The following is a 144,179-nucleotide window of genomic DNA, read 5'->3' as shown; positions in this document are numbered from 1 at the left end:
AAAAACTTCAGTGTATATATGATTTTACGTTTGTATGACTATGAAGTAATTCTCGGTCTAATTGTTCTATAGATCTCATACAAAGGCCAGTGACACGTAACTTATAGCTTAAGATGAATTAGCTGAGAAGAAAGACTACAAGTGATTGAATTAGCAGATACAAGCTTTGGTGATTCTCATGTCAGATACTCCATAATTTTTTATATATTTTATCTATTTTTGCATGACAGAGCCATGGCTTCAATCTCAAATCGTAAGGGATCTTCAAAGAACGTAAGAACAAATCTCAACGAGGTTAGGATCAGTAGCTTGCCAGACTCCATTCTTGTTCACATTCTCTCTCTCTTTCCGACAAAATACTCATTCTGTCATCAAGATGGAAGTACCTCTGGGCTTCTGTTCCCACTTTAGATTTTGATGACAACTTGAGTTCAGGTTAGACTTGAGAGTTGTTCCGACTTCATGAACTTTGTTGATCGAGTACTTCATGATTTACCCTGCATTAAGAAGTTCCGTTTATATTCTCTTCACCTAGACATTGATAAATCAAGAATATATACATGGATAAGTGTAGCCATAAAACGTGGCGTTCAAGAACTTTATATAGAATTCCCGGATTTTAACTGCCCTTTGAGCCTCTTCACTTGCCCAACATTGGTAGTCTTAAATTTGGGACAGCTACTAGACTGCAGTAATATTGTTCCTTCCTCCGTCCATTTTAGAAATCTCAAGGTCCTCCATATTTCATTTAATTTTCCTGGAAAATCTTTTCTGTAATTGCCCTGTTCTTGAAGGTCTGCTTATGGAAGGAAATGTTAAAAGTGATGCAGAATTAACTTTTAATGTCTCAACGCCGGCTCTAAAGCGTTGTAAGTTAGATTTGGATGGTCATTCTGAACAACAAACATTTGAATATGGTGGGAATGAAATTTTTGTCAATTGACCGATTCTTGAATATCTTATTCTCCGCGATTATTACTTGCCTTGCTATGTGCTACGAAATGTATCCTCGGTGATTAAAGTGGATGTTAATGTTGGAGACTTCTAGGATAGGCGTGCTATCGAGTAAGTCTAGTAGACGTTTCCAGCCATAGCATTTGTTAACATGCAACACCAAATGAACCACAACAACTACTACTACTAAACTTACAAGGAACAATTTGAAGTATGCATAGTAATTTATTCAAAATTTCTGAACCTTTACTATTTATGTGTCTAGCGCTGTCTACCTAATGAAGATAGTGCTACTGAGGATATCAATTTTGTTGAACAAGGATTGGTGCCTAGTTGTCTGTCGATGCATCTTCAAGAAATAGAAATTTCTGGATTTAGGGGGCGCATTGATGAGCTGAGGCTGATTGGGTATATTACCTATTATAATATAGAACCCTACTTTAATGTCAACGTTTTCACTCCTTATAAATCTTCTGTATTTTGGTTAAAAACCATAGATTAAGAAAAACAAATATATTCACACCCTAAGTCAAGTTTCTTGTAACCTTTGCCCTCTCACTTTCTTTTCTCTGTGGTCTCCAAGCCTCTTTTATAGGAGTAGATAGCTAGATATTGAGTATATCCGACCAATGATAATGAATAATTTCAAAAATGGTTGGTCCACTATATTTGATTGGGTGGATACACTTATGACGTGGTATGCCTAACCCCGGCTAAAATCAAAATCTCTCATTTATCCTATTGAATATTGAGTAGATATTGGATGGGCTAGGTATACCATGTCATTGGTATGTCCAGTCAATCCACATGCACTATTCAAATTGGTTGGTCTCACATACTCATAAAAACTGCTCTCAATCAACTAGAATAGTGCATTTTGATGCTCTCAACCAACTTGAATATTACCATTTGACTAGTTGGGCGTACCAAATTACTTGGAATGGCTGGCGCCCCACTACATCTATTCTTGAATTCCCGAGCTAATCAAAATCTACCTTGATAGTATTGTTACTCAATAACTTCTCAAGTAGATGAAATAAATAACAATATGTTGATTGATTGATTGAAGGGTAAGAATCACACTTTGTCAGGGGGTGCTATTACAGTATTGGTCAGTAAAAATTATACTTTTATATTATTATTTCTTGATATGAAGACCCCAAGGACACATTGCGGCAAGGAGATGACTAGATATGTGTTTTTGGTTGGGACATGTTTTGGAGACAATGACACCAATTTGTGAATATATATATTTTGTTTTCGGTAAGTATTTTGTAAATATTTCCTTATCATGAAAATGATGAATCCTTCAAATTCCGTATTTCATATATATATATATATATATATATATATATATATATATATGTATATATATATATATATTTTACATAAGTGAAGATGTGGGCTCCCATCACATGACATCACTATGATATTATGTAATTGTGCTGCATCCCACTAATTTTTATTCGGTATCATCGGAATTGGGGAGATGTATTACTACTCTCTTTATAAATATGGGATTTAACTTCGATTTAAAATTCTGGAACGCTGGCAGCATTTTCCACAACTTTTTCTTTGCCCCTGCAATTCTTTCATTGTCAACTTAAAGCCTCCTTGTTGCTTTATTTTTTATTTTTTTATTTTTTATTGTCAGAGCAGTGACTATACGAAAAACAAGTGAAGCGGGACAACACCCATGAACCATCTACAAGGTATTTTTCATATCTAAACTTCTAGGGTTAGGGATTTGTTTCACCTTTTTCTCAATCCTTCTCCCGAGTCAGGTTAGGGTTAGGGATTTCGTCATTCCACTCTTTATTTTCGCTTTGATCCGTTTGATTATTTATTTTATTGGAGAAATTTTGATTGTGATTTGTGGATATGCATGCCATAGGTAGTAGTGATTGGAATATGGCAGGTACTTTATGTGTTATTAATTAGTGAACATGGTCAACTAAAACTAAAGCATATTGTATTGAAAATTCATGAGCCTGACGAGATCCATCTGGGTTTATTGTTTCCAATTTAACGTAGTAGGTGCATTTTAGTTATGTGTAACTTTTTAAATTGATGATGATGGTGAGCTCATGACTTCCATGATCCGTCCAATCTGTAGTAGATACATGCAAGTGCATGTCTAGCCTTCCATGGCTTCCAAAAGCTTTCGATTTTGTGTGTAATGGCATTTTATTTAGAGAATAAGTACTTAACAAAAGTTTCTTAAAAAATTAATACAATGAAATCCATATTCAATCATAAAGAATAATCCAATATCATAAACCAAGAATTTTTGGTAATACATAACCTTTAGTTCAAGAGGAAGTCTGACTGTCACGGAAGCTAAGAGGTAGGATAAACCACAATAACTGAAGGATAAATGAAGGCTTTCCTTTCCGTGTTGGAAAAGAAAAGGGAGTCAATTCCGAGGTGGATGCTACGACCGATGTAACATCTATAAATAAGGGGCCGGTACGTCGACCTACCAAGGTACAAGACAATTCCGTACTCAACTGTTTTTTCTTCTTCTTATTTATTGTCAAGAACTAACTTGAACGTCGGAGACCCTTAGGCCGGTACCGCACCAGTGCCCCTGCGATTACTTTCTCTTCTTTTTCAGATATGACACTGTTCCAGATCGCTGCGAATTCATTCATCAACATTTGGTATGTGTCTTTATTTATTATATTGAAGCTTCCACATGTCTTGAAAATCCAGATTGTATTTGTTGTATTAGTTACATTTTATATCCGGAGAGTATTGGACTGTTTAAGCCACTTGAGAAAAACAATATGAATGGATTTTGTTGTTTCAAATTTTAGATCTCTTGTGGGTTCCAATTTCATGATTACAAACTACAGAAAATCTCACTTCCAATGTTTTGAGTGTTGTATCAAATGAAGAACCGTTTTCCTTGATTTCTATTCTACAACTCGTGGCCTTCACTATCGTATTTGATTCTTGAATGAAACAAAAGAATTAAATTAAGGAAATGAATCTTTATATTAGTAATGCTATATAAGCTAAATAATGTGTACTTGTTATGTTATTAGTTAATACATAATAATTTTCATAATAATAGAGTTCAGATTATTTTAGTAAAATCAAAAGAAAATTTACAATCTATAACATTCTATCATTTTACACATTAAAATATATAGTCACTAGTTGTTGGAGTTTTACGTTCAAGAGTATACTTTAACTAAAAAATTAACATTTTTAGGTGAGATACTAATTAGCTAATACTTTAATGTCTGTCTGGTTGACTTTTAACTACACTTGATTAAATGTTATTAGAAATAATTTTGTTTTCACATGGACAGTAACTATTGGAATTAGTTGACTCCAATGATCATTGGTTTCACTCATAACTATGAATTTTACTCCCTCCGTCCCACAAAACATGTCACCTTTCTATTTTTGGTTGTCCCAAAATAATTGTCCCAATTCAAATTCAAATATATTATATTTTTAATATTCTTAATTTACCCTCCTTACCTGGACCAACTATAGAAGGGAATATTTGAAAATTAATTTCCTACCACTATAATAAAAAGATTGGGGAATTTCAAATCCATAGATTGGGGAATTTCAAGTATATATCATTTGGAATGGATCCTCAACAATTGTTTTCCTTTCCATGTATTTCTAAGGTTCCATCCGACAGATACAAAAACACCACATGACTGTCTTGTTTGGATTAATTTAGTGGGTGTTTTTCTTGCACCTAATTTTTGGAATGTTGTCATTTTGGGTTTTTCCCTTTTAACAACCACCAAGCATGCTTAAGACAACAATTAACCATTCTAAACATGAACACACAACTTTATCATTTAAATCACTTTTATCATGAAATTTCCAATCAAACATACAATGTGAAATAATTCACATTATTGAAGCATGCTTGCAATTAATCCGTGTTAAGCATGTTATTATCACAAACATATCATGTAAAGCTTAAATATCACATTCTCACACTGATAACATACAATTTACACAATTAAGCTTCATCTAAGGCATGGTAGTGACATGAATCTTCCATATAAATGATGAAATCACTACAATACGGTAACCTTGGCATGCTATATCAACAAAACAACATACAAGGACTCACAAAATATCAAGGTCTCCATGAATTAGACACCCCTACCTCAAGTTAGGGTGAAAATCCTAATTCCTCCAAACCCAAAATGCTCCTCTTGCGAAACCAACTCCACAGGATGAAAGAGGAGACAAAGGAGAGCAAAAAGTCCTTCTACGGCGCCTCCAAAAGCCGAGCCCCTCAGCCTAAATCCCCAAATTGCTCTTAACTAAATTCTGAAACCATGGCTGCGTAGCTCCCATCGAGCTCGTCACTTTTCCCTTCTACGGCGTCAACAAATTCCTACTCGAACTAGATTAGATGTAAGCTTGAAGCTTAGAAATGGAAAAGAAAAGAAAAAGGAAAAGAAACCAGGAGAGAGAGAGAGAGAGAGAGAGAGAGAGAGAGCAGCGCCGTGAGAGAGAAGAAGAAAGAAAAGAAAATGAGGCTTAAATGATATGAGCCTCTTATATATAGTAAGTAACATGCTGCAGGTCCCGCCTCCCTCTGAAAAGATTAAAACGGTCTGTTTGAGCTCCAGAAAGTCACAAACGACTCAACATAGTGCAAAACGGATAAAACTAATATAAACGAAGAACACAGTGGCGACAAAAAATTTCTGAACACGGAAATCAGCCGTGGAATCCACCCGGCACCTCCCGGGCGTGAAAATCGAAATTGACCGAAATGATCCCAAATGAATTTCTAAGGGTTTTAAACCCGAAGAAACATCTCACATAATCTTCGGAACACCATGGCACGTATCCCCGTGCACAAATAAAATAAAAAGAAAAATGTCTTATAAAAAAAACAAATACAGGAACGTCACAATCCCCATTACACTTTCGTTAGTTAAACACAAACAAAATAGCATTTTCAAGCTTTCTAAGGGCATTCTTGAGTTTTAAGTAAATTTTGAGCATGGCATCACCGGACAAGAGTGTCAGACAGGGGAGGTTAGTGTTACTCAGATCTGAATTAGAGGGGAGGTTAGTATATATTTGAAACTAGATGGGAGTTCCATGTTATTTAGACAATTTACATGGCTGGTAAGTGTAATTATTTCTTTATTTTTTTAATGTATTAATGAGGTTTTTTTTTTATTTTTTTTATTTTTTATTTTTTTATTTTTTTATTATTTTTTTTTTTTCCGATTTGTTATGTTCATATCTTGTCATACCTGTATTTAGTGTCCGTATCTGTACTTCATAGCAGAGAAGCTACATATGACAGTTGTGTCAATATACAAATTCCATTGGGCAACCTTTCAAAGTTGTTTTGTCTTCTCAAAACGTGTGTGTTAATTTTGTACAACATTTTGATTTTCTGTAATATATGTTAAGAGGATATAAATTTTAAAATAATAAATAAATTATTAAAAAATCAACTTTGTGGAGGTCATTGACTCATCTTAGAGCCCATTTGGAGTGCTTTTCAACAGTATAAAAGCGCTTTATTTTAAAAATTACATTTAGATGTGTTTGGTAATCATAAAAGCACTTTTAATAGTTACAAATTTTAGCTAGTAAGGCTTTTGAATGAAGCTAAAATTCGAAACTTTTTAAACCATGTTCTGAGTAGAGGTTGTATATCTTAGGTAATTATTTTTCTTTAGACAATTTTTTCCTTTTTATTTTTTTTAAAGACAATTTCACCAATTCTTTTATGAAGTTACTATTATCAAATATTGTAAGTATATTATTGTAAAATTAGCACTAGAATTGTTTAAAAAAATATTATTACCAAACTAATAAAAAATACTTTTGTTAGAAGTGTTTTATATAATATGTTACCAAACTCCTAAGATGGTTTTTAATGATGGCAATTTTTAGAAGCTAAACTATGTAAATATTTAGGGGTGGATCTGTGAGAACCGAACCGGGGGCTTCGGTTCCGATTCTCACAGTTCCGGTTACGGTTCTGAAAATCTGAAATCGTGGGTTTCAGTTCCGGTTCTAGACCCGTGAGAACTGTTGGGAATTGGAACCGTATGTATATATATATACATATATGATTATATATTTAATTATATATATTACTAATTAGTAATTACATGCTTACACATTGTCCACCTTACATAATACATACACGCTGTGTGGACAGTTGAGTCAATTACAAATATTACATAACACGTGGTCCACCGGTCCACAAAAACTCAACTCTCAAGTCTCTCATCTAAACCTAAACCTAACCTCTCAAAGCTCTCATCTCAACTCTCAAGTTCTGTTCTGATATTTGAAGCAGCCGCCTCGCCCTGGCCTCAACTCGTCGCCTCCCCTCATCAGTCCTCTCTGTTCACCTCGCCTCGACGCCTCCCCTCCTCGGTCCTCTCCTCAGTCCTCTCCTCAATTTTATTTTCTGTATTTATTTATATTTTTATTTTTGCTATTGTATTTTGTTTAATTATATTTTTGCTATTGTATTTTATTTTCTGTAATTCACTATCAGTAAGGGAACAACAGGGAAAAAGTAACTAGGTGGGGAACCTAAACCGGTATTCACGGTTCCGGTTTGGTTCCATATATAATGGTTCCGGTTCCGGTTCCATTTTTAACGAACCGTTGTGACCGGTTCCTGACGGAACTGTACCAAACCGAAGCACTTGCACCCCTAGTAAATATTATGCAAATTATACACATTTGCTTAGATTTTGGGGAAAAAATATAAAGTAACTCCCTTCCACCTTTTCTTTAGATTGCCAAATTTACACATGGTACATCCTGTTTTAGAAATTATTCTAACCTCTCCTATCAAATGTTGACCATTAGCACAGTTAATAAAAAAATATATGAAATTACTAATTTGTTGACGTTAATATTTAGTATAAATTTATATCAAAACTGAAATTATGGAAGAAGAAAAAAAAAAACTTGCATCAATTGCAATTGATGAGTATCCCTGGTAGAGAAATTATTACATGATTGACGTGGTCCTAACCAATCAGAATCTGCCATTCAAGCTAGTGTGTCAGCTTTATTTAATTTTTTTGTTTGTGTGCCAATTTGTGATTGGGTAGGACCAGTCCCGGAGCATGTAATAATTTCTCCATTGGGCGCATCTAATTTGGGAGGGAGGGAGGGAGAGAGAGAGAGAGAGAGAGAGAGAGAGTGGTGGATATATTTTTTCATTTCATTCAACACATTTCTAGAGAGAGAGGGAGCGGGGGAGGGAGGGATGATTAGGGTTTTGGTCATCTCCTCAACACACAGATAGTATTGGAGAGGAAGTGGAGGTTTAGGGTTTCAATTCTCCATTTTCATTGTTCTTCAACACTATTGCAGGGAGATAGAGAGAGAGAAAGATCTGATTTATGCTATGAAATTGAAATTAATTGATGGTAAGAAATACTAAAACACCTTCTTTGTTACGTTCTTTAGTGCATATGATCTTTTTTTTTTAGTTGAAAAGTGCCTATGAGCTTTGTTTGTTAGAAATTAATGTTATTGTGTATCCTAATTTCTCTATTTAATCAATATTCAATTTATCTACCAAAAATATTTATACGTATTCACAACTTTGGTGTATTTATTGCACTTTCAAGTTTGTGTAAAGTAATTCTGCTAAAATTTTTTTTATAAATTTCGAATCTTTATTATTATTTGCATTATATATATTATCGATTGTATCAATTTTATAATTTGCCAAAGTGGTTCCACATACAAAATTCATGAACTCCTAGTGTTTGTCAAAAGTACCATGTGGGCCTATTTTCATTGAAAGACCAGTCACATGTATCTTCTATCTTCAGATGAATTAGTGGAGAAGAAAGAGCCCAAGTGATTGAAGGAAGAAGCCCAAGTGTACTATAAACTAATTTCTTGGTACAAAATTCTCAATAATCTTATTATTATTTTATTTTTATTTTTTTTTGTTCACCTATAACACACTCATTTTGTTTGTGACCTTGAATGCTCGACCTTACAACCCTGAAGAGTTGATGAGACACATCGACTAGAGGTTCTCAGTTATCTATTTTTGCACATTACAAAACCATGGCTTCAATCTCAAACCATGAGGATTCTTCAAAGGAAGTGCAAAAAATTCTGAAGGTAGATAGGCTCAGTAGCTTGCCAGATTCACTTATTGTTCACATTCTCTCTTTCCTACCAACAATAGACGCGGTCAGAAGCAGCATACTCTCATCAAGATGGAAGCATCTTTGGGCATTTGTTCCCATTCTAGATTTCGATGTCAACTTGCCGTTTGGAGAACCTTATTCAGATATGAACTTTGTTGATCGAGTACTTTTCAATCATGAATTGTCTCGCATTCAGAAATTCTTGTTGAACTGTATAGAAGAAAATGATTTATCAAGAGTATATACATGGATAAGTGTAGCCATAAAACGTGCGGTTCAAGAACTTGAAATCGTTATTAACCAAGGGGAATGGGATTTTAGGTGCCCTTTAAGCCTCTTCACTTGCCCAACATTGGTAGTCTTAAAACTGGGATTTCTTGTAAGTTCAAGTACTATTCCTCGCTCGGTCCATTTTAAAAATCTCAAGGTCCTTCATGTCTCATTTAAGTTTCCGGACAATGGATTGACGCAAAATCTTTTCTGGAATTGCCCTGTTCTTGAAGATCTGTTAATTGAAGGACTTGTTCACAGTTATGATGAACTAAGTTTTGATCTCTCAACGCAGGCGCCTCTGAAGCGTTGTAAGTTAGATTTGGGAGGTTATCATGTAGAAGAGACTTCTAAATATAAAGGGTACAAAGTTGTGATCAATTCACCGTCTTCAGTTTCTTACTCTCTGGGAAGACTACTTGCCTTGCTATGTGCTAGAGAACCTAACCTCATTGGTTGAAGTGGATGTTGATGTTGGACGCTGCTGCATAAAACCAAGTCAACCAAACAACATGCTCATCGTGTACTTGTGCTACTCAGGAAATTTTGTAGTGTCAAATATCTATCTCTAGGCGCTCATACCATGGGGGTAAGCTTGCAATTCTTTTCTTGATAACATCGAGTTTTGAATTTCTTTTTCCTTTTAATTTTGTTATTGCTGTTATTTTTTAAATTTGATCTAGTGTATATATAGCACTTCCATGACTTATGTTCATGTCTTATTAAGGCGCTCGACTATGCTGGTGACAATAAACTGCCTTTATTCGCTAATTTGACTTGGATGGGGCTGCATGTTCACAATTGCTATGGTTGGAAACGTTTATTGCTTTTGTTCAATAGCATGCCAAACCTGGTATATCTTGATTTGACTAGATTGAAGGTGAATAAATTAACATATAAGAAAATTTTGAAGCATTTATTTTGTTTTTTATTCACAGTTTCTAAACTTTTGATTTCTATGTCTAGAATTGTGAAGATAATGCTCTTGAGGATTTCAATTTTATTGAACAAGAAGTGGTGCCTTGTTGTCTGTCGATGCATCTTCAAAAAATTGGAATTCGTGGATTTCGGGGGCTGAGTGATGAGCTGAAGCTGACAGTATTTTCTGAGAAATTGCAATGTATTGCATGAGAAGTCAATTGTAAATTTTTATTTAGATGAAAATCAAGAGAGAGAATTTCTCAAGAAAGTGGAAATGTTTCCTAGAAGTTCAAGAAACTGTCAAATTATTCTTGAGAAAGCACAAGAAGTTTCCTGAGATGGAATTGCATCTGTTCTCTTTGTATTGAAAGACTATCAAATTGTGTTTGTTACATTTATTCCTGATGGGACAGTTTATTTGATTTTTATTTTGAATACTCCTTTTATAGTGTGTTTTTACATCAGGGTAATAAAAGGGTTCTTTTGAATTGGAGATGTGGGGGTAACAAACTCTGATCTTTTGCTGTATCTGTTTAACTTTTATATTGAAAGAAAATTTTCTTGTTTTTGTTAATCTTGTCTACATTGGAAGAACAAATATTAACTAAAATGAAACACCAACCAGCAGTACTTTAGAGAGGATTAGTCAATTCCCAATGCAGTGTTATATATATATATATATATATATATATATATATTACAATGCAGTATTTGGGGCTCTTCAATTGCATATCCTATCTACTGATAATTAGCATCTAACACTCTTGGTAAACACTGAGAACTCTAGAAATAAGAGGATTTTTCTAAGCAGTACGACGACAACTAAAACTTTGATGGACACAATGCAATTGATGGACATAATGCAACATAAATATAATGTAAACTATATAGATTTTAAGAATGGAGTTCAAGTTACAATTAGAACACAGAAATAGAGACCACCCAATCCAAAGTGATAACAACGCACCATGAACAATCAAATAGAAAAGAGTGTCTCAATGTAACGATAGATAGAAAAGTATTTACGCCGGTGCCACATAAGATCATCAAACCCAAAAGAAGCAGGATGGCTAGGTACATCACCAAGTTTCTTAAAGGTGTTCTCCTTAATGTTGTAGGAGATGATCATATAATTCATCTCGGTGCGTACATATAGTACCAAAAACACATCTCCTTCATCTTCACCATGGATTAAACTAAGGGCTGTATCACTGCGGACAACCATCTCCTCCTCTAATGCAAGATCAACCATCACCGCGTTAAGGCAAACCCGAAACTTCATTGTCCACTTGGAGTAATCACTTTCCATCTCCGAGACGTTGACATTAAACCCCATATCAGTAATAAAATGCAGATGACCTCTGGACTCCCCAAAATGCCAGAATTTAAAACCTACAGCGTTATATGGTGGAGATGGCATTGGGCAAAATATTTCTTGATCGACATCAAAGTATAAGGAAGTTTCTTCTGCGCGGTAAGAAATCCAATGGATGGAACCATTGCAATAGACTCCTTTATTCAAGTCCACACTATTTAATGATTCAAGAAAAGGATGAAAACCTGAACCAATATCATCTAGTGGTGATCTCCGCCAGTCATTGGTTTCTGACGAATAAATATGTATTTGATACAAGTAGTCATTACCATGCTCTGAAGCCTGAACCAAAACAACTTTGTAGTGAAGTGATTTTAAAGGATCGAAAACCAAATATAAAAAGTCACCAAGGAAAGGGAAAGTGCGAGTGAAAGGCCATGGAAGAGTAGCGAGTTGCTTGGTACTAGGATTATAAACATGGTACGAGTATGTCATCCAACTGCCAAAGTGCTGCTGCTTAGTAAAGTAGAGTAAAAAACCATTACAAGAGTCTATGATTGTGGTAGACATATCAGGAAAGAGAGGTGGTGAATTGTTTTCTTCTCCACCATTAACAACGGTTGTAATATCACATTGATTCCTCAAGCCGGAGGGAGTGAGAGGAATGTATTTGATGGTTTCAGTTCGGGGTCTAGTGTTGAAGAAAAGGCCGGAGACTTTGGGATGACGATGGGATTGCCAGAGGAGGAGAGAGAAGCGAGGAGTGGAGATGAGAGAGAGCCATGCTTTGGAGACTAACTTGAACCGAATGAGGGATTTCGCCGGCAGATGCCGAAGGATCTCCACCGCCAAGTCCTTGTTGCCGCCGATGATTTCAGCCGCAGCGGTGGAACCCATTCAATCAAACTAATTAATTATTCTCTGATCAAAACTTCACTTGTTGAATCTCAATTTTTTTCGTCCCTAAAGGACTTCTACAGAGCGAAATCAAATCCTAATAAAAGACTGAATAGTGTTAATGCTATGTATGGCCCACCTTACACGTATTTATAATAAATAAAAATTTAGTCATTAGAAACCTAAGAAGTTAATAAAATTTATAACATAAGGAAACTAAAAAAAAAAAAAAAACCTACCTAAAATTAAACTTTCTATAAAAATTATAAATAAATAAACAAAAAACCTAAATAATAAAAACTAGTACTAAATACAATAAATTCGTACTAGGGGTGTAAAATTGTGGGGGCAAATTTATATAGAGAGGTTTTTTCATAATTTCAATAAAGGGTAATTTTAAAATTTGATGAGTATAAATGCAAAAAAATATAAATTTAGGAATGTAAAAATTGTGGGGGCAAATTTATATAGAGAGGTTTTTTCATAATTTCAATAAAGGGTAATTTTAAAATTTGATGAGTATAAATGTAAAAAAATATAAATTTAGGAATGTAAAATATTGCTTGATGTGATTGTAAATTATACATAGAAAAAAATAAAATAAAAAAGAAAGGCATTGGAAGAAAGTTATGCTATAACCCATAATAAGATTCTCTTTTGTCTACATGTCCTATTGGACAAAACACACAATGTCTAGGGCTTTAAATGAGCCGAACCAGGCCTAGTTTTGGGATGTTTGGGCTCGGCTCGAGTTCCATCGAGCTTTAGGTAACCATAATCAAACTTGGCTCGCTGGTGTTTGACCAAGCTCGAACAACTCGATTAGAGCTCGTTAACGATTGTACGTCACAAAGAGAGAAGGGGAGAGATGAGTAGTTGCAGACGATGCAAGGGTCTTCACCTTCTTGAAACGGTGTTTGGCTTCCTGCTTCCTTTAATTCGAATTGAGAGGAGTGCTTCGAATCAAAAAGCCCTAAATTATTGATCACTCCATTTTTATGATTTGAGAAAAAATAGAATTTGTTGTACCATTTGATGGCAATCTAAGACACTGAACTTGTTCAAAGCGCGTTCAATGATGTCCTGAGCATTACATATAGGAAGATCAATAGCCTTAGATTTTGCCTCTCTTTCGTCTTTTCCCATTTGTGTTTTGTGTTTCGTACAGGTTTCTGTTTTGTGTGCGAGTGAGAAGGTAATAAAGATAGGTTTATTACATGTTGTGGACAATGGAGATGGGCTTGGTTGTAATCCTTTTATTTATTTGTCTATTTATTTATTTTTGTTTTTTTGCGACAATACTAATAAATATGTTGTTGGATTGGGTGGACTTACTACTTACTACAAATGAAATTTAATGGCTAATAAGCTTTTTAAAAATAATCTAAATATGTGTGTGTATATATATATATATATTCGAGTTCAAAATAAGCCGTTCAACAAGCCTGTTCACAAACATGTTTATGAACAAATGAGCCGAGCTGGGATATGTTTGAGCTTGGTTTGTTTAATAATCAAACATGAAATTTTTGTTTGAGATTGGTTTGTTTATTAAATAAACGAACACCAACTGAGCTCCTAGTGAGCCGAGCTCGAACTTTTGGTTCATTTACAACCCTAATAATATCACATCACCACTTTGTGATGTCTTTATATTTTGAGGAATGATGAGAAGTTATTACCAGAATCGAGGGTTTGTGAACCCTAGCTAGGTTGTTGCTTGTGAGAGAGAGCGTGCGTGAGAGATGAAATTATGAAGGGTGTGTCACGCCCCGAATCCCACGACTCGGGTCGCGAAGAAATAAAAGAAAATAAATAAAAATAGATAAATAAATAAATAATTAATTCATTGAAGAAAACCGGTGTCATTCACCACATAAACAATAATAATAATAATAATAATAATAATAATTTCATAAAAATAAAAAATAACATGATTAATTAACCATTTATATTAGACTACTCAAATGAACCCACATGTACACAACTTAAACAATAATTGTTCGATCCCACTACATAAGTCATGGCCACCATGGCCTCATTACAATCCCTAAAGTGAGAAATAATGTTAAGGGGTTATATGAGTAAAGATATGAGAGGAAATTCCATAAGAGCATCTCCAATGGGTTGCCATATGAGCTGCCAATTCAAAATATAGCAGGTGGGGTTAAAATTGGGCTCTCCAACGGGCTGCTATATTGGCTGCCAAAATTTGCCTTTGCCATTTTTTTTGTGCCAAATCTAGCAAAAAGAATAGCAATAGCTATTTCTATATTTTGTGCCAAATCTAAGAGAAATATACGGGTTTTGAACTTTTGATTACAACATACCTTGATATATATATATATACATATATACATACACAAAATAAAGAATTACAGACCTCGATTAGTTGATTTAGAAAAAAAATTAAAACAAAACCCATACATGCAAGTTAGCAGTTGCAGAGGGGGGGGGGGGGGGGGGGGGGAGCTTGAGAGTTGGGAGACAACGGCTGAAATTGCGAACGGCGAACCCGAACTGGAATAGCGGGTGATGGAAACTGAAAGATATGGGTTTTGATTTTTTGAACAATCTGAAATTATACGCCGATATGGGTTTTGATATAGGTAATAGGTTCTGAACTTTTGATTCTTGCGCAGACAGATAGATTAACTGAAATATATGGGTTTTGAACTTCTGATTCTTGTAGATTTTGTAGTTTGCAGTTGCAGAGAGAGAGAGAGGGCAAGTTCTCAAAGTTGAGAACGAGAATAGAGATGGAGGTGATTGGGGAGGCTGAAATGATTGGCCCTAAAAATATATATATTTTTAATAATAATATAATCAAATATATATAATATACATATATATAATATATATAAATTTCCAAAAAAGAAAAAAAATTATATAAAAAAATTAATTCACAAATAGTGGTAAAAAAATAATAAAAAAATTATTTTTTTTTGTTTTTATGTTTTTTTGTCCTTTTTTGACCAGATATTTTAGATTTTTGCTTCTTTTTAATTAGGTTTAATTTAAGTTTCCTTCTAATGTCTACAATTTGACTTGAAATGTGCCTAATATTAATATTTCTGATGCAAATGTGAATGGTGGGAATGGTAGTTGAAAAAGAATGGTGGTTGTGTCAGAAAATAGCATTTTGCACTTGCTAAAATATAGATTTGGCATGTAAAAATGACTTTTAGCATTGGAAATGGTCTAAGAACTCCAAAAGATAGATGGGTGAGTTCATAAGTCATTTCCCTCCTCCAAAAGAATATTACAAGTATGTTATCAATTATATTATTCAAAATACACCATGTGTTAAAATACAAGTCCAAAAATAAGCTACATAATAGATGTCACAATTATTAAAAATAGCTCAAAAATGTTATCAAGGTCCCAATCAAGCTAGGGATGAGGAACCTTCTCTTGGGCAATGCCCTTTCCTGAAAAAAATATAAGAATCAATGGGGTGAGCAACGAATTGCTCCGTAAGAACGTCTCATGAATATAAACTAAGTTTCTCAAAATTTTACAAACATTGCATGGTCATACAATACAAGGAACATGCTCCCTAACGTTTAATCTCAAGGGGAACCTAAATAAGATCATTCTAGTTTAACATAAATAATATTAATTCATTCATCAAGACAAGAATAAATAATATAGTGTAATGTACATAAATCCACAAGTTGCAATAACACATAAATGTCAACTTGAAAATAAAAGTCGAAATCATTTAATGGGATAACTCGTAACACACCCACACTCCAGGTCATATAGCCATGCTATGCGCCTAAATAAAAATAGTCGTTTTCGGATTACTAGTCCGCCGGAAACTAACCGATTGGCCAATATAAAGAGGGGAAACTCATATTTTACCCGCGAGCACCAAGCCCTCACATTCTCAAAGTAACAACCCCTGAGTATCTCCCAAAATCAACAAACAAATCCACAAAATAATCCATATACTATGATATGTCCAAATTGTATTTCATATGCGCACATAAATTATACTAATCACACGATCCATGTCCTATGGTCCAAATCACTATAATGGCATACTCTTTGATGCAATGTTAACAAATTGGGTATTTTAAAGTCATGTGCTTTCATGTTGTTATTATATCAAATTTCAAGTATTTAAAGTTTAATGTCATTACAGAAATGTACATATTCAAAGTTAACCATTACAAGATAACAAATACATAAAATCCATGAACAATCACAACATATAAGACACTTTAATTACAAATAATTGTGCACACTAAAATCTAATACTTTAATAAACATCAATAATATAAAAAATGGAACAAATAATATGTTACACATGAAAATTAACATAAAAACTCAATAAAACATTATGGACATGCAATTAAATCATTATATATGCTCTCTAATCCAACCCACACATACAAGTGTATGCATAACTCACACAATGGTCATAAAATCCCAAAAACTCCTAGGTTATAAGCACAATACACCCTACCTCAAGCTAGGAGCAAACCCTAACTACTCTAAAGGAAAAATGTGCTCCAAATCCGAAATTGATTGAGGGGTTTTGTTCCTCTTGTAGTCTTTGTCAACTTCCCTTCTATGGCAAGCTCAAAACCTCAAAGATGGTAGGTGAAATGGTAGAGAAATGGTTGAAGTAAAATGAAAGAAAAGAATGGGGAAGAGAAGAAAGAGTGTCGGTGGAGTGGGAGAAATGAGAGGATTTGGTTTGTCTTCCACTTTCTCTCTTTAAACAAACACACATATACATATCACACACATTCTTATCCACACATATCTCACCCACTAGTTAACCTAGGCCTCACAACATAACAAAATGCAATTAAAAAAAAATATAAAAGGGAAGGAAAATATATATATATATATATATATATATATATATATATATATATATATATATATACTTGGTCCTCACAACCTCCCCAACTTAGAGAAATTTCGTCCCCGAAATCAGGTCATACCTTAAGTCGCGAACAAATCTGGGTACTTGGAGCGAACCTCCTCTTCCCGTTCCCAAGTAGACTTCTCAACTCCGTGATGCTTCCATAAAACCTTGACCAATGGAATGGTTTTGTTCCTCAACACTTGCTCCTTAGTGTCGAGAATCTGTACTGGCCCCTCCTCGTAAGTCGCATTCTCATCAACCTCAATGTCAGCCCATCTCAAAATGTGTGATGGATCTGGCTCATACTTCCTCAACATAGAAACATGGAAGACATTATGAATCTTATCCAAATGTGGCAGTAACGCCAAGCGATACGCAACCTCACCAACGCAATCCAAGATCTCGAATGGCCCAATGAACCTAGGAGACAACTTGCCACTTGGCCAAAAACGTATCAATCCCTTACGTGGAGCGGTCTTGAGAAAAACATGGTCTCCTACCTCAAAGGACAATGGTCTCCTCCTCTTGTCAACATAGCTTTTCTGCCTACTCTGAGCCATGACCAACCGCGGTCGAATCAACTTAATTTTCTCCATGGTTTCAATAACAATGTCGGGACCCAAGGCAGCTGTCTCTCCCACCTCGGTCCAACAAACTGGAGATTTACAAGGTTTGCCATATAATGCCTCGAAAGTTGCCATCTCAATGTTGGACTGATAACTATTGTTGTAGGCAAACTCCACCAAAGGTAAGTGATCCTCCTAACTGCCTCCAAAATCTAAGATACAAGCTTGTAGCATATCCTCTAATGTCTGAATGGTACGTTTCGACTAACCATCAGTCTGAGGATGGAATGCCGTACTAAAATGAAGCCCAATGTTAAGAGCCTCCTGAAAACCATGCAAAAAATGTGAAGTGAACCGTGGATCCCTGTCAGAAACAATGGACACCAGAACCCCGTGGAGCCTAAAAATCTACCCCACATACTGCTTACTGAGCTTCTTTGCATCATCAGATACTTACATAGGCAAAAAGTGAGCTGTCTTTGTCAACCTGTCGACTATGACCCAAACGACGTCATTCCCCTTCTTCGACCTCGGAAGTCCCGTCACAAAATCCATGGTAATATGCTCCCATTTTCACTCAGCTACTGGCAATGGTTGCAACAAACCCACTGGCCTCTGATGCTCGGTCTTCACCTACTGACAAGTAAGGCATTTAGCTATAAACTATGCAACATCCCGTTTCATACCCTTCCACCAAAACTGGCGTCTCAAGTTGTGATACATTTTGGTACCACTTGGATTAACTACAAGTCGAGAGTGGTGAAAGTCCTGAAGGACACTATCACGACAAGGCAAAGGGACATACATTTTTCCCTTGAACCTAAGACCTCTATCTGAATGTAATGTCCAACCCTCCACAAACTCACCACCTGAAATCCGTGTGCGAATGGACTCCATCTCGTTATCCTACTTTTGTGCCTCAATTACCCCGCTAAAAAAGGTTGGTTGAGCCACAAGACTAAACAAAGTAGTCGGTGCATCATCAACACTGAAATATAGACCCATCTCTGCAAAATCCTCCATCATTTTCCATTCCTGGATGGCAATGTTAGCCAAGTTTCCATGTGACTTCCTACTCAAGGCATCTACCACAACGTTAGCTTTTTCTGGGTGAAACTGCAAATCAAAATTATAGTCCTCCATATACTCCACCCATCGTTGTTGCCTTATGTTCAAGTCCTTTTGTGAGAAAAGATACTTGAGACTCTTATGGTCGGAGAAAACCTCAAAATTTTCCCCGTACAAGTAATGTCTCCATCCCTTCAATGCGAAAATAACTGCCGCCAACTCCAAATCATGAGTCAGATAGTTCTGCTCATGAGTCTTCAACTGTCTAGACCCATAAGCAACCACCCGTTCCGTCTGCATCAAATAATAACATGATTAATTAACTATTTATATTAGACTACCCAAATGAACCCACATGTACACAACTTAAACAATAATTGTTCGATCCCACTACATAAGTTATGGCCACCTTGGCCTCATTACAATCCATAAAGTGAGAAATAATGTTAAGGGGTTACATGAGTAAAGATAAGAGAGGAAATTCTATAAAAACTCTAAAAGATAGATGGGTGAGTTCCTAAGTCATTTCCCTCCTCCAAAAGAATATTACAAGCATGTCATCAATTATAATATTCAAAATACACCATGTGTCAAAATACAAGTCCAAAAGTAAGCTACATAATAGATGTCACAATTATCACAAGTAACTTAAAAATGTTGTCAAGTTCCCATTCAAGCTAGGGATGAGAAACCTCTTGGGCAATGCCCTTTTCCTGAAAAAAATATAAGAATCAACGGGGTGAGCAACGAATTGCTCCGTAGGAATGTCTCATGAATATAAACTAGGTTTCTCAAAATTTTACAAACATTGCATGGCTATACAATACAAGGAACATGCTCCCTAACGTCTAGTCTCAAGGGGAACCTAAATAAGATCATCCTAGTCTAACATAAATAATATTAATTCATTCATCCAGACAAGCATAAATAATATAGTGTAATGTACATAAATCAACAAGTTGCAAACACACATAAATGCCAACTTGAAAATAAAAGTCAAAATTAATTAATGGGATAACTCAGAACACACCCACATTCCCGGTCACATAGCCATGTTATGCGCCTAAATAAAAATAGTCATTTTCGGATTACTAGTACATCGGAAACTAACCGATTGGCCAATATAAAGTGGGGAAACTCATGTTTCACCCGCGAGTGCCAAGCTCTCACATTCTCAAAATAACAACCCCCGAGTATCTCCCAAAATCAATAAACTAGTCCACAAAATAATCCATGTACCATGATATGTCCAAATTTCACTTCACATGCACACATAAATTATACTAATCACACAATCCATGTCCTATGGTCCAAATCACTATAATGACATACTCTTTGATGCAATGTTAACAAATTGGGTATTTTAAAGTCATGTGATTTCATGTTGTTATTATATCAAATTTCAAGTATGGAAAAGTTTAATATCATTATAGAAATGTACATATTCAAAGTTAACCATTACAAGATAACAAATATATAAAAATCCATGAACAACCACAACATATAAGACACTTTAATTACATGTAATTGTACATACTAAAATCTAACACTTTAATAAACATCAATAATATAAAAAATGGAACAAATAATATGTTACACATGAAAATTAACATAAAAACTCAATAAAACATTATGGACATGCAATTAAATCATTATATATGCTCTTTAATCCAACCCACACACATAAATGTATGCATAACTCACACAATAGTCATAAAATCGTAAGAACTCCTAGGTTATAAGCACAATACACCCATACCTCAAGCTAGGAGCAAACCCTAGCTACTCCAAAGGAAAAAATATACTCCAAATCCGAAATTGATTGACGGGTTTTGTTCCTCTTGTAATCCCCGTCAACTTCCCTTCTACGGCAAGCTCAAAACCTTAAAGATGGGAGGAGAAATGGTGGGGAAATGGTTGAAGTAAAATGAAAAAGAAAAGAATGGGGGAGAGAAGAAAGAGTGTCGGTGGAGTGGGAGAAATGAGAGGATTTGGTTTGTCTTCCACTTTTTCTCTCTAAACAAACACACATATACATATCACACACATTCTCATCCACACATATCTCACCCACTGGTCAACCTAGGCCTCACAACACAACAAAATGCAATTAAAAAAATAAATATTAAAGGGAAAGAAATATATATATATATATATGTATATATATATATGTATATATATAGTCCTCACAAGGTGGAATCGAGAAATGTAATACCCCTAATTTAATAAGGATATTTCTGGTATTTAATTTTTGATTTAATTATTTTTATTTGATTGTTTTTATTTGATTAATGGTTTAATTTTTTATTGTGTTGATTAAATATTATTGGTTTAATTGGTTTTAATTAATTATTTAAATTAACTTAAGTGCTGAATTTATATAACGTGGATTAATTACCTGTTTAATTTTTAATACTGATTTAATTATTTTATTTAATTAATGTATTGTATCTTTCTTTATGGTAACTTAGGGTTACAGCTATAAAAGCTGCTGTAGGTTAGAACTGATAGTTTCATGGGCCAGTTAGAATTGGAATTAGGGCTTAGCCTCTAATTGTACATGGATTAGGGTTAGTGTTAATTTACACCTATAAATATATGTAATACAGTGGCTTAGGGTTTAGAGAAAATAAACATGCGTTCTGTAAACCACAAACAGAGCTTCTAGTTTGGTAGTGAAAACCAGAGAGATACAGAGAGAACCGGAGTGGGAATTTGGGTGGTTCACAAAACATAATCAAAGAAGAAAGTTTGGTGTGTGTTACTGGACTGCAGTAGGAGCAGCAAGGGTGCTTTGACACTCAGAGACGTGGAATTAGTTTTCAAGGTTGAGACTCAAAGGCAAGTCTCTGTTATTCTCTTTCCCTTTAATTCGTGTTTTGTGCATGCCTAGTTAGACTCCAGGGATTAAATAAAGGCTAAAACGGTTCTAAACAAACGTTTTAACAAGTCTTTTATGCATATATGAATTTTATTTAATCTCGTTGAATTAATTGGTCTGCATAAATCTGTGATGTTCTCTTATTTGTTTTCTCTCGTTGTTTACGTATAAGCTTTGTTTAATAAAGATTAATAATGGATTGGATGCCTTGAAACTAATCTAAAACTGAGTTGAACCCTAGAACAAGTTCTTAGATCAGTTTTTGATTTCACTATATTAATCTGTATAAATCTGTTGTAAGTTGCTTAAACTTTCTAACGGAGGTTCTGTAATCATGGTTTAAAAACTTGTGTTCCTTTACATCTTAGGATTGGATTTCAGTGGTTTAAATTTATCTAGAACTAAGATTGAACCTAGAATAAGAATTAGAACACATTACAAAAGTTCTGGAAATCACTGGGAATGGAGAAGACGATGCAGGCATAGACTACGGCATCTAAGGAGAGAAGAGCAGGCTCCAAAGGAGGAGGAGCCGCCTCTTCCTACCCTTAGAGCCGGTTCCCTAAGGTGTGGAGCCGGCTCTACCTTGCTAGGAGCCGGCTCCTAAGGTATTGGAGCCAGCTTTTGTTAAAGAAGAGCAGGCTCTTCATTTTGGAAGAGCCTGCTCTCACCCGGAAGCCTACAGTTGGGTTGTTTAGGGGGCTATTTGGGCTGCACAGTGTTTACTAAAGCTGTTTAAAGGCTATTACATGGTGAAATTAAGTGTTAGAGACGTATATAAATATTGGAAACACTTATTAAAATAATGGATTAAGGAAAGGAGCAACGAATAGCTCAAGGAATGACTATATGTTGCACTGTTTTGCTAAGAAATTTAAATACCGGAAGATAGCAAATTGCTAATATATGAATTAATTATGTTTAATCATATTTTTCACCATGTTATAAACATAATGGATTATTTGTATATTCAACTATGATTGGTTTGGAATGAATTGATGCCTTATGGATGATAATTGTATCGGTTTATGGACTATATGGAGAATTCAAATGCTATGTCTTATTCTAGCTATTTAAATTGTTGGAGCATGATATTTAGGTTCTGTAGTGAATACCTAATATTGATATATATGTATGAATTTATACTGATGCATATTCTGGAGGATGGTTGTTGCTTATATAGTGTTGTTTTAGTAACTACACTATATGGAGGATAGTATGCATCGGTATGGGACGGTGACATACTAGGTATGGATTAGTTCAAAGACTAAGTCCTACCTAATTCGGATTAGGGTATGGATTAACCATATAGGTTAAATCCATCACCTACTTGTGTCGTGTCAACAAACTAGTTGAATGACTTAGTGTGGTTTCAGGACGAATGTCTACACATATATCAGACCACTACACAGATGGATGGTATTTTGTATCAGGAAGAGTACGAACTTTATATATTTATTATATGGTGCCATGATATGAGCTTGAGTCTTAGGACCATGGTTAGGATGCGTATATCGCCTAAGATGGATAACTAGACATAGGTGTTGTTCCCTGGTAGGTCTAGGTACATATGACCACGTAATGTGCGATTTGCATGGTATCTCTACTCAGGCTGAGATAGACCTATTGGATTAGTGAGCGTCCTATAGTGTGTCATATATACATATATGGACTACTCTAGATATTGTTGAGTCTATCTAGGATATATCTGCGTATTGGATTCCTGTTTGGATCGTAGTAGATCAGGACTTGCATGTGGGCCTGACCCACTCTTTTATTTTTCAGGTGCTCGTCAGTTCTAGGATTAGAGCTTGGTCGTGCAGAGTAGATACAGACTTCTATTCCATCGACTATGTAGGACTGCTTACTTTTTAGCTTTGGATCTTATTTCAGTATTTTTATTTACAGTTGGGATTTTTATTAGGGGTCCACTAGATGGATTCTCGAGTTGTTAAACTTATGGAGTTTTGGATTATCAGATTTGAACAATTTTATTTTAAGGATTTTCAATTAGCATTTCTTCAGTTTATTATTTTATTTCTTATTTCATCTTGTATTCTGTGTTCATTAAAGTATTAATTGTCGGATATTTCCCTCGGGTTTGGGCCAAGGCCTGATCAACCCGTGTCTCAGATCTAAGGGGTATCACAGTTGGTATCAGAGCACTCCAGGTTCAAGTGTCTCTAGGATTCTATCGTATAAGACTTCCGCGCAGCGTTTTCTTTTGATTAGAGCTTAAGTATTAGGATTCATTGTATTCTTTACAGTTCGGTTAAATTGTACCGATGTCTGTTTGTTTGTGTTGACAGAATGGCTAACACAAGAACCAGATAGAACAATCGGCAACGAAGGGAAGCGGCCCGTAAGCAGCGTCAGGAGGATGAGGGTCAGTTCTATGAGGACCAGGAGGAAGTTCAGCAGACTCAAAATCAGGGAGGAGATTTAGAGTTTCCTCCTTATCTCAATGACCTTATTGCTCGGGTTATAGAAGCAGGGGTAACGACTGCACTTCAGAATCAGCCTCAGGTACAGCCGGTACCGTTACCAGCACCAGTTGTTCAGACTGATACTTGGGAAAAGGCTAAGAGTTCTTTTACAAAGGGGAGCCCACCTGAGTTCACAGGCTCCACCGATGCGAGAGCAGCTCACCAGTGAAAACAGGACATCGAGCGACATCTTCGCTTAGTTCAGTGCACGAAGGTTCAAAAGCAGATGCTTGCTACTTTCAAGCTAGTTAGGGATGCACTACAGTGGTGGGAGTCAGTTACCACCACAGAGGAGAGGATGACGTTGACTTATAACGAGTTCAGTGCACGCTTTAAAGAAAAGTACTTCCCTTATGCAGTCAGGGTAGCCATGAAGACAGAGTTTTTTAATATGCAGTAAGGAAACATGACAGTAGCGAAGTATGAGCAGCAGTTCACACGCTTGTCTCTCTTTACACTGGAGGAGGTGGATATAGAAGAGAAGAAGCGTAACAATTTCGTCAAGGGACTGATGTGGTCTATCAAGAGAGCTATTACAGGTAGTCCAGCCTATCCTACCTATGCTCAGGTGGTAGACGCCGCTCTACAGCAGTACCAGTTGACCGTGGATATCAGACAGGCCAAGGGTGAGAAGCAAGGTGATAGAGACTCTGCTAACTAGTCAGCTGAGAAGGGGAATGGGAATGGACATCGACAGAATGACAAGGGCAAATTCCAAGGACAGCAACCTTGGAAGAAGCACAAGGGTGGATCAGATGCTCCTAGGGATGTGGCACCTGTTCAGCGATAGCAGAATGGGGGACCACAGGCAGGATAGGGTTAACCACAGGCTAACCGATAGAGGAAGCCATTTGGTACTTTCCAGGGTAGTTGTTACACTTGTGGAGAGTATGGTCACACTTTCAGGCAGTGTCCTACAGCCAGACAGGGACAGGGACAACATGTGCAGTAGGGGCAGAGGGCGCCAGTGCCTTTACCAGCTCCACAGGTTCCACAGATTTAGGGATAGACTTATCCGGCTTTACTAGCACTATCACAGCCTCTGGGACAGGCACCGCAGCAACTATATTATGGCAGGGTGTACAACCCTATGCCATAGGATATGCAGGCACCTCAGGCTATTGAGGGTAAGTTTCTTATACATGGTTTTCATAGACGTGTTTTATTTGATACGAGTGCTACACACTCATTTGTAGCTAAGACTTTTGTTGCTTTGTCTGGGATGACGACTCGGGTATGCAGTAGACCTCAGGGTATTTCTACACCGTTGGGCAATACAGCCATTCTTCATGAGAGTGATGGGCCTGTGGCACTAGATATTGGCAGACTTAGGTTTCTAGCTAATCTATTGGTCGTGGATATGCACACTTATGATGTGATACTTGGGATGGATTAGTTGTCTCACTACCATGCCCAAGTTAATTGTTTTGATAGGTCTATTGTGTTTACTATACCTGGTCAGGACATGTATGTCGTCGCCATGCCGCGTTCTAGCGGAGTCATTAGCACCTATTTGTTTCAGATGGAGGAGGAAACGAAGGGGGGGACTACTGTATCATTGGATAGTATACTGATTGTACAGGATTTTTCAGATGTATTTCAGGAGATTTCAAGGTTGCCACCTAGTCGCGAGATCGATTTTGTGATAGACTTAGCTCCAGGCACTGCGCCTATTGCTAGGGTACCTTATAGGATAGCACCAGTGGAGATGCGCGAGCTGAGGGATCAGATTCAGCAGCTACTTAGCTAGGGTTTCATTCGTTGGAGTACTTCACCCTGGGGAACGCCAGTGTTATTTGTGAAGAAGAAGGATGGTTCGCTTCGCCTGTGTGTAGATTACAAGGAGTTGAACAAGGTTACGATTCGTAACAAGTATCCTTTACCCAGGATCGATGATCTGTTCGATTAGTTGAAGGGAGCTACTTATTTCTCTAAGATTGATTTACGGTCTGGGTATCATCAACTTTGAGTTCGGGAGCAGGATGTTCCGAGGATAGCATTTCTCACTAGATATGGATCCTATAAGTTTCGGGTGATGCCGTTTGGGTTGACTAATGCACCACGGTCTTCATGGATTTGATGAACAGAGTCTTTAGGGCTTACTTGGATCAATTTGTCATTGTCTTCATAGATGACATTTTGAGTTACTCAAGGTCAGAGGACGACCATGCTAGACATCTACGAATAGTTTTGTAGACGCTTCATGAACACCAGTTATATACCAAGTTCGAGAAGTGTGAATTTTGGCAGTGGGAGGTGAAGTTTCTGGGTCATGTGGTGTCAGAAAAAAGGAATAGCGGTGGATCTAGCCAAGGTTTCTGCAGTGGTTGAGTGGGGACAACCTACTTCACTTACCGAGATTTGGAGTTTCCTCGGTCTGGCAGGATATTATAGGAGGTTTATCCAGGGGTTCTTAAAGATAGCAGGACCACTCACTCATCTAACTAAGAAGGGTGTACGGTTCGTATGGGATGAACATTGTCAAAAAGCTTTTGATGAGCTGAAGACTAAGTTAACTTCTGCACCGATTTTGTCTACCTCACAGAGCGGGATAGAGTATCTGGTCTACACGGATGCTTCATTGCAGGGTCTTGGATGTGTTTTGATGTAGAAGGAGCGATCGATTTCGTATGGATCTCGGAAGCTTAAGCTTCATGAGCTTAATTATCCGACACATGATTTGGAGTTGGCAGCCGTGGTCTTTGCTTTACGTATTTGGAGGCATTATCTGTTAGGTGAGTCCTTCAGATTATTCAGCGATCATAAAATTTTGCAGTATTTGTTCACTCAGTGGGAGCTGAATATGAGATAGCGCAGGTGGTTGGAGTTTGTGAAAGACTATCACTTTTCTATACAGTACCATCCAAGGAAAGCGAATGTGGTGGCGGATGCACCCAGTCGCTGACCTGTTGGTAGTCTTTCCACTTTATTCACTACTGAGTGGAATGCATTGAAGAAGGTGGATGAATTGTCGGATGCTTTCATGGCTTGTATGGTAGTTACACCTTCTATTATTCACAAGGTTTTGAAGGCACAACTCAAGGATCAACAGTGCATTGACAATGTTACAGAGATAGCTTCCGGAGAGGTTCCATTCTACTTTGTTAGGGCTGATGGGGGTTTGAGGTATAAGAGACGGTTAGTGGTACCTTCTGCTGATGATTTGATGAAGGATGTGATAACTGAGACTCACCACTCCGAGTTTTCTGTTCATCCAGGAGGCGACAAGATGTACCAGGATATGAAGCGGTAGTTTTGGTGGGTAGGTATGAAGAGGGATATTGCTCTTTTTGTCTCACAATGTAGTACTTATCAGATGGACAAGATTGATCATCAGAGGCCGCCAGGAGCTCTACAGCCACTGCCGATACCGGAGGGGAAATGGGAGAGCATTTCTATGGATTTTGTGGAAGGGTTGCCAAATTCCTCCAAGGATCACAATTCCATTTGGGTTATCATGGACAGACTGACGAAATCAGCTCACTTCTTGCCTATTCGCACTGACTTCACTTCAGAGTAGTTGGCGAGACTTCACATTTCAGAGATTGTAAATTTACATGGCATTCCATTGTCTATTATATCAGATAGGGATTTGAGCTTTGTGTCTGGATTCTGGAAGAGTTTTCAGCAGACCTTGGGTACAGAGTTACACCTTAGTAGTACTTATCACCCTCAGACTGATGGACAGACTGAGCGGGTGAATCAGATTATGGAGGATATGCTGCGGTCGTGTGTTCTTGATTTCAAGGGCCACTGGGAGGATTACTTACCACTTGTAGAGTTTGTTTATAACAATAATTTCCAGAAAACTATTGGGATGGCACCATTTGAGGCGTTATACGGCCGACCGTGTCGATCGCCTGTTTGTTGGATGGAGGTTGGAGAGAGCCGTTTCTTGGGTCCTGAGTTCATCAAGGATACTTCTGAGAAGATAGCTCTTATTAGGGATCACATGCGTACTGCTCAGAGTAGGTAGAAGAGTTATACTGATCGGCTTACTCGTGCTTTAGAGGTTAAGGTTGGAGATCAGGTTTTACTCAAAGTGTCACCTATGAAATGTGTCATGCGCTTTGGGAAGAAAGGGAAGTTGTCACTGTGGTTTGTCGGTCCATTCATGATTATAGATCGTGTTGGAGCTGTTGTTTATCGGTTGGCACTTCCAGATAACTTGGATCGCGTTTATAATGTGTTCCATGTTGCGAAAATTTCTGCGAGATGAGGATTAATATCAGCATATCGATGTTGGGGAGATTGAGTTACAGCCGGATGCAACTTATTTGGAGCCGCCGTGTCGTATTGTCGACCGACGGGATCAGATTCTTCGTAACAAGGTTATTCCTTTGGTATGTGTTCAGTGGAGTCATCACAATGAGGTTGAGTCCACTTGGGAACGGGAGGATGTCATTCGCTCGCAATTTCCTGAAATATTGGAAGAAGGTAAGAGCGAATTCCGAGAATGGAATTCCTTTTGTTAGGGGGGAAGAATGTAATACCCTAATTTAATAAGGATACTTCTGGTATTTAATTTTTGATTTAATTGTTTTTATTTGATTGTTTTATTTGATTAATGGTTTAATTGTTTTATTGTGTTGATTAAGTATTATTGGTTTAATTGGTTTTAATTAATTATTTAAATTAACTTAAGTGCTGAATTTATGTAACGTGGATTAATTACCTATTTAATTTTTAATACTGATTTAATTGTTTTATTTAATTAATGTACTGTATCTTTTTTTATGGTAACTTAAGGTTACAGCTATAACAGCCGCCGTAGGTTAGAACTGATAGTTTCATGGGCCGGTTAGAATTGGAATTAGGGCTTAGCCTTTAATTGTACATGGATTAGGGTTAGTGTTAATTTACACCTATAAATATATGTAATACGGTGGTTTAGGGTTTAGAGAAAATAAACGTGCGTTCTGTAAACCACAAACAAAGCCTCTAGTTTGGTAGTGAAAACGAGAGAGATACAGAGAGAACCGGAGTGGGAATTTGGGTGGTTTACAAAACAGAATCAAGGAGGGAAGTTTGGTGTGTGTTACTGGACTGCAGTAGGAGCAGCAAGGGTGGTTAACACTCAGAGACGTGGAATTAGTTTTCAAGGTTGAGACTCAAAGGTAAGTCTCTGTTCTTCTCTTTCCCTTTAATTCGTGTTCTGTGCATGCCTAGTTAGACTCCAGGGATTAAATAAAGGCTAAAATAGATCTAAACAAACATTATAATAAGTCTTTTATGCATATATGAATTTTATTTAATCTCGTTGAATTAACTGGTCTGCATAAATCTGTGATCTCTTATTTGTTTTCTCTCGTTGTTTACGTATAAGCTTTGTTTAATAGAGATTAATAATGGATTGGATGCCTTAAAACTAATCTAAAACTGAGTTTAAACCCTAGAACAAGTTCTTAGATCAGTTTTTGATTTCACTATATTAATCTGTATAAATCTATTTTAAGTTGCTTAAACTTTATGACGGAGGTTCTATAATCATGGCTTAAAAACTTGTGTTCCTTTACGTCTTAGGATTGGATTTTGGTGGTTTAAATTTATCTAGGACTAAGATTGAACCTAGAATAAGAATTATAACACATTATAGAAGTTCTGGAAATCACTGGGAATGGAGAAGACGATGCGGGAATAGACTACGGTATCTAAGGAGAGAAGAGCAGGCTCCAAAGGAAGAGGAGCCGCCTCTTCCTACCCTTAGAGCCGGCTCCCTAAGGTGTGGAGCCGGATCTACCTTGCTAGGAGCCAGCTCCTAAGGTATTGTAGCCGGCTCTTGTTGAAGAAGAGCAAGCTCTTCATTTTGGAAGAGCCTGCTTTCACCCAGAAGCCTACAGTTGGGTTGTTTAGGGGGCTATTTGGGCTGCACAGTGTTTACTAAAGCTGTTTAAAGGCTATTACATGGTGTAATTAAGTGTTAAGGACTTATATAAATATTGGAAACACTTATTACAATATTGGATTAAGGAAAGGAGTAACAAATAGCTCAAAGAATGACTATACGTTGCACTGTTTTGCTAAGAAATTTAAATACCGGAAGATAGCAAATTGTTGATATATGAATTAATTATGTTTAATCATATTTTTCACCATTTTATAAACATAATGGATTATTTGTATATTCAACTGTGATTGGTTTGGAATGAATTAATGCCTTATGGGTGATAATTGTTTCGGTTTATGGACTATATGGAGAATTCAAATACTATGTCTTTTTCTAGCTATTTAAATTGTTGGAGCATGATATTTAGGTTTTGTAGTGAATACCTAATATTGATATATATGTATGAATTTATACTAATGCATATTCTGGAGGATGGTTGTTGCTTGTATAGTGTTGTTTTAGTAACTATGCTATATGGAGGATAGTATGCACCGGTATAAGACGGTGACATACTAGGTATGGATTAGTTCAAACACTAAGTCCTACCTAATTCGGATTAGGGTATGGATTAACCATATAGGTTAAATCCATCACCTACTTGTGTCGTGTCAACAAACTAGTTGAATGACTTAGTGTGGTTTCAGGACTGATGTCTATATATATATCACAAATGGATGGTATATCGTATCCGGAAGAGTACGGATTTTATATATTTATTATATGGTGCCATGATATGAGCTTGAGTCTCAGGACTATGGTTAGGGTGCGTATATCGCATAGGATGGATAACTGGACATATGTGTTATTCCCTGGTAGGTCTAAGTACACATGACCACGTAATGTGCGATTTGTATGGTATCTCTACTCAGGCTGAGACAGACCTATTGGACTAGTGAGTGTCTTATAGTGTGTAATATATATATATATATGGACTACTCTAGATATTGTGGAGTCTATCTAGGTGTATCTGCATATCAGATTCCTGTTTGGATCGTAGTAGATCAGGACTTGCTTGTGGGCCTGACCCACTCTTTTATTTTTCAGGTGCTCGTCAGTTCTAGGGTTAGAGCTTGGTCGTGTAGAGCAGATACAGACTTCTATTCCATCGACTACGTAGGACTGCTTACTTTTTTGCTTTGGATCTTATTTTAGTATTTTTATTTACAGTTGGGATTTTTATTAGGGGTCCACTAGATGGATTCCCGAGTTGTTAAACTTATGGAGTTTGGGATTATCGGATTTGAACAATTTTATATTAAGGATTTTTAATTAGCATTCCTTCAGTTTATTATTTTATTTCTTATTTCATCTTATATTCTGTGTTCATTAAAGTATTAATTGTAGGATATTTCCCTCGGGGTTTGGGCCTGAGCATGATTAACCCGTGTCTCGGATTTGAGGGGTATCGCGAGAAATAACGTGCATAAATTAAAATGAACTAGCAGAAGAAAAAGCTCGAGTACCAAGAGTTTGAAATAGGATAAAAACTTAGGGCCTGCTTGGTTTGTAATTCTGAAAACATTTATGAAAAACTCATAAAAAAGAAAACTGTTCTCAGATAATAAGGTTTGTAACTCTCAAAACTGTTTTCAGGAATAGTTTTCAGAGAACCAAAATAGAGTACAATTTTTAGCATTTTTAGTTTGAAAATCTACTTGGTAGAGAAAACTACAAAAATAATTTTCAGAAAATAAAAGCTCATAAAACTACTTAGTCGTATATACTGAAAATAGTTTCATGAAAACTAAAGAGTATTGCATATCAATCTTTTATTTATTTTTGAAAATTTATTATAAGTATTAGATGGTTAAATATTCTTGAATTAATAAAAATTGCACAAATACAATATTGAAGTTTTTTAAAAAAAAGGGAGTTGAAGAATTGTTTTGAAGTTCTTATAAATTCGAAGTGTATTCTTAACTGGTGAAGTGTACAAAACATGAGGCTTAAAAAAATTAACACTAGAAAAAAATATTTAGCATATTAACTAGGAAAAAGCACAAAAAATATTGAGCAAATCGACATTCTTACAAATTTTTAGTTAACAAAAATAATAAATATTGCCTAGCTTCCAATAGACCATTATTACCAAGAGGATTGGATTAGGAAAATATTATAAATATTTTACTAAATACAATTTTTTTTTACCCTTATAAAAATAACCTCAATTCTTTTTTGTGACTAATCGTGGAATTTTTTTTTTTTTTCAACCTATTTTTTTTTTCTCGGTGTTTTCACACAAACGATAAATTTTTTGAGAAACACTGAGAACACCTTTTAGTAGTTTTCTGAAAAATGCACTTTTGTGACTCCAATTTTTAAAAAATTATTTTTCAAGAACATAGTAGAACTAATAACCAATTTTTGGATTTTTATAACTCTCAGAATAGAAAACTATTTTGAGAGTTCTAATCCAAGCAGGGCCTAAATATTTTATACTTATCTGAAAAGACATTTTTGTAACTAAGTTTTCAAAAAACTGAACTAAGCAAACTGTTTTAATAGTTACAAAACAAGCAGTCCTTAGTTACCTCGATTGTATTAATCATGTGGTATCACCAACTGATTATGATGGATATATAATTTAAATACCCGCGATAGGGGAAGATTGTTAAATTAACGCACTATCTCATAAGATTAAGATAGGCTCTACAGATTACGATAAGGATTAAGCCTACAGATTACGATAAGGATTAAGATGATGGTAAGTCTACGGAATATTTGACTAAATAAGAATTCTAAGTGACATGGAGACTTAAAGGGTGTGGATAAACTTAAGGAGATAGAAATAACAACTATTACCCTCTCCAGCGACTCTTAAATCCGTAATGGATAAGGAAAGTAAATTTGTTTAATGATAGAAGACTACTACCGTGAATACTTCTATAAAAGAAGTCATCAGTCAACCTAAAAAGGTACGCTATAAATCTTATATTTAATCCTTTATTAGATATTCAATTGTCAAGTACTAACTTAACCGTCGGAGTGCACCAGGCCAGCACCATGTTAGTTGTCACTTTTCTCTTATCTTGCAGGAACCACCCCTGGCTCCGGACCGTGCAGATTTTTGCATCAATAGTTGGCGCCATCTGTAGGAAACGATTTTAGTTCTCTAAACAAAGCATGGTTCGATTGTGATTTGATCTGGCTGCTGATGAGGATGAAGAGTTGCAGACTTTTGATCAATGGGACTTGAGGAGGCAACCCCCCTTCGTCCCAAACGATTAGGAACATGTCGCAGTGTTAGAACAACAGGTTTAAACCTTAAATGAGGGAATGAACCAATTAGTCCAGCAAAATGCAATGATTCTGCAATGCTTAGCCCCCCTAACGATGTGGGGAACAGTGAAGTACCCAACAATAACTCCCGTAGGATTGACAACGACGCTGAGCTTAGTTAAATAGGAGGTTAACAGAGAAGCCATCACCATCGGTCTCCTGAATGGAATACCGCCAGGCTCCGTGGAGATACCTCTGGTTGTGTTGGCGATAAGACTGAGGACGTCACTCATTTTGATCTACAGATGCAAAATCTGAGAGCTAGGGTCGAAGATGTCATGCAAGCAATGAAAAGGAAGGGCTAGGCCGCAGTGAACGATCTGGTACAGAAAACCAACCTAGCATTTAGCTTAGCTGTTATGAGTTGTCCTCTACCTAGCAAATTCAAGATGCTAACTCTTGAAAGCTTTGATGAGACGTGGGACCCTCTTAATCATTTGGAGACTTACAAAGCCCTTATGTATTTGCAAGTCGTACCGGATGAGATTATGTACAGGGCTTTCCCTACTATACTAAAGGGTTGGGCTCGTCTCTGGTTCAATAAATTAAAGCCAGGCTCTATTGAAAAATTTAATGAATAGAGCAAACAATTTAGAGGACACTTCATCGCTGGGCAGAGGCACAGGAGACCAACAACACACTTATTGAATGTGAAGCAGCAGAAGAGAGAGCCTCTTCATGATTACATAAGTCGTTTTAACACTGAAATGCTACAGGTAGAAGAGGTGGACAACAAGGTTGCCCTCATAGCTTTATGGGAGGACTACAGACCTCTAAGTTCTTATTCTCCTTGTCAAAAGAAGTACCTACGAGCATGGCAGAGTTGATGGTTAGAGCGCGGAAGCACATGAACGCTGAGGATGCTATGAATGCACGAAAAAACAAAGATGGTGAAGATAAGAGATTGGATAAAAAGAGGTCAGCACCTAACACTAGGGAGGAAAATAAATCGAAGTACAAGAAATTCTCAAACAGCCAAGCTGACAGATCGTCTCGTCATCCAGTAAGCCCAAGTAGGTATAATAACTACACCCCTCTAAACACATCTATAGAGCAGGTCTTTCTGCAGATTGAAGGTGACTCATGATTGAAATGGCCACTAAAGTTAAAAGCTGATCCAATAAAGAGGTCTCGAGATAAATATTATATGTTCTACTGGGACCATGGACTTAACCCAAAAGATTGTTTGGACCTCAAGAACCAAATCGAGAACCTTGTTCGTAAGGGTCATTTACGCAAATTCACGACTTGGAATGGAAGAAGAGGCTCTAACCTATCCCAAGAGGGCCGAGATGATCACTTTCCTCAACACCAACCAATAGGTGAGATTAGAGTTATATCAGGTGGCTTCGCTGGTGGTGGTGAGACGAGTTCAGCTTGGAAGGCTTATGCCAGGAGAATTCGAAGTTTTTCAGAGGTGAATGAAGTTGGAGTGACAATTCCTCCAACAAAATTACCGCGAGTTGAGGAGCTGGACATAACCTTTTCTGAAGAAGATGACAAGCGAATTCACCAGCCCCATGATGATCCTTTGGTATTTTCCATGGTCGTCGCTAATTTCACTGTTCAACTAATATTGGTTGACAATGGCAGCTCAGCTGACATACTATTTCTTGGGGTGTTCGACAAATTGAAAATTGGCCGAAAGAAGCTACGACCCATGAAGTCACCATTGGTGGGATTTTTAAGCGACAAAGTATATCCACTCGGGGCAGTTACCCTTCCAATCACTGCAGGAGCCCATCCAAAGCAGGTCACTGTGATAGTGGACTTTCTAGTGGAGGACTGCCCATCACTATACAACATTATCCTGGGGAGGACAACCCTAAATACCATGAAGGCGATCTACTTTCCTTGTTAAAGGGTGAGTTGAGTGAAGCTCATAGTAATCTACTTCCCTTATTAAAGGGTGAGCTGAGTGAAGCTCATAGCAATCTACTTCCTTTATTAAAGGGTGAGTTGGGTGAAGCTCATACTAATCTATTTCCCTTGTTAAAGGGTGAGCTGGGCGAAGCTCATAATAATCTACTTCCTTTGTTAAAGGGTGAACTGGGTGAAGCTTATAGTAATCCACTTCCCTTGTTAAAGGGTGAGCTGGGTGAAGCTCATACTAATCTACTTCCCTTGTTAAAGGGTGAGCTGGGTGAAACTCATACTAATCTACTTCCCTTGTTAAAGGGTGAGCTGGGTTAAACTCATAATAATCTACTTCCCTTGTTAAAGTGTGAACAAGCTCATAGTAATCTACTTCCCTTGTTAAAGGGTGAGATGAGTAAAACTCGTATTAATCTACTTCTCTTATTAAAGGGATGAGCTGACTAAAGATGTCAATAAAATCAAGTATAAAATAACATCACTACGACTGGTACTACTTGGTTTTCTGGAAGATGGAAATAATTTGAATGAATTCTACTCAAACCATCTCGATTTATAGAAGAAGAATGTAAACAGATAAGGAAGAGATTTATAGTGGAGTCCTAACAGAAATCTGCTTCGTGAGGGACAATTAATTCCCAACAGGCTATTTTGCGTAGGAATTTAGTTCTACAAGGTGGAATCACAGACAACATGTTAGTCAGAGAATAGGATTAGGAGTCAATCCTCAAATAGGACAACCACACTGGCATCCCCACATGAGTTGCCTATGTGCCGAAAGGTAGGCTGCTAACATGGCAGCTTGCCACATAAATGAGCTGCCAATGTGGCACTACGACAAATATGTTAAAGACATCTACGGTCCTAAAACAAAAAATTAAAAAAATAAAAATAAAAATTTAAGTCGGGCTAAATTTGAGTTAGGCTTTACCCCCGACTGTGTCAGGCTAAATTTAAGTTAGGCTAAATTTGAGTCAGGCTCTACCCCCGACTGTGTTAGGCTAAATTTGAGTCAGGTTCTACCCCTGACTGTGTCAGGCTAAATTTGAGTCAGGCTCGACTCCCGACTGTGTTCACGAAGTGGCAATATGATCAGGCTAATGGGCAAGGCTCTACTATCTAATAATCAAACCAAGTTCTTGTACAAATACGGGGTGAATGACTCTACAATACTAAATATCTATTGTTATGTAATATTTGGAATTAACGTTCTAGTGTTTTGACAAGCAATCCTCCGAAATGGGGGGCAACTGATGGATATATAATTTAAATACCCGCGGATAGGGGAAGATTGTTAAATTAACGCACCATCTCATAAGATTGAGATAGGCTCTACAGATTACGATAATGATTAAGCCTACAGATTACTTTACTGGAGAATAGAAGGCCCAACAGACTTTGTGAACATATCTGCAGTCTGTTCTGAAGAGGGAACAAAAATAGGATTAATGATACCTGATCGAACCTTCTCTCAAATAAAGTAAATGTCTACCTCAATATGTTTCGACCTTTCATGTAAAACAGAATCGGAAGCAAGCATAATGGCTGATTTATTGTCACAAAACAGCCTTGACCTAACTCTCCCAAAATTGATTGAAGCCAAAGGAGATCACAAGTACCTTGAGCCATAGCTCGGTATTCAGCTTCAGCAGAGGATATAGAGACAACAGCTTGCTTCTTACTCTTCCATGATATGAGATGATTACCATAGAAAGTACAGAAGCCAGAGGTAGAACGTATATCTGTTTTACATCCAGCATAATCTGCATCAGTAAAGCATGAGAGTCCAAACTAATTTCCCGAGGCATAGAACAGACCAAGACCAGGGCACGACTTAAGATACCCCAAAATATGGTAGACTGCATCCATATGAGTTGAGCAAGGGGCATGCATGAATTGACTAATCACATTAACAGCAAATGTTAAATCGGTCCTTGTGTTAGTCAAGTAGATAAGATGACCTACTAAACGTTGATACATGGCTGGATCTGAAAGTAATTCCCCTGACTCAACAGAGAGTTTAGAGATTGGGGTCCATAGGAGTGGTAGCGGGTCGACACCCAAGCATGCCAGTATCTTGGAGAAGATCCAAAAATATTTCTTTTGAGATAAAGAAATTCCACGACGGGATCTAACAACCTCAATTCCATGAAAATATCGAAGATGACCTAAGTCATTCACATCAAAGAACTTTTGAAGATGAAGTTTCACCTAAGCAATCCCTGAAGCATCATTACCTATGATAATGATATCATCCACATATACCAATAACATAATGCAACGACCATCAGAGCGACGTCGAATAAAGCAAGTATGGTCTGAGTGGCAGCACACAAAGCCCATGGATAGAACAACATCGCTGAAACGACTAAACCAAGCTCTAGGAGATTGCTTCAGACCATAAAGAGACTTCCGCAGCCTACAAACTTTCCCAGTATACTCCCCCTCAGCCCGAAATCCAGGGGGTGGATCCATATATATAGTCTTAAGTAAGTCTTCATTAAGTAATGCATTCTTGACATCCAACTGATGCAGAGGCTAAGAATGGGCAGCAGACAAGGAGATAAGCAGTCGCACAGATGTCAACTTTGCCATAGGAGCAAAGGTAGCACTAAAGTCTTTGCCTGGAATCTAAGTAAAGCCTTTTGCCACCAACCGAGCCTTATACCGATCAATAGAACCAACGGCTAAGTACTTAAAATTAAAGACCCATTTGCAGCCAACCGTTTTCTCCCCAGCAGGTAAAGCAACAAGTTCCCATGTATTATTATGTTGTAAAGCATCCATTTCTGTTGTCATGGCAGACACCCAATTGGGATCCTGGAGGGCCTCTGACACGGATCAAGGAATAGAAATGGTCCCAATCTTGCCCAGGAAGGATTTATATGCACCTGAAAGACCATCATAGGAGACATACTATGAAATAAGGTGGTTAGTGCTACTAGAAAAATCATACCAATTAGGAGGGTGACGATCACGGGTAGGATAACGGGAGGTATGCTCAAGAATGGTAAGAGCCATAGGAGAAGGAGAGTTACCTGGACCTGGTTCTGAAGATGATTCTGATAGGGGAGGTTGAGTGTGATGGTGACGAGAGTAGACTTGTAAAGGTGGAGGGGAATCCTACATGGATGGAGAAGGATATTCTAGGACAGTGTGATTTTTAAAGAGAGGAACAGGATGGGCAATAGGAGAAATCTCCTTCTCCAGATCAAAAGAGAGAGAATCCTATACCACAGACTATAAAAAAGAATAGTTTCATGAAATGTCACATCAAGAGAATGATACATATGTTTGGTCACAGGATCATAACAACGATAGCCCTTTGACATAGCAGAATACCCCAAAAATACACCTAATAGATTTATCATCAAGTTCATGACGAGAACGACTACGGTTATGAACAAAACAAGTACAGTTGAAAACACAAGGCAGAAGGTGAAACAATGTATAATCAGGCTGGAGATTCTGAAGTGGGGCCTTACCACCCAAAACTCGACTGGGAGTATGATTAATTAGAAAAGCAGCTGTAAGAACAGCCATATGCCAATAAAATTTAGGCACATGCATACCACTCAGAAGACATCGGACCACAAACATAAGATGATGGTTTTTGCGTTCAGCCACGCCATTTTGCTCAGGAGTGTAGGGGCAAGTGAGTTGATGTAAAATCCTCTTTTTTATTAAGTTCAGTCCGGAACTCATTCGAAACATATTCTCGTCCATTATCAGAACGAATATTATGGACAACAGTGTTATACTGGGTTTTGATCATTTGAAGAAACTGGGTAAATAAAAAAAAAACACATTAGATTTCTTTTTCAATAAATAAACCCAAGTACAACGAAAATAATCATCAATAAATGTCTCATAATATCGATGTCCAGAGAAAGCAGTAACTAGGGAAGGGCCCAGACATCAGAATGAATAAGATCAAACATACTAGGAGCACGACTCATATGAGAAATATAGCTAGTTCTAGTATGTTTAGAAAGCTCACAAACTTCACATTGAAACTTATGGTCCTTACATACTTTATTTAACAAAGGAAACAATAAACATAGATACTAAAAGTTTACATGCCCCAAACGTACATGCCACAGACTAAAGGTGCGAAAAGAAACATCATAAACACTAGAAGTAGGTAAGATAGAAGCTTGAAGACTCGTTCCTGGTGGTTCCCCAAAGTAATAAGCCCATCACGCTCATAACCCCTTCCAAAAATCCTCTTCGAACAAAGGTCCTGCAACAAACAGTGATCTAGTAAGAATATAACTGCACATTGGAGGTTTTTGCAAGCCGGCTAACGGATAAAAGGTTAAAGGCAAGTTTAGGTACATGAAGGATAGATGAAACAGTAATATCAGGAGATAGACAAACATCACCCTTACTGTGAATGTAAGATGTAGAGCCATCCGCAAGATACACAGATTGGGTAACAGGTATGACATTAGAAGAAAAAACTAATAACTCACCAGTCATGTGATCATTGGCCCCAGAATCCAGAACCTAAGTGGGTTGCTTGGCTTTAACATGAAATGCAGTAGGAGTACCTGTAGCAATAGTGGTAGTGGGAGCAACTGAAGGAGCTCCAACTTTAGAAGCAAGGGAGCTAAGCTAGTCCTGAATCTGCCCAATCTGAGACTGAAGCTGGCTCAGTCCAGGAAATACAGTAGATCCACCAGTAGTAACAGGAGTTTTTGTAACAGCCGCAGTACGAGAAGAACCAGTTCCAGATAAACGGTTCATAGAAAAATTTTGTTTCAGTTCAGGATGAAGTTTGAAGCAACGAGCCCTAACATGTCCAACCCCTCCACAATGGTGACAAATAATCTGACCTCCAGAAGCTCGTAATCCAAAGTTGGCTACAAAAGCCATACTATCCCTAGCAAGCTCAGACACTGGTAGAGGAACAAGTGAGGGCTGAATTAAACGGTGCCTGCATGCTTCACCATCAACAGTAGCAAAGGCTTCCAACAGGGATGGTATTGGTGATGCATTCAAGATCTGAGACTTTAGTGGTTCAAATTCTGGGCAGAATCCCATAAAAAATTGATAGGTATGCTGACGATCAAGACATTTGACAAGAAGAGAGGTTGCCTCAGAAGGAAATTCACTGAGAGGCTCATATTGAGCTAGTTCCTCCCAGCGAGATCTTAAATACCCAAAATAATCAGCTACAGACAAATTCAAGCCTTCCTGCGAGGCCTTAGCAATATCTTGGTATAATTCAAAAATACGAGCATCATTCCTAGAATGAGCATACATTTATTTCAAAGCAGTCCACAAGTCATTAATAGAGTCATAAAACTTGAATATATTATAAATGCGTTCCTCCATAGAATTAAACATCCATCCTAAAATGGTGCAATTGTCCATATCCCACTAAGTATATTTAGGATCTTTAATATCTGGCATCTTTTCAATACCCAAAATCCATCCTGATTTGCCTTTTCCACCAACATAGAGGCCGAGGGAACAAGCCTAGGATGCAAAATTACAGCCATTCAACAGCACACTAGTAACTCGTTGAGTCGGTGTGTGTTGCGCCGAAAAGAGAGTTTCTTTATTATTACTTGATTCAGCCATAATATTAAATAAAACAATTCAACAGATTACTAATAATTTCAAATAAAGGAGGAATAAACCTGATTTTAATCAAACCAAGAAGCCGGAGACACGGCGGTCTGATCTAAAAATGCTGCGGAATATCCCGGCAACCCCAAAAAATTACAAACACGTCTTCTGACCCTTAGTGCGTGAAAAAGATTAAGGGAATACCCTTACAGGGGTCGAACCTAGAAGAGATTGGCTCTCCCTAGGACTCTCGCAATAGCGGCCTGAAAAAAGAGAGAGGGTTTGTGAAGAAAAGGAAAAAAAGAAATAGGGAAGGGGCTGTGACAAGATAGAGAGAGAGATTAAGAGAGGGGGGAAGGCATAGGTTTGAGGCTCTGATACCAAAAAGTAACTTGGTAAAATTGGCGTACTCAATTTGAGAGCCTGACTATCATTATATACAAGAGAAAAATTACGAATATAGAAAGAGAATAAAATCAAATCAGAATAAAGAAAATAAAATAAAATCAGAATAAAAATAAAATCCCTAAATATTAACCTATATTGAAGACTCAATAAATCTGCCACAATCATTGAGTTAACTTATGGATATGATTTCCAACGGCCAAAAAATTCATCATCAAATTTGTCTTTACACCTGATTCATGCATATTTGATAACATTTGACCAAGAGCTTCTTTTACCTTCCTATGTGATGGCAACTTATGTTTTTTACTTGGAGTTACAAGAGAGTGATTATGTTCTTCGACAACTTTAGAGATAACCCATTTATCCTCTTTCTTAACAAGTGATATCATTGCTTTACAACCCACTCTTGTTTCAGCAAATTGTCTTTTCTTTTCTTCATTATCCTTAAATCTTGATTCTCGAAATCCTTGAAGTGAGCAACAAAATCGACGACCAATTATATCTCTTGTTTTCTTAAATATACGTGAAGAACTTTTTCGGACACTTAATCCCTTGCTATAAGCATATCCATTATAAAATTTAAATGCCTCATCTATGGATTCAAATTCCAAGCCAACATAAGGAACAATGTCCTCATTCTCATCACATTCAGTTAGTTTTCTTTTTCCTTGATCATTTGACTGAATAACCTCCACATCATCCTCATTAAGATCAAAATATGTATAATTTTGACTTCCAACATCCATTTTTTAACTACACAGAGTCCCGTAGAATGCATTGATAACATTTATTTTAATTAATAAACAACAAAATGGCCACATATATCTAAACATCCATTTTTTAACTACACAAAAGAGTCTTGGTATTCTAGAAAAAATGACAATTCAAATGATAACATGTTTTTTTTAATTAAAATGACAATTTAATTTTTTAAAAAAATGAATATTCTATGGCATTCGGGGCATCATTAAGTACATAGTGAAATACATATCATAAAACAAAAACATGGTTTTTTTTTTATTTTGGGTTTGTTGTTGATTGATACATAGAAGGTAAACGACAATTGGTGGACCAATATTTTATACTACAAAGGATGGAGTCTAACTTACCGGAATCTAGTATAATAGCACCGAGGGAGGATGAGAAGTTCGATGGAGGAGTGTCCCTTTGATCGGAATTTACATAGCAAACTTCCTCATAAAAAAAACAGAGAGAGTAAAAGAGAAAAGAGAGAAGAATTATGAAAGTATAATTAAAAAGAAAGAGAGACAAAACAAAGAGAGAGATAAGGAAATACAGGTGACATACATATCAAGGTAGATGAGATAAGGAAAATACCATCATTCAGTTTGGCTATAATTCATTTCCAGCGGTATTTTCCTCGTCTGAATGAGTCTTTTCTGCCTTTTTGAAACAAGAAGATGAACCCCGATTGACTACTCAAGGTAGAGAGAGAACTAAGAAAGAGAGAGAGATTGAAAGGAGAGAGAAATAACTAAAAGAACTAAGAAAGAGAGAGAAATTGAATGGGGAGAGAAAATAACCCGCGTGAGGAATAAAGAATGAAGGAAGATAGAGAAACAAATGATAAAAAAATATAAAAGTTTTATACCTTTTCTGTTGTCCCTAAAAAGTAGCATTCTTCATATTTTAATTATACTTTACGAACTTATCTCAGTGACTGTTGATCCAACGACTGTTATGCGAGAGTACGACGCTGCGGTTGCGAGAGCGCTCTCGCAGTAGCATTACCCTATATGTATATACATGTGTATATATATGAGTGAATATGTATATATATATGTATATACATGTGTATATATACATATATGTATGCATGTCACATGAGTGAAAGTCTGTTTGTTTGATTGCTTGTATTACCTTTTTTCCTCTATAATTTATATATTTTATAGATGATCGATGATTTCTATACACTGTGTTGTGCATTCTAGTAAGTGGTTTCTCTGATTAGCTTTTTACTGGTAAAGTACCATTTCATTTTGATTTATTAAAATATTAGTAGACCTTCATTTTGATTCTCTGTCTGTTATTCTATTTATCATGTCTTTTGCATCAGGTAACTAATAATTAGTTTAGTATGGAGACATTGATTCATTTAATGGAGTTTTATTTGTTTTTATTAATTTGGTAATATGGAGATTTAGACTTACTTCACTGCCTATTTGATTCGGTAAGTTGTTTGAGAAATTCCATTTACAATTATGAATTTATAATCACTATATTTTGTGCTTCTCCGGCAGTTTGGATGAGGTGAAGCCTCCCCCATGGACGTACAACTGTAACCTGCCCTCGCAGGACAAAAACCAATATGCAACTCAAACCCTAGCTCGAAACCGCATATGTCATTTCTACTTATTATTTTTGTTTCTGTTGTTTGGTTATCATTTTAAAATTATATATATATATATATATATATATATATTGTTGAAAAAAGCCTTTTGAGTTGATTTTTGGGAGTTCTAACCAACCATATATGCCATTTCTTCTTCTTGGTCGTCTTCTTCTTTTTATTGCTTTTTTTGTTATCATTTTTATGCATTTATTTAATTTTTGTCTCCCCTGGAGAAAGATGAATTGGGAGGGAGCCTGAGTTATGCTAACTGCAATTTGAAGGGGGTATAAATTACAAATTGTGAAAATTGCAGTTTTGTATTTCTTATGGTAAATTCTTTAGATTTATGGATAAGTTACACGTCAAATGAAACCGATGTTTCTTGAATCGCTCACATACATTAATGTTTTTTGTGTTAGTTGCAATTTTCTAGTTATATATGCAGTTTGCTTTATTAAATTAATTTTATGTCTTTATGTATTCAGTGGTCCTTTTGATTCGCAAGACCATAGAATACCTTGTTCTGAATATCTTATATCTAAATTTACCAGATATTTTTATGTCTGTATATTGACAAGCTGTTGGGATTCTTCCTTTGGATAGTCTCACAGATAAGGCAGAATTCTGGTTTTGTTTCTTTGAACATCTAGTCTAATCTTCATTTCAAGTGCCAACTGAATTTTCATTTCAAACAATGACCATATGACAGATTCTACAATGAATTCGAGAAAAGGGGGTGCGAAGCCATTCGTTGCTGGTACTACTGACTCGTCCAAGGAAAATAGCATATCTGAGATCTCTAGCATCAGCGTTGATCAGTTGAACCATGGTGTGGCAGACATCAGCCTGGATTCTGCACAAGCTGGAGTTCAGAAGCTGGGTATACAGAGTACTAGTGGATCAGGAAAGGGTTTTGGTAGTAGCTTGCCAATAGTGAATGCTGATTCCAAAAGACTACCTGGAAGAGGATATTCAGGACCCCAATCTTGGATAAATTGACTGTTGAGCAGATCCATGAACCGGCAAGGCAGTGGCACTGCCCAGCCTGTCAAAATGGGCCTGGTGCCATTGATTAGTACTGAGGCCTGCAGCCCCTCACAACACATGCCAAGACCAAAGGGTCAAACAGGGTGAAGCTCCACCGAGAATTTGCAGAAGTTTTGGCTGAAGAGCTACACAGGAGGGGAACATCGGTCATACCAGCTGGTGAAGCATATGGCAAATGGAAAGGTCTGGATAAAACTGTCAAGGATCATGAAATAGTTTGGCCGTCCATGGTTGTCATTATGAATACAAGACTTGAGAAGGATGATAATGATAAGGTACAGTCAATTTGTTTTGTTTATTTTATAGGGTTGATATCCGCATAATTTTAATCAACGGAACTGTCATAAAAGACACATTATATTTGGTTTTTATGAAATAAAATTGTTTGCTTCATTTTAATTGATTATTCAATATGTTGCATTGTGCTTTCAATGGCTTGGCATGGGAAATCAAGAGCTTCTTGATTACTTTAGCTCATATCGCGCTGTGAAGGCTGGGCGATCCTATGGTCCACAGGGCGCCATGGGATGAGTGTCTTGATTTTTGAGGGCTCAGCAATGGGTTATTTAGAGGCTGAGCGTCTGGATAAGCATTTCAAGGATCAAGGGACTGATAGGGAGACTTGCGATTGTCGTTGTGTTCCTTTCTATCCTTGAGGGCAGCGCCAATTATATGGTTACATGGCAGAGAAAGGAGACATGGTTACATTTTACCAACATTTTCAGGTCCTCGCTCTCCTGGCCTATACCTACATTTGATAATTAAATACATAGTTTATTATTCTCTTGGAGATACAATAGTACTTCACTTCTTCTACTAATTTCTTATACAATTATGTTTTGGAGTAATACAGAGCATACCTTCTGTAGACGCTTGACACGAAGAAGACACTACACCCCGACAAAGTTCAGCAGTGAAGAATGACAGTGGGGTCACTAAAGAGGAAAAGAACCTTGATGAATACTGAATGGCTCTGTTTATATTTTCCTCTGCTTCAGCTGATGCACCCAAAGTACGAAAACCTAGAAAAACAAAAAATAGTACGTGTCATCCGCCATGTAATAAAATATGCATGCATAAGTAACTCACCATTAAGGTCTACTTGACCCCAAGTACAGGGAATGGAAAATCCTAGTTCGGCACGGGTATCTTGGTCAAAAAATTCCCAGTTCCTTCCTGAAACGAAGAAGAACCAGCTTCTCCACTCCGAATTTGATTTGGATAGTCCCTCAATTATGGGACACTTACATCGACTGGTTAGCTTTCACCACGATCGATCTACCTTCTTTTGAGTATAATATAGCAAGACCTCGCTAATAGTTAAAGGAGGGTTACTGCACGCCTTCCATAAGACAACACACCCTATTAAGGCCTTCCAGGCATTTGGGGTCAGTTGTTCTGGGGTAATTCCAAGGAAGGAAAAAAATTCCTTAATAAAGGGGGGAAAAGGTAGGCGTAACCCAACAAGAAAGGCGCATTCAAAGAGACAAATTTCACCATTTGGAGCCTCGGAGGCTCTTTCATGGAGAAGGGGAGCCCGAATGTGGATACAAGAAGGAATAGCATACAAAAATCAAAAAAAATTCAGATCAGACTCCGAAATTGAAGACTAAACGTTGTCTCCCATGTCTACATTAACACTATCCATCGCATAGAAAAAATAGTGGGAGAAAAAGACATTTACCTTAAAAGATTATGAAGGTAGCAGCTTACTCTTTTATACTCCTTAAATAAGGCGAATAGGTGAAGAAGGAGTGTCGTGCTTTCCCGATGAGAATATTTGATTTTCAAACACAAAAAAAAAAAAAAAAGTAATAATGAAGGCGTGCTTGATTTCTCAGACTTTATTTGATTGCTCTAGTGATTCTACTGCGCACTTTATTTGATTCCTTTACTCGTGATTTTTCTGAAGCTGCTGCCTACTCCTACTTTACTTTTCTGTGTAAATATATTTTGATGTGATGCCTACTGCTATACAACATACAAGTGTTGCAAGCTGTGCCACATGGCAACCTCCGACGCTGCCACGTGGCAGCCTCTCCTACAGCCTCCTGCCACATGGCAGCCTCTCCTAAGTGTGCCACATAGCAGCCTCCTGTCACATGGCAACCTATTCTAAAGCTCCTGCCACGTGGCAGCCTACTGCTAGGGGTGCACAAAAGAATCGAAACCATGAGAACTGGAACTGTTTTTTGCGGTTCTCACGGTTCCGTTCCCGGTTCCGATTTTAGGAACCGTGGTTGGTTGTACGGTTCCGGTTCCAACCCGTGGGAACCGATAAGAACCGGAACCGTATATATATATATATATATATATATATATATTATTTAATTATATAAATTAACTAAAAAGTCTAAACAATTACTACCATTTAAGGCAGCCACCGACACCAAACCACGTGGTCCTAAGCTAACCACAAAAGACAAAATGAAAAACAATTAGTAAAACATACTTTTTAACTTTTTGCCCTAAGCCTAAACAATGAACATCGATTCAGAATTTCAGTCCTCGCCTCCTCTCTTCTAAACCTAAACCCAAGCTAACCCTCGTCTCCTCTCATCGCCCTCGCCTCCTCTTAAGTCTTATCTTGTCGATTCAGTCCTCACTGAGTCACTCCTCATCCTCTCATCTTTGGATCTTCTCATCAGTCATTCATCGACACCGTCACACGGCTTCTCCGATCTACACCCATACACCGTCTTAGGTCAGCAACATACTGTTTTTCAGTTTATCTGGAAGAATTTCAAACTATTAGTATTTTATTTTGGGATGTAATATTATAGAGAATTTCAAACTATCAGATAAATTCATTTTTTTACAAGGGTACAACAGGGGAAAAAACTAAAAAACAGGGGAAAAAACTAAAAAGACAAGGGTACAACAGGGGAAAAAACTAAAAAGAGCAAACAGTCTTATGGCTAGAAGTTAACCGGTTCTCATGGAACTGAACCGGTTCGGTTCCATACTTATACAGTTCCAGTTTCGATTCCGATTTTAAGGAACCGTTATGAACGGTTCCGGTTCCGACTGGAACCGTGAGAACCCCTACCTGTGCCACGTAAGCTACCTCTTTTAATTAAAAAGAGTATTTTGGCACTCGAAGGGAGTTTTGAACCCATGACCCCTACCACCAAGGTGGAAGGTCTTAACCATGTGGGCTACATGAGCCCATGTGCATTTCTCCAGCAAGTAAAGTATATATGTGTTATCTTTACTTGTTGGACAAAAATAAAAATATGTAAATATATATATGGCATGGTGAAGAATAAGTTAAAGGAATAAATCTTTACATTCTCTACGTTCGACATACAAACCCGAGAATGGGAGGCAACTGATGAGGAGTCTTCAGTTAGGAAGTTTGATCGTCACACAAAGCTGTAAATTAGGATAAACTCCACTATCTTTGATAAGGATAAGAATACGTTCTCCCTTCCGTGTTGAAAAAGTATGAGGAATACTACTCCTTCTTTAATACAACTTGACACCCATATAAAGAGGGCTTTTGGATTAACATAAAAAGTACGACACAAATCCCTAAGAAAGTCTCTTAACTTTCTTTCCACCCTCCTGATCTAGCATTGACTTGATCGTCGGAGGCTCTTAGGCCGATACCACTACGATACTCGATCATCTTTCTCTTCCTTTTTCAGGTACGACGTCGCTTCGAGTCGCCGCGGAATCTTGCACGCGTGACGGTCAAACTTCCTGGCTGAAGACTCCTCATCATGATGTATTGAAGCTCTTACATCAATTGATTGTGATTATTTGTATAATATATATATATATATATATATGGACGTGTATATGAGAAAATTTATACATAATGCCTATTATTTTTCTAGTTTTTTTTTTTTTTCCTTTCTAATTTACTCTTCAAATTCCTTAAAAAAAAAAAAAAAAAGTTAATTTTTCCTTATTAAAATAAATTTTAATTGTTTCTTTTTTAAGTTGTCATTTTTCTTTCCTCTTTTAAATATATATATATTTTTCTTAACATTGTTCCCCTAAACTAAAACTGCTTGATTGTAAAACTTATTTGGGAAAAAGAATATTGAAGACAACATTATGCTATAACCCACCAATTGGAATGTTCTACAAAAATGAGTCCCACATACTAAAATAAGTGAATCAATTGGACAACTTTGAAATCATTACTTTGTTGTATCACCTAGAATATACAACGGTTGTAGTTTTTACCTACTCGACAGAAAAAAATTTAGAGACCTTATAATAGGACTCTTTTTCGTCCTTATTTTTATTGGACAACGCACATGAGGTCACAACACCATTTCTGTCCGGAGTGAGAAATTGGCCCTTATAGAGAGGAATGAAGTTGGGTACTTCGTAACCTGACCATTTCTTTGGTAATGAGTTTGGAAACCTGAAAAACTGGAAAAGTTTTATTACTTCCATCGAATGTTGGAAGGAAATAATCTAATGGACCCTGAGAAAAAGGATGCTCTTGTGTCTCTTTCCCTTGCATTCGGGGAGAATTAGAGTGTCCTAATGTAACAAGGGTCATTTTGTCCCATATCGGAATCGGATGGGAAAGAGATTGGGTATAAATGGGTGGGTATGCAACCTTACCTAACAGTTCGAGCTTTTGGGTAAATGGGCGCCCATTTATCCAAATTTGTTGAATCTCTTATATATAGTACTCATATTCGGCTTTTATGTTCATATCTTATTAGTTCCCTAATTTGGTAGGTTTGGAGCTAGAGGTTAACAATTGCTATGGCTAGAAACGTCTTACCAGACTTGCTCAATTGCATGCCTAACCTATTGTATTTTGTTTCGAAGAAATTGAAGGTGAGTAATCTTATGAGGAACAATTTGCTATATTTATGTATGTATGTATATAGTTTTTGATCCACAATTTATGAGCTTTTCTGATTTCTCTCTACATTATGGACGTAAAGCTTCCAAGGGTTTCAATTTTGTTGAACCAGAAGTCGTGCCTTATTGTTTGTCCATGCATCTTCAAGAAATTGAAATTACTGGATTTCTGGGGTTGAGTGATTAGTTGAAGCTGATAAGAGTATTTTTTGAGAAATGCAAAAGTATTGCGAAAGGGGACAATCGATTTTCGTAATTCAAAAGAAAAGAAGAGAATGAGTTTCTCAAGAAATTGCTAATGTTTCTCATTCATAATTTATCCTTATATTGGGTGCCCCTTGCATGCCATGTCATTGATATACTCAACCAATGGCAACGCATTATTTAAAAAAAAAAAATTAGTTCACCTATTTATAACTTTACTGTTGACGACATGACGTGCATAGCGCACCCAATAATAATGCTAGTAGACATAAAAGCAATTCTGATTGATCTACCTTTATAATTCCTCAAACAAGTAATAGACATAGAACGTGAGAATTAATGTTGTTTGTTTTTATTTTTTTGTAAAATCATAGGAGTAATGTTTTCATGTTTAAAGAAAAATAATAATAATAAAAAAGGTGAAGAGGAAAATAATTTAAATTGGCTAGAGTGGCTGGTTGTGGGCTTGCAGCACAGGGAGGGAGCCAATAGAAGATTGAGAATGCTATAACTGTAAAGAAAGGTCCAAGATGATAATAGTATTAGATGACTCGTGAATAAGATAGCAACGGAGCGGTTTCGGGCGAAAACGCTTTCCCATCCCCGTTTAGTATAGCTACTTACTAAATGGGGTTGGACGTATTTTGTAGAATATTTTCGTAATTGTATTACGAATTTAACGAAAGTAAAACGGAATAAATTTTTAAATATGGTAATAATTCTTTTTTTCTTGTGCGGATAATAACAAAATTCAACTTCTCAATTGAAACTTTAGACTTGATATTATTGAGGAGGGATGGATGAGAGGATGGATAATTGAAACTTCTCGTGTTTGGTTGAAGGGAAGAGAAGATAAGGAGGAAACAAGTTCTTCTTATTTTTCTATCCTCCCAATTTTGGAGGAAGAGATGAGAGAAAAATTGAATAACTACACGTATACAATTTTCAATCTTTAACCTTTTCAAAAAAATTCAAATGAATATCTACCTTTTATTATTTTATATAATTGGGATATATTGTATTGGTAAAAAATATATAAAACCTATATCTTTCCCTTTTTTTCAACCAAACATAAAAAAGTATCACCCCAATTATCATTTCTACTATTATTTCCATTCAACCAAATAAAAAATGAAGGAGACACCTTCCCTTCCCTAGAGATGCCTCTTCCATCTCTCCCCCTATCTCTCTTCCATCCATTTTAATTTCTATCCCTCCAACCAAAGGAAGCTTAATCATTCCCATAACTATTCTAAACAAGGCGGGTTGGTGCAAGTACCCTACGAGGCGAGGTATTTTGCCATGAATATATAGTATATATGCTGGGTTTGGTTTTTTAATAATAATAAATTAATAATATATTTTTTCTTTTCTTTTTTTGTTACATAACTGGAAATCAGAATAGTAGTTAATTTTGTTTAGTTGACACTTCTAGACTAAAAAATCTCTTTTGAAATAATACTGTTTTATAAATTTTTTAAATAATTTAAGAGCTTTTTTTAATTGAACCAAAGAGTGTTACAAGTTTCCTACATTATTGGTTAATGGATAATTAAATTTCAAGTTTAAAAAATATATACTTTCCCTGTCTCAAATTAAAAGTCCCCTTTGGGTGGAATTTTTAATTTGAGACCAAGGAAGTGATAACTAAGATAATTCAAAGTGCATTCCTGTACTTCCTGTCAGAAAAGCTAAATAGAATTAGTCATGCCAATAGGATGGACAGACACAGGAAAGTTGGCAAAAAATCAGAAAAAAGACCCCTAAAGTCCCTCAAGCTTTATAAATAGATAGCCCTAGTGTAACGAAATTCTTGTCTCGCGTGTAATTCGGATTTGAAAGGTCTTAGACATATATGAGTAGTATGCAACACCATTTAATAGTTTGATTTTTTTTTTCACAACAATGGTAATTGCATGACTTGTTACAAGTGTTATCAAAACGTGCTCAATTTTTGATTTCATGTCACGCCAAATTTGATCTTCTCGACTTTAAAGTGAACATATATGTGTAAAAATGATGATCTAATACCAATGAGGGAGTTACGAGTTCACGCCACAAGAGTAAGTTTTTAGATTAGATGGCAAACACTTACGACCCGTTACACCTAACCTCTTGACCAAATTATCCTTAAATAATCACTTATTAGCAATTAAGTTTTAAAATTAATCACTATTTATTTTTTCTTGATTTTAAGGTCGGATTTTTAACAATTTTTGTTTAAATTTATGGCCATCATGTAATAATAAGGAAATGCTAAATTATTTAATGGACTAATTTTGAATTAACTTATTGTGAAAATAGAAGATAAATTTATAGTAGTGTCATTTATACTAACCAATATATTTTATCTGAAAAAGATAAAAATGATTTTACTTTTATAATAAATAAATTGAAAAAAAAAAAAAAAAAAATTTGCATCAAAAGCACAAACGTCAAGAAAATCCGTTTTGTCCAAAAATTTCCGTACTGCAAGCCTGCTACTGCCAGTCACCACCAGTACTCTCACACGCTTATTTCTTCACCAAATTGCATAAATTTTTGGAGTCCGGACTTTTGCTTTCTGAATAAGTATTCTCTGTGCGTGTCTCTCTCTACAATCGACGGGGAGTTCGCCGGAAAACTTACCATTTTCAGGCGATTACTGGTTCAGTCTGGTTGGAATCAGGTAATACTACTATTGTTTCCTTTGTTCTCTCTCTCTCTTCAAACATATATATCTATATCTATATATATAGTATACATACATAATCGGTAGCAGACATACATAATCGGTTCGTTTCTGTGCTTCTCTATTCTGCATTTTCTCTTGTTTGCGCTATATTATATATATATGTATGTATGTATGTATGTATTCTTCATTAAGCATATTGACTGTGTGTTTAGATTTCTTCTCTGTAAATGTATCTCTCTTTACATTGTTTCTATGACTTCCTACTACCCCTGTCCTTGTATTATGGTCCTCTGATGTCCTTTCCCTAATTTCTCTCTCTATGTATACATGTTACTCATAAGCAATTCCTCTTTCTTCAAACACACCCACACAAACACAAATAATCGGTTCGTATATGTGGTTTTATCTACTCCAATTTCTATTGTTTGTGCATAGTGACTGCGTGTTTGTGTGGATTTCATCTCTGTAAATATCTATTTCTTTACATTGTTTCTATATCTTTCTACCACCTCTGATGTCGTTTCCCTAATTTCTCTCTCTCTCTCTATATATATATATATGTATGTATATTATGTATATACACTCAATATATACTCTTGCTCGATCTCTCTGCCTACTTTCCTGACTTCTATTTGTGTTTCTTTTACAGGGCTTTTTAGGTAATATCTCATCCTCATTTCTGATGCAGATCACATTTTTGTGTTTCTATTTGTGTTTGTTTGTTTGAGTGAAAGTCTGTTTTATTTGTGTTTCTGTTAGTATGGAGACATTGATTGATTTTGTGGAGTTTTATTAAATGGAGATTTAGACTTACTTCACTGCCTATTTGATTCAGTAAGTTGTTTCAGAAATTCCATTTACAATTATGAATTCATAATCACTATATTTTGTGCTTCTCTGGCGGTTTGGAGGAGGTGAAGCCTCCCCCATGGACGTACAATTGCAACCTGTCCTCGGGCGTGAAAAACCAATACACAACTCAAACCCTAGCTCGAGACCTCATATGCCATTTCTTCTTCTTCTTCTTCTTCTTATTGCTGCTGCTTTTGATATCATTTTTATAGTAGGGATTTATTTTTATTCTTGTTGGGAAAAGGCTTTTGAGATGATTTTTGGGAGTTCTAGCCAACCACATATTCCATTTCTTCTTCTTCTTTCTATTGCTGTTGTTTTTGTTATCATTTGTATATTGGGGATTTATATATTCTTTTTACTGGGAAAAGGCTTTTGTGTAGATTTTTGGGAGCTCTAGCCAACCACATATGCCATTTCTTCTTCTTTTTATTGCTGTTCTTGTTTTCATTTTTATGCATTTATTTAATTTTTGATTCCCCTGGAAAAAGATGAATTGGGAGGGAGCCTGAGTCATGCTAACCGCAATTTGAAGGGGGTATAAATTACAAATTGTGAAAATTGCAGTTTTGTATTTCTTATGGTAAATTCTTTAGATTTCTGGTTAAGTTGCATGTCAAATGAAACCGTTGTTTCTTGAATCGCTCACATACATTGATGTTTTTTGTGTTAGTTGCAATTTTCAAGATATATATGCAGTTTCCTTTATTAAATTATGTCATTATGTATTCAGTGGTCCTTTTGATTCACAAGACCATAGAACACCTTGTTCTGAATATCTTATATCTAAATTTACCAGATATTTTTATGTCTGTATATTGACATGCTGTTGGGATTCTTCCTTTGGACAGTCTCACTGATAAGGCAGAATTCTGGTTTTGTTTCTTTGAACATCAAGTCTAATCTTCATTTCAAGTGCCAACTGAAATTTCATTTAAAACAATGACCATATGACAGATTCTACAATGAATTCGGGAAAAGGGGGTGCGGAGCCATTCGTTGCTGGTACTACTGACTCGTCCAAGGAAAAAAGCATATCTGAGATCTCTAGCATCAGCGTTGATCAGTTGAACCATGGTGTGGCAGACCTCAGCCTGGATTCTGCACAAGATGGTGAGTGGGAGGTTTATACCAAGAAGTCTAAAAGTAGAGCAAGTAATGCTTTCAAATTAGGGGGTTCCAAGAACTCTAATCCTAAAGCATGGGGAAATGCAGATGGAGTTCAGAAGCTGGGTATGCAGAGTAATAGTGGATCAGGAAAGGGTTCTGGCATTAGCTTGCCAATAGTGAATGCTGATTCCAAAAGACTACCCGGAAAAGGAAGTTCAAGACCTCAATCATCTAACAGAGCTATTGACAGCAACCACACTAGCCCGGTACCCGTAATTTCTCCTGCATTGCAGCATGGTTGGAATTTGAAGTCCGTTGCTTCTACTCTGCCTTCAGAATGTGACCTGGGAAAAAATGAGATCAATCCAAATCCCCATCCTTCTGGTGTTAGTGAGAACAAGGTCAACGAGATTGGGGATGATGATGATGATTCAGATGCTGTTGATGATACAGATGATGAACTGTTTAGTGATGATCGGGATTCAGATGAGAGCCAAAAAAGCCACAACACACGTAAGAAAAGCAGGTGGTTCAATGCATTTTTTGATATCTTGGATAAATTGACCGTTGAGCAGATCAATGAACCGGCAAGGCAATGGCACTGCCCGGCCTGTCAAAATGGGCCTGGTGCCATTGATTGGTACCGAGGCCTGCAGCCCCTTATGTCACATGCCAAGACCAAAGGATCAAACAGGGTGAAGCTCCACCGAGAATTTGCAGAACTTTTGGATGAAGAGCTACACAGTAGGGGAACATCAGTCACACCAGCTGGTGAAGCGTATGGCAAATGGAAGGGTCTGGATAAAACTGTCAAGGATCATGAAATAGTTTGGCCTCCCATGGTTGTCATTATGAATACAAGACTTGAGAAGGATGATAATGAGAAGGTACAGTCAATTTTGTCTTGTTTATCTTATTTGGACGATAACCGCATAATTTTAAATTTTTAATCAATGGAATTGTTATAAAATACACATTATATTTGGTTTTATGAAATAAAATTTTTGCTTCATTTCAATTGATTATTCAATATGTTGCATTGTGCTTCCAGTGGCTTGGCATGGGAAATCAAGAGCTTCTTGATTACTTTAGTTCATATCGCACAGTGAGGGCTAGGCACTCGTATGGTCCACAGGGGCACCGTGGGATGAGCGTCTTGATTTTTGAGAGCTCAGCTATTGGTTATTTAGAGGCTGAGCGTCTGGATAAGCATTTCAAGGATCAAGGGACAGATAGGGAGGCTTGGGATCATTATCCTGTTTTTTTCTATCCTGGAGGGCAGCGCCAATTATATGGTTACATGGCAGAGAAAGAAGACATGGATATCTTTAACCGGCATTCTCCAGGTCCTCGCTCTCCTGGCCTACACCTATAGTTGATAATTAAATGCATAGTTTATTTTGGTCTTGGAGATACAAGAGTACTTCTACTAGGTTCTTATACAATTATGTTTTGTATGCTGTGCGATTGATTAGGTAAATCCAAACTCAAATTTGAGATGAGATCATACAAGGAGGTGGTCGTGGACCAGATGAAGCAAATGAGTGAAGACAATCAGCAGCTTGTCTGGTTCAAGAACAAAGTTGCCAACGAACAGAGGCATTCCAAAGCCCTCAAGGAGTCTTTTGGTATATTATCTGAGAAGTTGCGGAAAACCTCAGAGGAAAACTGCATTGTGAGGCAAAGAACAAAAAAGCATCACGAAGAAAATAAGGAAGAGGTAATTGTTAACTGCAATAAATTTTGTTTCCAGTGATGTTGAATTTGACTCTTCCCCTGCCCCAACTGACGGTTGCTTGCACTACTGCCTTGGGCATTATGTGGGTGTGTGCGCTTTAGCATAAACATAGGTCGTGGTGTTTGTGCCTCAAATGATAACTATAATATGGACTGAATCCCTCAAGACCTTTGGTAAATATAGTAGGCATATACTATTGCTGGGTAGCTACTATAAGTACTTCCCCCCACCCAAATTGTCTAATTAGCCAATTTCATGTAACAAGTCATCAAGATACCACTGTTAGATTACTGGAATGCCTAGTAGACTATATCTCAAGTCGAGTAGTATATGTTGTGAATATGCATATTGAACTCCAGATAAAGTTGTATGTTCATTTATTTATTTTTTTGTTTCTGTTTCTGTTTCCACCTAATAAGCACAATTTTGTTCCGACACCTATTGTATATATAATTTTGATTTTCTGTTATAATTCTTATAAATATTTCCTTCACTAATCGATGACATATAAAGAACTGCTCAGATCTTTGTCAAAATTTTGCTTATTCATCATATAGGGTGTATCTAATGAGAATTTCTTTTCTTTTCAATTGTACTCTTCATACCTTCCATGAATTGCTAAGGCACCACCCTTCAACTATTTCTTTGTATAATAGAGGACACGTTTATCTTTTTGGAGCTTCTAGTTTACTGCAACAGTCTTATGAATCTGCACCTGATGAAGGCGGAAATGGCTGTTGATTTTGAAGGGCATACATTTGCAATTTTATTACTGAAGTTTTGTGTCTAAAGTTACATTTTATTTTTCCCTTTTTTGGAGGATCATGGATTGCAAATTGCTTGATTCTGCAGGTACCCATCCTGCCCTGCTGTGGTTATACAGTTAAATCACATAAATGCGTTTAGTGTTCTAATATATTACATTCACCTCCTTGCACAATTTATTCTAAAGATTAGGGTTTTCATGCTGATAGGGCATTTGGGGTTTGGGAATGCTTCATTAGGGGGTGTAAGGGCAGGGAGGATAGGCTTCATCCCATATATGAACCTTGCCATCCTTAGGGGCTGTGTGGGGGGTGCGTTAGTTATATTACTTTTTATTTACTGCTAATCGTGAATCAGACAATGGCAAAGGTTCAGTTCTTGACACATTTAAATCACTAATAGATGGCATTCCTCAATCAGTTGCGATTTTACATTGGCATTGTTCTATGTAGATCCCATTACAAACACTGATATAATTTACAAACACCCATGTTAATATAAATGTTGATATCCTTAATTGAGTTCAGATAATATGATTCTTGTTTATCCATGCTTTGTTAAGTGGGATGTTTTACCTCAAAGCATCCTTCATAGTCAGGCTGTTACTTTTATCTTGAAATGATGGATCCTCAATTCGTCTGCTGATTGGCTAGGGCTAAGTATCAGATTTGTTAAATCTGTAATGCGGTTGGCCTTATATATATCCATGTACTTGAACAATTGCTCAAAACAAATGAAAAAGAAATTCAGCCGTTCATGATTTATGAATTGAAGTAGTTCATGTTAACTTACTCATCAAAAAAAAAAAAAAGTAGTTCATGTTAACAAATTGCACTTCTGTTCGATTTTGAGAGAATCATCTTACTTTTGGTTAATTTCTACAAGTTAAGTGTTTGAAATATGCTTGTTGAGAGAATTATCTTACTTGGGTCCCTCTTTCCTCCTGGTTGTTGCCTTTTATTCTGCTTAGATGGACTATCTGGAACTGTTCTTCAAGGAACAACTAAGAATCATTCAGGACGCCCGGGATGCAAGGGAGGACAGTTTTGAGAAGATGCAACAACAGGAGCGAGAGAAAGTCAAACAAACAAATACCTCTAATACATGTGATCACACGCACGGGTAATATATGCCCCTTTACTACATTCTCTGTTAATTTAATTTTCTTTTCCAATCCTTGGATATATTGCTGAAAAAATCATTGCTGTTCTTTTTTGGTCTATAAGTTATAATTAACTTCTCTGCTTCTCATTTTCTATTTGAAACCCTGGATATAGGACGGAGGAAATTGCAAAATTCATTGAATTTCAGGACAAGGAGATGGAAGAATTTGTTGCAGAGAGGGAGAAACTGCTAAAAGATCATGAACAGAAAAAGATTTCAATGAAGAAAAAGCACGGGGAGGAAGAGGTTGGACTGGAAAGGGAGTTCGATGCTGAACTAGACCGGCTGATGGAGGCGGCAAAAAGAGCGGCTACTGATGGTAAGTAAGATGTTTCAGAGACGGGAGATAGAGGTCAGTTAGTACTACTACTATAAACACGAGAAACACAGAGAAACTTGAGATAGTTTTTAAGGCTTATCATTACCTTCACAACATTCTAAAGAACATAGGAAGATTGCAAACAGGTCATGAGACATCCATTTCAGAGATTAAGATTGGTTACTTGTTTTTATATGTAATGGAATGGTGCCTTGCTTTTTTGGTGACTTTTTTGGTTTTATCTGTTCTATACTACATCTTGTCAATCCTCGGGCAGGTACTCCTCTTTTGAGAATGAAGATGAACAACGAAATCGGATGGATGTTATGGTGTGATGCAGAGAAAGTGGAAGAAGGCTATTTTGAAATAGTTGAACACTCGCACACTAAGAAGAGCATGGTGAAGAAGAAGGATATTTTCAAATAGTTGAACACTCTAAGAAGACGCCGACCGAGTTTCCATAAATAGACTGAGTTTTCATAAACAGGCCAGCTGATGATGAGTCTGATTATGTGATTGTTTTTAGTCTTGAGTCGTTTATAAGTCTTACAAATTTGTGATTGCTTTTAGTCTTGAGTTTGGAATTACGAATTTTATTTCTTGGAACCTGAAAAACTGAGAAAAAAGGATCCTCATTTCATGGTGGGGAATGAAAACACTATTAAAAGATGGCTCTTCCTGTCTTTTTATTGTTGTATTTGCTTGTCTTTTTTATAATTTTCAATTTTGTTAAACCAGAAGTGGTGCCTTTTTGTCTATCGATGCATCTTCAAGAAATTGAACTTAATAGATTTTCTGGGGCTGAGTGAAGTTGATTGAAACTGTTAATGTTTTCGAGGGGTTTAATAACCTGACAAATTTTTCTTTCATAGACATTAGGCCATGGCACATCTAATCCTCTTAACATTTTCCTTTCTTCTGTAAATGTCATATAGGTATGTTATTGACATTAAAGTACTTTTGTTGAATATGTAGTGTGTGTATATATATATATATATATATATATGTTTGTATACTTTGTACAGAAGTTAGGTTTAATGGTGGTGACCTCATGGCTTCCATGATCCGTCCAATATGGCTTCCAAGAGTAATGAACATATTGATTTTGTGTTTTTATATATCTATATGTTTGTATACTTTTGATTTTGTGTTTAATGATATATTCTAGCATACACTGTGATGTTGGAACTTGGAAGTAAGTTATTGTGAGAGTATTTATATTGACCTCCCTCGAGGTTTGCCATAATTACATGAAGCTCCCCTATAATTTTCAAAATTACTCTAACCTCTCTCCTAAAAGCTAAACTTTATTACACATACCACCCCTTCTAGTGACCCACAATGGGCTTATATAATACTCCTCCGTCCCGAATTAAGTGTCGCATTTGGTATTTGTGACTCATTATTACACATACCTCCCCTTATAGTGACCCACAGTGAACTTGTATAATACTCTCTTCGTCCCAAATTAAGTATCATCTTTGATATTTGTGACCCACATGAGTCACAAATACCAAAGGCGACACTTAATTTTGGACGGAGGGAGTAAAGAAACAAAAAATTAATCAATGCTCTTTAATCGCTGTATTAATATATTAATTTTGTTGGGACGAAATATGTGTTAAACCATGGGCTTGTTCTTTTTCTTAACTTTCAAGGTTTGCTCTCTTGAAGATGAGAAAATCTGAGTGATGATTTGTTGATGAAGTATTGTAAATGAGATTTGAAAACTTTGTAGGAGTTACGTTGGAAGAGATTATGGTGGTTTTGTAATCTCATGTCACTTTATAAGGTTCAAAATATCTTTCAATTAAAACAAGGGCAACAGTGGAATTTTGAATATATTAAGTACACGACATAAGCAAATTCCATGACTGACCGTTAAAAAGGAGGTCCGTGTAATAAGGTTTTGTTTCTAAGAGTGGTTAGAGTAGTTTTAAAAATCATGAAAGAGTAGGGCTGCAAATGAGCCGAGCCGAGCCGAACTTTAGGCTGTTTGGGCTCGGCTCATTTGTTTATGGGATCAGCTCGGGCTCGGGCTCGTCTTGATTTTAAAAGCTCGGACTCGGCTCGTTTAACAAAAAAATTAAATTAAAATTTAAAATTAATTAGTATTCTACAGGCCACATACACACTATCATGCAAAAAAATACAACAATAACAACAAATTGCTATATTTGTGTCATTACAATATTCATTGTGTTTGCCAGGTCCCAGGAAACCCACAGAGTACAAACTAGAAACAAGCTATAAAAATAGGAAAAAATTATCCATATATAATATAATAACAAGAAATCATTGCGAATTCGGGAAGTAAAAAATTTAATCAATAAATTAGGAAAAAATTCTCTCTCATAGTTCACACTTGGAGGGTGAAAAATTGAAATAGATATTTCCCCACTAATCTGTAAAGAACTAATTCAGGACACAGAACAGAACGGTTGAATCCACACTCAAAAAAAATAAAGAATAATAAAATAAATAAATTAGGATTTCTTACCAAAGGCAAAGATTCAACCTCAATTTCCTCTGATGTCTAAAACACCTACAGAGTACAAACTAGAAACAAGCTATAAAAATAGGAAAAAATTATCCATATATAATATAATAACAAGAAATCATGGAAGTAAAAAATTTAATCAATAAATTAGGAAAAAATTCTCTCTCATAGTTCGCACTTGGAGGGTGAAAAATTGAAATAGATATTTCCCCACTAATCTGTAAAGAACTAATTCACGACACAGAACAGAATGGTTGAATCCACACCCAAAAAAAATAAAGAATAATAAAATAAATAAATTAGGATTTCTTACCAAAGGCAAAGATTCAGCCTCAATTTCCTCTGATGTCTGAAACACCAAGAGATTAGCTTCTTTGATCTGTTCCAAAATTCCCAGTAACTTATCTTGCGGCAGTCTAGATCGAGACGAGATTGTCAACCTTCAGGCAAGGTAACCGGTTAGCCCAAAAGGACTTTCGAAGAAGAGGCCTCATAATTCGCTCACTCCAGAGTCCAAAAGACGGAACTGAGGAACTGAAGAACAGGCCTCGCAAGTCACAATAAATCGTCTTCGTTGGAGAATGAATAAGGGAAGATGCCAAATGGAGATAAAATTAACCCGGTCAAGAGATTCGTGAGATTTCCAAACAGTAACAGATAAGATTTGAGATTTCAAAGAGATAAGGTAAGTTTTGATCAATTGACAGGTGTGCAATAGTTTATAATTTAATCTATTTTCTTTTGGGTACTTATGCTATAAATTATAATAAAATCATATATATATATATATATATATATATATATATATATATATATATATATATATATATAAAATATAATATAATATAATATATATTACGTATATAAATATAACGAGTCTTATACGAGCTTTGTTCACGAACATTAACGAGCCTAAACGAGCTCATATTCACGAGCCTAAGCGAGCCGAGCCCAGCGTTGCTCAAGCTCGGCTCGTTTACTAAACGAGCCTAAATATTGGGCTCGAGCTCGGCTCGTTTGCTTAATGAACGAGCCCGAACTGTTCATGAACAGCTCGGTTCATTTGCAGCCCTATGAAAGAGGTCCGTATAATTATGAAAACTCATAGAGGAGGTCAATATAATTTATCAAAAAATATTAGTTTGCATATTAGACGTATAACTAAAGGACATTGGTTTTCCGAAAATATTAGTTTGCATATTAGACGTTTAACTAAAGGACATTGGCCTTTGCTGCTTTTTATATCTCACGTTCTCTTTCAGTATACGTAGAAACATTAGAAAAGTGTATTTGTGTTGTCACTAAATTTTGTTCAAATTTCAAATTCTATTTAATACTTCCAAATATAACAAAGGGAAGTTGAAGTGTTTACCTTAACACTAATTAATGTTGCATATTATAATTTTGTATAATTATTTGAAAATTATTTTTAATTGTAACGATAATAATTATACATATCATAATATCTAGCAAAAAAAAAAAATTAAATATTAAAATAATTTATAAAAGAATCTTTACAAAATTGTCCTGAAAATATTTGCAAATTGCAATCACATGTTTTATTTATTTATTATTTGTTAAATGTGTTTCTCGCTTGGAAGGAATAAGAAACAAATTGTACGACTTCTCACTGTAGCAGAGAACAACGTTGGAACCCAGCCGTAAGAGCCTCCGACAGCCACCGACTTCTCACCGGAAAGCCACCATCTCTCACTCTCTCAATCACTGGTTAGAGCTCTCACATTTTATTTAGGGATATTGATTTACGATTACTTGGATTTTTAGGTTTTAATTTTGTGCTTAGGGTTTCAAGAATGAGTTGGTCTATTCAGAGATCCGCATGTAAAATCGATTTGCATGTTTCATAGACCTAAAAATCGTTTTGTATGTTTAGGGTTTAAAGAATTCATGGGTAATGATGTACAAAATAGTGACAAAATAACTCAATAAGTTGCCTATTTTTTTGGGTCTCTCTTTGATTTTCATTCCTCAGATGATTTTTTTCAGTCATATTAAATTCTTAGGACATTGTATTTATTATAGTAGGATTAAGAATCCATGTTAACCAACTGGACAATTTTTTTAAAACTTAAGGAGGTGAAATAAAATTTTTAATTAAAAGAGATGCAGTGCGTTCCTGCAAATCAGGGGCGGAAGCAGCATGTGGCTAGGGGCAGCTGGCAGCCCCACTAGAATATATATATATTTTTTTATACATAAATTTGTAGAAATTGACACAATGCCCTCCCTAAAATTAATAAAATAACTTCTCTATTACTGAATTCACTATATTTTATTTTATTATGTGTATAATTTCTAAATATTTATAAAACACTCTCACAAAATTTATAAATTATTCTCATAAAATTATCTATTTCTAAAAATGTCTTTAATTCTTTATTCATTTTCCTTCTTATTCTTCAAATTTCTTTTTGTCATCTTCAAAACTTTTGCATTCTCTTTCTACAATTAAAACCTATCATTTCCTTCAAAATTCTCTCATATTTTTTTCTTTTTATTTCATTTTCTTCTTAAAAAATTCTTTTTTCTTCTTAAAAATTTCTTTTTCATGCACTAATACATAATTTATGTGCAATAACCTAGCTCGAGACCGCATGTGCCATTTCTTCTTCTTATTTTTGTTGCTGTTGTTTTTGTTATCATTTTAAAATTTTATATATATATATATATTGTTGAAAAAAGCCTTTTGAGTTGATTTTTGGGAGTTCTAGCCAACCACATATGCCATTTCTTCTTCTTGGTCGTCTTCTTCTTTTTATTGCTGTTTTTGTTATCATTTTTATGCATTTATTTAATTTTTGTTTGCCATGGAGAAAGATGAATTGGGAGGGAGCCTGAGTTATGCTAACTGCAATTTGAAGGGGGTATAAATTACAAATTGTGAAAATTGCAGTTTTGTATTTCTTATGGTAAATTTGTTAGATTTCTGGATAAGTTACACGTCAAATGAAACTGATATTTCTTGAATCGCTCACATACATTAATGTTTTTTGTGTTAGTTGCAATTTTCAAGTTATATATGCAGTTTGCTTTACTAAATTAATCTTATGTCTTTATGTATTCAGTGGTCCTTTTGATTCACAAGACCATAGAGTACCTTGTTCTGAATATCTTATATCTAAATTTACCAGATATTTTTATGTCTATATATTGACAAGCTGTTGGGATTCTTCCTTTGGATAGTCTCACTGATAAGGCAGAATTCTGGTTTTGTTTCTTTGAACATCTAGTTTAATCTTCATTTCAAGTGCCAACTGAATTTTCATTTACCATATGACAGATTCTACAATGAATTCGAGAAAAGGGGGTGCGAAGCCATTCGTTGCTGGTACTACTGACTCGTCCAAGGAAAATAGCATATCTGAGATCTCTAACGTCAGCGTTGATCGGTTGAACCATGGTGTGGCAGACATCAGCCTGGATTTGGCACAAGCTGGAGTTCAGAAGCTGGGTATACAGAGTAATAGTGGATCAGGAAAGGGTTCTGGCAGTAGCTTGCCAATAGTGAATGCTGATTCCAAAAGACTACCTGGAAGAGGATATTCAAGACCCCAATCATCGAACAGAGGTATTGAGAGCAACTACACTAGCCCAATACCTGTAATTTCTCCTGCATTGCAGCACGGTTGGAATTGGAAGTCCGCAGCTTCTACTCTGCCTTCAGAACGTGACCTGGAAAAAAATGAGATCAATCCGAATTCCCATACTTTTGGTGTTAGTGAGAACAAGGTCAACAAGATTGGGGATGATGATGATGATTCAGATGCTGTTGATGATACAGATGATGAACTTTTCGGTGATGATTGGGATTCAGATGTGAGCCAAAAAAGCCACGACACACGTAAGAGGAGCAGGTGGTTCAATGCATTTTTTGATATCTTGGATAAATTGACTGTTGAGCAGATCCATGAACTGGCAAGGCAGTGGCACTGCCCAGCCTGTCAAAATGGGCCTGGTGCCATCGATTGGTATCGAGGCCTGCAGCCCCTCACAACACATGCCAAGACCAAAGGGTCAAACAGGGTGAAGCTCCACCGAGAATTTGCAGAAGTTTTGGAGGAAGAGCTACACAGGAGGGGAACATCGGTCATACCAGCTGGTGAAGCATATGGCAAATGGAAAGGTCTGGATAAAACTGTCAAGGATCATGAAATAGTTTGGCCTCCCATGGTTGTCATTATGAATACAAGACTTGAGAAGGATGATAGTGATAAGGTACAGTCAATTTTGTCTTGTTTATTTTATAGGGATGATATCCACATAATTTTAATCAACGGAACTGCCATATAAGATGCATTATATTTGGTTTTTATGAAATAAAATTGTTTGCTTGATTTTAATTGATTATTCAATATGTTGTATTGTGCTTCCAGTGGCTTGGCATGGGAAATCAAGAGCTTCTTGATTACTTTAGCTCATATCGCGCTGTGAAGGCTAGGCGCTCCTATGGTCCACAGGGGCACCAAGGGATGAGTGTCTTGATTTTTGAGGGCTCAGCAATGGGTTATTTAGAGGCTGAGCGTCTGGATAAGCATTTCAAGGATAAAGGGACAGATAGGGAGACTTGCGATCCTCGTCGTGTTCCTTTCTATCCTTGAGGGCAGCGCCAATTATATGGTTACATGGCAGAGAAAGGAGACATGGTTATATTTCACCAGCATTTTCAGGTCCTCGCTCTCCTGGCCTACACCTACATTTGATAATTAAATGCATACTTTATTTTTCTTTTGGAGATACAATAGTACTTCACTTCTTCTACTAATTTCTTTTACAATTATGTTTTGTATGCTGTGCAATTGATTAGGTAAATCCAAACTCAAATTTGATATGAGATCATACCTGGAGGTGGTCGTGAGCCAGATGAAGCAAATGAGTGAAGACAATCAGCAGCTTGTCTGGTTCAAGAACAAAGTTGCCAAGGGACAGAGGCATTCCAAAGCCCTCAAGGATTCCCCAGCCCCAGGTAATGGTTGCTTGCACTACTGCCTTGGGCATTATGTGGGTGTGTGCACTTTAAGATAACTGTAGGTCGTGGTGTTTGTGACTCAAATGATAACTATAATATGGACTGCATCCCTCAAAACCTTTGGCCAATGTTTTTGCTGGGTAGCTACTATGAGTACTTTTCCCCATCCAAATTGTCTACTGTATTTATCCAATTTCATGTAAATAAGTGATCAAGTTACCACGGTTAGATTACTGGAATACCTTGTAGACTATATCCCAAGTCGGGTAGTAGATGTTGCGAATATGCATAACGGGGTCCAGATTTATTTTTGTTTCTCTTTCTGTTTCCTTTCCCTTCTCCCACTAACATGATCACAATTTTGTTCTGACTAATATTGCACATATATTTTCTGTTACAATTCTCAAAAAGATTTCCTTCACTAATCACTGACATATAAAGAACTGCTCAGATCTTTGTCATATTTTGATTTTTGCCTATTCATCATATCTCTTGAATAGAAATGACCAGTTTGATGAAGTTAGCTTAGGGTGTGTCTAATGAGAATTTATATTCCTTTCATTTGTACTCTTCATACCTTCCATGAATTGCTAAGGCACACTTCAACTACTTCTTTGTGTAATATAGGACATGCTTATATCCTGCTTTTTGGAGCTTTTAGTTTACTGCAACAGTCTTTAAGAATCTGCACCCGATGAGGGAGGAAACGGCTGTTGATTTTGAAGGGAACATATTTGCAATTTATTGCTGATGTTTTGTGTCTAGTGTTACATTTTATTTTTCTGTTTCTTGGAGGATCATGGATTGCTGCAAATTGCTTGATTCTGCAGGTTCCCATCCTGCCCTGCTGTGGTTATACAGTTAAATCACATAAATGCCTTCAGTGTTCTAATATATTACATTCGCCTCCTCACACAATTTATTTTGAAGATTAGGGTTTTCATGCTAGGCAGGATATATAGGGCATTTGGGGTTTGGGGAATGCTTCATTAGGGGGTTAGGCTATTACTTTTATCTAGAAATGATGGATCCTCAATACGTCTGTAATGCGGTTGGCCTTATATATATCCATGTAATTGAACAATTGCTCAAAACAAATGAAAAAGAAATTGAGTTGTTTATGAATTGAAGTAGTTCATGTTAACAAATTGCATTTCTGTTCGACTTTGAGAGAATTATCTCACTTTGGAATTTCTACAAGTCCGTCACTTTTGGGATGCAAGGGAGGACAGTTTCGAGAAGATGCAACAACAGGAGCGAGAGAAAGTCAAACAAACAAATACCTCTAATACATTTGGTCACAGGCACAGGTAATATATGCCCTTTTTCTACATTCTCTGTTAATGTTCTCTTCCAATCCTTAGATATATAGCTGAAAAATCATTGCTTTCTATAAGAGGAGTGCTGCACAAAACTCTTAATTTTCTGTGGTTCGCGTTAAAATTCTAACGCAAACCACAGAAAATTGAATTTTAAAGCGAACCACAGAAAATTAAGAGTTTTGTGCCACACTCCTCTTATAGAAAGCTTCAAAGAAAGCCGCCTTCTTCGCAACTGAACCTTTCTTGACAATTTCTTCCGCCACCTTGACGTAGGGGTTGCGGGGTGACCATTGTTACTGTTACCCAGTAAGAAACACAAGATAATGGTAGGCAATGGAAACACTATTAATCCCTCCCATTAACCCTCTATTTTTCTCCCTTGAAAATTTTAAGACATTCTAAACCAAAACTTGAATAGAAGGATGAATAAATTATCCACCTTCAAAAAATTAGTGATGTCTCATGGGTTCGATGTCTCTTCAACAATTTCGATTTGTAGGTTTCCTTCGATTCTGATTCAATCTGTCAATTGAAGCATATTGTAGATAATTCTTAGTGTAACATATTTGGTGCGCTTTAGTCATGAATTTGGAAGTGCCTTTGTTAGTCATCCATGACAGTACTTTTGTTGAATATGTAGGCTATGTATATATGTTTGTACACATTATATATTGTGGGGGTGAATATTTAGGTTTATGTTACATAATCACTTAATTAATTCGTAATTAGGTATACTTTTTTTAATTGATGATAATGGTGGTGAGCTAATGGCTTTCATAACCCGTCCAATCTGTAGTCCATACATACATGTCTCGCCTTCCATGGCTTCTAAACGATTTTGATTTTGGGAAATGACATTTGGGGAGCATAACGATACTCATCTTGTATAATTACAATTTTTATCACTGACGTTCTAATTCCAAATTTAAAACACCAAGCACTTCCAAACATAGATAAAACTATATCTAATTTTGTAGAAATAAATATTTGAAAATTATTTTTATTTGAAACAATAATTACATATTTGTCACAATTCAATGTTTTGAGGGGCGCCAAAGTTTGGTGCCGTGAGAAACAAAGCGTATGACATCATTTTCTCTCTCTCTCTCTCTCTCTCTCTCTTCCTAAAAAATAAAGAACCAAACAATAAGTACCGAATTCGATCCTTAATTCAGTACTCATAATTTATTATGTTGCAATTTTTCGTTCCATTAATTTGTGTTCCTTGAAAGCATAAGAACTTTGATATATGCTCAATCATAAAGTTATTTCCCCAAACGGTTTTCTACTGCTTTTAAGATAAACTCTTTAAATTTACAAAAAAAAAAAAAAAAAAAAAAAAAATCTCTTCACGTAAAACCAATCAATATAAATTTTTTTTTTAGTTTTTTTTCATGTTTGTGCAATTTGTTAGCCTCCAATTTGATTAAAACCCAAATTAATTCTGGCAATTTTTTTTCATGTTTATGCATAAACCTCACCCACAAAATTCTGGCAAGTGTGTTTCATTTTTCTCTTTGTTTTTTATTTTTTATTTTTCTTCTTTTTAATTAGTTATCATTAAATTTTTATGTCTTCAATTGTTTGAGTTAAAAAAAAAATTGTTTGAATAATAAAGTCGCGTGCCAATGCATGGGAGAGAATATGCAGCTAATACATATTAAGTGATAGATAATGGTACTGTGCGGGAGAGAATATGCAGCAAGGAAAAGGACATTAGGTGTCAAGTGTCATTATATAATTGCTTACAAGGAAAATGCAATTTACAATTTAAATAGTCTAAATAAAAATTGAAATTACATACTTGCCCTTTCTCGACAAGAAATTACAACTTACAAATACCCACACACTTGGTCTCTCATGAAGGGCTATATTGACAATTTTGCCAAAAAAAAAAAAAAAATGAAAACGATGTACTATGAAACAGAATATCTCCAACTCTGTGTGAGAGAGTATCAGTCATTTTCTTCGTTATAGCACCAACTCATTTAACACACACTGAAAGGCTGTTTGCAGCAATCATTACAAGACGATTGTTGACCACTGAGAGAGTGTGTGTATGTATATGTATATATATATATTATATTATGGAGTAGACGGCTGTTGAAAACTGTCTAATAGCATCATCTGTTTGTCCTTAGCTGGCATCAAGTGTTTGCCCTTCGTTTGTGTGTATATCAATACCAGTAAAGGATCCATATATATATATATATATATATATATATATAGATAATCAGCACCGGAATTTTCAGTTACCAATTGGTTGATGTGATAAAATTATAAATAACTTAATTTGAGAGGAATTTCTTCTATTAATTTTTTCAGAAATTGATTGGATTGAAAAGATAAGACAAAGCAAATCGAAACTAATTGCGACAATTTTGCGTACATGTACAAATGTAACGGAATAGTCTTTTTTCAAACTCCTACCCTTGTAAACACTACAACGTGACTCATCCACTCTTTAACTTTTTTTTTCTCAAATTTATTGGATAATATTGAAAGCATAAACGGTAGCATATTTACTTTAATTTTCTCTATAAAATTTGATATAAATATAAAATATATATACATACATGCTCAGTAATATAGAACAATTAAAAATGCCCACAAAATTACGCATTACTTAAAATCTGTACAAGGCCAAACAAAGCACACAGTACCACAATTCAAAAAAAAAAAAAAAAAAAAAAGTTGAATTTTAAGAGCTCTTACATTTTATATGGGGATTTGATTTAAAATTACTTCATTTTAGGTTTTGAAGAATGAGTTGGCACAACAAGACATATGTTTCATTAAAACCTTACTGCATTTTGGGATTTCAATTTAGTGCTTAGGGTTCCATAAATGACTGACTAATTAGACGAATACAGGCATATGTCAGTCTTCCAACTTGCAGTTTGAAGGGTATTATGGGGAAGTTGAGATTTCTTGCAGGTGGAGTAAAGCCGAGTCAACTACAGTAGTAATATTTTGGTGACCTAAGTGTCACGCCCCGCCTATGGAGGTTGTGCCACGCAGGCGACACGCAGACGCTGAGGAGGATGCTGCATGGCAACTGCATGGCAAGTGGAATTTCTAGAGTCTTCCGGAGTAGTCTAGAGTTGTGTGGAAGATTCTAGATATGTGTAGAAATATGTAGAAGTGTGTGGAAGGTTCTAGAGTTCTCCAGAGTTGTGTGGAGTAGTATGGAGAGTTCTAGAATGTTGTAGATATTTATGGATAAGTATGGAAGTGTGAAGAAGGTGGGAGAAGATTCTAGAGAATCGATCTCCACCATCGGTTAAAATGCATCCTAGCCGTCCATTGGGGATGGGGATGCCTATAAATAGGAGTAGGACTTCATTTTGCAACCAACAAGTCCTAGAGTAAGTCTTGAGAGCCTTGTAGAGAGCTTGAGTGCTAGCCTTGTACAAAGCATTCTTTGAAGTAATAGAAGTGTTCTTTCCTTGCCAACTTAAGTGCCTTAGTGTGTGTGAGTGTGCAAGCCAAGTGAGGAGAGGGCGAGGGCAACTACAACACTAGTAAGCGCACGAGGGGAGTGTGTTGGCTAAGGTGTGCACGGGAGTTAGGCTGACCAAGTACTTGCGAGAGTGAAAGCAACGTCTTGGTGCCGCACGGGAGCAGCTAGAGTGGTGCTGAAACTCTAAGCCCGTGACAGTTGGTATCAGAGCCAGGTTCGTCAAGGGAGCTTTGTTGGAGTAGACATGGCTAGCGGAGGAGACCACCAAGTCCACATCTTAGAGCAGAGCTTGGAGGAGAAGCTTGCCACACACTTGGTCTACACGGAGACTAAGTTTAATAGGCTCGAGAGAAGGATGGCGGAGATCTACGAGCTGATTGATGGCATCGCCAACAAGGCGCAAGAGAAGGAAAGGGACTTGCATGATCTGGTAGACGACTTGCGCGTGGAGATTGCCGAGTGCAAGAAGGAATTCACCCAGACGCGCGAGGTCGTGGTGAAGCCAAGGAAGAAGAAGGCGCCGGAGCCCAAGGAGTATGATGGGGCAAGGAATGCTCGCCAGATTGACAACTTCTTCTGGCACATGGAGCGGTACTTCGAGTGCATGGAGATCGAGGATGATGAGGAGAAGGTGCAGACAGGCACTATGTACCTCACGGACACTGCCGCTCTATGGTGGAGACAGCGCTTCACCGGTAGGGGCGCAAGAGCAGTTGATACATGGGAGGAGTTCAAGAGGCAGCTCAAGAGGCAGTTCTACCCTGAGTGCGTTGAGGACCTCGCCATGATCAACCTAAGGCGCCTGAAGCAGAAGGGCAGCATAAGGGAGTATGTGAAGGAGTACTCCAACTTGATGCTGGAGATCCCAGAGATGCCGGAGCGGCAACGTGTGTGCTTGTTCATTGATGGGCTGCAGTCTTGGGTGGCCACGGAGCTAAGGAGGAGGGAGCCTAGAGACTTGGCATCCGCAATGGCTATAGCGGAGCGCCTCGAAGACTTTAGGCGCGATGACAAGAGGGCCACGTCTCCCAGGAGGGACCACGGCAAAGGTGGGGGAGACCGGCGCTTCAAGAAACGGGGCTCGCCCAAGTCTAGTGATGATGAGCACAGCGATGAGGAGAGACGCCCACGCCATGATAAAGGCAAGGACCATGGAGAAAGGTCTAAGGCTAGTGGCAAAGGGGAGCGCCGCGATAAGGGCAAGTGGGAGCCGAAGTGCTACTTGTGCGAAGGGCCGCACATTTTGCGACACTGCCCCAACAAGAAGACCATGAGCGCCCTTGTGAAGGATAAGGGCAAGGGCAGGGTGGACGATGCGGGCAGCGATGAAGATAGGTGCATGGGGGCTATGCAGATGCTGAGTAGCGTGGCGCATGACACCAAGAAGAAGGGCAAGGCAAAGAAGGTAGCTGGGGTGCGCTATGTGGATGCGCAGGTTGGTGGCAAAGCCGTGCAAGCGTTGGTAGACACGGGTGCTACACACAACTTCATTACCCCGGAGGAGGCGCAACGACTTGGCTTGGAGATGCGCAAGACGGAGGGCTGGATCAAGGCCGTCAACTCCGAGGAGGCACGCGTGAGTAGAGTGTGCAAGGAGGTGGAGCTATGCATGCAAGGATGGAAGGGCAAGGCTGACTTCCAAGTTGCGGAGATGGACGACCACAACATGGTGCTGGGGTTGGAGTTCATGGACAGGAACAACGCCGCACCACTACCATGCCTTGGTGCGTTGATGATACTTGGAGGCGAGGAAGGCAAGGCCGCATGCATGGTGCCGCTCGTGGGCAGGAAGGAGAGTCCAGAGGTGGCAATCAACACAATGGAGCTCGTGAGGACCTCACATCTCCCGAAGGGCGCTCGTACGTTTGGGCCAAGGACATATGCGCAAGTGCTGATGACCTGCGAGAGGCTGGGTCAGCTGAAGAAACCGTGACGAGGGCGTCACGGAAATGGGTGGGGGAGAATGTCACGCCCCGCCTATGGAGGTTGTGCCACGCAGGTTACACGCAGACGCTGAGGAGGATGCTGCATGGCAACTGCACGGCAAGTGGAGTTTCTAGAGTCTTCCGGAGTAGTCTAGAGTTGTGTGGAAGATTCTAGATATGTGTAGAAATATGTAGAAGTGTGTGGAAGGTTCTAGAGTTCTCCAGAGTTGTGTGGAGTAGTATGGAGAGTTCTAGAATGTTGTAGATATTTATGGATAAGTATGGAAGTGTGAAGAAGGTGGGAGAAGATTCTAGAGAATCGATCTCCACCATCGGTTAAAATGCATCCTAGCCGTCCATTGGGGATGGGGATGCCTATAAATAGGAGTAGGACTTCATTTTGCAACCAACAAGTCCTAGAGTAAGTCTTGAGAGCCTTGTAGAGAGCTTGAGTGCTAGCCTTGTACAAAGCATTCTTTGAAGTAATAGAAGTGTTCTTTCCTTGCCAACTTAAGTGCCTTAGTGTGTGTGAGTGTGCAAGCCAAGTGAGGAGAGGGCGAGGGCAACTACAACACTAGTAAGCGCACGAGGGGAGTGTGTTGGCTAAGGTGTGCACGGGAGTTAGGCTGACCAAGTACTTGCGAGAGTGAAAGCAACGTCTTGGTGCCGCACGGGAGCAGCTAGAGTGGTGCTGAAACTCTAAGCCCGTGACATAAGGGTGCCTGCCACTCTGTGATAAAAAATCAGAATACAGAGATATACACACAGGAACACACACACCAAATCCTGGTCCACTTCAATCAAATCTTTTATTTGGAAATTACAACCTAGTCCTCCTTTCTGAACTCGTTACCACCACCCCATTACCACTACCCGTTACTTACTCTACTAGTTTGCTTGTGTGCGCATATATGCTAGTAGCCTAGTACTGGATAAACATAGCGTGTGTGTGTAATTTTTCATATATAATACTTGCATATGCATTAGTCACGTTAGATGGCAATCGGGTCGATTTTGAACGGATACTCTCTCCCACTTTTATAATTGTTTAGAAAGTTTCCAAATTCGCCTAGACGGGAGACCTTTCTACCTCCATTCCCGTCCTGTTTAACAAAATCATGAAAAATGAGCAGTTAATAATTTAACATAAAATTCAAAATACAATCGTTCTTAATTCATAAGACTTTGCCGTTCACTAAGACAATTGAAAAAATGAATGAATGTGACTTAAATATTTCTAAAGCTAACTATATATACTAAGAAACTAAGGGTAATTTAGTAATTTACCTACCTAAACGGGATATGACGGGGTGAGGTGGGGTGACCTCCACCCATCTCCGCCCCGAACTCACACGGATTTTCATTAATAAAAACCATCACAGCCCAAATAAGTTAAACGGTCTTCTAAAATCGCTATAAACGGAATAGGGTGGGGCGAATACTCGTCCTTGCAGGCAAAATTGCCATCCCTAGTCACATAGAACCAATATATATTGACGAAAAGATCATTCAGAATTAATACATCATATCTCCCGACTAAAATTAGTTAAAACCTTAAAGCAAAATATGTATTACTCGTAAATATGTATATATGGAAAATGATAAGGGGGTCGAAGGGTAACCCCCGAAAAAACGACCGAATCTAACGTGGTCAAATCACGTCAAATTCTCTAAAACATCGTGAAGAGTAAAAAAGTCATCACGTGCTTAGGTCGCCCCCAAAAATAAATTAAAATAAAAATTTTTTTTTTTTTTGAGAAAATACAAGGAAGGTAATGAAGCCATGGATACTGTGAAGATGACCGGAAAAAGGTGGGTATATACAAATATATATATACACACACACACACACACACAATTACATATATGTTGGTAATAGATCATAAATATTCAAAGATTTTTTTCCACAAATTTTTTAATAGATTTAGGTATTTCTCAATAGTATGAGAATTACATGATCTTATATTCGAATCACACACAAAAATTCGGGAGTATTCACAACATCACTCTTTGATTCTGGATTGACTCTCTCTCTGTCTAGGGTTTTGAAGTTTTCTTCGATCTCCATGAGCAATTCAACCAGTGATTTAATTTAATGCAACAAGACAAAGATAAGTTCTTTCAAATTTTGGAGACTTCTGAGTTTTTCGGTATTCCTTTTCATGGCTCTCTCTCAATTTTTTTTCTTTTTTTTAATTATTTCTTTTACCCACACGTGATTGGCTATTTTGCTCTCTCATGTAAGAGGAGTAAGAATCTGACGTGGCCAAGCCACGTCAAGTTCGGTGATTAATTCGGGAATATTTTGCGATTCCCTATCACTGCTCTCTCTCTCTCTCTATATATACATAAAATATTCGAATGGGTCATTACTTAAATTAAATAAATAATTTAAGTAATGATGGTGATCAACTGCTTTAATTTGGTACGTTTGGAGCTGGAGGTTAACAATTGCTATGGCCGGAAACGTCTACCAAACTTGCTCAATCGCATGCCTAACCTATTGTATCTTGTTTTGGAGAAATTGAAGCTGAGTAATCTTACGAGGAACAATTTGCTGTATTTATATATGTATATATATAGTTTCCGATCCACAATTTATGAACTTTTCTGATTTCTCTCTACAATGTGGACATAAAGCTTCCAAGGGTTTCAATTTTGTTGAACCAGAAGTCGTGCCTTGTTGAAGCTGATAAGAGTATTTTTTGAGCAATGCAAAGTATTGCGAAAGGTGACAATCAATTTTTGTAATTCAAAAGAAAAGAAGGAGAATGAGTTTATCAAGAAATTGCTAATGTTTCTATTGTAAATGTGATATTGTTGTAATGTTATTGGAGTTACTTTATTCCATGTTGGGTTATCAAGATTGATAGTTATTGATACACTGCTCATTGGTCTGCAATGGTTAATAGTTACTTGTGTTCATTGTCTCTTCACCAGTTCAGTTATGTAGGTTTCCTTCATTTGTGAATCTCATCGGTAATCTACCTGCGGGCCTTGCATGTCACGTCATTGGTATACTCAATCAATGGCAACGCATTATTTAAAAAAAAAAAAAAAAAATTAGCTCACCTACTTATACCTTTATTGTTGACGACATGACGTGCACGACACAACTAATATTAATGTTAATAGACATAAAAGCAATATGGAAGAATTAATATTTTTTTTTTTATAAAATCATAGGAGTTATATTTTTGTATGTTTAAAGAAAAATAATAATAATAAAAAAGGTAAAGAGGAAAATAATTTAAATTGGCTAGAGTGGTTGGTTGTGGGCTTGCAGCACAGAGAGGGAGCCAATAGAAGATTGAGAATGCTATACAAGATGATAATAGTGTTAGATGACTCCTGAATAGGATGGCAACAGAGTGGTTAGGGGGCGAAAAAAGCTATCCCATCCCAGTTTAGCATAGCTACTCACATCTTTGCTTTAAAATTATTTATTAAACAGGGTTGGACGTGTTTTGTAAAGTATTTTCGTAATTGTATTATGAATTTAATGAAAGTAAAACGGAATAAATTTTTAAATATGGTAATAATTCTTCTTCTCTTATGCGGATAGTAACAAAGTTCAACTTCTCAATTAGAACTTTAAACTTAATATTATTGTAGGAACATCAAAACAATACATAGTTTTTTCAAATAAGAATAATCTAAAAGGATATTTAGTGATTGGAATAGAATAAATTAAAATTTATTTAATATATACAATTCATATTATTGAATCGTAATTTATTATCATAAATGGGGTGGGGCGGGATGACCTTTTCTCATTCCCACCCTATAGTTATGCGGATTTTCAATCCTAAACTCTATCCCACTCCAGTATCATTTATGCTATGTTTGGTTGGAGGGAATGATTGAGAAGGGATGGATGAGAGGATGGATAATTGAAATTTTTCGTGTTTGGTTGAAGGGAAGAGAAGATAGGGAGGAAACATGTTCTTCTTATTTTTCTATCCTCCCAATTTTGGAGGAAGGGATGAGAGAAAAATTGAATAACTACACGTATATATTTTCAATCTTAACCTTTTTAAAAAAATTCAAATGGATATCTACTTTTTATTATTTTATATAGTGAGGGCATATTGTATTGGTAAAAAATATATAAACCTATATCTTTCCCTTTTTTTTAACCAAACATAAAAAAGTATCACCCCAATTATCATTTCTATTATCCTTTCTATTCAACCAAACAAAAAATAAATAAGACACTTTCCCTTCCCCAGAGATGCCTCTTCCATCCCTCCCCCTATGCCTCTTCCATCAATTTTAATTTCTATCCCTCTAACCAAACGAAGCTTAATCACTCCCAAAACTATTCTACACGGGGCGGGTTAGGTAAGTACCCTACGGGGCGAGGTATTTTGCCATGAAGATATAGTACATATGCTGGGTTTGGTTTTTTAATAATAATAAATTAATAATATTTTTTTTCTGTTTTTGTTGCATAACTGGAAATCAGAATAGTAGAAAATTTTGTTTAGTTGACACTTTTAGACGAAAAAATCTCTTTTCAAATAATACTGTTTTATAAATTTTTTAAAATAATTTAAGAACTTTTTAAAATTGAACCAAAGAGTGTTACAAGTTTCCTACATTATTGGTTAATGGATGATTAAATTTCAAGTTTAAAAAATATATACTTCCCGGTCTCAAATTAAAAGTCCCCTTTGGGTGGGATTTTTAATTTGAGACCAAGAAGGAGTAATAACTAAGATAATTCAGTGTGCATTCATGTACTTCCTATCAGAAAAGCTAAATAGGATTAGTCATGCCAATAGGTTGGACAGACACACGAAAGTTGGCAAAAGAATCAGAAAAGAAGACCCCTAAAGTCCCTCAAGCTTTATAAATAGATAGTCCTGGTGTAACGAAATTCTTGTCTCACGTTTAATTTAGGTTTGCAAAGTCTTGGACATTTATGAATAGTATGCAACACTATTTAATAGTTTGAGTTTTTTTTGTTCACAACAATGGTAATTGCAAACGTGCCCAACCTTTGATTTCATGTCACGCCAAATTTGGCCCTCTCGATTTTGAAGTGAACATATATATATATATGTGTGTATAAGAAAGATGGTCTAATTGCAATGGAGGAGCTATGAGTTCACACCACAAGAGTAAGCTTTTAGATTGAAACGCAAACACTAACGACCCGTTACACCTAACCTCTTGACCAAATTATCCTCAAATGATCACTTATTAATAATTAAGTTTTAAAATTAATCACTGTTTATTTTTTCTTGATTTTAAGGTCGGATTTTTAACAATTTTTGTTTAAATTTGTGGCCATCATGTAATAATAACGAAATGCTAAATTATGCAATGGACTAATTTTGAATTAACTCATTGTGAAAATAGAAGATAAATTTATAGTAGTGTCATGTATGGTAACCAATATATTTTATCCGAAAAAGATAAAAATGATTTTACTTTTATAATAAATAAATAAATAAATTGAAAAAAATATATATTTGTATCAAAAGCACAAAGCTCAAGAAAATCCGTTGTGTCCAAAAAATTCCGTACACCTGCAAGCCTGCTACTACCCGTCACCACCAATACCACCAATACTCTCACACGCTTATTTCTTCGCCAAATTGCATAAATTATTTGGAGTCCGGACTTTTGGTTCCTAAATAAGTATTCTCTGTGTGTGTCTCTCTCTACAATCGACGGAGAGTTCGCCGGAAAACTTACCATTTTCAAGCGATTACTGGTTGGAATCAGGTAATAGTACTATTGTTTCCTTTGTTCTCTCTCTCTCTCTCTCTCTCTCTCTTCAAACATATATATCTATATCTATATATATATATAGTATACATACATAATCGGTAGTAGACATACATAATCTTCTTTATTTTGTGCTTCTCTCTTCTTTATTTTCTCTTGTTTGTAGTATACATACATAATCGGTTCGTTTCTGTGCTTCTCTATTCTGCATTTTCTCTTGTTTGCGCTATATTATATATATATATATGGATATATGTATGTATGTATGTATGTATGTATTCTTCATTAAGCATATTGACTGTGTGTTTATCTTTCTTCTCTGTAAATGTATCTCTCTTTACATTGTTTCTATGACTTCCTACTACCCCTGTCCTTGTATTGTGGTCCTCTGATGTCCTTTCCCTAAATTCTCTCTCTGTATATATGTAATCCATAAGCAATTCCTCTTTCTTCAAACACACCCACACAAACACAAATAATCGGTTCGTAGTGGTTTTATCTACTCCATTTTCTATTGGTTGTGCATAGTGACTGCGTGTTTGTGTGGATTTCATCTCTGTAAATATATATTTCTTTACATTGTTTCTATGTCTTTCTACCTCCTCTGATGTCGTTTCCCTAATTTCTCGCTCTCTCTCTCTCTCTCTCCCTCTCTCTCTCTCTCTCTCTCTCTATATATATATATATATATATATATTATGTATATACACTCAATATATACTCTTGCTCGATCTCTCTGCCTACTTTCCTGACTTCTATTTGTGTTTCTTTTACAGGGCTTTTTAGGTAATATCTCATACTCATCTCTGATGCAGATCACATTTTTGTGTTTCAATTTGTGTTTGTTTGTTTGAGTGAAAGTCTGTTTTATTTGTGTTTCTGTTAGTATGGAGACATTGATTGATTTTGCGGAGTTTTATTAAATGGAGATTTAGACTTATTTCACTGCCTATTTGATTTAGTAAGTTGTTTGAGAAATTCCATTTACAATTATGAATTTATAATCACTATATTTTGTGCTTCTCTGGCGGTTTGAAGGAGGTGAAGCCTCCCCCATGGACGTACAATTGCAACCTGTCCTCGCGGGTGAAAAACCAATATACAACTCAAACCCTAGCTCGAGACCTCATATGCCATTTCTTCTTCTTCTTTTTATTGCTTCTGTTTTTGATATCATTTTTACAGTAGGGATTTATTTTTATTCTTGTTGGGAAAAGGCTTTTGAGATGATTTTTGGGAGTTCTAGCCAACCACCTATTCCATTTCTTCTTCTTCTTTCTATTGCTGTTGTTTTTGTTATCATTTTTATATTAGGGATTTATATATATTTTTTTGCTGGGAAAAGGCTTTTGAGTTGATTTTTGGGAGTTCTAGCCAACCACATATGCCATTTCTTCTTCTTTTTATTGCTGTTTTTGTTTTCATTTTTATGCATTTATTTAATTTTTTATTCCCTTGGAGAAAGATGAATTGGGAGCCTGAGTCATGCTAACCACAATTTGAAGGGGGTATAAATTACAAATTGTGAAAATTGCAGTTTTGTATTTCTTATGGTAAATTCTTTAGATTTCTGGATAAGTTACATGTCAAATGAAACCAATGTTTCTTGAGTCGCTTACATACATTGATGTTTTTTGTGTTAGTTGCAATTTTCAAGATATATATGCAGTTTCCTTTATAAAATTAATTTTATGTCATTATGTATTCAGTGGTCCTTTTGATTCACAAGACCATAGAACACCTTGTTCTGAATATCTTATAGCTAAATTTACCAGATATTTTTGTGTCTGTATATTGACATGTTGTTAGGATTCTTCCTTTGGATAGTCTCACTGATAAGGCAGAATTCTGGTTTTGTTTCTTTGAACATCAAGTCTAATCTTCATTTTAAGTGCCAACTGAAATTTCATTTAAAACAATGACCATATGACAGATTCTACAATGAATTCGGGAAAATGGGGTGTGGAGCCATTCGTTGCTGGTACTACTGACTCGTCCAAGGAAAAAAGCATATGTGAGATCTCTAGCATCAGCGTTGATCAGTTGAACCATGGTGTGGCAGACATCAGCCTGGATTCTGCACAAGATGGTGAGTGGGAGGTTTATACCACGAAGTCTAAAAGTAGAGCAAGCGGTGCTTCCAAATTATGGGGTTCCCAGAACTCTAATCCTAAAGCACGGGGAAATGCAGATGGAGTTCAGAAGCTGGGTATGCAGAGTAGTAGTGGATCAGGAAAGGGTTCTGGCAGTAGCTTGCCAATAGTGAATGCTGATTCCAACAGACTACCCGGAAAAGGAAGTTCAAGACCCGTAATTTCTAACAGAGCTATTGACAGCAACTACACTAGCCCGGTGCCTGTAATTTCTCCTGCATTGCAGCATGGTTGGAATTGGAAGTCCGTTGCTTCTACTCTGCCTTCAGAATGTGACCTGGGAAAAAATGAGATCAATCCGAATCCCCATCCTTTTGGTGTTAGTGAGAACAAGGTCAACGAGATTGGGGATGATGATGATGATGATGATTCAGGTGCTGTTGATGATACAGATGATGAACTGTTCAGTGATGATTGGGATTCAGATGAGAGCCAAAAAAGCCATGACACACGTAAGAAAAGCAGGTGGTTCAATGCATTTTTTGATATCTTGGATAAATTGACTGTTGAGCAGATCAATGAACCAACAAGGCAATGGCACTGCCCGGCCTGTCAAAATGGTCCTGGTGCCATGGATTGGTACCGAGGCCTGCAGCCCCTTATGTCACATGCCAAGACCAAAGGATCAAACAGGGTGAAGCTCCACCGAGAATTTGCAGAACTTTTGGATGAAGAGCTACACAGGAGGGGAACATCAGTCATACCAGCTGGTGAAGCGTATGGCAAATGGAAGGGTCTGGATAAAACTGTCAAGGATCATGAAATAGTTTGGCCTCCCATGGTTGTCATTATGAATACAAGACTTGAGAAGGATGATAATGAGAAGGTACAGTCAATTTTGTCTTGTTTATTTTATTTGGACGATAACCGCATAATTTTAAATTTTTAATCAACGAACTGTCATAAAAGACACATTATATTTGGTTTTATGAAATAAATTTTTTGCTTGATTTCAATTGATTATTCAATATGTTGCATTGCTCTTCCAGTGGCTTGGCATGGGAAATCAAGAGCTTCTTGATTACTTTAGTTCATATCGCGCAGTGAGGGGTAGGCACTCCTATGGTCCACAGGGGCACCGTGGGATGAGTGTCTTGATTTTTGAGAGCTCAGCTATTGGTTATTTAGAGGCTGAGCGTCTGGATAAGCATTTCAAGGATCAAGGGACAGATAGGGAGGCTTGGGATCATTATCCTGTTTTTTTCTATCCTGGAGGGCAGCGCCAATTATATGGTTACATGGCAGACAAAGGAGACATGGATATCTTTAACCGGCATTCTCCAGGTCCTCGCTCTCCTGGCCTACACCTATAGTTGATAATTAAATGCATAGTTTATTTTTGGTCTTGGAGATACAAGAGTACTTCTACTAGGTTCTTATACAATTATGTTTTGTATGCTGTGCAATTGATTAGGTAAATCCAAACTCAAATTTGAGATGAGATCATACAAGGAGGTGGTTGTGGGCCAGATGAAGCAAATGAATGAAGACAATCAGCAGCTTGTCTGGTTCAAGAACAAAGTTGCCAAGGAACAGAGGCATTCCAAAGCCCTTAAGGAGTCTTTTGGTATATTATCTGAGAAGCTGCAGAAAACCTCAGAGGAAAACCGCATTGTGAGGCAAAGAACAAAAAAGCATCACGAAGAAAACAAGGAAGAGGTAATTGTTAACTGCAATAAATTTTGTTTCCTGTGATGTTGAATTTGACTCTTCCCCAGCCCCAAGTGACGGTTGCTTGCACTACTGCCTTGGGCATTATGTGGGTGTGTGCGCTTTAACATAACCATAGGTTGTGGTGTTTGTTCCTCAAATGATAACTATAATAAGGACTGAATCCCTCAAGACCTTTGGTAAATATAGTTGGCATATGCTATTGCTGGGTAACTGCTATAAGTACTTCCCCCCACCCAAATTGTATAATTAGCCAATTTCATGTAACAAGTCATCAAGATACCACTGTTAGATTACTGGAATGCCTTGTAGACTATATCTCAAGTCGAGTAGTATATGTTGTGAATACGCATAATGAGCTTCAGATAAAGTTGTACGTTTATTTATTTATTTATTTTTTTGTTTCTGTTCACAATTTCGTTCAGACACCTATTGTATATATAATTTTGATTTTCTGTTATAATTCTTAAAAATATTTCCTTCACTAATCGCTGACATATAAAGAACTGCTCAGATCTTTGTCAAAATTTTACCCATTCATCATATCTCTTGAAAAGGAACGACCAGTTTGATGAAGTTAGGTTTAGGGTGTATCTAATGAGAATATTTCTTTTCTTTTCAGTTGTACTCTTCATACCTTCCATGAATAGCTAAGGAACCCTTCAACTACTTCTTTGTATAATAGAGGACATGTTTATGTTTTTGGAGCTTGTAGTTTACTGCAACAGTCTTATGACTCTGCACCTGATGAAGGTGGAAATGGCTGTTGATTTTGAAGGGCATACATTTGCAATTTTATTGCTGAAGTTTTGTGTTTAATGTTACATTTTATTTTTCCCTTTTTTGGAGGATCATGGATTGCAAATTGCTTGATTCTGCAGGTACCCATCCTGCCCTGCAATGGTTATACAGTTAAATCACATAAATGCCTTTAGTGTTCTCATATATTACATTCACCTCCTTGCACAATTTATTCTGAAGTTTAGGGTTTTCATGCTGGGCAGGATAGGGCATTTGGGGTTTGGGAGGATAGGCTTCATCCCGTATATGAACCCTGCCATCCTTAGTTAGGGGCTGTGTGGGGGTGCATTACTTTTATAACTTTTTATTTACTGCTAATCGTGAATCATACAATGGCAAAGGTTCAGTTCTTGACACATTTAAATCACTAATAGATGGCAATCCTCAATCAGTTGCGATTTTACATTGGCATTGTTCATTTGTTCTATGTAGATCCCATTACCAACACTAATATAATTTACAAACACCCATGTTAATATAAATGTTGATATCCTCTATTGTGTTCAGATAATATGATTCCTGTTTATCCATGGTTTGTTAAGTGTGATATTTTACCTCAAAGCATCCTTCATAGTCAGGCTGTTACTTTTATCTTGAAATGATGGATCCTCAATACGTCTGCTGATTGGCTAGGGCAAAGTATCAGATTTGTTAAATCTGTAATGCGGTTGGCCTTATATATATATCCATGTACTTGAACAATTGCTCAAAACAGATGAAAAAGAAATTGAGTTGTTCATGATTTATGAATTGAAGTAGTTCATGTTAACTTATATATATATAAAAAAAAGAGTAGTTCATGTTAACAAATTGCACTTCTGTTCGACTTTGAGAGAATTATCTTACTTTTGGTTAATTTCTACAAGTCTGTGTTTGAAATATGCTTGACAATACTAATTCTATACTCTCTTTTTTTTCTTTTTTTTTCCCCCTCTCTTTTGGGTCCCTCTTTCCTCTTTGTTGTTGCCTTTTATTCTGCTTAGATGGACTATCTGGAACTGTTCTTCAAGGAACAACTAAGAATCATTCAGGACGCCCGGGATGCAAGGGAGGACAGTTTTGAGAAGATGCAACAACAGGAGCGAGAGAAAGTCAAACAAACAAATAGCTCTAATACATCTGATCACACGCACGGGTAATATTTGCCCCTTTACTACATTCTCTGTTATTTTAATTTCTTTTCCAATCCTTGGATATATTGCTGAAAAAATCATTGCTGTTCTTTTTTGGTCTATAAGTTATTATGAACTTCTGTGCTTCTCATTTTCTATTCGTAACCCTGGATATAGGGCGGAGGAAATTGCAAAATTCATTGAATTTCAGGACAAGGAGATGGAAGAATTTGTTGCAGAGAGGGAGAAACTGCTAAAAGATCATGAACAAAAAAAGATTTCAATGAAGAAAAAGCACGGGGAGGAAGAGGTTGGACTGGAAAGGGAGTTCGATGCTGAACTAGACCGGCTGATGGAGGAGGCAAAAAGAGCGGCTACTGATGGTAAGTAAGATGTTTTAGAGACGGGAGATAGAGGTCAGTTAGTACTACTACTATAAACACAAGAAACACAGAGAAACTTGAGTTAGTTTTTAAGGCTCATCATTCCCTTTACAACATTCTAAAGAACATAGGAAGATTGCAAACAGGTCATGAGACATCCATTTCAGAGATTAAGATTGGTTACTTGTTTTTATATGTAATGGAATGGTGCCTTGCTTTTTTGGTGACTTATTTTACGCGAAACTTGCTTGGTTTTACCACTGTTTATCTGTTCTATACTACATCTTGTCAGTCCTCGGGCAGGTACTCCTCTTTTTATGATGAAGATGAACAACGCAATCGGATGGATGTTATGGTACGCGGAGCAAGTGGAAGAAGACTATTTTCAAAGAGTTGAACACTCACACACTAAGAAGAGCATGGTGAAGAAGAAGGATATTTTCAAATAGTTGAACACTCTAAGAAGACGCCGACCGAGTTTCCATAAATAGACTGAGTTTTCATAAATAGGCCAGCTGATGATGAGCCCGATTATGTGATTGTTTTTAGTCTTGAGTCGTTTATAAGTCTTACGAATTTGTGATTGCTTGCTTTTAGTCTTGAGTTTGGAATTACGAATTTTATTTCTTGGAACCTGAAAAACTGAGAAAAAAGGATCCTCATTTCATGGTGGGGAATGAAAGCACTATTAAAGATGGCTCTTCCTGTCTTTTTATTGTTGTATTTGCTTGTCTTTTTTATAATTTTTAATTTTGTTAAACCAGAAGTGGTGCCTTTTTGTCTATCGAAGCATCTTCAAGAAATTGAAATTTATAGATTTTCTGGGGCTGAGTGGTGTTGATTATAAAACTGCTAATGTTTTCGAGGGGTTCAATAACCCGACAAATTTTACTTTCATAGACATTAGGCCATGGCGCATCTAATCCTCTTAACAGTTTCCCTTCTTATGTAAATGTCATATAGGTATGTATGTTGTTGACATTAAAGTACTTTTGTTGAATATGTAGGCTATGTATGTGTGTGTGTATATATATGTTTGTATACTTTGTACAGAAGTTAGGTTTAATTGATGACGGTGGTGACCTCATGGCTTCCATGAGCCGTCCAATATTGCTTCCAAAAGCTTTTGATTTTGTGTTTAATGACATATTCTAGCATACACTTTGATGTTGGAACTTGGAAGTTAGTTGATGTGAGAGTATTTACATTGACCTCCCTCGAGGCTTGTCATAATTACACGAAGCTCCCTTATAATTTTCAAAATTACTCTAATCTCTTCTAAATGCAAACCTTATTACACATACCTCCCCTTATAGTGACCGACCATGGGCTTGTATAATATAAAGAAACAAAAAATTAATCAATGCTCTTCAATTGTATTAATATATTGATTTTGTTGGAATGAAATATGTGTTAAACCATGGACTTGTTCTTTTTCTTAACTTTTAAGGCTTGCTCTCTTGAAGATGAGAAAATTTGAGTGAGGATTTGTTGATGAAGTATTGAAAATGAGATTTGAAAACTCTGTAACAGTTACATTGGAAGAGATTAGGGTTGTTTTGTATTGTCAAGTCACGTCGCTCTACAAAGTTCAAAATGTCTTTCAATTCTAACATGGGTGAGAGTGGTATTTTGAATACACTAAGTACATGACATTAACAAATTCCATGATTGGCTAATGTTGACCGTTAAAAAGGAGGTTAGTGTAAAAAAGCTTTGTGGAGGTTAGTGTAAAAAAGCTTTGTTTAGATGAGAGATTAGAATAATTTTAAAAACTACAAAACAGGTCCGTATAATTATAACAAATTATAAGGGAGGAGAATATAATTTATCCAAATTTATCCAAAAAGATTACTATGCATATTAGACGTTTTTTTATATCTCACGCTCTCTTTCATTATGCGTAGAAACATTAGTAAAGGTGCATTTGTGTTTGCCACTAAATTTTGGGTTTACCTTAACACTAATAAATGTTGCATACTATAATTTTGTAGAAATATTTGAAATACATATCATAATATTTAATTAAAAAAATAATTATTAAAGAATCTTTACAAAATTATCCTGAAAATATTTGCAAATTGCAATCACATGTTATTTATTTATTTATTATTAGTTAAATGTGATCCACAACATAGGTCTCCTTTACTCTATAGCAGAGAACAACGTTCGAACCCAGCTGTAGGAGCCGCCGACAGCCACCGACTTCTCACCGGAAAGCCACCATCTCTCAATCACTGGTTAGAGCTCTCACATTTTATTTAGGGATATTGATTTACGATTACTTGGATTTTTAGGTTTTAATTTAGTGCTTGGGTTTCAAGAATGAGTTGGGTCTATTTAGACATCCGCATGTAAAATCGATTTGCATGTTTCATGGACCTAAAAATCGTTTTGTATGTTTAGGGTTTCAAGAATTCATGAGGTAATGATGTACAAAATAGTTACAAAATAACTCAATAAGTAGCCTATTTTTTTGGGTCTCTCTTTGATTTTCATTCCTCTGATGATTTTTTCAGTCATATTAAATTCTTAGGACATTGTATTTACTAGATTAAGATTAAGAATCCATGTTAACCAACTGGACAATTTTTTTAAAACTTAAGGAGGTGAAATAAAATTTTTAATTAAAGGAGATGAAGTGAGGCCCCTGCAAATGGCTCTCAATTAGTTTACAAAACATTGTTCTATAAGTGGTAAACTGAATGTACTCCCTTTATTCCATTATAGTCACAGTTTACGAAGTGGACAACTATAATAGTACGAGGGAGTAATAGTTTCGAGTATATGAAAATATTGAGTTGACTGTTGAGACCATCATGTTGACGTGTGAATATATTATATACATAGTCTGTCTATGGTGAATGAGTGTATTGGCAAACATAACATTGTCTTGATGGCTTTTAACTCCCAAGGCCGAGGTCAAGGTTTCAGGTCAAGTAGAGAGGATAAATAATAATAATAATAATAATAAAAAGAAATATCGTGTATGTGTTGGTTTCCAAAAGAAAATGCGGTGCATGCCTGATGTGCATGATTGTAAACCATGGATAGGAAAAATTATATCAACCTTGTGCTATAACCCACCAATTGGAACATTCTACTAAAATGCGTCCCGCGTTCTAAAGGAAGTGAATCAGTGGACAACGTTGAAATGATTGCTTTGTTGTATCACCTAGGATATATAATTGTTGTAGTTGATACCCACTCGATGGGAAAATAACTTAGAGAACTTATAATAGGAGTCTTTTTCATCTATATGTTTTAAATGTCACGTCGCCATGGCCTGATGTCTGTCCGGAGTGAGAAATTGGCCCTTATAGAGAGGAATGAGGACCTTATATTTGCATTTCTGTCAAGGAACCAAGTTGTCTCTTATTTTGCGGAGTATCTGTTTGCTTTCTATATTGAAAGAAAATTTACTCGATAACTCTTCTCCTTTTAGTTGCAATGATTAATAGTCACATGTTTTCAATGTCTCTTCAACAGTTCCAATTTTGTAGGTTTCATTCAATTCTGATTCTCAACCACAATCTGTCATTGACTCCTTTTGAATACAATCCCATAATTCATTGTTCGGCTTAAACCTGTTAAAGTTTATAAGGCTTGTCAACTGCTGCATATTGTATTCTAAATTCATGGGCCTGACAAGATCCATCTGGTTTTAGTAGGTTTTGGATTAGATAATGTAATTATTTTTACAATTATCATATCTTACTGAAAAAACTTCCAGTTTTAGTTCCAAAATAATGGTGTGACTTACTGAAACGTTGATGCTGGTGAGCTCATGGCTTTCCAATTACCATACTTGCAACTGTATGTCTGTCCCACTGCAAACCTTCCAAGGCTTCCAAAAGCTTTGATTTTGTGTGTGATGATATTTGAGGAGCAGAGCCACTAGCAGATTCTAGTATACACCGCAGCCACTTCTCGCTATCATAACCTTCAGCTTGTACAATTAGAACCTTTCCTCCATGAAAAATTATTGCTGAAGGAGTAGACTCCATTCCCTACCTCTGTGGACGTTGAATGTAAGTCGGTCTGAAAATTACCAAAAAATTAGTATGCTTAAAAGTTTAACCACAAGGGAAGACATGAAGCCCCAGAGAATTGGCCTTGTTTCTCACTTCTAAGACATGAAGCACCAGAGAATTGGCCTTGTTTCTCACTTCTACCATTCCTGCAGTACTTTGTGATTTCTTCTTTCCCAGATGAAAAGAATAACACTGTTTCTCAATCCTTTTACTTGTCATGTGAATGCTTATTGTATACTAAATGTAGTGTGGGCCTTAGTTTCCAACATAAATAAATAAATAAATGTAGTGCATGCCTTCATTTGATTTGTAACACAATTTTATCTAGTTTTCAACACTCTTAATCTGAAATTAAACCCTAGTTAAAATCTGATTTTTAACAATCTTAATCTAATTTTCAACACTCAATCTGCTTTTCAATACCATTTTATCTAATTTTCAATAGTCTTAACCTGATTTTCAACACTCTAATATGAGGTTCAACACCTCTCAACACTGTTTTATGTAATTTTCAACACTCTTAACCTGATATTCAACACTCTAATATGATGTTCAACTCCCTAAAACCTGATTTTCAACATTCTTCTAATTTTCAACACTCTTAATTTGATTTTGAACACCATTTTTATTTAATCTTCAACACTCTGAACATGAATGAAATCATATATATATATATATATATATATATATATATAGTATGTAAAATATCTCTTAAAATATTATTAGCCTTACATTAACATACATATAATGTATGCCTGTACCATTAACAATATCTTATTGCGTAAACACACTTATTATTTGTAATTCAGCACATTCGACTAGTTATTTTCAGAATTCAACACACTCAATCTATCTTAGCAGTTATCCATGCATTATTTCTGAACTTTAGCACATATTATTATTTTTAAAATTACTCTTGACTTCTCCTGTTAGACGCTTATCATTAACACCGATAATGTAAAATGTGCAATTACTAATTTGTTCACGTTAATATTTCAATATAAAATTACATAAAGATTTAAATTTACGAAAAAATCCTGGCATAACAATCGATACAATCTTATTGCATTCGATGGATATCTTGGACAGCTAGAGAGAGAGGAAGTGGACTATTGTCTTTCATTTCTGTTCAACACATTTTTTAGAGAGAGGATTTCGGTCTATCTCTTCAACACACCTATAGATAGTTTGATAGAGGAAGTGGAGGACAAGGGTTTCAGTTCTCCATTTTCATTGCTCTTCAACACAAAAGAGAGAGAAATAAAGTGACGAAATGGTAAGAAAGACTAAATTAAACACCTTCTTTGTTATGTTCTTCAGTGCCTAGGAGGAGCTTTGTTTGTGAGAAATTAATGTTGTTGTGTATCCTATATTTCTCTATTTAATCAAAATTCAATTTATCTACGAAATTTTTTTGTGTGTGTTCACAACTTCAGTGTTATGTATTATTCTTGTAAGTATGTATAAAGTAATTCTTCCTATAAATTTTGAATATCTGTCATTTGTATTACATGTACATGAGTTTTCTAATTTACAAAGTGGTTCCACATTCAAAATTCTCCAACATGTGGTGTCCGTCAAAAGTACTATGTGGGGCTATTTTTATATATACAAAGGGCAGTGACATGTAACTTCTATCTTAAGCTGAATTAGCAGAGAAGAAAGAGCCCAAGTGATTGAAGCAAGAAGACCAACCATCTGCATCATGTAAACATTTCTTCTTTGAGCTCTGTCACTCTCCGTGTTTTCCTTACAATCAAAATTCCCATAGACACAGATTGTTTTGTACTGTATACTGTTTGACTATTACAAAATTCTCAATAATTTTATAAACTTGTTATTATTTTAATTCAATTTAACTTTTTTATTTTTTCTCATGAATAACGCTAACTCGTCTCGTCTGGTCTTGAACACTAATCCTTTTTCCCTTTGACAAGTTGAGAAGATTCATTAACTACAGCCTTTGGTCATTCTTATTTCAAGTAGTTAGCATAATATAATCTTTTTAAATTTCTTATCTGTTTTTGCATTGCAGAACCATGACTTCAATCTCAAAACATGAGGGATCTTCAAATGAAGTGAAAAAAGTTAACAAGGGAGATATGATAAGCAGCTTGCCAGATTGCCTTCTTGTTCACATTCTCTCTTTCCTTCCAACAAAATACGCAGTCGGAACCAGCATACTCTCATCAAGATGGAAGCACCTCTGGGCTTCTGTTCCCACCCTAGACTTTGATGTCAACTTGAGATTTAAACCTGTTCAATCATTCTTAGCGAGTTCTTCCAACTTCATGAACTTTGTTGATCGAGTACTTCTCCATCATGATTTGTCCTGCATTCAAAAGTTCTGTCTATGCACTCACTCTATTGACACATACATTGGTGAATCAAGAATATATACATGGATAAGTGAAGCCATAGAACGTGGTGTTCAAGAACTTGACATCGAGTTTGACCAAGACACATACGATATTAACTTACCTTTAAACCTCTTCACTTGCCCAACATTGGTAAGCTTAGAACTAAGAGACCGTATATCTTTCAATGTTCCTCGTTCTGTCCATTTTGAAAGTCTCAAGGTCCTCCATGTTTCAATCAGTTATCCGGACAATGACTTGACACAATATCTTTTCTGTAATTGTCCTGTTCTTGAGGACCTGCTCATCGAAGGAGAAGTTGAGAGTAATGAAGAACTCCTATTTGATGTCTCCACTCCATCCCTGACGAGGTTTGAGTTAGATTTGGAGGCAAATATTTCGGATGATTGTGCGAACAAAATTGTGGTCAATGCACCAATTCTGGAATATCTTACACTCGAAGATGATTACTTGCCTTGCTATGTGTTAGAGAACCTGAACTCGTTGGTTATAGCAATAGTTCATGTTGGAGATTGTTGTATAAAAACCAAGGCAACCAAACAACATGCTGATCGTGTACTTGCGATTCTTAGGGGAATTATAGGATATATATTTTGGTGTGTGTATATATATATATATATGACATGAGAACCACCAAACTTTGTATTCAGTGTATCTCCTGAACTTTTTAGGGTTGTAAGGTTTAAGAATTCGACGTCACAGAAAAAATTTAGCACAAATTTTGAACTAAACTTTCTTCAATTCCAGATTCAAGGCATCGATTCGGTACTCCTAAACATAACTAGAGATTTCTTCTTTCTCATTTGGTAAAGTGGAGACGTTCTCAATCGTCTAGTTTTTGTATGCTAAATGTAGTGACGACGCGTGTATGCTAAATGTATTGACCACCCGGTCTCTTGGATGGCGTAATCTCTCTTTTCTGAAGGGGGAGGTTAAGAGTTTGAGTCCCACTAAGAACATCAATGATTTTTATACCAGAGTAATTGTAGTGAATTGTCATATTAACTTTTTTTAATTGATCACTTATGCAAGAAATAACTATGTACACTAATAATCCAATAATGAATAGATTATTTTGACCTTTTTATCGTTTTATTTTTTGGGGGGACTTTACCCATCGAACTTCCGTTTCAGAGAGTTGAATGGATACTACTCAGGTATTATAATAGGAACGAAACAATAACTATCAAATGAAGAAACAAGTGAAATTTTATATATGAATTTATATAAACAGTTGCCTATTTAGTACGCATACATACGGTCGAAAACCCAAAAATCTCAAATTTTAAATAGTTTTCCTTCGATATGAATTATACGATAACAATAGTTTATGAATATTTCTAAGTTAACCAATCAATACACACAAAGGCATTTAGTGTCATCATCCTCAATGTGTAAAATAAACAAGATCATCACTAACATATAAAAAAGTGAAAAATTAAATGAAATGAATGGTGTTATCGGATGCATGGAACTTTGCAGGAGACAAAAAGGTTAGTGGAAGGTTCAAGAGGAGTCAATTCAGTTTAGTGTCATCATCCTAATCAACTTTAGGTTCTTCAATTCTTGGTTGTTATTGATATTCTAAAACTCTAAGGCTATGTTCTGTGTACGGAATTAGAATTTTAGAATTGAAATCGGTGAAGTCGAAAAAAAAATTAGTTTAATTTTTTGAGTTACTTTTCTCCAATTCTAATTCTAAGATTCAAATTCCATGCAGCCGAGCACACTTCTAATGTAAATTCAGTTTGGATTTTCACTCATACTTCTCATGGAAATGAAAAACAGACGAAGAGATATGCGTTTGAGTTGAAATTTAGGATAGCCATGTGAGTCGGTTTTGGCCAAGACCCTAAAGTCCTCAATTGTATCATTTTTCTTTTATTTTTAATTTATGTTTGCTTGACTAATACAAAGCACTAATTTCATCTCTTTGAATAGTATAATTTTTAACTCATTTTATCCATCTACAATAGTTGATATTAAAAGAATATTAATAAGATTTACCTACCCAAATAACATTGCAACTCATACAAAATTACAAACCTAATAAATAATCTCAATTTAGAATGTTTTAAGCTTCATTTTCTAAAATTTATTTTTATATAATATACTCCCTGTTTACTATTTTTGAAAATTCATTCTTCTCCTTGTTTAACTATTTTTTAATTTTAAATTTTTTTTGGGTCCATTTATATATGTATATGTGTGTGCCCGCGCGCCAAAATGGACATAATTAGTCCTCCGCATAGCTCCAAAAACACCTTATAGTAACATTACACACACACTCTCTCTCTCTATCTATATATATATATATATATATATATATATTATTCAGAAAACTATTTTTAGATACAAGATTTAAAAACTATTTTATAATTTTATCAGCTAAATAGATATTCAAATTGAAAAAACTGAAAACTTTTTTTTTATTCTGATTCTGGAAAACAGTTTCATAGCTACAGTCTAAGCTAAGGCGGTAAGATATTCAACACCACGATGAATATCTCCCTTTCAATTTTGTTCATGTCCATTACAGATATAATCCTATGTGGATCTCTTTTTGGGGAATGAAAAGGAAAGAGAAGGAGACCGCAAAGTTGTCATTTCATTAATTAAAAAAACGTAGGGCTCGTAAAATTGAGAGCGCCAATATCACCTGCCTTTGTTTTAATATTTACATAAAAACTAAAATTACACAAAAGTCCTTACATCACTACCGATGTGATTTGATTGCATTAGATAGGGTATCTTTTCGTTTTTCACACTTAATTGGACAAACAGAGAAAAAGTAGAAGGGAAATGAAATGAAACCAAACGATAGTATTTTTATTTAAATATAATAAATTAAAAAAAAAAAAAAAGGGAAATTGTAATAACTAAATTATTATAATATTTTTTTTGAAAAAAAGAGATATAAGTAAAATAATAATTTTTTCTTTATAATTATCGAGGATAGTCTTAAAATTATAAAAATACTATTCAAACAGTTTCTTCCTTGTCTTTTCACATTTTAAACCACTCGATCACACTTAAATCCTATCATACGAAGTGAAAGAAAGGGACGATTAGGGTTTTGTTCATCTCTCCTTTAGAGCAACCCCAATGCACACATTGTTTTCCATTCCACACTTTATATAAAGTGTGTATTCATGTCATCAACTTTATATAAAGTGTACAGCTACGTCAGCATGTGATTGTACCATTATTTTAAAGCCTCTAAGTTCTTGTTGTGTACTCATTTTTTTATTGTACACTTTATTATATTATTATTTTTTAAATAATAAAATAATTTTTTATTATTATTATTTTTTTCTTAACAATTTTATTCTCAACAACTATAATACTAATGGCTATAATTGTTTGCTCCGATTTAGATACAAGATTTTAAAATTATATATATATTAAAAAAAATAATATTACATATATATATATATATATATATATATATATATATATATATATATAAAAGTGCATTACATAGCTTCCTACAAATAAAATAAAACAATACAACTTGGAAAAAAAAAATACATTAATACTTCCACACATGAAAAAAATATAGTAAACATTACAATTAATTGCCCCTTTTTGCATAGCGCGCCATAATTTTATTTTGTTGATCCTCGATCCATGTTTTCACCGCCGGTGTTGCAGCATCATTTGTATTTTTTTCCATCATTTGTCTTTCCCAAAGAACTTGCTCCCGCTCAATCTCCATCATCTTCATTTCTTTTTGCGCCTCGAGCTCCTTTAATTTCATTTCTTTTTGCAACTCAAGCTCCAATCGCCTTGTCCGTTCTTGTTCCATGCCCAAATCGAATTTCGATTTCATTTTTAAAGTACGAGATTCAAGTGCTAAGTTGTCCATCAACTTATTTTGCTCGGCAAATCCTTGAAACGATGTAAGAAATAAGTCATTTTGTACCTTATCTTTACTTTTACGACCTTTCTTGGCAGCTTTTCGCCCAATAGGTCGTAAAGTGTCACGTGAACTTTCGTCTATGGCCGGTGAGTCGTCATCGCCAAGGTTTACCGAACTTGGTGTTGATACTGCAGGAGTTGACTGAGTAGATAGATTAGTTGGGATTGAACCTGGTGTTGATGGAACTGTTTCGTAACAATCTCCAGGCTCATTCATATCAAGATCTATAGCTCTCTTATTTATTTTGGTGTTTGTTATTTCTTCATTGTATCACAATTTTGAAGCCATTTTGAAGATTTCCGAAGAAGATTCCAACAGTGCTCCAACTTAAATGGCTCCCCTTCTTCATCTTCATACAGTACTTTTGCTGTCATGTGCTATAAATATTAAACAAAAACTATATTTAGACAGATTGTCAATTAAAATAAATATTTATTTTTAAGGAAATTTAGACAGTAAGAAATTTATTACAAAGTAAGAAACTTACTACATCTTCAACGTCATATCCACTTCGACATTAGTTTTGGATCTGTTGGTGGTATCCATTTAATTTGCTGACTACTCGCCTAATTATTGAGAATCGATTCGACAAACCTGACTACTGTCAGTTCTTCTCCATGTCGCCCATTTGGCATTTGAAATCAGCATGGATACATCCCCAATATGTGCCACTTTGTTGATCTGCACCTGTTATTGGATCTTCCCCAATATTAATCAACGCTTTGCATAACGCTTCATCTTCTTGGGTGGACCAATCTTTCCTATCTTTCCTTGAATTAGACTTGGATTGAGAAGGTTCAGATTGAGATACATATTGGGAAGGAGGTTGAGATTGGATAGGAGGTGGGTATTGGGGAGGAGGTGGGTATTGGGGATGAGATTGGTATTAGGAAGAAGGTAGGTATTGAGAAGTAGATTGGTATTGGGAAGAAGGTAGGTATTGAGAATGAGATTGGTATTGGGAAGAAGGTAGATATTGGGAATGAGATTGGTATAGGGAATGTGGTGGGTTTTGGAAAGGAGAGAATTAAGATTGAGATAGGTTTTCAAATTGGTAAAATCCTGAAAAGTAAAAATTATAATTGAATTGTGGTTGTACTTCAGAGTTTTGCGATGGGGGTAATGGAGATCGTTGATCCATGGAATGTTCAAAGAAGAAAATTTCGTCAGAAAAAATTGAAAGGAAGATTGAGAAATAAAAGATAACTAACTGATGAATGATGAGAAATTTTGATAGAAATATAGTGGTATTTATAAAGAATATGTAATATTACAAACGGCTATATTTTATTTGTTTTTTCTCAACAACTATATTCTGTTTGTCTTTTTCCTAACGGCTATATTCCCAACGACTATATTATATATGTTTGTCTTATTCTAACAGCAAAGAGTACAAACTTTTTTTTAAAAAAATAATTAATTAAATTATTATGCAAATTAAATGACTCTTTTTATTTATTTAAAAAAAATGACTTTTTTTTAATTAATAAAAATTTAATTATTTTTATATTAATTAATTAATCCAATATACATACCATACTTATTTTACATATCACTACACAATATCACATTTTTATTTTATATTATTCTCACACACAAACCCACAAAATGGCCCACTCCTCTGCTGCGACTGCGCGTTTGACAGGTGCTACTCCATTCCTCACCTGTGGTGTGTTGAGTGTGTAACATTATGTGGGCCCTGCAAGTGTGTAAGCTGCACAAGAAAGACTTTGCTTCTACACAGTCATACATATTACACACATTGATGGTGCGCTGGGGTTGCTCTTACACTCAGATAGTTTTAGAAAGGAAGTGGAGGCCTAGGGTATCAGTTCACCATCATAATTCATTGCTCTTCGGCACAGTCGCAGATAGAGACACAGAAAGAAAGAGATGATTTATGACCTGAAATTAATTGATGGTAAGAAAGAACTTTAGATTTTGCTTAGTTAATGTATAATCTGATTGAAATTAATATTATTGTGTATCCTATTCACTCTATTTAATTAAATGTATTTAGTTAAAAAAGATATTTGAAAACTGTTTTTCTACCAAAAATTTAAATTTATATGTTTGTATGCTTTTAGGTTTTTATAAAGTAATTCTTCTTCTAGTTTTTCTCTTGATTTCAAAGATATTTTTGTCAATTGCATTATATATATTATCCATTGTACAATGTGGGGCTATTTTCTCTTTGTGTATTTTCCTTCCAATCAAAGTTCCCAGTGCCACAAAATCTCTTTGTGCTGTAAATTATTATTTTTTCCTAAATATAAATATTTTCTTTCTATGAAATTCTCAATAATCTCAAAACTATTTTATTTTAAAATTTTATTTTTATGCTCATATTTCCGCCTTTCAACTCAGAAAAGTTGAGGAGTACACTGACTGAATATAAGCTTTTGGTGGCTTAACGCATCTATTATGGGATTATGGGACAGAGGGAGTATAATTTTATAATCTTTAATTACCTTATCTACTTTGCATTACAGAACCATGGCTAAAATCTCAAACCATGAGCGACCTACAAAGAAAGTGTGGAAGGTTCTCAAGAAGGTAGATAGGATCAGTAGCTTACCAGACTCCCTTCTTGTTCATATTCTTTCTTTCCTTCCAACAAAATACGCCGTCGGAACAAGTATACTCTCATCAAGATGGAAGCTCCTCTGGGCTTCTGTTCCAAGTCCAGACTTCGATGCCACGTTGACATTTGCAGCTTATTGTCTTTTGAAGGAGAATAGTTCCAACGTCATTAACTTTGTTGATGATGTACTTCTCAATCATGATTTGTCCTACATTCAGAAGTTCCGTTTACACTCTAATTACATATTCATTGATATATCAAGAATACGTAAATGGATAAGTGTAGCCGTAGAACGAGGTGTACGTCCAAGAACTTAACATCAAGGTTCACCAAACAGGACATCGGATATGGGCTAGTCAAGATTTTGACTTTCCTTTGACCCTTTTCACTTACCCAACATTGATGGTTTTTATACTGGGAGATCCAGTTAGATTCAATGTACCGTGCTCAGCCCAATTCAGAAGTCTCAAGATCCTCCATGTTTCAATTGATTATCTAGACAATGACTTGGTGCGAAATCTCTTTCGTAACTGCCCTGTTCTTGAAGACTTGTTCAGAATTGTTCTGAATCACGAAGAAGAACTATTTTTTGATATCTCCACCCCCTCTGAAGAGTTTAAATTTAAATTTAAATGTTGCTGCAAATGGAATTTCCAGAACTGATGACAAAATTATGGTCAATGCACCAATTCTCGAGTATTTTACTCTCCTAAATGATTGCTTGCCTTTCTATGTGCTACAGAACCTAACATCATTGGTTAAAGCACAAATTAATGTTGGATGCTGCTGTATAAAAAGTTGGGCAACCAAAGAATATGCTGATAGTGTATTTGTGCTTCTCAGGGGAATTTGCAGTGTCAAATATCTATCTGTAGGAGTTCGAACAATGGGGGGTAAGCTCGCAATTCTTTTCTTGATAATATTGGGTTTCGAATCTCGCATTCCTTTTAATTTAAGTTTGTTTTTGCTGTTACCATTGAAGTTTGATCTGCTATGTATAGCATTTTTCATGACTTATGTTCACATCTTATTTAGGCTCTTGACTATGCGGATGACAATAAACTGCTTTTATTCACTAATTTGATTCGTTTGGAGCTGGAAGTTAACAATTGCTGTGTGTGGAAACGTCTGCTAGACTTGCTCAATAGCATGCATAACCTTGTACATATTGTGTTTGAAGAAAGATAAGGTGACTAAACATATAAGAACAATTTGAAGTATGTATTTAGTGTTTTTTATATTGGTAAAAATATATGCTTCATGTGACATTTAAGATGTAACAAACCTTATACTAATATGTCATGAGATAATTAACAATATGCTAAGAAATCATTAATTAAATATGCAACTCTATATTTAATTAAATATGCAAAATAAAGTAATATAAATAAATAAAGAACCTGGACCAAGGCTAGTATTGGATACTATGTTCTTAAGGCAGATTCGCCCCGCTATGGTGCTAACAGACTCAGTGACATCTATCTTCCAGGATACAACGGTCTACATCCACCAGTAGCAGCACTACAAACTCGTAGATACGATGAACCTTCTCCGTGTAATACTCTCTTTGACTCAAAAATGCATTTATACTATATAAATGCTGAATTTGGTACAATTCGAACCAATCTTAATATGGCTCGATGAAATTAAATTAGGGTCTAAGTGGTTCGGACCACTTAACCTATGGTTTGAACCCACTTGGGTTGGGTTCAAGTCTAGAGAGGGAGATAGAAGAAAATGAAAAATGAATAATTTGCAAATGATCCAAAGGGGGGTATTTATAGAAACAGAAATGCCTTTTCGGATTAGGTGCGTCTCTTCATCATTGGACACAACCATTCCAATAGGTTGCAATGGTTCACATGATGTCTGTTCATCAGTAGACACATCCATTCTAATAGGTTGCAATGGTTCACATGGTGTCTGTTCACCAATAAACACATCCATTCCAATAGGTTGCAATGGTTCACATGAATAGTTTTGTCTGTTGGTTTTGAGTTGCAACCCTTTAGAAACAAACACAACTCTTTGAAAAATAGATGCTACCCTTTAGAAATAGATGCAACCCTTTGAAAAAAAAAACTAACTTTTAATTTAAATTCAAAAATTAACCACCCATTTAAATAAGCCCAGCCCAAAATTAAAGGCCCAATCCAAGATTCCATTTAGTAAAAAAAATAATTGGACTTTACCATTAGGCCCAAGCCCAAGCCCAAATTTGGCTTATTTAAATTTCAATTAGTTTCAACATTTTTTTCCATGTGGGACAAACACTTCCCACATTTTGTATACCCATTTAGGCTTATCAAAACACCACACTTTGGAACTAATTTCTCATTCACCCGGAAATGGATTTGAGAAAGTAAATATACTACGTTCATCTCCTTGCGGAGAGAAACGCGCTCGTTTAGAGATCCGCAAAAAATTATTAGCGGAATATATTCCAAACCTCATCCAAAGTTTATGTTTTTAATGCCCCCGTTTCCAACAATCCCCCACATGAATGGAAATTTGCGTAAAATGCAAAAGATGATCGTGCAGACATTAGAGAGAGTATAGTCGGTAAGTTACTGCATCAAGATAGGTAACTTTTGGCTTTGAACCTTCCCAAGTGTATTGCTATCGGATTTACTGGCTAACCAGTGAACGCGATGTCTTGAATTATTCAGCAGTTTTTGTAAACCAGGACAATAACAAACACACAGTATCTTTCCTCACAAAGTTAGTTCTCATTGTTGTGTTCATTTTGGCCCTGAACAACTCCTAGTATTCAATGAGTGCTCCAGAAAACTTAGCCTTTATAGTTCTCATAGAAGCGGCCCCACTTCACACTCATATAGGTGATTTTTTATTAAGAGTATCCTACCATACCCCACTTGAATTTTCAAGGTATAAAAGTCATTAAAAGTATAACTTATCCTAATCATCGCTGTAGGTAGCACTGTCTCATCATAGAAATGGGTAGAAGATTTATATCTTTCCAGTGCTTCTGGTGAGTTACTCAGAATTTCTGTTGTCCATTTGAACCTAGATCTTGGGATCTTCAGTCAGCTAGGTTGGGTTTCTATTAAGGTGACTCGTTAGCTTTCGGCTTTAAACCCCATTCCCCTTGATGAACTGTACAATTGCTCCCTAATACAACCTTTAATTTTATATGTGGCCACATGGTTGTATATAGAAATATTATACTCTACAGAGATTTCCCCAATTGAGAGCAAATGTATACTTTGTGCCTTAAAATTGCTTATTGTTAGCAATATCATTTTCTTTAGTGGCACAGGTGTAGACTTACATTGAAATGTCCTCTAGGTGAAGTCTATTGACTTTCTTATTTAATTTATTCAAAGTTTCTAACTTTAAATTATATTAAGAATATACAACTACACCTTTAATATTAAAGACATATCTACTCATAGATTTGAAGTCTTTAATATCCCACATCTAGATTACATCACTATTACACTTCCAATTTAGTTAGATACATCGATCTATACAATATTGGACTTAGTGTGTATCTCAACTATCCAATTTATTATTTTTCAGTGATCCTATCCTGGATTAAAAGTACGTGTGTAATTAATCACAGTTATTAAGATGCCTTGCAATCTTAACCAGTGATATACTTTGACTAGTATTTGTATTTGAGATTACATCTACAAAAGTTAGCTAGGTTTTTGTTGTCATAATTAGTATTATCCCAATCTCACTCTATTGAGAATATACTATATTATCAGATGTTAAATCTTTCATATCAAATATATCATTAGTATATCATTAAATTTTTTTTTTTTTTTTTTTTTTTTTTTTTTTTTTTTTTTTTTTTTTTTAAGGCATATAATGACTTATGCATCACATTTATATCATTATCTCAATATCAGCTTTAATCCACTCAAGAACTTTTAAGCTTGTACACTTTACTCTTCAGCTAGAACAAATAACTCAGCTCTTGTGCTAGAAAAAGAATTCTTCTAGTTGTTCTATAATATTTTCCTCATAGGAAAAAACATGCACTATTGTTATAATACTATAAATGATTTTTGGTTCTATCCTAAAACTCTTAGGATTAGGAACCCCCCACATTTATAAGTATTTCTCTTAAGATGAGACGTCTTATAACAAATTTCATTTATGGATGATATCACCCCACAACTTTGGGATAAATCTTGAAATTGTATTTATTATGGTTTTCAAACTCTTGAAATACCATATACTAAATACTTCACCTCAACAAGCATGTATAACAATTTCTAGTCCATATGTATTCACTTTATCTCTAACTTGTTCTTATAACAAGTCACTGACGTTATTGTGAATTAATACTAAAGATATGAATTACAATGGGCTCTAATTAATATTTACTTCTACATCTCTTATATTTATGAATTAAATTATTCATCTTTAGATTCATGTCAAGTCAGTCATCTTAACATGTCATAACCTTTCATATGTCACACATCACATAACTCAACCATTTAAGCAAATAACTCACTTATTGTTTAAGCTTTGGATACATCACCACAAAGTGAGCACTCACTTCTCAACTATCATTACTAGTTAAAAGTGAGTTTTTAACCTCTCATTACTAGCTTAGATTAAGCACACTCTTCTCATTAATTATTACTAGTTTATAATGAGCACCCACTTCTCTGCTATTACCACTAGCTTGAAGTCAAGTTTGCTCAGTTATCAATTCTAGTAGCTCTTAACTTTAGTACATACTTAACTAAGTAGTTTACCTTGGTAGTAAAGTAATTTGTTTTGAAAAATATTCTTCAAAAACTACTACTTTACAAGTAGTATTATTCACTCCTACATAAGTATATATGATGTATAACTCAAATAGCTTATTACTAAAATGGCTACTCATCACCCTCGTGTTTTTTACTACTAAGTAGAGAGCAAGAACCAACTAACAGATTTTCATCTTCCTCTTAGGTTCTGTGCACCTCATTAATCTTTTAACTTATGACTAAGCTAACTAGTTTGCAACTCAGTAACATTTTAGCTTTCAGCTAAATTGTACATTATAGCTAACTAGCTTGATTTAGCTTGTCTCAGTGTATTTGCTTACTATATCCATAACATTTTTCATTAAACACTTTAAAGTTATCGGAAAATCTTATCTTATTCAGCCCATTCACAGCAATACATGTCTTTAAATACTAGTATAGATCTTTTTCCTTTGATTATCGGGAGAATTAACATAACTAGACTAGTCAATTTTTGTCTGTTGTATTAAATACACAAACCAGTCATAAACTCATACAAAATTAATAATATCACATATTAAATCAACAAAATTAATAATATCACACATTAAATCAATTGTATTGTAAAATAAAATTATTATGCACATTAAGTAATATTATAATCTCAATTAAAAGTAAGCATTTACATAAATAATATTGAACTCACATAAATAATATTATACCACATGATTAATTATATCACACAACTAATCTAAGAAATAATAATATTCGGGAGAAGACTTTGCTTTCTCAAAACTTTGTGCCTCATTCTCCAATAAACATACTAGAAAATCATGACCAAAAGATGTAGACGTTTTAACCCACAAGAAAATGATATACACTACTGTTATGAGCATAACCTATCAAAGGTTTTATGTAACGATCCACTTCATCACATGGTATGATATTGTCTGCTTTGGGCCTGAGCTCGCATGATTTTATTCTTGGGTTTTATCCCAGAAGGCCTAATACCAATTGGAAATAACACTACCACATAAAACACTTCACATTTCCCTTACCTAAGTGATGTGGAACTGTACACTTGTAACTCGCCTAGTGTGATAGCCTGTCGGTGCCTCTTGCACCTGTCTATGACACACACACCTACAAGGTCGTCACATTTTAGGTTCCACTTTAACTCTCTTAGGAGTAGGATCTACAACCTCAAATAGACACCCCCACACTTTTAAGAATTTATAGAAAGGTTTTCAACCTTTCCATAATTCATATGGTGTCATATTTCTAAGGTTTTATCTTTGCTTCGTAGCAAATATACATAACAGTATCTTATGCAACCATTGATAAAAGTAACGAAGTACCTTTTTCCACCTCTAATTGGCACATGTTTAAGGTAATGTCATATACTTCATAATATCATATTACAAAATTAAAATAATTCAACCAATATTAAATAATTCAATAATCTACTTATATAACAAGTTTCAATTTCACATAATATTGAACGCATTAATATTTAACATATTATCATATAATAATGCATATAACATTTTTTTTATTTATTATATCTCAACTATTAGTATAATATCTACTTGTTTATATCTTAAATAGAAACATATAATAAAATCTACGCAAGGAATGCATCTGTCTTAAGATTGTTGGTAAAAATATATACTTCATGTGACATTTAAGATGTAACAAACCTTATACTAATATGTTATGAGATAATTAATAATATGCTAAGAAATCATTAATTAAATATGCAACTCTATATTTAATTAAATATGCAAAATAAAGTAATAAAATAATAATAATAAATAAAGAACCTGGACCGAGGCTAGTATTGGATACTATGTCCTTAAGACAGATTCGCCCCGCTATGGTGCTAACGGACTCAGTTGCGTCTATCTCCCAAGATACAACGGTCTACATCCACCAGTAGCAGCACTACAAACTCGTAGATACGGCGAACTTTCTCTGTGTAATACTCTCTCTGACTCAAAAATGCATTTATACTATATAAATGCTGAATTGGGTACAATACGAACCAAATGGTTCGGACCAATCTTAATATGGCTCGAAGAAATTGAATTAGGGTCTAAGTGGTTCGGACCACTTAACCTATGGTTTGAACCCACTTGGGTTGGGTTCAAGTCTAGAGAGGGAGATAGAAGAAAATGTAAAATGAATAATTTGCAAATGATCCAAAGGGGGGTATTTATAGAAACAGAAATGCCTTTTCGGATTAGGTGCGTCTCTTCATCATTAGACACAACCATTCCAATAGGTTGCAATGGTTCACATAGTTTCTGTTCACCAATAGACACATCCATTCTAATAGGTTGCAATGGTTCACATAATGTCTGTTCACCAATAGACACATCCATTCCAATAGGTTGCAATGGTTCACATGAATAGTTATGTCTGTTGGTTTTGAGTTGCAACCCTTTAGAAACAGATACAACTATTTGAAAAATAGATGCTACCCTTTAGAAATAGATGCAACCCTTTGAAAAAAAAAAAAAACTAACTTTTAATTTAAATTCAAAAACAAACCATCCATTTAAATAAGCCCAGCCCAAAATTAAAGACCCAATCCAAGATTCCATTTAATAAAAAGAATAATTGGACTTTACTATTAGGCCCAAGCCCAAGCCCAAATTTGACTTATTTAAATTTCAATTAGTTTCAACATTTTTTTCCATGTGGGACAAACACTTCCCACATTTTGTATACCCATTTAGGCTTATCAAAACACCACACTTTGGAACTAATTTCTCATTCACCCGGAAACGGATTTGAGAAAGTAAATATACTATGTTCATCTCCTTGCGAAGAGAAACGCGCTCGTTCGCAAAAAATTATTAGCGGAATATATTCTAAACCTCATCCAAAGTTTATGTTTTTAATGCCCCCGTTTCCAACATTTTATTTATTCACAATTTCTAAACATCTGATTTTTGTCTCTAGTTTTGTGAAGATGGTGACTCCGAGGATTTGAATTTGGTTGAACAAAACTCGGTGCCTTGTCGTCTGTCAAGGCATCTTCAAGAAATTGAAATTTCTGGATTTGAGGGTTTGAGTGATGAGCTGAAGCTGATAAGAGTACTTTTTGAGTAATGGTGAAGTATTGCACGAGTTGGCAGTTATTTCTGATTATTCAAAAGAAGAGCACAAGAGAGAGTTCCTCGAGAAGCCGCTAATGTTTCCTAGAGGTTCAAGAAAATGTCGAATTTTCCTGTCGAATCGAGTCGGCTCGTGTTGAAAGACTATGAATAACAGTATACATTCTTGTACATCAAATTGGTGAGGACACTTCATCCATAACCTAGCATTTTCCGGTTCTTTCAAAAATGTCATATGTATATGTTCTGGCATGTACTTCATTCCATGTTGATCGATGGTTATGGTTACTCAGGCTTCGTTGAGCTGCAATGATGGTTCTAAACTTTGTTTCCCTCAATTGTCATTCTCTGCCATAATCTGTCGTTGACTCTATGTTATTATTGAATACAATTCTTCTAGTTTATTAAGCTCTAATGGTATATGCTTTAGAATGTATTGATACGTGGGAGTACGTATTATTTCCGGTCAATGATGAGTAGTTATTTTTTATTATCTAAAAAAATATTGAGTATTCATCAGCAGAGTACTATATATATATATATATATATATATATATATATATATATCTCCGGAGTACATTATTTTTTCATTCTTTATGAAATGAAGTACTTGATTTTTATTCAACATCTCCTAGCCTTCATTATTTTCATTTGGTTAGAATTAAATTAAGGAAATTGAATCTTTGTATAAACTAAATAAATTGAATACTTGATTTCTTCAATATATCTCTTAGCCTCAATCCCATATTTTTCAATTGTTTAGTAATAATTGTTCTATTTCAAATATCAATAACTTATATTTTATGACAGTCTCAATTTATCTTACTCTATTGAAATGATAAAACAAATTAAAGTGTCAAAAATGACATCACCCTGGATCCCACCAGAGGGTAAAAATTTAATAATTATTTAACATGAATCTATTAAGAACCTAGGGTGGACATATAAAGTGGGACAAAGAAAGTATTACTTTAATTTTTACAGTATTACCTTTTTTTTTTTTTTTTCCACAGTATTACTTTATTATTTTAAATTATTACTTGTATTTACATAAAGTGGGTCTTTGTTGGGGCCTAGGGTTAAATTTTTTTATAGGTTATGTTCTGTATATAAATGAATAATTCTTGAAAATTTTCTCACAAATGTTCCTAGTATTTATTTTCTAAAAATAAAATAAAATTGGTAGAGTAGTTTCTTAGATTTTCTATTCTTGTTTCATATGCTTTTTATGTTTATATTATTTGTAATTTTTTTTTGAATGTACAGTCTGTGAGATATTAATTTTTAAATTTTGAATGAATTATGATTCAAATAAAAGAGTAATAAAGACATTTTGGTCTAATTCTTTTACCTCTCATATAGTTGGAGGGGGTTCTTCAATGGTGTTTACTGTAAAATGCTCAGGGGTTTATTGTATTTTGTCCAAATATAAATTTACATAAAAACTAAATTGACAAAAAAGTCCTTGCATCAGACTAATGCCGAAGGGGTTTATTGTACTTTGCCCAAATATAAATTTACATAAAAACTAAAATGACAAAAAAGTCCTTGCATCACATAATCTGATTGCAATCGAGAAAGAGAGAGAGACCCACGCTGACACACAGTGCATCATTGTCTTTTCATTTCTGTTCAAACACATTTCCAGGGAGAGGGAGAAAGAAAGGGGCGATTAGGGTTTTGGTAATCTCTTGAACACACTTCAGATAGTTTGTGAGAGAGAGTGGAGGGCTGGGGTTTCACTTTCTCCATTTTCATTGCTTTGTTCAACACAGTTGTCGGTAAGAAAACTAAATCAAACACATTCTTTGTTCTGAGGATTTCATTTTTTGTCAAATTTTACTGTCTTAAGTGGGCTCTTATCGTTAGCTGCATATGTTGTTTCTTTATTGAAAGACTATGAAGTTGTTTTTGTTACATTTATTCCTGACAAGTGAGCAACGAACAGGGTCCTCTTTAACATCGGCAATTATCAGCCGATGCCAGCAACATTTTTGTATTCTGATGATCGTTTCCCCAACGCATCCCATCTTCTCCATAGTTTGAGTTATTTTTGAAGAATTTGTATGAGGTTTTGTCTCTATCAAACTTGTTCTTGGGTTTTGATTGTGATTTTCATACCTATATATATATATATATATTTGTTTGGTTTTCTATTTGGCAAAGTCGGCTACAAAATTATGGTTTATTCATTTTAGTGGATCTGAAAGTCTACTTCTGAATTGAGTAGTTATTTTTTTTAATGTCCAACAACTGTTTGACAGAATGTGCCTATGAGCTTTGTTATGTTCTTTAGTGCCTATGGGCTTTGTTTGTTAGAAATGTTAATGTGTGTCCTGTCCTATTTTCCATATTTAATCAAAATTCAATTTATCTACCAAAAAGATTAAACATGTTGATTATCAGGGATAGAGAGACAAAGATGAATATGAGAGAGATATAGAACTGATGTAATTGAATTGATGTAATGATAATGATACTAAACAGGTATAAATAGGCTAACATCAAACGGCCAGTAAATCACTATAAATCACTATTACAACGGCTATAATATAATGTAATTATGGTAGTATATAATATAATCTAATTATGTTAACATCCCCCCTCAAACTCAAGTTGGTAGAGCAGAAACCAACTTGAGTTTAGAGAGAAAATCTTGAGCAAAAGATGGTACCGGAGTTGTGAATATCCGATACGTTGAGATGCTTAAAAGCACATGATAGACCACTTACGGCAGTGTGGTAGCCTTGAGAGAGCTCTTGAAAGCAAAATATTAGAGTGGAATCATAGAGTGGAATTTACCACTTGAGAGACGCACGGATGAGTATGACAGAGCGAGATTACCGTTTGATAGAGTGTTATAACCACTTAAGATGCGCACAGGCGCATAAAGACCACTTTGCGGCAGATGTGGTAGCGATGAGCTCTTGAAAGCTAATAATTGAGTGGAATCATAGAGTGGAATTTACCACTTGAGAGACGCACGGATGCGTCGATTACCAGGGGTGTTTGTGGAAGCATCGATTACCAGGGGCGCTCGTGGAAGCATCGATTATAGAGGCGCTTGGAAGTGTCGATTACAGGGGCACTTGGAAGCGCATCAGAGAGAGTTAGATCAATGCCGAGAAATTAGGCGGGCTGTACTCCGGAAACTGGAACTGGTCGGAATACACCTCCTGAAGTTCTAGAGGGATATCAGGAGCACTTAGAACTTGAATCTGAAACTAGATCAAGGTTGAACTGAACCGGGCCGAATATTGATCTGGGCCAAAACTGAACTGGGTCGGAATACTGAACTAGGGCGATTCTGAAAAATTGGGTTTGGAATAGTCCAAACAAGGAATTATATATATATATATAGATTTTTTTTCTCACGTGATTAAAGTAATGATGGCAAAAGTATGATTAAAGAAGGGTTGGTGGCAAAAGAATGATTAAAGAATGGTTGGTAAGTGGTGGCCAATCAGAGAATTATAGAGTCTAAGAGTGAGAAATTGTGGACAGAGCTATATATATATATAGAGAGAGAAAGAGTTTTAGAGAGAGGTTGAGGGTATATGCTGTGTTGGTGGACAGTGAACAACGGTGAAACAGAGGACAATGGCGGCGACTAAGAGCAGACGAGGCGGCAGAGGGCATCAACGGTAGTAGGTGAGCAGAGATCCGACGGCGGCGAGACAGAGCTCGGCGGCGAAGACGGCTGTGAGAACAGATCCGGCGGCGTGGTGAACATGGTTGCAGGGGTGACTTCAAGATCTAGGAAGTCGAAATCGGTGTGGATGCCGGTGTGGACAGTGTCCCAGAGGTCGGTGGTGAATGAAGACGGTGAGATTCGGTTCCGACGATGACAATCCGATCCCCGTTGGTCATCCGATCACTGAGACGAGGTGAGACAGCGATCCAGAGCAGGTCGGCGATGAAGGCGAGGACTTCGATCCCTCTGATTGGCGATGCCGACGATGTGAAGACGGGGTTGGGTCAGCTATGCCGACGGGGATCTGAGCTGTTGGTTCTCCGGTGGCAGTGATTCAGATCGAGCTGGTGGTTCAGATCGAGCTCCGATGGGCGACAGTGATTGGGGCAGTGGTAATATATATATATATATATATATATATATATATATATATATATATGGCGGGGCAGTGGTGATGGGCGACTCGTCTGTGTTGGGATCGTCAGACTTGATCTTTCCTGGGGTGCGGGGAGTGAAGGTATAGGCTGCCGGATTCGAAGGCGGTGCAGGGGTTGAGCGCTGCCATGGCAAGTGGGTTTTCTGTATTGGAGGTCTGACGGCGGGATGGACAAAGAGCAAGCGGCGAGCGAGAGGTGGACTGTAGGATTTGGACGGCAATTCTTGTGAATGATGCCTATGGCGATCAGAGGCCGAAGTGTACCCAGGTATGTAACTGGGTTTGATTGAGAACCTTGGACCGCCGTCGGAGATGAGGCTTATGCCGACATCTCCGGCGGTGGCTCTGATACCATATTGATTATTAGGGATAGAGAGACAAAGATGAATATGAGAGAGATATAGAACTAATGTAATTGAATTGATGTAATGAGAATGATACAAAACAGGTATAAATAGGCTAACATCAAACGGCTCGTAAACCACTATAAATCACTATTACAACGGCTATAATATAATGTAATTATGGTAGCATATAATATAATCTAATTATGTTAACAAAACATGTGTATTCTCAACTTCAGTGGTATGTATGCTTTTAAGTTTGTATAAAGTAATTCTTCTTCTAGTTTTTCTATAGATTTCGAATATATTTTTTCATTTGCATTATATACATTATCCATTGTATCAGTTTTCTAATTTACCAAGTGGTTCCACATACAAAATTATTGAACACGTACGTGTTCATCAAAAGTACTATGTGGGAACCCAACTGATTGAAGCAAGAAAACCAACCATCTGAATCTCTGTGCTGTAAATTATTTTCTTGATTCAAACTTCTCAATTATCTCATGTACTTGTTATTATTATTATTATTTTTTATTATTATTTTTTTTTTTGTGCTTATGCGTAACACACTCATTTTGTCTGTGACCTCGAACTCTTAAACCTTTCAACCCTAGAAAGTTCAGGAGATACACTGAATACAAGTTTGGTGGTTCTCATGTCATATATATATATATATATATATATATATATACCATAAAATATATCCTATAATTTTTTAACCATGGCTTTGGTGTTATCTATTTTTGCATTACAGAACCATGGCTTCAATATCAAACCATGAGGGATCTTCCAAGAAAGTGAAAAAACTTAACAACAAGGGAGATCGGATCAGCAGCTTGCCAGACTCTCTACTTGTTCACATTCTCTCTTTCCTTCCTACAAAATACGCAGTTGGAACCAGCATACTCTCATCAAGATGGAAACACCTATGGGCTTCTGTTCCCACTCTAGACTTTGACGGCAAGTTGACATTTAAACCTCATTCAGATATGACTTCTTCCAACTTCATGAACTTTATTGATCGAGTTCTTTTCAATCATGAATCATCCTGTATTCAGAAGTTCCGTTTGAAATGTAATGGAAAAACTGATTTATTTAGAATATATACATTGATAAGTGTAGCCGTAAAGCGTGGTGTTCAAGAACTTGATATATATATTGGATCACCTGGGCAAGATTTTGACTTACCTATAAGCCTCTTCACTTGCCCAACATTGATGGTCTTGAAACTGGGATTTGATGCTAGATTCAATGTTCCTTGCTCAGCCTATTTCAGAAGTCTCAGGATTCTCCATGTTTCAATTTTTTTTCTAGACAATGACTCGATGCAAAATCTCATGCGTAACTGCCCTGTTCTTGAAGATCTGTCAATAGAAGGAATGGTTCCGAATAATAATGAAGAACTAATTATTGATTTCTCCACCCCTGCTTTGAAGAGCTTAAAACTAGACTTTGCTGCAGAAGAGTATTCGGGAGTTTATGGTGACAAAGTTGTGGTCAATGCACCAATTCTCGAGTATCTTAATCTCCGAGATGATTACTTGCCTTGCTATGTTCTAGGGGACGTAACCTCGCTGGTTAAAGCAGATGTTGATGTTGGAAGCTGCTGTATAAAAATCGAGTCAACCAAACAACATGCTGATCGTGTTCTGGTGATTCTCAGGGAAATTTGTACTGTCAAATATCTATCTCTAGGCGCTGGTACCATGGGGGTAAGCTGGCAATTCTATTCTTGATATTATTGAGTGTTGAATCCCTTATTCCTTTGAAGTTTTTTAAGATTTTTATTTTTGAAATTTGATCTAGATTATATATAGCACTTTCATGACTCATCTTCATGTCTGTCTTATTAAGGCTCTCGACTATGCTCGTGACAATGAACTGCTTTTGTTCACTAATTTGATTCGTTTGGAGCTGCATGTTAAGGATTGCTATGGCTGGAAAAGTCTACTACACTTGCTCAATAGCATGCCTAACCTGGTATATCTTGTTTTCAAGAAATCGGAGGTGAGTAATCTTACGAGGGAACAGTTTGAATTATATGTAGTTTGTTATTCACAATTTCTGAACTTTGTTATTTCTGTCTCTAGTGTTATTATGAAAATGATGATTCTGAGGATTTCAATTTTGTTGAACACGAAGTGGTGGTGCCTTGTTGTCTGTCGATGCATCTTCAAGAAATTGAAATTTCTGAATTTAGGGGGCTGAGTGATGAGCTGAGGCTGATAGAGTATTTTCTGAGAAATGGCAGTGTATTGCATAAGATGACAATCAATTCTTGTAATTCGGTAGAAAAGCAAGAGAGAGAGGAGCTTCTCAAGAAACTGCTAATGTTTCGAAGAGGTTCAATAAACTGTCAAATTTTATTTTTGTAAGATCTTTTCTGTCATGCCATCACGAGGGGCTTGTATCTTTAGTTGCACCTGTTCTTTCTGTTTTGAAGGATCATGAACTTGTTTTTGTAACATTTATTGATGAGAGTGCAGTAATTGATTTTCCCTTTCAAATTTGGAGAACTTTCAATAATCTTTGTTGTAGTGCTTATTAATGCGATTTATATGAAAATTGAAGCAACCAACAGTGCTTTTGACATTAGACCATGCACAATAATCTGTCAATGATTCCAGGTTATTGAATAAATCTCCTAATTTGGTGAACTAACTTATTCAGTTTTAAGCTTTTATCAGAGTAGGCCATATAAGGAACAACATTGCAGACTAGAGCGAGAATGCAAGGGAATAAACCAGTGGTACTAAAAGATTGCATCCCAAGCTCCATCACCATATACCAGGACTGAAAACCCAATGAAGTAAAACGGATAGAATACGAAAATTTGGGCGGACTAACCCAGTCACAACTCATAAATTTTGAAATTTGGACTCAAAACAACAATTCGGGCTCATGTTCGGGTTGAGTTTTGTCAAAACCCAAACATGTTCGGGTTGGGCTCGGGCTCAACCCGAACCCAACCTAACCCAACCCAAAACCCAAAATTTAAATTTATTTTATTTTATTTTATTTTATTTTTTTCTCTCTTTTGGGTGACAATAGAATCCAATCTAAAATAACCCGAACCCAACCCAAAACCCAAATCGTCCGGTGTATACTTAGAATTTGCTAGTGCCTCTGCTCCCAAATGACATTACACAAAAAATAAAAATCTGTTGGAAGTGTTCTAATTATACAAGCACTTTCATGCAAGGATTACAGAATGGACGAAATCTGTTGGAAGTGTTCTAATTATACAAGCACTTTCATGCAAGGATTACAAAATGGACTGGTCCATGAACTCACCACCATCATCAATTAAATGGAGTCAAGGACAGATTCTGGTCTAGAATCAGAATTGGAGGAAACCTACAGAAGTGGAACTGTTGAAGACATACAGCTATTAATCATTGCAGCTCAAAGGAGCAGCATTCATGATGGTCCATCATAAAATAAAAGGTGTTAAAAAAAATAAATAAATAAATAACATAAAATAAAAGTACATGGGAAAATGCTAATTTGATACAGAAGTGATGGGCCTTCTATGTTTGTTAATTGAAAATGTCTATTTATTGGGCCTTTTAGTTTGGTCCTGATCCTATTGTTCTAAACCAATAATGGACTCAATTACTATTAAAACCATCAAAACGTCTCACTGGCTACTTTCATAGTTTCATGGCTCCATAACAAAACCATTGGAAATCTACAGAGCAGAGACATGTCCACACACCGTTCTCTCTCTCTCTCTCTCTCTCTCTCTCTCTCTGTCTTCCAACCGTAAGAGGCTGAGAGCCACGGACTTCTCACCGGAAATCTACCATCTCTCGCTCTCTCCATTACTGGTAAGAGCTCTTACATTTGCGAAATTGATTTTAAGGTTTTAATTTCGCGCTTAGGGTTTCAAGAATGAGTTTGGTCTATTTGGAGTTCCGTAAGTAAAATCCATTTGCATGCTTTACAGACCTAAATTCGTTTGGCATGTTTAGGGTTTCAAGAAATCATGAGGAAGAGGATAAATGCATGTCAACTATATACTAAAACCCTAAAACTGCTCAAATCCCCCTTTTGTATACTAGCCTTACATATAAGTCTGCAATCGGGGAACCCTGGTTGGTCGTCATATCTGATTGTATATACACATAAGAGTTTATATACTGATCCATAGAAATATACACTTATTCAATAGTAAAATAATTTAATAGAAAACCCTAGCTTTGATTGATCCAAATGCTATTTAAGTCTATAGTCTATACCATAATTATGATGGAAGGAAATTTATTGGAATTGTGCTCACACCTGAAATCTTTGAAAACAAAACCATTTTTTTTGGGGTAAATAAAGTGAAATTAGAAAGAAAAAGAGAAGGGACAACAAAAGGCTTACAAAATCCAACACAAACTCAAGAAACAGAAGCCATTCTAGTTTGTCACTTCATCAAAGATGGCAAAAGTTATATACAGAAATAATTTGGAAAATTGTGTTATAACTGATGTGCAATGAACACTTCATCTTCTTTGATCTCTTTGTGTGTTTCTCCATCCAGTCAAAGTTCCCATTGACACATAATTTTTTAGCACTGGATATTGTTTTCTTTGTACTCCGTACTTGATATTGTTTTCTTTGCTTGACTAGTACAAAATTTTCAATAAATTATTTCATATACTTGTTATTATCTATATTTTTTTGGTGCTCATGAATAACGCCTACTCATTTTGTTTGACTTCAAAACACTCAATCTTTCAGTTTGAAAAGTTGAGGAGATGCATTGATTACAACCTTTGGTGATTCTCATTTCATATACCTAGCGTAATATAATCTTTTACCTATGTCATCTATTTTTGCATTACAGGACCATGGCTCCAATCGTAAACCATGAGGGATCTTCAAAGAAAGTGAAAGAAATTCTCGACAAGGGAGATAGGATCAGCAGCTTGCCAGATTCCCTTCTTGTTCACATTCTCTCTTTCCTTCCTACAAAATACGCAGTTGGAACCAGCATACTATCATCAAGATGGAAGCACCTCTGGGCTTCTGTTCCAACTCTAGACTTTGATGCCAATATGAGATTTAGACCTTCTTTTATGAGTTCTTCCAACTTCATGAACTTTATTGATCGAGTTCTTTTCAATCATGAATTGTCCTGTATTCAGAAGTTTCGTTTGAACTGTGAAGCAGAAATTGATATATCTAGAATATATACATGGATAGGTGTAGCCATAAAGCTTGGTGTTCAAGAACTGGATATAAACGTTAGACCACCTGAATTTGATATAAAGATTAGAGCACCTGAACCAGAGCAAAATGTTGACTTGCCTTTAAGCCTCTTCACTTGCCCAATATTGATGGTCTTGAAACTGGGAAATAAAGTTAGATTCGATGTTCCTTACTCAGCCCATTTCAGAAGTCTTAAGATCCTCCACATTTCATTTGATTATCATGTCAATGGCACGGTGCAAAGTCTCTTTCATAACTGCCCTGTTCTTGAAGATATGTTCATGGAAGGAATTGTTTCGATTTATGAAGAAATAAAATTTGATGTCTACAAACCCACTCTGAAGAGTTGAAAATTAAGTTTTGCTTCACATTATGATCATGTTTGGGAATGCGATGGGAATGAAATTATGGTCAATGCACCAATTCTTGAGTATCTCACTCTCCAAGATGATTACTTGCCTTGCTATGTGCTAAACAACCTAACCTCGCTGGTTAAAGCATATATTAACGTTGGAGGCTACTCTATTCAATTTGCCGCGACCAAACAACGTACCGATCGTGTACTTGTTATTCTCAGGGAAATACGTAGTGTAAAATATCTATCTCTAGGATCTCGTACCATGGGGGTAATCAAACTTGAACTTCTTTACTTGATCATACTATCAATCTTGAATATCTATTCTTTTATGTTTGTTGGAACTGTTATTTTTTATTTTGACTATTATGTTCTTATCTTATTAAGGCTCTCGACTATGCCGGTGATAATAGTCTGCCGTTGTTCCCAAATTTGATTCGTTTGGAGCTGCATGTTCACAAATGCTATGGCTGGATTCGTCTACTAGACTTGCTCAATAGCATGCCTAACCTGCTATATCTTGTTTTGGAGAAATCAAAGGTGAGTAAACATATGAGGTACAATGTTAAGTATGTATGAAGTTTTGATTCACATCTGAACTTCTGGTTTCTGTCTCTAGAAATTTCAATGTGCTGGAGATGATGCTTCGAAGGATTTCAAATTTGTTGAACAAGAAGTGGTACCTTATTTTCTGTTGATGCATCTTCAAGAAATTGAAATTAATCGATTTCAGGGGCTGCGTGATGAGCTGAAGCTGATAGAGTTTTTCTTGAGAAATTCCAAGGTATTGCGTAAGATTGAAATTAATGCAGTTAATTTAGAAGAAAAGCAAGAGAGAGAGTTTCTCGAGAAACTGCTAATGTTTCCAAGCGGTTCAATAACCTGTCAAATTTTAATCACCCGAAAGGAAAATTTTGCTCCAGCCTCGAGATATATACCATCTAGCACGGTGGAGCTCACACACATGTGAGAGATCTATTGCCCACTCGGCATCTATAGAATTGTTCTTATTTATAACTTTTTTTTTTTGTCATGGAACGAAGTGGGCTCGTTGTATCTCTTTACTATCTACATTGAAAGAAAATTTACTTGTTTTTGTTAAACATGCTTCTGATGAGACAGTTTTTAGGCTATAGTTACCCAAATAATGTCAATTGAAATTAGTTCTGTCAATTCATCATTACCAGGGGAGTTCTAGAGACCCCATTGTTTGTTAGAAGTTGGTGCTTATGACATTACAATATCTACTCTAAAATCAAATTAGCCAGGATTTTTCCTCCATAATGAAGCATTTTCCTTTCTCTTGTATTTGTCAATAGCTATGGTTATGTAATTACAGGTGCTTTATTCCATGTTTGGCCATCATGATTTATAGTTATCCTTTTATCTGTGATGATCAAAATAGTTAATAGGTTTACAGTGTCTCTTCAACAGTTCCAATTTTGTAGTTTCAATTCTGTTAATTTCTCAACCATAATCTGTCCTTGACTTATTATTATTTAATACAATCCTCTAATTGATGATGTTTACTATGCTTCTATTTTTGACCCCTTTGCATTGAAAGAAATAGTTCAAGAGACCCCATTCTTTGTTACAAGATGGAGCTTATGACATTAGACAATGGCTCAATCTCTCTCCTGAATCAAATTTGCAAGGACTTTCTACCTCTTTATTTTTTATTATTATTATTTTTTATGTTATATATGTATGTTATTATAGGTAACTCATTCCATGTAGGATCATCATGATTGATAGTTTAGTTGATGGTGGTGAGCTCATGCCATGTATGTGCCCCACTGCAAGCCTTTCCAAGGTCCGTTTCTGTATTCCAAACCTGCAAGTGTATGTGCCCACTGCAAGCCTTCCAAAGCTTCCAAAAGCTTTGATTTTGAGTTTGATTCTAGTATACACAGCAGCCACTTCTCACTGTCACAATCTTCGGCTGGTACAAGAATATATATATATATATATATATATATATATACCATTATAAGATTATATATAATAATATACTATTAAATATTATTTATACTATATTTGAATTTCCAACCAACTCACCCACATGAATATCAGTCTCTTTTTTTTAAAAAAAAATATTAATTTATATATATATATTTAATTATATTGTGCATTCATTTTTTAATTTTTTGGTTTTTATTGATTTTTGTTTTTATACAAATTTGTTAAATGGAGTCATGTTCTATGGCTACAGGAAATAATGCCTAAATATTTTTTTATTTATTTTTTAGCCTACTTGTTTTTCCTTTTTTATTTCAAAATAGTTTTTTCCAGAAAGATATTTTTATATTATAAGCTGTCAGCTTACAGTAGATTCCTTCCATGTGAAGCATCATGACATTAATTTGAAACTTCTTAGCTCATGCTTTAAAAAAAATAAAAATAAAAATAAAAAAATTATTAAATAAAAGTCTGCTTTCAAAACATTTTTTTTTTATCTCCTCATAAAACAGTCTAATAAACTGTTAAAATACTATGTTGAAAAACAATAGAAATGTTAATTTCTATAAATGACGTCATTTAGGCTGATAAAAAAAAAAAATAGGCTGTTTAATAAAAAAAAATAATACTCCGTAAACAAAAAAGAAGCATCCATAAAATAGATTTCTAAACATGCCTAATGGGTATTTTAGTCAATTTTAATTTCAGTTCCCTTTCTGCTAAACAAATAAAAACTAGATTATTAAAAATATAAGGAGTTTCAAATTTTTTTACTTTTGTAATCTATTTATTTGTTATAACATATTCACTCCATGAAAAAGAGAGAGGGAGAGAGAGAGATTCTAGTGTGAAGTGAAGTATCTGTTTTAAAACTAGTAATATAAAACTTATGTCTATAATAAAATATAAGCTAGTAATATCAGTTTAATAGATTTATCAGGCTCTTTAATGTAAAACTTATGTCTATAAAAAATAAGTTCTATAATGGTCATAGTCTATTGGTACTTTCTTACCTTTTCAAAGTAAAAAAATTCTGGGTGCAAATTTTCGTAAAGACAAAGTGGTTGTATGAATTTTTGACCAACAGGCCAGTGACCTAGCGGTACCAAGCTTCTACTTTTCAAAGAGAAGTCAGGGGTTCGAGCCTCTGTGTGTGTGAGTACCCAACTAGGAAAAAAAAAAAAAAAAATTCAAAAAAATCTAAATAAAAAATAATAATAATAATCATAATAATAGTTTTAAAATAAATAAATGACCATCCCACATGCACCTGCTGGTGATGTTTATGTTTATCTTATGCCAATTTATGCAGTAGACATACATACATTTTCAATGATACTTTTGTTTCACTAAACACCTAAAAGACATGTACAATTTTGTCTCAGTCTCTCTTTCATTTCCTTGTTTCTTGTCACCCATTTTCAGATCTAATTACAAAGACACATGAAACCTCTCTTAACAGATATTGTTGTTGTCCATGTGAGCGGATCATGGATAGTACAACACAAGTGTTATACTGCATTCAAGTTAAACTCGTTGTAAATGTTTCGAATTTGGACGAGTTTTTAGAGCTTTCTTCTTTCCCAGATGAAATAGTGTAGGCTGTTTGTTTCTCAACCCTTTTATATGATCTAAAAAGAACCAAATCCACCAACTCAAGAGAAGATAAACAAAAGGCTTTACAAACAATAAGCACCATAGACAAGAGTAGAAGATGAAGAAAAAAAGATGATGATGGCTATTATAAATAATGCTCAATATTGCCACCAAACAATACTCAATGGATTGGATTGAAAATTGCATGTAAGTCCCAAGTGGTAATAAATAACTTGGTAGTGGAGCATTTTCAAGCAATAGCATCGGTAGATGAAGTGTACAAAGAATGATTGAATAGTAAACCCTAAAGAACATAAATAACTGGAGATCTATGGTTGAAAGAACACCAATTCCATTTACTGCCATTGATACTTGGTAGTTTTTTTTGTATAAAATGTAGTGTATAAACTAACTCTAAATTTTCTAAAACCAGATTGATCCGTCAGGACCATGAAATTACAATACAAAATGCTTCAGTTGACATGTGTCGATAAACTTTGACATGTTAAATTTTGAATTTACAATACAAAATTAAAAAACCTACAAAATGGGAACAGTTGAAGAGACATTGTACACATGTAAACTATTGATCATTGCAGCTCAAAGGAGCACAGTAACACAAACTACCATTACATAAAATAAAGTACATGAGACAAGTACATACATGACATTGACAAAAGAAAGGGAAAATGATAGATTATAGAGGGAGAGTACTTGCCAATTTGATATAGAAGTAGATATGTGGGATGGTCTAATATTCGAGAAAGTAAAATTTGAACACCAACAGTTTATTGAGAAACTCTCTCTCTTGATGTTGTTCTGGAATTACAGGAGTTAATTGTCATCTTTGGCAATACTTTAGCATTTCTCAAAAAATAATCTTATCAGCTTCTGCTCCAGCTCACAACTCTGCCCCTGAAATCCGGTAATTTCAATTTCTTGAACATGAATAGACAGACAACAAGGCACCACTTCTGGTTCAACTTTGGGGCGGACCGTGAATTCAAAGATGCCAATATCTCATTTAATCGTGCAATAATCCAAGCTTTCCCGGCTTCTGTTGGTGCCGAATTTGGATCTGTTAACATGAGCTCCTTCTCTTCAAGTCTCTATTTCTCTATAATCTCTAGCTACCTTGTCTTCTCTTTCTCCATTTTTCTTACCTTTCGTGCCACTTGGGCATCCTACATTTTCTCCTGACGACTCTCAAAATGGGTGGTGATATTATTAAATTTTGAAACGAATGAAGTTTGCAATTCATTTGCTGAATTAATTTTTGCCCAACGCTGCTTCGCCGCTTTTCTTCCTACTAGTCTTTGTAGTTGATATTCTTCCACACCAGGTGAATCATTTTCCCCTATGTATGGTGATCCTTCAGTTGAAGCTCCATCTGTCGTGGCTGCATGACTTGACGAAGTAGATGGTAATGAGTGTCCAACAGACTCATTAATGTCAAAGTCAAATCCACTTCTCTTCTTCGGCTCTTTTTTCTTTTTTCCTTTTCGTACTTGTTCGGCACAATGTGAATTCCATTTATTGTTATGCTTCAAGATCTCCCAGCAACTTTTTAACTTAAATTCACCACCTGTTTGGCTACGAAACAAGTCTTTAGCTGCTATCATCTACACGAAAAAATAACAAAAAATTAAAATGCCGACTATTTAAAATATTTACGAGTTATATTTAAACAATAAATAACTCACCATATCATCACTGCTGAAGCCGCTAGGACGATTCATTTCTATGGTAGTCATGCAGCCGAAAAATTTGCTGATTTTTTGTTGGATCACCTACCAACGATTCATCAAACCTTCATCATTCGCTCAGTTGGAACACCAATATGTTGTTTATATTGTTCCAGAATTCGCTCCCATAACTTCTTCTTACTTTGGTCTGCCCCTGTAATCGCATAAGAGGTAATGGACAGTCACGCCCAACATAAAGCCTCATCTTCAGCCTTGGTCCAATTATTATGTCGGATAGCCGGTTGTTTTGATGGGGGTTTTGAGTTACTTGATTGTGGAACACTAGTACCACAATATTGATGGGAAGTTTGGGATGGTTGATAAGAAGGTTGGGATGGTTGATGAGAAGGAAATTGAGAATCTCCTCCATAAAAATTGATATTCTCTTCGGGAAATGGCAAAAACTTATCATTTGATGGGTTGAATTGAGTGTTGTAATAAAATGGATGTCGAGGATCCATGGAATTGAAATGACTTTGAAAATAATAGCTAAGATTGAGATAATAGAAGAAGAAATAAGTTGAATGGTAGACAATAGAGATGTGTTAGATGTAATGAGTGATGATAGGAGTTGGGGTATTTATAGAGATTTTAAAATATTTAAATATATATATATATATATATATATATATATTTTAATAAAGTTAAAAAAATTTGAATTTTTAAACTTTTTTTAAAAATTATAGCCGTTAAGGCACTGTTTGGTACTGTAGAAACAGTGCCTTAACGGCAAAATACACTATTTGGCCTACAAATTTAAAATTTAAAGCAAAAAAATAAAAAAAAATAAAAAACTAAATTTTAAGGGAAAAAACAAAAAAAAAAGGTTTTTTTAATTTATTTTTGGTCAAAAAATTTTTTTGGACAAACAATGCCTAAACAATATATTTTATATTTAATGAATTTTATTTTATTTTTTTTCCAAAAAAAAGAGCTCTAAATAACCTATTTTTATGTTTTAATTCAAATTCTTTTTTTGCGAGGCACTGTTTGGAAATTGTGCATAGCCGTTGCACAAAAAAACAAAACACGCCTAATGCAAAACGACGCCGTTTTGCATTAGGAAAAAACAAAAAAAAATTACAGCGATCGCTGGCCGGCTCGCTGATTACCACGAGCCGGCCCGCAATCGCTAATGGGCCCAATTAACTTTAGCTAGGCCGCTGCGCGGCCTATAGTGTATTGGCTCGCCAGATTTGGACTTTAGCTAACCTGCTGGAGATGGCCTTAGAAATAGATCTTTGACACTAAAAAAAATTCGGAGAAGCACAAGTACACCATTAGCATTGACCACAATTTCGTCCCTACTATCTTCAAAAATCTAACTTCAACCTCTTCAGAGGTTAGGTTCTTTAGCACAAAGTTATGTTTACAAGCCTAAGGAGCTGACCACAATTGATCAAACTCGGCTCATTTATCAAACTGAGTCTAAAAAATTGTATTCAAACTCGGCTCATTTATAACGAAATTGTTCATGGACAGTCCGAACATTTTCATATACCACCGAGAATGTAAACATTAGTACATGGACCTTACAATATATTTATTGTTTGGGTAAGTGATGGACCTTATATGTTAATTGATAATGTCTATCTATTGGACCTTTTAGTTTGGTCCAGATCTGATTGTTTTAAACGATATTCTGCTGAATTAATATTATAACAATCTAGGAAAAAAAATTATTAAAACAATCACAATTTCTAAACTTTATTATGTAGTTTTTTTATGTGGACTGAATTATATGTAGTTTTTTATTCACAATTTCTAAATTTTATTATTTCTGTCTCTAGTGTTGGATGAATAATGAAGAAACTGCTTCTAATTTTTTTTTTTTTTTTTCCTAATTAGTATTCACTCATTCCCGTTTGCACCGAGTAGGAATCGATCCTGATACCTATACTTCATAAGGCAACAGGGACAAAGTACACAAGACAATTGAACCAAAAAAATGTCTACTGTTCCATTACCTCTTTCATATCCTACATTGGAGCACACTGAACCTAATAGATTTATTTATTTAATAACATAGCCTCTCCATGAAAAAAAAAAGAAGAAAGATATATTCTTGTGTGAAGTATGTGTTTTAAAAGATTCATAGGGCTCTTTACTGTAAAACTTGTATACATGATAAAATAAGGTCTATAATGGTCAATGTCTCAATATGTTGCAATGCTTTAATTTGTACCTTCATATATATATAAACCTTATTTTATATATATATATATATATATATATATATATATATATATATATATATATATATATATATTGCCACCAAGACTGTGCATTGACCTCTCTCAACAATAGAAATTTTGTTGTTGATGCATGTGAGTGGATCAGGTACAGTACAACACGAGTGCTGCACGTACTGAGCCAAACTCGTTGTCCATGCCCTACCAAGTACCAACCAGCGGTAATTTGCCAACACTTATGATCTATCAAAATGTAGATGAAGTTTCCATCACTACAAGCTGAATGTTGTGACAGAGCAACGCATAAGATCAAAAGCTTTTGGAAGCCATGGGAAGGCTTGCAGTGGGCAAAAAGTTACAGAATGGACTGATCGTGGAAGCAATGAGTTCACCAATCATCGATTCAAAAAGTCACCACATTGTTTTGGAACTAAAACTAAACCTTAGACCGTGATTGGTAGTGAAGCAACAACAATAAAATTTCGATCTTACTTGATAACTCAATCCAGTACTTAACGATGAATGAATTAAGAACGATTATGTAACAATTACTTGTGGTCTATACAACTCATTCCACCTACCTTCTTTACAAAGCAATTCACCCTACAATACATAATGTAAATATATAAACACACCCTACATATTCAACAAATGTACTCTGATGAATGATGCCTACAATAAGAGCTCTTCCAATTTGATGCCTAAAACGCACCTAATATGTATTTCTCAGAAGGATTGAGAATCAAAATTGAAGTAAATCTACAAAATTACTGTTGTAAGAGACATTGTATAAATAATTGCAACTAAATGCTAAAGTACATGCGACAACTACATACATAAGACTATTGACAAAAGAAAGGGGAAATGCTAAATTATAGAGGACGAGTACTTGCCAATTCGATACAGAATTAGATACGTGCCCGGGTCTAATGTTACTTGTGATACCCCCTAATTTTGGAACACGGATTGATCAAGTCCGCGCACAAAATCAAGGGATATCAAAACAATTTAAGTATTTAACAAGCACAGAATACAAAGATGAATAATAAAGAATAAATAAACCGCTGAAGAAAACTAATAAATAAATATTACTTAATGATTCTCCAACAATTACAATTCGGAAATCCCATAACTCAAGGACCCCTTAAAACATTATCCAATAATCCAATACTATTTAAAAGTACACAAGATGAATAGACGAATGACAGTCTCCCAGCTGCGGATCCTCAACCTCGAGACTGGAACCTCTAATAACCTGAAAAATAAATCGTGGGTTAAACCCTACGAGCAAGTTCACTCTACCAGGCCTCTGAAAACCAATAAGCAGATCATCTCTGATCAAAACCAAACCTAATAAAGTTTTAACTTTAATAAAGCACGATATACATGTCTATATATAATTATATATACTATACTAATCACATCCATTAATAGGTTTATTAAATTTTCATACCTATTAAATAATTATTAAAATAATATTCATACCTAGACCAATCTACCATTTCATTTTATAAAAACTCCTTTGACCTTAATCCCATCCTAGTCAGTTGTCTAATCATTTAAACAACAAATTATAATAAAAGAAATACTCTATTTAATCCCAACCCGATAATGATTTTAATTGTTTAAATCACGTATCCAAAATCCAAGTTTTGACAAATCATCCACGTCTTCCCCAATATTATTTTATTAATGTAAAATAATACACTAACTAATAAGTACTAAACTATTCTCATTTAAGAATATCTAACCCTAATCCAATCCATACATACAACAACCATAGATGATATTTTAATCATCTAACACATAATAACGTAATTATGCTTTGGCAAATCAACCATGCCGTTACAAATATTTTTATTTATATATTGGCAATTCAACCATGCCTCCACAAGTATATATATTTATACATTGGCAATTCAACCATGCCTCCGTGTATATATATTTATACATTGGCAATTCAACCATGCCTCCACAGGTATATTTATTCATACATTTAATTAGCAATTCATCCATGCTTTCCATATATGTATTCTATTCATACAAATATTTAAGTAATATATTTAATCAATTTACAATTCATCCACGCCTACACTTTAACCATGAATTAACTTTAAAATTAACAATACCCTAAATCATACATAGCCATCATATGCATATTATATGCATATCATTAATTTAACAACCAGCCTATTAAGATATGCCAAATAAGAATGATAGTATTAATCATCTTAAATGATTTATATATATATATACCTACACATATGTTATTTAATATATATATATGTGTTTAACACATTCTTTAATAATCCTTGATTATTTAAAATCAATATACATACATACATATATATATATATATATATATATATATATATATATATGTATATATATACACTTCCTTCCATAATAAATTATTAATTTATTATATTTACACAAATTAGTGCAACTAAATATGTCTTACATAAACTATATATACACATATATAAATAATTTTATATATATATATATATACACTTCCTTCCATAACAAATTATTAATTTATTATATTTACACAAATTAGTGCAACTAAATATGTCAGAAATAGTTTCCTTTAAATACTCCATATTGGTTTAAATAGTTTTCCGACACTGTCTCACTAAAACATAAATATCTCCTAGTAGGATGGGAATCTGATAATGAAATTGGTACCATTGGAAAGGAGACGAAAAATCCTTAAATTTGAGCTCAAGAATGACCCAATTTCGATTTAAAATGACTAAGTTATGACCGTTTTAATTTCTAGTGTCGAATTAGGCCAACATAGTTTCCCACGCGCGCCCACGTGCTTACTATGCACTTGCACGCGCTGGATTCAAGCCTCCTTGTGTGCTGGTATTGGCTAAGCTCTTTCAGCTACCGTGAGCTCACCACACTGAATCCATCACTTCCTTTATGCCGCATCCAATGGTCACAAATGAGTGCGCAAATGAACACGCTCACACTAGATTATTTTCTATTAATTATAATAGATCTAAGGTCCAGATCAGCGAGTGCACCATCTTCTCATGGTCTGCAATACACCAAATAATCCCATAGTTGACCAGACCACTTCTATGGTCCAGATACACATGCGCACCAAAGTTTTATGCGCCGCGATGCACCATATCAATTCACATAAATTTAATTAATCAAATGGCCCTAATTGGCGTATACACCCTATTATCCTACACCGCGCCGCACTGGATCAATTCTTTATTGTGCCGCCGCTCCACATGCGCCAGTTACCTAGTATATATATATATATATATATATATATATATATATATATATATATATATAAAAAATTATTTTCCTAACAAATAATAGGAAAATAAATCCTAATAAATTCCTAAAAATATGAGAAAAATTCCAGAAAATTACAGAACAATTCTAGAAAATAAAGAAACCATAATTAACTCTCTTGGGTCACAAATCCACCTTTAGATTGATTTTAAAATATACATATAACACCTATATATATCAATTAAAATCTAATAATCTAAAAATCAAATATAATAGTTTATACTTTTTAATTATTCCGATCTAACCATAATTTTTAAACAAATAAATTTAATTAAAGCCTTGATACTCAAGGTGAAATCCTTATGAGTTCTAAGAGGAAAGTTAGAGAAAACTCGCCTGAAGGTTTCGAAACGAAACCGATGCTTCAAGCTTTAATTATCTCTTCCAATTCCGACGTCCTCCTTTTCAGATCCGACCTCCTCCTTGTCAGCAGCCCTTCTTCTTCCTCTCTCTCTGTCTATTTTATTTTTCTAACGTGTAAAACCTTTAACCCTAAAGCTTTATGTGTATTTTTATACACCTTAAATTCCAAATCCTATTCCAACTAGTATTATGAATTAAAATAATAACCTTTAAATAATTTATATCTATAAACATATATTATATATAAATATATATTCCTTCCATAATTAACTCATTAGTTAATTAAATCATATATACTTATAAATATCAATAAATATATATCTATATATATATCTTTCCATAACAATTATTAATTAATTATATATATATATATATATATATATATATATATATATATATAAATATAATTGATACAAAAGTGATCATTTAAATAATTAAATAACCACGGACCTTCATTAATTAACCCAATAAGGTTTCATACAAGCCCAAGACCACATCTTTTGGTCCAACTTTCCTTAAGCCCAATCCAATTAATTTAAACAAATAAGATAATTAATTAAATACAGAAATTAAAATAACTAATTACATGAAGCACATAAACAAACAAGAATTTACAACTAAGTCATATAATACCAATAAAATCAACACACCAATAATTCAATCAATAATCAACCACACAAACAATCAATCATCATACATAATCACAAAATATAACTTAATTAAAATAAGATAATTAATCTAGCACTCAATAAAATAAAATAAATCATTGAAAAATAAAATAAAATAATTAATCCTAATTAATAAATCTTTTAAAATTATCGGGGTATTACATTACTGAAACCCTCTGAACACACCAGCAGTTTATATATAAAAAAAAACTCCCCCTCTTGCAATTCATCCGGAATTACAAGAATTAATTGTCATCTTTCGCAATACTTTAGCATTTCCCATAAAATACTGTATCAGCTTCTTCTCCAGATCACAACTCCGCCCCAGAAATCCAGTAATTCCAATTTCTTGAACATGAATAGACAGACAACAAGGCACTTCTGGTTCAACAAATTTGAAATCCTTGGAATCATTATGTTGACATTACTACAAACAAAAATCAGAAGTTCAGAAAATGTAAGTCAAAACTGCATACTTCTTCAAATTGTTCCTTACATGTACAGTTGTCTTCAATTTCTTCAAAACAAGATATACCAGGTTAGGCATGCTATTGAGTAAGTGTAGTAGATGTTTCCAGCCACAGCAATTGTCAACATTCAGCTCCAAACGAATCAAATTAGAAAATAAAGGCAGTTCATCATCATCAGCATAGTCGAAAGCCTTAGTAAGATACGAACATAATGAGAGATCTATATATAAGAGAATCAAAAAAATTAACACTCAGAAAGAGCTTACCTCCATGGTACGAGCACCTAGAGATAGATGTTTGACACTAAAAAGATTTCTGAGAAGCACAAATACACGATCAGCATATTGTTTGCTTGCCAAAATATCTTCATCCCAGTAGTCTCCAACATTAACATCTGCTTTAACCAAACAGGTTAGGTTCTTTATCACATAGGTAGGCAACCAATAATCTTGGACAAAAAGATACTCAAGTATTGGCGCATTAACCACAATTTCATCCCAACTATCTTCATACTCCTCTATATGAAAATCTAACTTCAACCTCTTCAGAGCAGGCGTGGAGATATCAAAAAATAGTCTTTCACCACCCGGAACAGCTCCTTCGATAATGAGATCTTCAAGAACAGGGCAGTTACGAAAGAGATTTCGCGTCAAGTCGTTGTTCGGAGGACCAATTGAAATATGGAGTACCTTGAGACTTTTAAAATGTACTGAGCAAGGAACACTGAAACGTACTAGATGTCCCACTTTTAAGACTACCAATGTTGGGCAAGTGAAGAGGCATAAAGGTAAGTAAATTTTTTCTGGAGCATCAATGGTTAGATCAAGTTCTTGAATACCACGCTTTATGGCTACACCTATCCATGTATATGTTCTAGATAATTCTGAGTCTTCGTCTCCATCACAGTATAAACGGAGCTTTTGAATGCTAACAATTCATGATTGAACAATACTCGTTCAACAAAGTTCAAGAAGTTGGAAGAACTCACATCAGAATTAGGCTCGACTGGTTCAAATCGCAATTTGCTGTCGAAGTCTAGAATGGGAACAGAAGCCCAGAGGTGCTTCCATCTTGACGACAGTATGCTTGTTCCAACGGCATATTTTGTTGGAAGGAAAGAGAGGATGTGAATAAGAAGTGACTCTGGCAAGCTACTGATCCAATCATTCTTGTTGAGAATTTTTTGCACTTTGTTTGCAGGATCCTGATTGTTTGAGATTGAAGCCATGGTTCTATAATATAACTAGTAAAATATAAAATGGTTGGTATTCCTGCTTCCAACACTTGGTAATTGGGCTTTCTCTTCTGCTAATTCATCATATTTTATGCATGTGATTTTGGATGATTGGTCATCTTGCTTCAAACACTTCCTCTTCCCGAAATAGCAACTGTTCATTTCAAATGAATCATGACTCAGCCAGCCAATTATTTATGATATTGTAAAGATGTCACATGAGTGGATAGGGCTGCAAATAAACCGAGCAGAGCCAAGCCGAGCTTTGTGCTGTTTAGGCTCCACTCACTAGGTTAAAAGGGGTGTTCAAGCTTGTCGCGCTTCCATAAGATCAGAAGTATTCATTGGAGTCCAAGTCCACCTGTTGTTATGACTAGCACAACTAACTCCTCCATATATCATTTAACTATTTTCAGGATCTAAAATACGAGAAAAACTTTATTGCGCCCATTGCACGGTGCAACTGGCGAATCCAACCATTCATACACGGCGTGTGTAATACATGTGTGGGATATTTACTACATCAACGATGAGGATTCGCCCATTGCACGGTGCAATGGGCGTAATAAAGTTTTTCTCCTAAAATACGCTAATTATCATAAGATTTATAACATAAAAGTTTGGCCTTGTTTATTCCAGGGTTGTCATATCTTTCTCTAGGACCAAATACAATCACAAGGAATTGGATTTGATCAAATGCTATATTGTTTGATCTAACGTTTATAAATCCAATCCACCCATTATACAGAGTAAATTTATTTTTGTTGCAATCACCAAAGAATGTCGTTATAACTTTCTTCTAAAAACGCATTACAAATATTCACATAATTCCCATTTTCTTTCTTGTGCAACCTCAACACGTAACAAAACACACATAAAATAGACATTATGAGCTTGTTGAAATTTTGAAATAGCCCTTATAAAATAGAAATATGCTCAGATGTGAACAATTAATTCTATACTGCAAATTGAAATTTTGAAATTTTTTTTAAGGGTAAAGTGGGAAAAACACTCCTATTGTTTATAAATTGGGCAATAACATCTCATCCTTTATGTTGTGTATATAAGTTCATTAAAAGTTCAAAGAAATGAACAAAGGGCTTATATTGTGTATATAAGTCCATTAAATTTGAAAAAATGAGCAAAGAATGACTTAAAGTCACTGTTAAGATATAAAATTTCAAAAACGCCCATTTCTCTTTCGATAATACCCTTATAATTATTTCCCTTTTATATATATATATACGCACACAGAGTATACCGACACCAAACAAGGGACACTTTTTTAATGTTAACTATTAGTTCTCTACACTAAAATAGACATTAGGCTCTTGTTGAAGAAGACGTTCAATGCAACAAAAAAAAAAATTAAAATAAAAATTCATCAAACTATACACAGGTGATGATCAGCAGATTTCTTATCCTAAATCTATCCACATCGTATGTGAACAATATACACTCACATATAAATCTATATATATATTCGCAAATGTATGTAGATCTTCATACCTTTCGAAGTGGAGAAGATATTCTTCTGATGCAGATTATAGCAAGCATCTTCAACCATCTTCTATCCCCATTAAAGCTTCAACCTTACTGTGTGGGCATCTTAGAGAGGTAGGGTTTCCAAGGATTTCATATTCATGGGCCAATATGCATAACATACACATTATATATGGGCTTTACAATATATTTATTGTCTGGGCAAGTAATGGGCTTTATATATTACTAATTGAAAATGTCTATTTACTGGCCTTTTAGTTTGGTCCTGATTGTTTTAAACATATAATAAACTGAAATAATATTAAAACAATCAATCCTAGCTTAAAATTATCTATATCTGTACCATTATTAAAAATATAATAAGTTTCAGATATTTTTATATTTATAATGCATTTATTTTTATACCATAAGATAAATTCTTGTGCAAAGTATCTGCTTTAAAATTAGTAATATAAAACTTATGTCTATAATAAAATATAAAACTAGTAATATCTTTTTTTTTAGTTGATATTTACACATGCATGCCTACACTGAGACTCGAACTCTTGACCTCCCTTTGAAAAGTAAAGGCTTGATACTATTAGACTATTGGACTGTTGGTAAACTAGTAATATCAATTTAAAAGATTAACCAATCTCTTAAATGTAAAACTTATGTATGTAATAAATTAAGTTCTATAATAGTCAATGACTCAATATGTTGCAATGCTTTAATTTGTCACAGCGTATCGCTATTTTCTTATCTTTTTAAAGTAAAAAGTTGAAGGGGTTCTTATCTTTTTAAAATAAAAAGTTGAAGGTTCAAGTTGTTGTAAAGGCAAAGTGGTTATACGAATTTCTAACTTGGGTTAAAAAAAAAATTTAAAAGAATTAACCATCCCACATGCACCCGGTCTTCCTTGGATTTCAGGGATTCAATGATTGCTGTCTTTATGTGCTGCTTTACATTTTAACTAAAAATCTGGTTCCATATGAAAAGGGGGTCTTTGTTAGTGGTGATGTTTGTGTTTATCTTATGCCAATTTATGCAGTAGACATTTATACATTTTCAATTATATTTTTGCTTCATTAAACACCTAAAAGATATGTTTGTGGGAGCTGTACAAGTTTGTCTCAGCCTCTCTTTCATTTTCATGTTTCTTGTCACCCATTTTCTTGAACAAGATCTAATTGCAAAGACGTGAAACCTTTAGACATTTTCTTGTGCATTCCTTCTGACCTCCCTTATCAGAGATTGTTGTTGTCCATGTGAGTGGATCAGGTGCAGTACAACACAAGTGTTATATACTGTATTCGAGCCAAACTCGTCATAAATGTTTCCAATTTGGATGAGTTCTTAGAGCTTTCTTTTTTCCCAGATGAAATAGTGTAGACTGTTTCTCAACCCTTTTATACGATCTAAAAAGAACCAAATCCACCAACTCAAGAGAAGAAAGACAACAGGCTTTACAAACAATAAGCACCATAGAAAAGAGTAAAAGATGATGAATAAAAAAGAAGATGATGATGGCTATTATAAATAATGCTCAATATTGACACCAAATAATACTCAATTGATTGGATTGAAAATTGCATTTAAATCCCAAGTGCTAATGAATAACTTGGTAGCGGAGCATTTTCAAGCAATATCATTTGTAGATGAAGTGTGCAAAGAATGATTGAATAGTAAACCCTAAAGAATAGAAATAACTGGAGATCTATGGTTGAAACAAAACCAATTCCATTCACTGCCATTGATACTTTAAGTTTTTTTTGTATAAAATGTAGTGGATAAACTAACTAGATTGATCGGTCAAGACCATGAAATTACAATACAAAATGCTTCAGTTGACGGGCCTCTGATAAACTTTGACACGTTGAATTTTGAATTTACATTACAAAATTAAAAAACCTACCAAATCGGAACGGTTGAAGAGACATTGTACACATGTAAACTATTGATCATCGCAGCTCAAAGGAGCATAGTAACACAAACTCCCATTACATAGAATAAAGTACATGATACAACTACATATATGACATTGACAAAAGAAAGGGAAAATGATAGATTATAGCGGGAGAGTACTTGCCAATTTGATACAGAAGTAGATATGTGGGATGGTCTAATGTTCAAGAAAGTCTCTGAACGCGAACAGTTTATCGAGAAACTCCCTTTCTTGATGTTGTTCTGGAATTACAGGAGTTAATTGTCATCTTTCGCAATACTTTAGCATTTCTCAAAAAATACTCTATCAGCTTCTGCTCCAGCTCACAACTCTGCCCCTGAAATCCGGTAATTTCAATTTCTTGAACATGAATAGACAGACAACAAGGCACCACTTCTGGTTCAACAAATTTGAAATCCTTGGAATCATTATGTTGACACTGCTACAAACAAAAATCAGAAGTTTAGAAAATGTAAATCAAAACTGAAAAAAAGAAAAAAGAAAAAATGCATACTTCAAATTGTTCCTTACATGTTTATTTATCTTCAATTTCTTCAAAACAAGATATTCCAGGCTAGGCATGCTTTTGAGCAAGTGTAATAGACGTTTCCAGCCATAGCAATTTTCAACATTCAGCTCCAAACGAATCAAATTAGAAAATAAAGGCAGTTCACCGTCATCAGCATAGTCGAAAGCCTTAATAAGATATGAACATAATGAGAGTTCTATATATAGGAGAATCCAAAAAATTAACACTCAGAAAGAGCTTAGCCCCATGGTACGAGCGCCTAGAGATAGATGTTTGACACTGAAAATATTTCTGAGAAACACAAATACACGATTAGCACATTGTTTGTTTGCCCAAGTACCTCCTCTCCAGCAGTCTTCGACACTCCAGCAGTCTCCAACATTAACATATGCTTTAACCAATGAGGTTAGGTTCTTTAGCACATAGGAAGGCAAGCAATAATCTCGGATAAAAAGATACTCAAGTATTGGCACATTGACCATAATTTCGTGCATACCATCTTGTAATACCCCTAATTTAAAAAGGATAGTCCTGGTATTTAATTTTTTTTTTCAATTTGTGTTTTAATTGACTTGTTTTTGAATTATTTGACGTACTTGACTTATTTGTATTATTTAAATTAATTCTTTGGTTTACTTGTTTTCTTTGATTTATTAAATTGTTGAATTCTTAAATTTATTTAGCTTACATTAAGTGTTGTATCTTTGTGACTGATTTTTGTTACCTGTTTAATTGCTTAAATTGTTTTATTTAATTTTGTTGATATATTTGTAATTGGTTTAATTATTTTAGAGGCAACTTAACTGTTTTTAATTATTAGGGTTTTTGTTAATTTCATCGTGTTTTATTCTGAGCCGACCTGTAGGTGGTTTAGGATTAAGGTTAGGGTTTCAACTTAAGCCTAAAAATACATATGTTTACGTCTGCTAAGGGGTTTTTGTAAACCCTATTCACCATAGTCACGTATACAGTGATACAGAGGGTTGTGAGGGCAGAGAAACAGTGAGTGAGTAATTTACAGAGAGGGCTTAGGAAGGCAGAGGAAGGGAAACTAAAACTCAGAGACGTGGGTTCAGTGTTTCAACTTTGAAACTTAAGGCAAGTCTTGTTCTTCTCTATCTCTTTAATCTGTGTTCTGTGCGTGTTTAGGAAGACTCCAGGAATTAAAATAAGGCTTAACTATAACCTCTATGCATGTTTAATTAATGTTCCAATTCATGGAATAAACCTGTTCTTGGTTGTTTTAACAAGATAGAAATAAAAACTGAAACTTTGTAACCTTGCTCCATTGAGTAACAGTTTGTTTTCCAATTCAAGTTTTGATTAAATATCATTGTATATCCTTGTTTTATAATCAATCTGGAGTTGGAATAGACCTTAAAAACATGTAATAAAATACCATAGAGGACCGGTACTCACAGGAATCAGAGAAGAAGATGAAACGGACGAAACTGCTAAGGGGAAAGGGGAGCAGGCTCTGAGAAACCCTTAGAGCCGGCTCCTAAAAGGTAGAGCCAGCTCTAGGATGTTATGGAGACGGCTCTAATAAGCCTAGAGCCGGCTCTGAAGAAAAGAAAGAGCAGGCTCTTTTAATTTCTAGAGCCTGCTCTCTCTGAAAAGGTCCAGAAACTGTGTTTTGGGGTTCGTTTGGCTGAAATTGAATTTTTTGGAACTGATTTGAAGCTACTGAATGTTGTAAATATGTGTATGAGACTTATAATAATGTTAAAAAGCAAGTTCACATTCAGTTATTGAGGATAGGAATTAATTTAAGGTCAAATAGAGGGCTCGTAGGTGAATGGTTAAATATTTACATTACGCTGCTTACTATTTTAGCAATTAGTTTTATTGCATGATCTTAAATTATGAATCATATTGTTAGCTATGTTAAGAGCATATGACTGTTAAAATATATGTGTTCTTAGCTGGAATTAACTGATGTTTACAAATTAACATACCAGCATCAGTTATAGTATTATATGGAGAAATAAATTGTATAATCTTGATTTGTCAATTTAAAGGATTGGAACTGGGATTCTAAAATTGTTATTGGAGGCACAATTTAGTTATACACATGTTAAACTATATTTATGCAAATTTTAGTGTATAATTGATTAGTATCTGATACTGTTCTCATCAACTGGGATATCTAAATGTTATATTGGATGCATATATTGGTTGTGTACATGCTAAACTATATTTATGTTTATTCTGGGATGTGGTTAATAAGTAATTATACTGTGTTATTAACTGCAGAAACTGGAGGATAGTATGCGCCGGTATGGGACGGTGTCATACTAGGTACGGATTAGTTCAGACACTAAGCCTACTTAAATTTGGATTAAGGTATGGATTAATCATAAAAGATTAAGTCCATCACCAACATAGGTCATATCAATTGTGAATTGAATGATTCACTATGGTTTCAGGATGGATTTGTTATACATATATCAGACCACTACACAGATGGATGGTATTATGTATTAGGAGGAGTACGGACTTTATATATATATTATATAGTGCCGTGGTATGAGCTTGAGTCTCATGACCATGGTTAGGGGGCGTATATCGCCTAGGATGAACAACTGGACATAGATGTTGTTCCCTGGTAGGTCTAGGTACTCATGCCCACCTTAGGGTGCGTATTTGCATGTTGCCTTCTATTCAGGCTGAGACAAACCTACTGGACTAGCGAGCGTCCTATAGTGTGTACTATATACATATATGGACTACTCTAGATATTGTTGAGTCTTCCTAAGATGTATCTACGTATCGGATTACTGTTTGGATTGTAGTAGATCAGGACTTGCATGTGGGCCTGACCCACTTCTTTATTTTTCAGGTGCTCATCTGTTCCAGGGTTAGAGTTTGGACGTGCAGAGCAGATACAGCTATTCATTCCTCCGATTATGTAGAAATCTTCTCTATGTTAAGGTTTGGATTTTATTATTATTATTATTTCAGTATCTTTTGGAGAATTTTTAATAAGGGGTCCAATGGATGGATTTCCGAGTTGTAAACCTATAGAGTTTGGGATTTAACAGTTTTCAATAATTATATTGTTTTAAGGATTTTCAATTAGCATTCGTTCAGCTTATTATTTTTAATTCTTATTTTACCTTGTATTCTGTGTTCAATTACATATTAATTGTTTGATATCCCTCGGGTTTTGGGCCTGGGCCTGATCAACCCGTGTCTCGGATCCGAGAGGTATCACAGTTGGTATCAGAGCACTCCAGGTTCAAATGTCTTTAGGATTCTATCGTATAAGACTTCCGCGTAGCGTTCTCTATTGTTTAGAGCTTAAGTTTAGGATTCATTGTATTCTTTACGGTTCGTTTAAACTCGTACTGATGTCTGTCTTTCTATGTTAACAGCATGGTTAACACTGGAAGAGGACAGAACATGAACAGTTGACAGAGGAGAGCGGCACGTAGACAGCAGGAACGTCTACAACGTCGGCAAATGGAAGAAGAGCAGCAAATGCCAGGGTTTCAGGAGGAGCAGGAGGAAGTTCAACAGACTTAGGGTCGGGACAGAGATCCAGAGATTCCTCCACACCTCAATGACCTCGTTGCTCGGGCTATAGAAGCTAGGGTAACAGCTGCACTTCGGAATCAGCCTCAGGTACAGCCGGCACCGCTACCAGTACCAGTGGTTCAGACGGATTCTTGGGGAAAGGCTAGGAGCTCTTTCACAAATGGGAGTCCACCTGTGTTCTTAGGCTCAACCAATGCGAGAGCAGCTCACCAGTGGAAACAGGACATTGAGCGTCATCTTCGTTTGGTTCAGTGCACGGAGGTGCAGAAGCAAATGCTTGCTACCTTCAAGCTGGTTGGGGATGCACTACAGTGGTGGGAGTCAGTTACCACCCCAGAGGAGAGGATGACATTGACTTATGATGAGTTCAGTGTTCGCTTTGACGAGAAATATTTTCCCTATGCGGTCAGGGCAGTTATGAAGACCGAGTTTCTAAGTCTGCAGCAGGGAAACATGACAGTGGCGAAGTATGAGCAGCAGTTCACACGCTTGTCTCTCTTTGCACCGGATGAGGTGGATACAGAGGAGAAGAAGCGTACCAGTTTCGTCAAGGGACTGATGTGGTCTATCAAGAGAGCTATTACAGGTAGTCCAGCCTATACTACCTATGCTCAAGTGGTAGACGCCGCTCTATAACAGTATCAGTTGACTGTGGACATCAAACAGGCTCGTGGTGAGAAGCGGGGTGATAAAGACTCTACTAATCAGTCAGCTGTAAAGAGGAATGTCAATGGTCACCGGTAGAATGACAAAGGCAAGTTCCAGGGACAACAACCTTGGAAGAAGCACAAGGGTGGTTCAGATGCTCATCGGAATGGGGCACCTATTCAGAGGCAACAGAATGGAGGACCACAGGCAGGATAGGGTCAGCCACATGCTAACCGACAGAGGAGGCCATTTGGTACTTTCCAGGGTAGTTGTTACACTTGTGGAGAGTATGGTCATACCACCAGGCAGTGTCCTAAAGCAGGACAGGGACAGGGACAGGGACAGTATGTGTAGCAGGGACAGAGGGTGTCAGTGCCTCTACCAACTCCACAGGTTCCACGGATTCAGGGACAGACACATCTGGCTTTACCGGCACCGCCGCAGACTCAGGGACCGGCACCACAGCAGTTGCACTATGGCAGGGTGTATAACCCCATGCCACAGGATGTTCCGGCACCTTAGACTATTGAGGGTAAGTTTCCTATTCATGGTTTGCATGGACGTGTTTTATTTGATACGGGTGCTACACATTCATTTGTAGCTAGGACTTTTGTTACTTTATCTGGGATGAGGACGAGGGTATGCACTAGACCTCAGGGTATTTCTACACCATTGGGTGATACAGCTATTATACATGAGAGTGATGGGCCTGTGACACTAGATATTGGCAGACTCAGATTTCTAGCCAATCTATTGGTCCAGGACATGCACACTTATGATGTGATACTTGAGATGGATTGGTTGTCTCACTACCATGCCCAAGTTGATTGTTTTGATAGATATATTATTTTTACCATACCTGGTCAGGATATGTATGTAGTAGCTATGCCACGTTCTAAAGGGGGCGGTAGCACCTATTTGTTCCATGTGGAAGAGGAAAATGAGAAGGGGATTACTGTGCCATTAGATAATATACCGATTGTACAGGATTTCCCGGATGTATTTCAGGAGATTCCAGGGTTGCCACCTAGTCGCGAGATCGATTTGTGATAGACTTAGCTCCAGGCACTACGCCTATTGCTAGGGCACCCTATAGGATGGCACCGGTGGAGATGAGAGAACTGAGGGATCAGATTCAGCAGTTACTCAGCCAGGGCTTTATTTGTAGGAGTACATCACCTTGGGGAGCACCGGTTCTATTTGTGAAGAAGAAAGATGGTTCGCTTCGTCTGTATATAGATTACAGGGAGTTGAACAAGGTTACGATTCGTAACAAGTATCCTTTGCCCAGGATTGATGACTTGTTTGATCAGTTAAGGGGAGCCACATACTTCTCCAAGATTGATCTACGTTCTGGGTATCATCAGCTGAGGGTTAGGGAGCAGGATGTTCCTAAGACAGCATTTCTCACGAGATATGGTTCTTATGAGTTTCGTGTTATGCCGTTTGGGACGTCAAATGCACCTGCAGTATTCATGGACTTAATGAATAGAGTTTTCCGAGCTTATTTGGATCAGTTTGTTATTATCTTTATTGATGACATCTTGATCTATTCTCGGTCGGAGGACGATCATGCTAGACATCTTCGAATAGTCTTGCAGACGCTTCGTGAGCACCAGTTATATGCCAAGTTCGAGAAGTGTGAATTTTGGCAGCGGGAGGTGAAATTTCTGGGTCACGTGGTGTCAGAAAATGGGATAGCAGTGGATCCGGCCAAGGTTTCAGCGGTGGTTGAGTGGGGATAGCCTACATCACCTACCGAGATTCGGAGTTTTCTCGGTCTGGCAGGATATTTCAGGAGATTCATCCAGGGGTTCACCAAGATAGCAGGACCACTCACTCATCTGACCAAGAAGGGTGTACAGTTCGTGTGGGATGAACACTGTCAGCGAGCTTTTGATGAGCTGAAAAGGAAACTGACTTCTGCACCAGTTCTGGCTACTCCGCAGAGCGGGATAGAGTATCTTGTTTACACGGATGCTTCGTTGCAGGGTCTTGGATGTGTATTGATGCAGGAGGAGCGACCGATTTCTTATGGATCTCGGAAACTTAAGCCTCATGAGCTTAATTATCCAACACATGATTTGGAATTAGCAGCAGTGGTCTTTGCCTTGCGTATTTGGAGGCATTATCTGTTGGGTGAGTCCTTCAGATTATTTAGTGATCACAAGAGTCTGCAGTACTTGTTCACTCAGCGGGAGCTGAATATGAGACAGCGCAGATGGTTGGAGTTTGTAAAAGACTATCATTTTTCTATACAGTACCATCCAGGGAAAGCGAATGTGGTGGCGGATGCACTCAGTCGCCGACCTGTTGGTAGTCTTTCTGCTCTATTCACTACTGAGTGGAATGCTTTGAAGAATATAGATGAGTTGTTAGACGCTTTTATGGCTTGCATGGTGGTTACACCTTCCATCATTCGCAAGGTTTTACAAGCACAACTCACGGATCAACAGTGCATTGACAAGGTCGCAGAGATAGCTTCCGGAGAGGTTCCATTCTACTATGTTGGGGCTGATGGAGGTTTAAGGTACAAGGGACGGTTAGTGGTACCTTCTGCTGATGGTTTGAGGAAGGATGTGATGACTGAGACTCACCACTCTGAGTTCTCTGTTCATCCAGGAGGCGATAAGATGTATCAAGATATGAAGCGGCAGTTTTGGGGGGCAGGTATGAAGAGGGACATTGCTCTTTTTGTTTCTCAGTGTAGTACTTGTCAGATGGTTAAGATTGATCATTAGAGGCCGCCAGGAGCTCTACAGCCACTACCAATTCCGGAGTGGAAATGGGAGAGCATTTCTATGGATTTTGTGGAAGGATTGCCAAATTCTTTCAAGGGGCATAATTCCATATGGGTCATTGTGGATAGGTTGACCAAGTCAGCTCATTTCTTGCCTATTTGCACTGACTACACTTCAGAGCAGTTGGCGAGGCTTTACATTTCAGAGATTGTGAAGCTACATGGCATTCCATTGTCTATTATATCGGACAGGGATTCAAGCTTTGTATCTAGATTTTGGAAGAGTTTTCAGCAGGCTTTAGGTACGAAGTTACACCTTAGTACTGCTTATCATCCTCAGACTGACGGACAGACTGAGAGGGTGAATCAGATTATGGAAGATATGCTTCGGTCGTGTGTACTGGATTTCAAGGGCCACTGGGAGGAATATTTGCCACTTGTGGAGTTTGCTTATAACAATAGTTTCCAGAAGACTATTGGGATGGCACCTTTTGATGCGTTATACGGTCGACCGTGTCAATCACCTGTTTGTTGGATGGAGGTTGGAGAGAATCGATTTTTAGGTCCTGAGTTCATCAAGGATACCTCTGAAAAGATTGCTCTTATTAAGGATCGCATGCGTACTGCTCCGAGTAGACAGAAGAGTTATGCTGATCGACGTACTCGTGCTTTGGAGTTTCGAGTTGGAGATCAAGTTCTACTCAAAGTGTCACCTATGAAAGGTGTTATGCGCTTTGGGAAGAAAGGGAAGTTGTCTCCGCGGTTTGTCGGTCCATTCATGATTACGGATCGAGTGGGAGCTGTGGCTTATCGGTTGGCACTTCCGGATAACTTCGATCGCGTTCACAACGTGTTTCATGTTTCCATGTTGCGAAAATTTCTGCGTGATGAGGATCGGTATCAGCATATCGATGTTAGGGAGATTGAGTTGCAGCCGGATGCAACTTATTTGGAGCCACCATGTCGTATTGTTGACCGTCGGGATCAAATCCTTCGCAATAAGGTTATTCCTTTGGTACGTGTTCAGTGGAGTCATCACAATGAGGCTGAGTCCACTTGGGAACGGGAGGATGTCATTCGCTCGCAGTTTCCTACAATATTGGAAGAAGGTAAAAGCGAATTTCGAGGACGGAATTCCTTTTGTTAGGGGGGAAGAATGTAATACCCCTAATTTAAAAAAGATAGTCCTGGTATTTAATTTTTTTTTTCAATTTGTGTTTTAATTGACTTGTTTTTGAATTATTTGACGTACTTGACTTATTTGTATTATTTAAATTAATTCTTTGGTTTACATGTTTTCTTTAATTTATTAAATTGTTGAATTCTTAAATTTATTTAGCTTACATTAAGTGTTATATCTTTGTGACTGATTTTTGTTACCTGTTTAATTGCTTAAATTGTTTTATTTAATTTTGTTGATTTATTTGTAATTGGTTTCATTATTTTAGAGGCAACTTAACTGTTTTTAATTATTAGGGTTTTTGTTAATTTCATCGTGTTTTATTCTGAGCCGACCTGTAGGTGGTTTAGGATTAAGGTTAGGGTTTCAACTTAAGCCTATAAATACATATGTTTACGTCTGCTAAGGGGTTTTTGTAAATCCTATTCACCATAGTCACGTATACAGTGATACAGAGGGTTGTGAGGGCAGAGAAACAGCGAGTGAGTAATTTACAGAGAGGGCTTAGGAAGGCAGAGGAAGGGAAACTAAAACTCAGAGACGTGGGTTCAGTGTTTCAACTTTGAAACGTAAGGCAAGTCTTGTTCTTCTCTATCTCTTTAATCTGTGTTTTGTGCGTGTTTAGGAAAACTCCAGGAATTAAAATAAGGCTTAATTATAACCTTTATGCATGTTTAATTAATGTTCCAATTCATGGAATAAACCTGTTCTTGGTTGTTTTAACAAGATAGAAATAAAAACTGAAACTTTGTAACCTTGCTCTATTGAGTAACAGTTTGTTTTCCAATTCAAGTTTTGATTAAATATCATTGTATATCCTTGTTTTATAATCAATCTGGAGTTGGAATAGACCTTAAAAACATGTAATAAAATACCACAGAGGACAGGTACTCACAGGAATCAGAGAAGACGATGAAACGGACGAAGCTGCTATGGGGAAAGGGGAGCAGGCTCTGAGAAACCCTTAGAGCCGGCTCCTAGAAGGTAGAGCCGGCTCTAGGATGTTGTGGAGCCGGCTCTAATGAGCCTAGAGCTGGCTCTGAAGAAAAGAAAGAGCAGGCTCTTTTAATTTCTAGAGCCTGCTCTCTCTGAAAAGGTTCAGAAACTATGTTTTGGGGTTCGTTTGGCTGAAATTGAATTTTTTGGAACTGATTTGAAGCTACTGAATGTTGTAAATATGTGTATGAGACTTATAATAATGTTAAGAAGCAAGTTCACATTCAGTTATTGAGGATAGGAATTAATTTAAGGTCAAATAGAGGGCTCGTAGGTGAATGGTTAAATATTTACATTACGCTGCTTACTGTTTTAGCAATTAGTTTTATTGCATGATCTTAAATTATGAATCATATTGTTAGCTATGTTAAGAGCATATGACTGTTAAAATATATGTGTTCTTAGCTGGAATTAACTGATGTTTACAAATTAACATACCAGCATCAGTTATGGTATTATATGGAGAAATAAATTGTATAATCTTGATTTGTCAATTTAAAGGATTGGAACTGGGATTCTAAAATTGTTATTGGAGGCACAATTTAGTTATACACATGTTAAACTATATTTATGCAAATTTTAGTGTATAATTGATTAATATCTGATACTGTTCTCATCAACTGTGTTATCTGGAGGAGCTAAATGTACAGTCTTTTCATTTATAACAAGAACTGTAATGGGATATCTAAATGTTATATTGGATGCATATATTGGTTGTGTACATGCTAAACTATATTTATGTTTATTCTGGGATGTGGTTAATAAGTAATTATACTGTGTTATTAACTACGAAAACTGGAGGATAGTATGCGTCGGTATGGGACGGTGTCATACTAGGTACGGATTAGTTCAGACACTAAGCCTACTTAAATTTGGATTAAGGTATGGATTAATCATAAAAGATTAAGTCCATCACCAACATAGGTCATATCAATTGTGAATTGAATGATCCACTATGGTTTCAGGATGGATTTGTTATACATATATCAGACCACTACACAGATGGATGGTATTATGTATTAGGAGGAGTACGGACTTTATATATATATATATTATATGGTGCCGTGGTATGAGCTTGAGTCTCATGACCATGGTTAGGGGGCGTATATCGCCTAGGATGAATAACTGGACATAGGTGTTGTTCCCTGGTAGGTCTAGGTACTCATGCCCACCTTAGGGTGCGTATTTGCATGTTGCCTTCTATTCAGGCTGAGACAAACCTACTGGACTAGCGAGCATCCTATAGTGTGTACTATAGACATATATGGACTACTCTAGATATTGTTGAGTCTTCCTAGGATGTATCTGCGTATCGGATTACTGTTTGGATTGTAGTAGATCAAGACTTGCATGTGGGCCTGACCCACTTCTTTATTTTTCAGGTGCTCGTCAGTTCTAGGGTTAGAGTTTGGACGTGAAGAGCAGATACAGCTATTCATTCCTCCGATTATGTAGAAATCTTCTCTATGTTAAGCTTTGGATTTTATTATTATTATTTCACTATCTTTTGGAGAATTTTTAATAAGGGGTCTAATGGATGGATTCCCGAGTTGTAAACCTATAGAGTTTGGGATTTAACAGTTTTCAATAATTATATTATTTTAAGGATTTTCAATTAGCATTCATTCAGCTTATTATTTTTAATTCTTATTTTACCTTGTATTCTGTGTTCAATTACATATTAATTGTTTGATATCCCTCGGGTTTTGGGCCTAGGCCTGATCAACCCGTGTCTCGGATCCTCGAGGGGTATCACACATCTTCACCATCATCTGTATCAATATCGAACTTAAAACTCTTCAGAGCGGGCGTGGAGACATCAAAAAATAGTCTTTCATTACACGGAATATCTCCTTTGATGATAAGATCTTCAAGAACAGGGCAGTTACGAAAGAGATTTCGCGTCAACTCATTGCTCGAAAGACCAAGTGAAATATGGAGTACTTTGAGAGTTTTAAAATGTACTGACCGAGGAACACTGAAACATACTAGAAGTCCTAGTTTTAAGACTACCAATGTTGGGCAAGTGAAGAGGCTTGAAGGTAAGTAATTTTGTTCTTCAGTTACTCCAATCCGTATATCAAGTTCTTGAACACCACGCTGTATTGCTACACCTATCCATGTACATATTCTAGATAATTTGTGTTCTTTACGTTCAATACAGTATAAACGGAACTTTTGAATGCAGGACAAATCATGATTAAACAATACTCGTTCAACAAAGTTCAAGAAGTTGGAAGAAAGT

General features: G+C 35.8%; 11 protein-coding genes, 2 long non-coding RNA genes and 1 pseudogene across 23 annotated transcripts in view; 10 read left to right on the top strand and 4 right to left on the bottom strand.

The window, feature by feature from the left end:
• The window catches only part of LOC132266869 (uncharacterized), an 11,997-nt gene extending 2,187 nt beyond the window's left edge, over positions 1-9,810 (top strand). For 2 of the 4 annotated variants that reach the window (XR_009468734.1, XR_009468733.1), the window contains 3 exons: positions 2,614-3,617; positions 8,781-8,853; positions 9,676-9,810. This is a non-coding gene — a long non-coding RNA (uncharacterized LOC132266869). Of the gene's footprint in view, positions 1-2,608; positions 3,618-8,780; positions 8,854-8,964; positions 9,031-9,675 lie in introns of those variants that run through there. The other 2 variants (XR_009468732.1, XR_009468735.1) reach the window with 2 other exon arrangements.
• Positions 9,811-10,107: 297 nt separating this feature from the next.
• On the top strand, positions 10,108-10,738 carry LOC132266868 (uncharacterized). The gene is made up of 2 exons (XR_009468731.1): positions 10,108-10,260; positions 10,347-10,738. It is a non-coding gene; the product is annotated as an uncharacterized LOC132266868 (long non-coding RNA).
• Positions 10,739-11,277: 539 nt separating this feature from the next.
• LOC132316478 (F-box protein At5g07610-like) lies at positions 11,278-12,513 on the bottom strand. Its single transcript, XM_059814949.1, has one exon. The coding sequence runs from the start codon at positions 12,511-12,513 to the stop codon at positions 11,278-11,280; it is 1,236 nt and encodes a 411-aa protein (XP_059670932.1).
• A 4,962-nt stretch (positions 12,514-17,475) lies between these two features.
• Positions 17,476-18,099, bottom strand: LOC132316477 (uncharacterized). The gene has a single exon (XM_059814948.1). The coding sequence runs from the start codon at positions 18,097-18,099 to the stop codon at positions 17,476-17,478; it is 624 nt and encodes a 207-aa protein (XP_059670931.1).
• Positions 18,100-34,379: 16,280 nt separating this feature from the next.
• Positions 34,380-35,426, top strand: LOC132316475 (uncharacterized). Its single transcript, XM_059814947.1, has 2 exons — positions 34,380-34,568; positions 34,671-35,426. Exons 1-2 carry the CDS (start codon positions 34,380-34,382, stop codon positions 35,424-35,426), a joined length of 945 nt encoding a protein of 314 aa, XP_059670930.1.
• Positions 35,427-44,495: 9,069 nt separating this feature from the next.
• Positions 44,496-45,583, top strand: LOC132316474 (protein SUPPRESSOR OF GENE SILENCING 3 homolog; annotated as a pseudogene).
• Positions 45,584-52,437: 6,854 nt separating this feature from the next.
• On the top strand, positions 52,438-59,205 carry LOC132266867 (protein SUPPRESSOR OF GENE SILENCING 3-like). Its single transcript, XM_059767876.1, has 7 exons — positions 52,438-52,533; positions 54,349-55,388; positions 55,553-55,847; positions 55,977-56,221; positions 57,975-58,126; positions 58,282-58,487; positions 58,765-59,205. The coding sequence occupies exons 2-7, from the start codon at positions 54,357-54,359 to the stop codon at positions 58,911-58,913; spliced, it is 2,079 nt and encodes a 692-aa protein (XP_059623859.1). The 5' UTR covers positions 52,438-52,533; positions 54,349-54,356; the 3' UTR covers positions 58,914-59,205.
• A 3,358-nt stretch (positions 59,206-62,563) lies between these two features.
• On the top strand, positions 62,564-66,374 carry LOC132266866 (protein SUPPRESSOR OF GENE SILENCING 3 homolog). Of its 2 annotated transcripts, XR_009468730.1 has the most exons (4): positions 62,564-62,715; positions 64,289-65,223; positions 65,382-65,675; positions 65,813-66,374. XR_009468730.1 is itself a non-coding variant. In XM_059767875.1 (3 exons), exons 2-3 carry the CDS (start codon positions 64,297-64,299, stop codon positions 65,604-65,606), a joined length of 1,152 nt encoding a protein of 383 aa, XP_059623858.1. In that variant the 5' UTR covers positions 62,564-62,715; positions 64,289-64,296; the 3' UTR covers positions 65,607-66,374. The 2 variants fall into 2 exon arrangements, 1 of the variants encoding a protein (XP_059623858.1); XM_059767875.1 differs by having other exon boundaries at positions 65,382-66,374.
• A 13,986-nt stretch (positions 66,375-80,360) lies between these two features.
• Positions 80,361-85,333, top strand: LOC132266864 (protein SUPPRESSOR OF GENE SILENCING 3-like). The gene is made up of 6 exons (XM_059767870.1): positions 80,361-81,402; positions 81,566-81,860; positions 81,991-82,235; positions 84,032-84,183; positions 84,338-84,543; positions 84,847-85,333. The coding sequence occupies exons 1-6, from the start codon at positions 80,365-80,367 to the stop codon at positions 84,990-84,992; spliced, it is 2,082 nt and encodes a 693-aa protein (XP_059623853.1). The 5' UTR covers positions 80,361-80,364; the 3' UTR covers positions 84,993-85,333.
• A 1,353-nt stretch (positions 85,334-86,686) lies between these two features.
• On the top strand, positions 86,687-91,715 carry LOC132266865 (putative FBD-associated F-box protein At5g56410). 3 transcript variants are annotated; one of them, XM_059767873.1, is made up of 3 exons: positions 86,687-86,783; positions 90,222-90,284; positions 90,613-91,714. In XM_059767873.1, the coding sequence occupies exon 3, from the start codon at positions 90,617-90,619 to the stop codon at positions 91,580-91,582; it is 966 nt and encodes a 321-aa protein (XP_059623856.1). In that variant the 5' UTR covers positions 86,687-86,783; positions 90,222-90,284; positions 90,613-90,616; the 3' UTR covers positions 91,583-91,714. The 3 variants fall into 3 exon arrangements, with proteins under 3 accessions (XP_059623856.1, XP_059623857.1, XP_059623854.1); XM_059767874.1 differs by lacking the exon at positions 90,222-90,284 and having other exon boundaries at positions 90,613-91,715; XM_059767871.1 differs by lacking the exon at positions 86,687-86,783 and having other exon boundaries at positions 86,790-90,284.
• Positions 91,716-105,141: 13,426 nt separating this feature from the next.
• On the top strand, positions 105,142-112,347 carry LOC132266863 (F-box/LRR-repeat protein At4g14103-like). 4 transcript variants are annotated; one of them, XM_059767869.1, is made up of 5 exons: positions 106,872-107,073; positions 107,241-107,363; positions 110,524-111,481; positions 111,624-111,776; positions 111,912-112,112. In XM_059767869.1, exons 2-5 carry the CDS (start codon positions 107,359-107,361, stop codon positions 111,975-111,977), a joined length of 1,182 nt encoding a protein of 393 aa, XP_059623852.1. In that variant the 5' UTR covers positions 106,872-107,073; positions 107,241-107,358; the 3' UTR covers positions 111,978-112,112. The 4 variants fall into 4 exon arrangements, with proteins under 4 accessions (XP_059623851.1, XP_059623852.1, XP_059623849.1 ...); XM_059767866.1 differs by having other exon boundaries at positions 106,875-107,073; positions 111,860-112,347; XM_059767868.1 differs by lacking the exons at positions 106,872-107,073; positions 107,241-107,363 and adding an exon at positions 105,142-105,473 and having other exon boundaries at positions 111,860-112,347.
• Positions 112,348-113,439: 1,092 nt separating this feature from the next.
• Positions 113,440-116,634, top strand: LOC132266862 (putative FBD-associated F-box protein At5g53635). Of its 2 annotated transcripts, none has more exons than XR_009468729.1 (3): positions 113,440-113,599; positions 114,607-115,597; positions 115,714-115,841. XR_009468729.1 is itself a non-coding variant. In XM_059767865.1 (3 exons), exons 1-3 carry the CDS (start codon positions 115,379-115,381, stop codon positions 116,294-116,296), a joined length of 723 nt encoding a protein of 240 aa, XP_059623848.1. In that variant the 5' UTR covers positions 115,318-115,378; the 3' UTR covers positions 116,297-116,634. The 2 variants fall into 2 exon arrangements, 1 of the variants encoding a protein (XP_059623848.1); XM_059767865.1 differs by lacking the exon at positions 113,440-113,599 and adding an exon at positions 115,946-116,634 and having other exon boundaries at positions 115,318-115,597; positions 115,714-115,866.
• Positions 116,635-132,512: 15,878 nt separating this feature from the next.
• On the bottom strand, positions 132,513-133,312 carry LOC132316473 (F-box/LRR-repeat protein At1g06630-like). The gene is made up of 3 exons (XM_059814946.1): positions 133,171-133,312; positions 132,833-133,026; positions 132,513-132,743 (listed from the first exon to the last, which is right to left on the bottom strand). Exons 1-3 carry the CDS (start codon positions 133,310-133,312, stop codon positions 132,513-132,515), a joined length of 567 nt encoding a protein of 188 aa, XP_059670929.1.
• A 10,374-nt stretch (positions 133,313-143,686) lies between these two features.
• LOC132316472 (F-box/LRR-repeat protein At4g14103-like) overlaps positions 143,687-144,179 on the bottom strand; it is a 729-nt gene continuing 236 nt past the window's right edge. Inside the window, exon 1 of the mRNA XM_059814945.1 lies at positions 143,687-144,179. This exon is cut by the window's right edge and continues 236 nt beyond it. Coding sequence (XP_059670928.1) covers positions 143,687-144,179 — 493 coding nt within the window.

The sequence above is a fragment of the Cornus florida genome, unplaced genomic scaffold, assembly GCF_030987335.1.
Source record: "Cornus florida cultivar Cherokee Brave unplaced genomic scaffold, ASM3098733v1 CherokeeBrave_3.0.0_Hap2_Chr07, whole genome shotgun sequence".
Lineage (NCBI taxonomy): Eukaryota > Viridiplantae > Streptophyta > Magnoliopsida > Cornales > Cornaceae > Cornus > Cornus florida.
The sequence above is the reverse complement of the archived record's forward strand: the minus strand, read 5'-3'. Positions and strand labels throughout refer to the sequence as shown.

Coding starts and splice junctions, on each gene's coding strand:
- LOC132316473 (XM_059814946.1), bottom strand. CDS start 133,312: ATGGTCAATGTGCCAATACTTGAGTATCTTTTTATCCGAGATTATTGC. Junction 133,027..133,170: donor CGAAGACTGCTGGAGAGGAG/GTACTTGGGCAA, acceptor TCCTATATATAG/AACTCTCATTATGTTCATAT. Junction 132,744..132,832: donor AATTGAAGATAAATAAACAT/GTAAGGAACAAT, acceptor TTTTGTTTGTAG/CAGTGTCAACATAATGATTC.
- LOC132316478 (XM_059814949.1), bottom strand. CDS start 12,513: ATGGGTTCCACCGCTGCGGCTGAAATCATCGGCGGCAACAAGGACTTG.
- LOC132266866 (XM_059767875.1), top strand. CDS start 64,297: ATGAATTCGAGAAAAGGGGGTGCGAAGCCATTCGTTGCTGGTACTACT. Junction 65,224..65,381: donor AGAAGGATGATAGTGATAAG/GTACAGTCAATT, acceptor TTGTGCTTCCAG/TGGCTTGGCATGGGAAATCA.
- LOC132266865 (XM_059767874.1), top strand. CDS start 90,617: ATGACTTCAATCTCAAAACATGAGGGATCTTCAAATGAAGTGAAAAAA.
- LOC132316477 (XM_059814948.1), bottom strand. CDS start 18,099: ATGGCAACTTTCGAGGCATTATATGGCAAACCTTGTAAATCTCCAGTT.
- LOC132266864 (XM_059767870.1), top strand. CDS start 80,365: ATGAATTCGGGAAAATGGGGTGTGGAGCCATTCGTTGCTGGTACTACT. Junction 81,861..81,990: donor CTTTAACCGGCATTCTCCAG/GTCCTCGCTCTC, acceptor GCAATTGATTAG/GTAAATCCAAACTCAAATTT. Junction 84,544..84,846: donor AAAAAGAGCGGCTACTGATG/GTAAGTAAGATG, acceptor GTCCTCGGGCAG/GTACTCCTCTTTTTATGATG.
- LOC132266862 (XM_059767865.1), top strand. CDS start 115,379: ATGGTCAATGCACCAATTCTTGAGTATCTCACTCTCCAAGATGATTAC. Junction 115,598..115,713: donor TAGGATCTCGTACCATGGGG/GTAATCAAACTT, acceptor TATCTTATTAAG/GCTCTCGACTATGCCGGTGA. Junction 115,867..115,945: donor TTGTTTTGGAGAAATCAAAG/GTGAGTAAACAT, acceptor TTCTGTCTCTAG/AAATTTCAATGTGCTGGAGA.
- LOC132316475 (XM_059814947.1), top strand. CDS start 34,380: ATGGCAGAGTTGATGGTTAGAGCGCGGAAGCACATGAACGCTGAGGAT. Junction 34,569..34,670: donor ACAGATCGTCTCGTCATCCA/GTAAGCCCAAGT, acceptor TGGCCACTAAAG/TTAAAAGCTGATCCAATAAA.
- LOC132266867 (XM_059767876.1), top strand. CDS start 54,357: ATGAATTCGGGAAAAGGGGGTGCGGAGCCATTCGTTGCTGGTACTACT. Junction 55,389..55,552: donor AGAAGGATGATAATGAGAAG/GTACAGTCAATT, acceptor TTGTGCTTCCAG/TGGCTTGGCATGGGAAATCA. Junction 55,848..55,976: donor CTTTAACCGGCATTCTCCAG/GTCCTCGCTCTC, acceptor GCGATTGATTAG/GTAAATCCAAACTCAAATTT.
- LOC132266863 (XM_059767866.1), top strand. Junction 111,482..111,623: donor TAGGCGCTGGTACCATGGGG/GTAAGCTGGCAA, acceptor TGTCTTATTAAG/GCTCTCGACTATGCTCGTGA. Junction 111,777..111,859: donor TTGTTTTCAAGAAATCGGAG/GTGAGTAATCTT, acceptor TTCTGTCTCTAG/TGTTATTATGAAAATGATGA.